At 40.0% G+C, this 144,179-nt stretch overlaps 3 protein-coding genes across 3 annotated transcripts; 1 reads left to right on the forward strand and 2 right to left on the reverse strand.

The window, feature by feature from the left end:
- Positions 1-29,378: 29,378 nt before the first annotated feature.
- On the forward strand, positions 29,379-39,589 carry LOC149282269 (alpha-2-macroglobulin receptor-associated protein-like). The gene is made up of 8 exons (XM_089498448.1): positions 29,379-29,552; positions 32,336-32,480; positions 34,061-34,182; positions 35,294-35,414; positions 37,687-37,842; positions 38,620-38,702; positions 38,872-39,048; positions 39,521-39,589. The coding sequence occupies exons 1-8, from the start codon at positions 29,379-29,381 to the stop codon at positions 39,587-39,589; spliced, it is 1,047 nt and encodes a 348-aa protein (XP_089354574.1).
- An 11,153-nt stretch (positions 39,590-50,742) lies between these two features.
- On the reverse strand, positions 50,743-98,636 carry DOK7 (docking protein 7). Its single transcript, XM_089498450.1, has 10 exons — positions 98,583-98,636; positions 98,409-98,454; positions 91,332-91,562; positions 89,988-90,188; positions 71,058-71,177; positions 69,214-69,312; positions 65,982-66,835; positions 62,895-62,934; positions 54,151-54,303; positions 50,743-50,879 (listed from the first exon to the last, which is right to left on the reverse strand). The coding sequence occupies exons 1-10, from the start codon at positions 98,634-98,636 to the stop codon at positions 50,743-50,745; spliced, it is 1,935 nt and encodes a 644-aa protein (XP_089354576.1).
- Positions 98,637-107,872: 9,236 nt separating this feature from the next.
- On the reverse strand, positions 107,873-124,349 carry HGFAC (HGF activator). The gene is made up of 13 exons (XM_089498451.1): positions 124,295-124,349; positions 123,600-123,696; positions 121,252-121,319; positions 117,748-117,870; positions 117,131-117,265; positions 116,802-116,916; positions 116,039-116,209; positions 115,449-115,534; positions 110,930-111,167; positions 110,288-110,427; positions 109,567-109,707; positions 108,685-108,833; positions 107,873-108,055 (listed from the first exon to the last, which is right to left on the reverse strand). Exons 1-13 carry the CDS (start codon positions 124,347-124,349, stop codon positions 107,873-107,875), a joined length of 1,701 nt encoding a protein of 566 aa, XP_089354577.1.
- Between the last annotated feature and the right edge of the window lie 19,830 nt (positions 124,350-144,179).

Here is a 144,179-nt window from a genome sequence, read left to right on the forward strand (position 1 = left end):
TACTCCTGTCCTCGACGCCCTCCTAAGGGTAAGCCCACACACACTAAAGTTTGCTTGAGTTCATTTCCTAAAGGCGGGTCCCCTCACCTATCCATCCCTTTGTTTTTGCAGTGGACCAGTAATTCTACTACAGTGTCTGCCATCGTTGACTCCGGTGCCAGTAGCTGCTTTATGGATCAAGACTTTGCCAAGCAACTGCACATACCAACATTGACCAAAGCAGCTCCAATACATATCCAAGTAGTAGATGGCGCTCCGCTATCTTCTGGACCCATCACCCAAGAAACACCAAGACTCCAGGTACTACTAGGAAATAATCATATGGAACATCTGAACTTTGACTTGATCGCATCACCTATGTTCCCAATTATTCTTGGACTATCCTGGCTGAGGCTTCATAATCCTACGATAAACTGGGCCACGGGCACCCTCTCTTTCCAATCTTTTTTTTGTCGTACTCGTTGTCTCTCCGATCGCCAATCACTCCTGCTACTCCCTGGCGATTCATCCTCTCCTCCGGTCCTACGTCTCCCCAAGCAATATGCAGAATTCAGTGACGTGTTCGATAAGAAGGGAGCCGACTCTCTTCCTCCCCAAAGGACTTATGATTGTCCTATCGATCTTCTCCCAGGAGCTCCAATTCCCTTTGGCAGAATATTTCCGCTGTCGGAACCTGAATTACGTTATCTCAAAGACTATATCCAAGAAAATTTAGCCAAGGGTTTTATTCGTCCGTCTACCTCCCCCGCCGGTGCTGGAATCTTTTTTGTAGAAAAAAAAGATGGCAGCTTACGCCCTTGCATTGACTATCGTGAACTAAATAAAATCACTATAAAGAACAGATATCCGTTGCCTCTTATTCCCGAACTTCTGGACCGACTGAAAGATGCACGCATCTTCACTAAAATTGATCTCCGGGGGGCCTACAATCTCGTTTGCATACGGGAGGGAGACGAGTGGAAGACCGCTTTTCGAAGTCGCTACGGACACTTTGAGTACCTCGTAATGCCTTTTGGGTTATGCAATGCCCCCGCGACGTTTCAACATTTCCTAAATGACGTGTTCCGGGACTACCTTGACATCTTCCTGGTAGTCTATTTGGATGACATCCTCATCTTCTCATCAACTCTGTCTGAACACCGGGACCAGGTTAAAATGGTCCTCAAATGCCTACGTTCACATCACCTCTACGCTAAGCTAGAGAAATGCCAATTTGAATCCTCCCGGGTAGAGTTCCTGGGGTTCATTATCACGCCGGGAAATCTACAAATGGATCCTAAGAAAGTGTCAGCAATACTGGAATGGCCGATACCCTCTGATAAAAAAGCGATCCAACGCTTCATCGGCTTCGCGAATTACTATAGCAAATTCATTCGAAATTTCTCTCATGTTATCGCACCCATCACGAGACTTACTTGCCAGTCCTCTCGTTTCGCATGGACATCCGACGCTCAGAAGGCTTTTGACATCCTGAAACAGTATTTCACCACGGCTCCTATTCTCATCCAACCCAACGTTGCTGAACCCTTTTATGTGGAGGTAGACGCTTCGGATGTAGCTGTAGGGGCAATCTTGTCCCAGAGACATGGAGAAAAACAGAGTCTACACCCAGTAGCCTATTACTCTCGCAAACTCACCCCTTCAGAAATGAACTACAGTGTGGGGGATAGAGAATTGTTGGCCATCAAACAGGCACTGGAGGCTTGGCGTCATCTTCTTGAAGGTACCATACACCCCGTGACGGTTTATACCGACCACCGGAACCTCGAGTATCTCCGTTCTGCACGTAGGTTGTGCCCGAGACAGGCAAGGTGGGCTCTCTTCTTTACAAGGTTTAATCTACACATCACCTACCGCCCTGGATCCCGAAATATTAAAGCAGATGCCTTGTCCCGAATACCAGTTACATCAGATCACCCTAAGAGCCAGTCTGATACCATTCTTCCATCTAACTTATTTCTCACTCACCAACCACCTCTTATGGACTACATCCGTACTTCATCCCGTGGCGTGCCAATCCCAAGAACACATCCCCCTATCCGTCGTACCAGGGACCTTCTCTACTATCGTAAAATGATATTTGTATCACGTCCGGCCCGTCTAAGGGTACTACAAACCTGTCATGACTCCCTCCTTTCTGGACATGGGGGTATTAAGAAGACCCTGGATCTCATTCGACGTCATTTTTGGTGGCCTTCACTGGACCGAGACGTTACCTCGTTTGTCCGCTCATGTACCACCTGTGCCCGAACCAAGACCACACGCAGGAAACCTGCAGGCCTCCTCCGCCCGTTACCTATTCCGTCGGTTCCTTGGTCAAAGATTTCTATGGACTTTATTGTAGATCTACCACCCTCAAAGAAACACGACACAATAATGGTGGTGGTAGACAGATTTACTAAAATGGCACATTTTATTCCCACCATCGGTATTCCCTCAGCAGCAACCACGGCAACCTTGTTCCTGAATACAGTTTTTCGGCTTCATGGATTACCACAGACCATCACTTCGGACCGGGGGGTACAATTCACATCACGCTTCTGGAAGATCTTCTGTCGGAATCTGCACATTCGTCCCACGCTGTCCACGGCCTTTCATCCTCAGACCAACGGTCAGACAGAACGTTTAAACCAAATATTGGAACAATATTTGAGATGTTATACCACTCACCTCCAGAATGATTGGCTCCAGTTCCTCCCTTCTGCGGAATTTACCTACAACAATCAAAAACAACGTTCCATACAAATGTCACAATTTTTTGCAAACTACGGCTACCATCCTACCATGATTCCGGGCCTACCCACCGGACCTACGGTCCCTGGAATTACGGACCGAATCACCGCCCTCACCAGACAATTTCGAACCCTGAAACAAAACCTGATCAAGGCTCGTAAAACATACAAGTTATATGCAGATCGTCACAGATCCAGCCCACCTACCTACCGCTGTGGTGACAAGGTCTGGTTGTCCACAAGTAACCTGCGCCTGCAGGTGCCATCGAAAAAATTAGGACCTAAATTTATCGGTCCTTATGTCATCACAAGGATCATCAATCCAGTGACAGTGCAGCTGAAACTGCCCGCTTCTTGTCGAATCCATCCCGTGTTCCATGTGTCTCTAGTTAAGCCATGGGTAGCCAACCCTTTTCCTGATCGCGTACCTCCTCCGCCTGCTCCCGTTGTCATCGATGGGGTTGAGGAGTATGTGGTACAAAAGATTGTTGATTCCAGGATCCATCGTGGGCACTTGGAATATCTGATACACTGGAAGGGGTATAGCCCAGAAGAAAGAACCTGGGAACCGGCAGATCAGGTGCATGCCCCTGTCTGTGTTCGCAGATTCCACAGGTTGCATCCTCTCAAGCCAGGTTCTCCACGCCCCCAGAGGTCACGTCTTGTGGGGGGATCCTGTAAGGCACCTACCTGGCAGATGCTGGGAGGTTCCGCTCTGTCCTCCCGGCAGAAACGCCGGCACCATTCCCTGCTACATGAAGCAGCCGCTCACACGCGCGGCCGCTTCATGAATATTTATGCGGCTGACCGCCGCCTGGATTCCGCCGCGTCGCTATGGCGACGGTGGACGCGGTTACGTCAGAGACGCCGGGGAACGCCTCCCCGGGCTATTTAAACGTCTCTCACACATCCACCGGTGCTCAGTTGTACTGGTGCTTCCGTGCTTATTGAGCCCCCTCCTGTGTTACATTATTGTTTGTGTTACTTCTGGTATCTTGACCCTGGTCTGCTCAACGGCTATCGTGAACTTCTGGTATCCTGACCCTGGCTATCCTAACGACTCTGAGTACCTCTGGCATCCTGACCCCGGTCTGCTAAACGGCTATTGTATATTTCTGGCATCCTGACCTCGGCTATCCTTACGGCTCCTGTGTACTTCTGGCATCCTGACCCCGGGTATCCTAACGACTCTGAGAACCTCCGGTATCCTGACCCTGGTCTGCTTAACGGCTCCGTCCAGATCACCCGTGCTTACAGCTACACTGCCAAGTGTCCTGTTATCCTCCTCAGGCCCCTTGTGCGTGTCCTGTACTGAGCAAGCGTGTTCCTTTCCTGCATCCTGGATTCCTTCCAGTAAGACGATCCTCACAACCTATCACTATATACTGAGGCAGACATTGACGGTTGTACAGCATAACACCTACCACTATATACTGAGGCAGACAATGACGGTGGTACAACATAACACCTATCGCTATATACTGAGGCACACATTGACGGTGGTACAGCGTAATCCCTATCACTATACATTGAGCCAGATATTGACAATAGTGCAGCATAACTCCTATCACTATAGCCAAACATTGATGTGGTGTAGGCCTACCACTTCATTAGTAGTAGGGATGCACCGAAACAAATTCTGGACCGAAACCGAAAATGTAGCATTTACCTGGCCGAAACCGAATATGGCCACCCCCACACCATAAAAAAAAATACTTTTATTTCAAGTAAGTAACACACCAAAATAGGACAAAACAATTAAATAACAATATTAATATATATATATATATATATATATATATATATATATATATATATATATATATATATGATTGTTAACAGCAATAACATTTCTATCATGCCCAGGCATACCCAGATTCCAGGATGTACTCGCAGATGGGGCATGATTGCCCTATCTACCCCTTCTCACTCCCTTTTGTCCTACCTACCCCTTCTCACTCCCTTCTCCCTATCTACCCCCTATCCCCCGTCTCACTCCCTTCTCCCTATCTACCCCCTCCTAACTATCTACCCTCTCCCACTTTGAAGTTCACTTACCTTTCAGGAGTCCTGCGGTGGGGGTGCAATGTCTCTGTCTCCCAGCTCTGCCACTGTATGGAACAGTATAGAGTGATGGGAGTTATGATGTACTAGAGCATAATTATATAATGAAAAATACATTGGAAATGGTACAGCATAACACCCATCACTCTCACACACTTACCAATCCGCACATATACCAATCCACACACATACCAATCCACACACATACCAATCCACACACACACCAATCCACACACACACCAATCCACACATATCAATCCACACATATACCAATCCACACATATACCAATCCACACATATACACTAATCCACACATATATACCAATTCACATACATACCAATCCAGACATATACCAATCCAGACATATACTAATCCACACATACCAATCCACACATACTAGTCCACACATACCAATCCACACACATACCAATCCACACATATATACCAATCCACACATATACACTAATCCACACATATATACCAATCCACATACATACCAATCCACACATATACCAATCCAGACATATACTAATCCACACATACCAATCCACACATATACCAATCCACACATACCAATCCACACATATACCAATCAACTCTCACTCACTGAATGCTTTCCTACCTTTCCTCTTTTCTCCTTACAGCTTCTTTTCCTCCTCTTCGCTCCTCTTCTTCAGTTCTTCTGTCTTCTTCCGGGTCAGAGGGCACGGACGGCAGTGGGCGCGGCTTCAGTGTTGTGCGCCGGGATCTGACAACAAATCCCGGCACACAGCAGCTGTGGCCGCGCGGATCGCAAGGGAGCGATATCGGAGGTCTTTAACAGACCTCCGGCTCCGTTGAGTGGTTTTAAGCCGGGTTCAAGGGTTGAACCCGGCTTAAAATCACTCAAGGGAGCCGGAGGTCTGCTAAAGACCTCCGATACCGCTCCCTTGCGAGCCTGCTCCTCCAGCGGCGGACATTACTGTCCGTCTCTGGAGGGGTGCCAGCAAGTTGGCACCCCCCGATGAGCGGTACCCGGTGCGGACCGCCCCCCCCCGCCCCCCGCTAGGTACGCTACTGGGTTGTTATAAACTGTCTGAAAGGTTGTTCTTTGTTGTTAGGCTATTTGATCAAATAGGAAAAGGGGCAGATATGTCAGATGACATTTTAACATTTTAACATTAATACAAATAAAGTAAACCATTTAATATAACCAAACCATGCTACGTATGAACTCAGTGAGCTCAGACTGGAAGTCATGTTTTGGAGAAGTATTACAAGATTTCTAGTGATTTACTAGATACATGACTCCAATCTCAATATCAAGTAGCAGCCACAACAGCAAACATCATAGACGTGGACATATGGACATGTATATGCAACTCAGTTTTTTTATGCAAAACATGAATTGTAAACAGCACATTTATGTATTAAAAGTGTGCTTTAATGAAATAGGCAAAAAAATAACAGTAAAATTGTGAAACACACTAAAGAGACAGCTCTGTAAAATCTCAAAGATTCCGGGTATCCAAAAGATAATTTAATATGACTTCTGTAGGCCTTACCTGCCCCAGTTTTACAAACAGCAAGCCTGGACCATAGCAACTTCTACAGAAAACTGTTAGCAATATAAATCAGCAGGGGACAGGATATTTTAAAACACAATATACCATGACTTAACTGATGGAATGTTCTTTTCAATAGGAATTTACTTTTGGATCCAGGGAGAAATCAATTATATGCGTGGTAAGAAACAGTTTCCTTATTTTAATGGTCAGGGCCCACCAAGGAGACGTACCAGAGCTTAAACAGAAGGACTAAAAGCCCTGTTGGGGAATTCAAGCGAATCAATATATTTACTGCCGCTAAGCAATCAACATTTTACTTAATTAACAGCTACATATTATTTTGTGTAATTTTAGAATAGTTTCATGCTAATGCCTATTTTTTTAAAGCTTTTAATTTCTATAGACAGTGCCGTATGCTGGCCTAAGCCAATAGGTCCAGGGGACAGCAGTTACCAAACCGGGGGACCTAGGTCATTCTTGGGCAATCACTATGGAGGCTGTGAGGACTTAATACAGCATCCATAGAGTGTTTTAAAAGGCACATCATATCCTGGCACTCCATGTCTTATAGTCACGGTGCTCCTTTTAATTTGGTTTAGACACAAACCGAGGAGGAGACGGCTGGACACACTGCCCAAGGTCGGGCCCAGGGAAGCATGAATAGTAAATATGTCACTGTCTGTAGAGATTAAAAAAAAAAGTGGAAGAATGAAACAAGTTAGGGTTGGTCATCATATAATGTGAGATCAGTTCTTAAATGGAAGTGTTAGTGAATTACTGTAAGTTGATGTAATATAATGAGTGATTGTATTCTGTATAACCAAGTCAAATTAACTAAGCCTTCTGTGTCCAAATAGGCAAACTTTCTTTTTAGCCTAAGCATAAAGTTACACAGTAACAGCAATTTAAAACTGGAAAAGTGGTTAATACCGTATTTGCTCGATTATAAGACGACCCTGATTATAAGACGACCCCCCAAAATCTGAATATTAACTTAGGAAAAAAAGAAAAAGCCTGAATATAAGACGACCCTAAAGGAAAAAAGTTTTACCAGTAAATGTTAATTCATGTAAACTATTTTTTTTAATAAAAGCTATGATTGAGAAAAATATTTTTTTTGTTTTTATTTCTTGTATTTTCCAACCTGTCCCCCAGTTACGCACATCTGCCCCCAGGCTTGCCACTCCAATATGGCACTGTGGCCCATGATATGCCTTTTAACCCTCTATATGCCACTGTGCCCCATGGTATGCCTTTTGACCCCCTATGTGCCACTCTGCCTCCAGAAATGCCTTATACCCCTATATCCCATTCTGGCATTTAGGGGGTTAAAATGCATATTATGGGGCAGAGTGGCATATAGGGAGGTATAAGGCATTTCAGGAGGCAGAGTGGCATTAAGGGAGTTAAAAGGCATTGTATAGAGCACTCTGCCTCCAGAAATGCCTTATACCCCTATATGCCACTCTGGCATTTAGGGGGTTAAAATGCATATTATGGGGCAGAGTGGCATATAGGTGTATAAGGCATTTCAGGAGGCAGAGTGCTCTATTAAATGCCCCCTTAACGCCACTCCAGAAATGCCCTATGCCCCCATTTAACTAACTAACTAACACACACACACACACACCCTATACCCCCATTTAACTAACACACACACACACACACACTCTCCCCTCCCCTCCCCTCTCAGCCCTCTCTTACCGGTGCTTCCAGCCGGGGCAGCGGGTTGACGTCGCCTTCTGCTGCAGCCGGAAAGAGGTGGAGTTGGCAGCGGGGGTTTGTATGCGTCCGTCGCGTATACTTTCCCCGGCTGTCAGAGATCAGAGTTCCCCGCACCGGTGCGGGGAACTCTGATCTCTGACAGTCGGGGAAGGTTTGCGCGACGGACGCAGACAACCCCCGCTGCTAGCCACACCTCCTTCCGGCTGCAGCGGACGTTGTCTACGCGGATCGCGTAGACGTCAACCCGCTGCCCCGGCAATACAGCAGGAAGCACCGGTAAGTGTGTATGATGGGGGGGGGGGGGGGTGAGACAGGAGGATCCAGGTCCCCTGCAGCGGTGCGGGGGATCTGGATCTTAGTCTCCTAATCAGACTGTATTTGAGGTCTGATTAGAAGACGACCCCGATTAGAAGACGAGGGGTATTTTTCAGAGCATTTGCTCTGAAAAAAACCTCGTCTTATAATCGAGCAAATACGGTATATATTCCTTACTAAATAACCATGGGGAAATAGAACAAAATGGCCTTGAATGTGTTAATTTTGCAATCATTCATCTCCACTCACCAAGTTTGAGCGCAGAAGTAACCGAAGACTTACTTTTCAAAGAACATTCGGTCTCAAGAGTTTCGAACAATGACATTTTCAAGGATCTAAATACTGAAAGATTAACATATACCTTTCCTTCTACTTTTATTTTTTTTAAATAGTATTGTAAAGCATTCCGTTCATTCTGAAGGTTATAGATCACAGTGATCAAGAGCTGCTTCTTTGGGTAATAACACCATTGCCATGAAAATTCCCTAACTTTCTAAAGAAATGCTTTACACATCTACACAACTTATAAAAACAATTACTCCCTATATGAGGGAGCATGGTTCTAAGGCAATGGATAAAGTCTAGGGTGGACATATGTAGGCAAACTACATGTTTCTTTCATTCTCTAAGCACTTGCTTAATAACTGAAGAGAGATGCCATGGCAGTGCCATCTTTCATCTCAGCATCCTCGCCTAGCTCCGGTCAGCCACCTGGTGCCCTGGCCTTACATAGAACAGGTGAGAACCATAATCTTTACACCTACCCTACTACTAAAACATGAGCTCTAGACGGGCTATTACCAGATACGCCAACTGAGAAGCAATGCAAGTGGGCTGGGAGGACTCCAAACCACCAAAGATATTAATCATGTTACTGCTCGGAACGAAATCATAGACCTAAAATATCCTAAATGTTTGACATAGAATACTGACTACTTGGATATGAAGACTTGTAGCTGTATTTTTTGTGTTGAATTACAATAATTTTGAAAACATCAATATTATTACAATATCACACACCCTGTCTCACTGCACCTTCCAATCAATGGCAAATACACAAGGTAGATGAAATAGAACCTAAAACCACCATGTATAAGAGCATTCATCTGAGACGCATGACTCCCATAAATATGTGACCCTTAAGAGATAAAGTACCATATGCAGGGCAATATTATTCCCGAGTGTTGTTTATGTAAAATTACTTGTAGATTAAAATTAATAATTGCGTGCTGAAGCTAGGCCAAGTGGTATGGAGTCACACTGCCCCCCTGTGCCTTAAAAATAAGTTCAATTTCCATATAAGTCAATTTATTTATCACAAGGGCTACAATAAATGATAAAGCCCATTTATCAATTTTCACACTTGGTGAGAGGAGCTTTGTAGCACAGGCTGGACACACCGCGAGATATGACCTTTTTTAAAGTTTGAATATTTCATTAAATGAATGGTAAAAGACTAATCCATCATAGAAAGGAAAAGTTTAGCAAATTACTAGTGTAGATAGAGAGCTGGGGCTTATAAATGTACCTGGGGGTGGAGCAGAGGGAGGGGTTATAATAGTTAATAGGGATAGGCTTCATAGGGAAAAAAACCATACACCTCTAAATTGTATGCTTACTAATGCCAGAAGTCTGACCAATAAAACTGACGAACTGGAGTTAATAATGTCTGAAGAAAATTATGACATAGTGGGTATAACAGAGACATGGTTGGATGATAGCTATGACTGGGCGGTTAACATACAGGGGTATAGTCTATTCAGGAAGGATCGGAAAAAACGAAAAGGGGGAGGAGTTTGCCTTTATGTAAAGTCCAGCCTAAAGGCCACACTGCGGGAGAATATATGTGAGGGAAATAATAATGTGGAGTCATTATGGGTAGAAATATATGGAAAGAAAAATAATAAAATACTGATCGGGGTTTGCTATAAGCCACCAAATATAATGGAAGCAGCAGAAGATCAATTATTAAAGCAAATAAACAAGGCAGCTAATCACAATGAGGTGGTTATTATGGGGGACTTTAACTATCCAGACATAAACTGGGAAACCGAGACCTGTGAATCTCATAAAGGAAACCGGTTTCTGACTATAAGTAAGGATAATTATCTGTCCCAAATGGTACAGGACCCGACCAGAGGGGGCGCCCTACTGGACTTAATATTAACCAACAGACCTGACAGAGTAACTAATGTGCAGGTCAGGGGACATCTAGGAAATAGTGATCACAATATGATGCATTATAACTTGTCCTTCAATAAGGGAACTCTTAGAGGAGCCACAAGAACTATGCACTTTAGGAGGGCAAAGTTTGATCAACTAAGAGAAGCCCTTAACACTGTAAATTGGGAAAATGTCCTCAAAAACAAGAGTACAGACGCTCAATGGGAGATTTTTAAGAATATCTTAAATTCTCACTGTGAAAGGTACATGCCGTATGGGAATAAAAGAGTCAGGAACAAGAGAAAACCAATGTGGATAAATAAAAATGTAAAGGGGGCAATAAATGGCAAAAAAAGGCATTTAAGCTACTAAAACAGGAAGGCAGTGAGGAAGCACTAAAAAGCTATCGGGAAAAAAATAAAATATGTAAAAATCAGATAAAAGCAGCAAAATTGGAGACAGAAAGACTCATTGCCAAAGAGAGTAAAACAAACCCCAAAATGTTCTTTAACTATATAAATAGTAAAAAGGTTAACAATGAAAGCGTTGGCCCCTTAAAAAGTAATGAGGGAGAAGTTATAGACGGGGATCAGGAAAAAGCTAATCTATTAAATATATTCTTCTCTGCTGTATTCACAGAGGAAAATGAAATGCCAGGTAATATACAGCAGGATGAGATAAATGCCCCAGTACATGTCGCCTGTCTAACCCAGGAAGAAGTGCAGTGCCGCCTAAAAAAAATCAAAATAGACAAATCACCAGGTCCAGATGGCATTCACCCCCGCGTTCTAAGGGAGTTAAGTAATGTAATAGACAGACCCCTATTTCTAATATTCAAGGACTCTATAGTGACAGGGTCTGTTCCCCAGGACTGGCGCATAGCAAATGTTGTGCCAATATTCAAAAAGGGGACAAAAAGTGACCCGGGGAATTATAGGCCTGTTAGTTTAACTTCTGTTGTGTGTAAACTGTTTGAGGGTTTCCTAAGAGATGCTATTTTGGAGTATCTCAATTAAAATAAGTGTATGACTCCATATCAGCATGGGTTTACAAGGGATCGGTCCTGTCAAACTAACCTGATCAGCTTTTATGAGGAGGTGAGCTCAAGACTGGATCGGGGTGAATCGCTGGATGTCGTATATCTTGATTTTTCCAAAGCATTTGATACGGTGCCACATAAAAGGCTCGTACATAAAATGAGAATGCTTGGGCTGGGGGAGAATGTGTGTATGTGGGTAAGTAACTGGCTCAGTGATAGGAAACAGAGGGTGGTTATTAATGGTACATACTCTGAGTGGGTGACTGTTGCTAGTGGGGTACCACAGGGGTCAGTTTTGGGTCCTATTCTTTTTAATATATTTATTAATGACCTTGTAGAGGGATTGCATAGTAAAGTATCAATCTTTGCAGACGATACTAAGCTCTGTAACGTGGTTAACACAATAGAGGACAGCGCACGATTACAAATGGATCTGCATAGGTTGGAGGCTTGGGCTGGGATGTGGCAGATGAGGTTCAACACAGATAAATGTAAGGTTATGCACATGGGGAAGAAAAATCCAGGCTGGGAATATGTATTAAATGGGAAAACACTGGGGACGACTGACATGGAAAAGGACTTAGGAGTTTTAGTTAACAGTAAATTTACCTGTAGCGACCAGTGTCAGGCAGCTGCTGCTAAGGCAAATAAAATCATGGGGTGCATCAAAAGGGGCATAGATGCCCACGACAAGGAAATAATTCTACCCCTGTACAAGTCACTAGTCAGACCACACATGGAATACTGTGTACAGTACTGGGCACCAGTGTACAAGAAAGATATAGTGGAGCTGGAGAGGGTTCAAAGACGGGCAACCAGAGTAATAAGGGGAATGGGAGGACTACAGTACCCAGAAAGATTATCAGAATTGGGGTTATTTAGTTTGGAAAAAAGACGGCTTAGGGGGGACTTAATAACTATGTATAAATATATAAGGGGACAGTACAGAGATCACTCCCAGGACCTATTTATACCCAGGACTGTATCTATAACAAGGGGACATCCTCTACGGCTGGAGGAAAGAAGGTTTCTACACCAGCACAGACGGGGGTTCTTTACAGTAAGAGCGGTGAGATTATGGAACTCTCTGCCAGAGGAAGTGGTGATGGTAAACTCAATAAAAGAGTTCAAAAGGAGCCTGGACGTGTTTCTTGAAAGCAATAATATTACAAGTTATGGATATTAGATTAATAGGGACAGAACGTTGATCCAGGGATTTATTCTGATTGCCATATTTGGAGTCGGGAAGGAATTTTCCCCCTGGTATGGGGCAATTGGCATCTGCTTCATAAGGGTTTTTTGCCTACCTCTGGATCAACACAGTAGGGACACAATATGTATATAGGTTGAACTTGATGGACTTTGGTCTTTTTTGAACTATGTTACTATGTTACTATGTTACTAAATGTTGCATAAGTTAACTGATTAAAGGTCACATTCATTCTTTCTTTGGTCCTCTTCGTTATTGGTTGCTTCAACCTCCATTTCCAAGAGCACCTCAATAAGGTCTGTATATAATGGTTAACTTATTTAACTTATTTAAAAAAAAAATTTAATAAAAAATAAACAAAAAACCCCCCAAATTCTCAGTTTATCAATTCAAATGGCACAAAATGCCACCTGCACCTATCCCGCACATGGAAAATATTGATGAATTAACTGATTATAATAGTAAAGCCAAAAATCACTATGGTAATAGAAATGTAGGCACTGGGACTATCTAAAAGCGATTCTGGTTGTCTTTTAACCATAGTAACCAATAAAACTGTCCGTCCAGGAGAAATATTCCACTTTTAAAAGCTTACACGAGAATCTCTTCGGCTATATAATTCCCATTATGGTCACATGGTATTTAATGGGCTTACATGTTCGGATAATAATTGTCATACAAACACCTAAACTGGAATTTATATAACATTCCAGAATGCATTGTTTTTACTGTGCCAATTAAGTTAAACAATTGTCATCTAATAAAAAACCATAATGGGTAACTACAAGAGGCACAGCTGGGGCAAATGCCCCCTTCTGGCTACTTTAATCATTTTCTTGCCTATAGTTTCTGCCAACCAATCAAAAAGCATAAAATTCCTTTATCATAGATTGCCTGGGATGCAGAGGACCACCAGGGATTGCCAGGAACTTACGAATAGGGATCCGGACAAAGAGTGTAAGAGAAAACGTCTGTGTGCAGATACAAAATGAAAGTAAGAGAATATTTCGCTAGCACCTCTGTCGGCATCATATCATACATATATATTGAATTCCTAATGATTGCAGTCTCTGCACGATGTCTGAGCCCCGGGATATAACGTAACTTCCCAGAGCCCAGATGCATGCAGCATGTGAGGACTGCGAGGGAGCAGAAGACCAGAGCCATCTCCAGCTGTTGGACCACAAGAGGGAAGAGCCTCCTCCTGAGCCTATAAAGGTAGCTAAGCTGCGAGGGGGCCCTCAATGTACATTTGTGTGGTATCAGTAAGTGTGAGTATATGTAACTGTGCGTGAAGCTACCTGTGAAGGTGGTGTTATAGGTTCATATTATACACATGTACTTTTTTCATAAAAGTATGTACCTGCATATTATACACAGGTTTGTATTTTTCCTGAGATTTTACGTTAGTTGTGCCTTCCACTAATTTATTCTTCAACTGTAATCTTATTTGCCTTTCATTGCTTTAATTCCCCTTCCCTCTTTTCTCTAGTGATATTTCATTGTCTCTAGTCTCTCAGTAAATAGGCTCTCTAAATACCAAATATTTGTTCCAACCTTTCTAGATATGGCTCAACCCTTGGAGGAAAGGGGTGCCTTTAATCATGTGAAGTGGACATATTCTCTTTGCATATTTTGCTACATACTTATCCTGTAACACCGTGAATTAGAATGCTAATTTATTCCATGGCTGCTATGTATCCTTAAACCCACTACGGGGAAGTGGCCCTATCCCTTTTGCTTAATAACACTACTGCCTGTGCACTGTATTAAATATGACTTGAAATGTCTTTTTTGTTATGACGGACTTATTTGACAGACGTATGACAGCTAGAAGTCTGGCAAACAAGTAAAGATGCCATTGCAGCACACCTAATCACTATAATAAAAAGTGCTTCAGACACAGAACTAGATAAGAAGAAGTCTTTCAAGGGAGAAAGAAATTTAAAGAAATGTCAAAATAACTAGAGATGGGTACGCTAAGCAATATTATTCTCTTGGGTGCCCAAAATGATGCCTGTGAGGACCAAAATATAAATGTTTAACAAGAGTAAGAGTTTGAGCTGGTCTGTCCAACTTCTACTCTACCGCTCTTAATGAGCCACCTTAGCCGCCTGTACAACTAATGATCGTCCCCATAAACATTCCAGGAAACATGCTTTTTATTTCATACTGAATGGCAGACTTATTTTTAGGACTATCTTGTTTTAGTCCATAAAGGTTTAACATCATTTATTATGCTACATGTTGAGCTTGTAGCATGTTTCATGTTTATATTGGTTTATATTAGTTTATTAGATTAGTATTATATCATCATAGATCAACACAAGGATGTATTGTTCTGCAGCCTTACATTACGATAGCGGAATCAATGAATAAAATAGAATATTTAAAATGTTGTTGGTTTAGTTTTTATTTTCTGGACCATATGCAAAACTGAAGCTAAGCTCTCAGTGATTTTCTTCCCATGGACCACGATATGGAGGTATAACCGCAGCAACGTCTCCCCAGTACTTGTCTGACCTGCTCTGGGCTAAACTCTTGAAGCGAGGATTTTCGGATAACATGTCTTTAATGAAAATGTCCTCCGGTGCTGGCAGGTAATAACAATCTGTGGGGCCATGTTTACTGAGTATTGATGGTCTGAACCCCATCTCCATACACCGCCGGCCTCTTCGGAATCGTCTAGATGGGTAGGGAAAAATATTGTCCTTTAATCTGATTCCATTAATCCTGCGGGATTTCCTCATCATTTTCAGATGCTGTGACACTACCTGAATTGGAAAAAATAAGAACACAATGAGAGACATACATTTGATGTTAGACCTTCAAATCACTCAAGAAACATTTGGCAAACAGTCTTCCAAGCACAAATTCCTGTGTACTGTACAAGCACACCCTTCTTTCTTGGTTTAGGGTACTGGTCATGACAATAATGGAGTTACTATTAGGAATATTTATTGAGCATAAGTGGTCCAATTAACACTGAAACCAAAAGGATATTCCCAAAGGGGTATTTACAATTGTCATTGCCATAGGCCTAACCAAGGGAAGCACCACCAGCGGCCCCCTCTGTGTCACCATTTTTATTGTTGAACTTTGTGATATTACCTCATATCCTGGCACTCTATTTTGAAGGACACATGGAGCCGGGCAAAAGGAAACCATTGAGGACTATGCTGACTTGGCACAGTCGGCCATGGTGTTGATGGGCCAGTGGTTAGGCATCTTCCTTTTAACCAGCCCATTGAGTAGAGGGGCTACAGGGACCTTTTACCATTCAAGAGGGTGATGAGGTTTCCTGTTGGCTGCCCTCCTTTGGACCTGCCTGCTAGTCCTAGTCGCTCTAGGCTAAAATACGCCTTTGGATATTCCTAATGATTACACAGCTTTTACAACTTAACCCCAGATTGACTCTTTATAAACAATATCCAACTCTCTGATATCACTATGTATTATGAATGGTCTACCCCAGTGAGGTCCTACTTCAAGAAGTTACTTACATCCAAGCTCCCGACCCCTATTTTTAAATAAACGCCGATTGTCCTAACACTAATCCCGTGTTTGAAATGTAATTAATTTCTGTGCTTTTTCATAACTTTGCCCAAGGCGGTGTAAGCATTTAAATTTATTTAATTATATCTATCTTCTCTTTAGCCTTTCATTAGGCAAGTGGATAAAATGAGCCCAGTATTAATTCCATATTTTCTGTGCCCCGGTGAAAACATATTAAAAGCTGTTAAAACATTAAAATATTGTGACTGTTGAATACACAGTGAGATCTTGTATTAGCGCCATCAGCTATTCAGTTCAAGGCAACTCACAATGCTTGGCAACGTAATTTTAAATAACTTTTAGTTAAAACCATTTTCTCTGATAGGAAGTCACGAGAAGCTTCATTACAGCTTTTGTATTAATTTTACACCTGAATGAATTTGACAATTGAACGTTTACTCACCCAGCTACGAAGTTTAATTGAACAAACAAACTACAGTGGACAAAGTTTAGCTATTTGCGTTGAAATATTTAAATACATAGAATTTACAGAGTATCAGAGCATCGTTGTCAACAAACGATGGGTATGATTGACATGAAAAACACATTTTTAACATTTTTTAACATTTACGTCTGAAGTTGATGGTAATTTATAATCCAGTTCTATAAAACAAAATGATGGTGTCATATACTGGCATTGATTGTGATATCTCTTTAAAAAGTTGCCTGTTGCAGATATTCAGATATTAAAGGAAAAACACTAATATTATGAGGTAAAGGATCAAAAACTATATACAATACAATATTGAAAAAGTACCCATAAAATGTATTTTCGGTAGTACATTTTTAATTGGATAAGTAACTAGTTGGTTCATTCTTGGTGTAAAATTATGATTTTACATTGGGAGCGACAAATGTGCCTGACTGGACCCCGGAAAATATTGGAAGAGCCAGGGCTGGAGTTAAGTATTGTGCACTACAAAGCGGGAGATGCATTCAAGCAAATATATCTCCTGAAGAGCAAAGGATCAGGGGACGGGGAACAGACCGAATGTATAGAGAGGCATTTGATGAACCCCTCTATCCACTTGGATCAAAAAAATAATTAATTACAAGATTACACTCTATTGCATTAAGGTGCATATGAGAGCTGAGATGTACTGTTAATGTATATATAATACAATGTAATGTGAAGCAGCTCCATTGGGGTCTATTGGAGCGTTGGCAAGAGAGTTGTTGGTTTTAACTAGACTTGTGCATTCGTCTTCGGGCGAACATGAAAACGAACACGAAGAGTGCGTTTTCGTGTTCGTTCCGAAGACACGCCGAAGAGAAGACAGCGGCGGTAAAACGTAGGTGAAGACGAAGACACACACCATGAAGATCTTCGTGATTGTCTTCGTCTTCGTCTACCATTCTCCCCCCCCCTTCTAACTTACCTTGTCTTCGCGGCATCGCGAAGTTCCCGGAAGTGGAAATCCGCAGGTTCGCCGTCACGGGTTACAGGGCAGTGCGAATGAGCCTATTGGTCGCCTACAGGGACCTCCTCTGGCATCAACCAATTGGTTGATGCCAGAGGAAGACCCTGCAGGTGACCAATAGGCTCATCCCACTGGTCTCCCTCCCTGTTCAATTAGTTAAATGTCCGTACGAGCAACTTTATTGGTACAATAAAGTCGCTCGTCCGGACATTTAACTAATTGAACAGGGAGGGAGACCAGTGGGATGTGCCGGGTATGTTGCAGCATTGAGGTTTTAAAACCCCAATGCTGCAACTTACCCTGCAGATGCCACTGGTCTCCCTCCCTGTTCAATTAGTTAAATGTCCGTACGAGCGACCAATAAAGTCGCTCGTACGGACATTTAACTAATTGAACAGGGAGGGAGACCAGTGGGATGTGCCGGGTAAGTTACGGCACCAGGAGTTAACAGTCTGTACGAGCGACCCTATTGGTCGCCAGCAGGGGGCTCGTCTGCCATCAACCAATGGCAGACGAGCCCCCTGTTGACGACCAATAGAGTTGCTCATACGTACATTTAAACTCCTGGCACAAGAGCTGCGTTAACCCCGTATTAACCCCTTAACTGGGGAAACGAAGAAAAACCGAACACGAAGAATGTCCAAGAATATTCGCCCGAAGAGAAGACAGGAACGGGCGAATATTCGCGGAATACGAACATTTTTTTCCCCCCCGAAGACGAGCACGAAGACGAACACGAAGAGCCCCCTGGTGCCCAAGTCTAGTTTTAACTCACTTCACTATTTGTTATAAACACAACACTACTAAGTTTATCCCATGTAAAGGGCTAATCTGGCCCTGTATAATGTATATTTTAATGCCTAAAGACTCCTTGAAGAAATCTCCCTGATTTAACTATACATTATACAGGACCAGCCAAGCTCTTCCTGCAGCAGAAGGTCACTGGGGTTGGCCCATCATAGTGTATAGTGAAGTCAAGGAGCTGAAACCCAACTCTCCTGCAAACTCTCTTGTCAACCCTTCAGTGAAGAAACCCTTCAGGGCGAAACATAAAATAATTATGCCTTCAAAAACAGTTAATTAGCCTACTTCATTATTGAAACTGGGAGCACCTGTTCCTGTTGGTCATCACCACCCAGAGAAACCCTTCCACCCAGAAACCTAAAATCTGGATACTCAAATGGAACCCCTATGGTAACCAGAAGGACATCTGAAGTCAAGACGATTAAGTCTTTCATTACCCAGGGATGTAGACGCATTACCAGGGACCGATCTGACGCTTGCTTTCTTTAACTGATAACGTCCTTGCCATGAGCTGCAGTCTTTCAAACCCGGACATTCTATTCAGTTGGTCAGTATAGCCAAGACCTTCATACTGGTAGGAGACATCCCTTATGCACAAACCTAATTTAAGTGCAATAAAGATGCATTACTTCTCGCTGCAAGACGGAAATTGTATTTCTTTCATGGTTTTTTCATATAAGAAATTTTAAGATACACATCAACAGATAGAGACGTTTGGACAGGTAATTATACCAGTATCACACTAATGCCCTAATGACCTCCTATCCAAAATTAACTGAACGTACACTCATTAAATACATCCATTTAAAGTCTGATCCCAGGTTACAACATGGCAGACTCTAACTCGCCTCACCTTGCTTTCATATTTACTGTGTTTTTATCACTAAAAGTAACCCCCTTCCGTTTAAACAGCCTAAGGCTAGGTTTCCACTTGGGTTTTTGTCCTGCGTTTTTTTTCTTGATGAAAAACGCCAAGAAAACTGCCACTGCATTTTCCTGCGTTTTGGCGTTTTTTTCTGGAGTTTTTTCTGGCGTTTTAGCCTTTCTGTGGAAATTGCTTTTTTTGACCTTAGGCAGTTTTTCCAGCCTTTACAAGTTAGAGGTTTCACCCAGCTAAAAGGGATTAGGATAAATGGCAAGTATCTGCCCCCTGATGTCATTTACTTGGTAGAGTTCTACTTAAACGCCCCGGCGGACCCTTTTGTCACTTTTCTGTGGTTTGTAAGGCATGCTTTATTCCGAATGTCTGCTCCTCTAGGAAGATTGGCCCCAAATGATGGTGCAAATTGTTTGCTGTTGCTTTTGGCGCACAGGATCCAGTTGATGCGTCGCGTATGTTTGTTTGTAATGGCATGTTTGTTCCAAATGGTGTAAAATTCAATATGAACTTTGTTTTGTGTGAAACTGTTTGTTTCCAGCCTATTTCTCGTAGGACACACAGATACTGGGTCCATCCTCTGCATTGTAACTGTGGAAAAAACGCCATAAAAAACGCCAAGGCAATAAACCCCCATGGCTTTTTCATGGCGTTTTTTCTCTCCCATAGACTTCTATTGGAGAAAAACGCCAAGATTTCCTTGCAAAAAACGCCAGAGTGTCAACATGCTGCGATTCTGAAAAACTGCCACAGAGCCCAAAAAAGCAGAAAAACGCCAAAGAGGACTGAAAAAACGCCAAACAGAAAAACGCCAAGTGGATATGGCATTCTGCGATTTCCTATTGAAGAACAGCTAACATCTGGCCAGGTGGCGCTATTGGCGTTTTTATGGGCGTTTTTAGCTAAAAAAAACCAAGTGGAAACCTAGCCTAACTGTACTGCGATTATAAATATACATAAAATATACCTATCTGGTCATGATTAATAATATATATATACTCTACTGTTACATAACCGTATATAGTATAGTTCAGTAGACTTCATATATTTTATGCTGTTAATACCTGAAAACTAACCCGATGTAAATATAAGTACCGTGCGTATAGCAAATTACATATGCTAAAAATATTTTTGACATTACATAGAACAGATCCCTTAGAGAAGCATCAAACAATTACAATTATTCTTGATTAACAGAATGTAAAAAGTAAAATACCATTTTTTTATATCTATTAGTTTTCCGGATTATTTAAAATTTCCTTGTGTGATAAAATAGGTAACAAACATTCTTTTTGGAGTTTTTTTTTCTTCAAAATTTGCAACCTCTTTTCTTACAAGTGTGTCACAGCTTTTGATTTGGATCCAACATTTTCACCAACACAAGTCTTGCGTTTTAATGATTCGACCGCATGTATATCATTTATCGGCCACTGGGCTTAACGAGCCAGGGACAATTTGATTCCCCAGTCCAGCCCTATTTAAGAGTTGCAAGCCATGCAACAGCATAGTGTAGATTGATATTGTAACCGAGTGCTATAGGCGGCACTTTTGAAGGGGCGGCACTTTGCCGCCCCAAGCCCATTTTTTTTTTTTTTTTAAAAGCGAAAGAGAGAGAAAGGGGCGCCGAGTGGTTTTCGCTTACCAAGCTGTCAGTACCCGCTGGGCGCCCCTCTCTCCTCTGCGGTGAGTCTTCCTGTTCGGTCTCGGTGCCGGCTTGTAATGCTCAGCATTACAAGCCGGCACCGAGACCAAACAGGGAGACTGCTGAAAGGTAAGTACAAGGGGGGGGGGGCGGGGGAGAGGAAGGGTAGATAATGGGGGGGGGGCGGCAGGGACGGAGGGAGAGGAAGGGTAGATAATGGGGGGGGCGGCATTTTAAAATTCGCCCCAGGCGGCATTTTGCCTTGGGCCGGCCCTGTATAGTAATATAGTATATTTCAGATAATTACGACTGGCAAAACTATCAGCTATTGAAATAAGCAGCAGTAATAATGTTTGACCAAACCAACGTCATAAAAAAAGTTTCATATTGAAAGGTCACAGGACAAGTACGCGTTACACCTGCATCCTATCCCTTTAAAAACATCAGCGCTTAATTAAACTCTTTAGACAAATGCCGGTTTGTGACGAATTCACTTCCTATAGGCAAATTAAGACAGAAATAGATCACAATGTGATTAGAACAAGAGGATGAATAGCAAAAGGTCAGGCAGCTAATCAGCTAAATAAACGAGGCATGTTCATTCTGGGGGAAAAGAGTAAAAAAAGTAAAGTTTCAAGGATTTGTAAGTCGCCAACTTTACTTTTAATCAAAGGTGATGCTTAGAGAAATCAAGATTGTAAACTTGCGAGCCGGGCTCTCCACCTAATGTATCGTTGTCTTGTCATACCCCTTGAATATATGTATTGTATTAAGCGCTGCGTACATTTTTGGCACTATATAAATAAAAGATAATAATAATTATAATAGTAATAATAATATGAAGGGTCACATAAGCTCAGAGGTCTCTTCTTAAGTTTTTTGGTCCAATAAAAAGGTATCACCTTCGGCGCCATCTTAACTTGGATGTATATGGTTATATTTCTGTTTACCTTATTAATACCTTTTTCAGAACAATCCACGGAAATCTTCAGAGGAGGGAGAAAAGAAATATTAGAGTATTTCCTATACCCTAATTTTACCATTCCAGTATGACATCAAAACCGGCTTGGATTGATTCCCAATTGGGGAAAACATAGAAGTAAAAAAAACCATAAGAGGACAGATTGCGCTATAAAAGCCAGACAGATATATATCTTCACACGTGCGATATTTATTAAATGTCCGTTATGCTGCTTAATGAAGGCTAATGTCTGATCGTGGCGTTTAATATTGTAACGAGTGTGAAGAGATACAGTATCTGTTTTTTCTGCGTGTATAATTTAGGAGTTCTTCCAGGATTATTCCCTAATCTCTGGCATCAACATTTGAAAAGTAGGGAGAATGTGGTCATCGTTATGATAAATCACCAGAATATGGATTTTTGCTCACCCATCAGGAACATCTTATGTTTAAGGGGACAATTGCCCCCCAGGCTTCTATTATTGAAATATTTTTTGTCTTTTTGTTCTTTCTTCTTATGGTTCCACATATTGAGTATTTATTCCAAACAGCGTTCACCCCTTAAAAATGTTATCATTTCTATCCTATTCTTAAGGGTTTTCTAATGCAGTTTTTTTTATGTAATATTACTGGGCCATATAAATGGACCTTTAGCCTTTGCCTGTTATCTATTTTATTGAAATTATTATCCGAATTCAATAACTTGTCTTATTTATAAAATTAGACTGATGTATTTGAGACATTAGAATAATTTTATACTTGATTCATAGATCTATTATAAATTTAGCAGATCCGTCATTTAAATAGAAACTATTTTAATAGAAACTATTTTAATCCATATGGATGAAGAAGAATATATGCAGTATTATTACATCATCAATTCTAGCATTTAATAAAGTGGGTGGGCGATCCTACTAAATTTTACCTTCAGTGTGGCTTTATTATTCCAAGCAATTCCAAATTTCAATACTTAATCACCAAAGTTTGGATTTGAAAATACTATTCGTGAAATGCTCACAATTAAGCCACTAAATAGCGCTACCACAACAGATTATTTGATCACTTTATTTAGCTTTAAACTGGAACTGTCAATTTCCCATTGCATTTTACAGTTCAATACAATAAATAAAGTAATGTAATGACGTTAACAGATTAAAATAACCAATATATGTACTAAAAACGTGTATGTCATGGGAGAAGCCACCTTAATGTCAGGATCTCAAGAACTGTATGATTATTCCCCCTCATTAAGTTACTCTGCTCTATTATTATGAGTGAATGATGGTAGAGTATATGGAGGATGATAGGCATGTGAGTGAAGGGGGCACTAGTGGTATTGGGGGGGCATGTACATTATCATATGAAGATGATGTGGAGAATACTGGTGATCATGGTGGGTTTGTAGTTGTGTGGTGTATTTGTGTGTGAGTGATGTGTGTGTATAGAGTGTGGTCAATATAAAATTGGTTTAAGTGGGGTCGAGTACATCTAGGATAATATCCATAATATTATGGGGGCTTGTATTTATTCTTTTTTTGCATGTTTTTTTTATTCCCTCTCTGGTGATGAATTCCACACAAAGCAGAAAGATTTACCGGTTACAAAGAAGCTCCTAAAATGCAACCAAAAGCTCAGCCACCTAATATCTGGGAACTCTCTGGGTTTGACCCAGGTGAAGCGATGTTCTCTGCCTAGATTCAGCCTACTTCCTAGCCTAGACCCAACTCTTAGAAGAAGCCAGAAAGCAGAGGGAACCAAGCAGTCTATGCTGGGAAATTCCAACATATGAGTTTAGGCTATTTCAGAAACTGTGCCTGTTTTGAAGGGGCAGTAGCACTTTGTGGCAAACGCCCCTTTGTTGCACTTTTGTACTGTTTTCTAGGATGTTCGGCACATACAAGGATGTCAAAGTGTCTCATATCAATAAAACACTTTATAAATTAATTTGTTTAATTTAGGTACTTTGTTGTGCCGGTGCTACTCCGAATAGTACCCAAAAAGGGAAATTCTCTAACGCCTCCCCATGTGGATTATTTTTGGATATACACACAACCACTTTATAGAACAGTGCAGCACGCAGCCGGTGCATCACCGTAAACACTTTCAGTCGGATATACAGACCATGCTATGGCATGATCACAGAAGTGGCCTGGTGCAGCACTTGTAGCAATGTTGTTCTCTCCTCTTAGTTGATGTCCCAGTGAGCTCAGCTTCAACAGGTCATGCAGAGGGAGCTTTGATCGAAAGGTATGTGCTGCAAACTCATAGGTCTCAGTTGGATGACTTTAAGCAAGACATCTTTATGGAACTCTTTAAAAAAAACAGGACTGTTGGGAGGTATGCTGTGCCCTCCCTAATGTAGGTGCCCCAGAAAGCTTCTTAGGATATATCGAACTAAGATAGTCCATGATACTTTGTTGTTGTTTTAGAATACCTACTTAGTGATATAAAATCATGAAGTCACCTAAGAAGACATGGTGAAGCCTTTACCCCAGATCTCCAACAGTGGGGCGTATATTGAGCATTTCACATGCGTTAGAGCATGGCTAGACTAATAAGGAATGTTTGCTTCCATTTGACACTTTATCTTCTTTACTTGGCTTTCTTACCCTTTGATGTGAGTAAGACGAAAAGGTCAAAAGTCTTATTGGGAATAACTCAAGGAACACCTGAATGAGGTTGTGTTCTCTTAAGAGTACATTAAAAAGCAAATTGTGCGTCTAGGTATTTAATGTAAGGCTTAATTCTGCAGACCAATGTCACATTGTAAGTGCCAATAGATGAAAGATAGGCTCTCCTATGTGTCCTCACCAATAATTTATCTGACACCAGTTTCCATATGTAACCAAGCAAGCATTTATCTGTCAGCAGTGATGGAGAGTAAACGAATTCCTTTGTGTACACATATTCGTCTTTAAATGGATCAATTAGAATATTGCAGCACCTCCCTATAGAATACAAATGATGGTATTTTCATTCTGGATCAATATTGTGTATAGAGATTATACTCTGTTGTTCAATTACATTTAAATTCAGATCAATGTATGTAATAAAATTGCAATGCCATCACTCCTAAGAATAATGCATAATCTTCTCAAAGAGTCTTGTAAGTTCGGGTAGCTTTGTAGAGCTATTTTGGCCTATTTTATCTTGGGTGCTTCAATATATTCATTAATCAAATCTTTAAAGGAACAACCTTATCAATTAATTCATATTGAAGAACTTCTTTAGTGTCCATTTTTTATTAAAATGAGAGTATTAAATGTGCATGCGTGAAAGGGGATCTTAAACCTCAAGTTTTGTCTTTATTCTCTTTATGAATTTGGATTAAAAAATGTTAATTATGATGCAACAAATATATATCTATCATAGTGCATACAAATGCTGGAGAATACCGCCAACCAGAACCTTTTTGTATTAAGCAGCTGAAACTTTTTGGGAACCAGAATTCAAATAGATGATTAAAAGTTGATGCACATGTTAAAAAGGTAACTTCCATTGGAGATAGTATGCTATTAAAATGAAGCATGTGACATTCACCTTAGGAAAAACAAAATGATTTGGAGTTGGTGGACTCCATAGTGTAGGGTTGTTAGTGTAGAATTGGTGCTGAAAGATTGCTGTAGGATTAGGTGTTAAAAGTTTATCGGCTGGTTGGCTGAGTCAATGGAGGATTTCAAACCCTAAGGTCATCAGTTTGGAAAGTATGTTACGGGGATGTAAATTATTAAAGCAGTGTAGAAGTTCGACTGGAAAATATTCCAAAATCGTACTATTCCGAGAGTTTTGATGTCTTCATTTGTTCTTTTTACACTCGGCAAATGCATAGTGTAGAAACATACTTGAATTCAATACCAAAAAAGGACTACATTATGCCTTCAAGACAGGACCAGATTAGCAATTATGGGGCGGCCCTGGCACTTTATTAATGATATGCACGGCGATTCACTAGGTTTTTATGCTAATATAGCGTGACATACCCAGCTGCTGAAGCGGCAGATCAGGTAAGTACAGGATGCCGATAACCCGCGGCCCATTGAGCATCTGCCAGTATGGGTCTGCCTCAAGGTATCTTGATCATCATAAAATGACGCTCAACAGAACACCTTTGATGCTCTCTGCCTGCTTGAGTAGAGGTGGGTTAGTATGAGGCAGTGACTTCAATGGTGATGTTCAGCAGGGTCTTTCAGGTTTGCCAAGAATACAATAGAATGATGTTTAGAAAAAACAGCCCTAAAAGAATAGCAGAAATCCACATCACACTAAGAACAGATTACATAATAAAGATCAATATAATTTTTCCCATATTAAAGAATTTCACAATTATATCAGCTGGCTAACTTTATAAATAAATTAGGGATTTAAATTGTCTTATTAAATGTCCTGCCAAGTAATCAAGTCCAATGACACCAAATGCGGTACGAAGATAACATAATTACAGACTAAAATGAGAACTTCTCAAATTGCATGTTACTTTTAATTACTTTTGCATTCTAAATAAGGAGCACAGAATTAATTTTTGGTTAAAGTGACTTTGCTCCAACACTGGGACTCAAACTGAATGAAACATCTGCACATGTTGGTGGAATATAAATGTAACTAGGCCACAAATTGCAATATGTAACTTTATAAAGATTTTTATGTGACTTAGCTATTTTTGTGAGCAGGCCCGGACTGACTGCTGGTCACATTGGGCAAATACAGTGCCTCCAACTCACCTCCATCATCTCAGGTGGCCATTCCAAGGCGTATTGTTTCAGACCAATAAATCCGTTCAGCGTAACAGCAAGGGGGAAAGTGTTATGGAAATATAGTTCTAGCTTGAGAAACAATAATAAATGGGCAGTTGAGGCCAAAATATCCAATAAAGTATGATGTCGTCATTTGTCTAGCTAATAAGTCATCAAAACCTGCTGCAGAGATCAAACAAGGTCAGTTGTGCTGCTGTGTTCCTTAGGCAAACCCTGGAAAAGGCCCACATAATGTTATGGTGTAATTAATATACAATTAATAATGTCGTAATTTTCTTCATGCTGTAGTAAAATAAGATATGAACATAAAGTTCCATACTCTTAGATTTGTTCTGATACTTTAAGTGGGTGATGAATTATATGTCGCTGTTACACTCTTACACTTTTTCATTGATTTTCTGCCAACTTCAAATGAAAACAAAAAATGTGTCTTAAAACAGCGCCCTAGGGACCCCCACCCCATCCATGCTGCCATGGACCCACGCGTCAGTTTTACACATTCACTATGTCATGCCATCAAAGGTTTGTTCTCCAGTGGTGGCACTGAATAGGTTAACTACACAGATGAAAGTTTTACACTCAAGACCTGAAAAAGGTCAACTTCATACATATACAAGTTTTGCAATTCAGTGCTAAATGGGTTAAGTGCATTGAAGAGGTTAAGGGGGTATTTCAGCCATGATATGCACTTCAAAGCAATGCGGTCCCCTTTGTTAATGCGGGGAGGATTATGCAGAATGTGCCAGATGGCTTGCAGAGGCCTGAACGAGACCGCCTCGGGTGCGTGGCAAGAAAGAGCTCTCAATGATTTCGGCGGGAAGATGTTCCTGTGGCATGAAGATGAGACAAACTAAGATCTTTAACATGCATTCTTTGTTGGAAAGACTGGGGTGTCCCTTAATCGCACACCCAGAGGCCGAAGTCAGAGGTTGGTCTGCAGCTTTTGGTTACAATCTATCCATTACATTATATGTAAGTGTGTGAGCCTTTCACAAAGTATCTGCCAGGTAGCTGATCCAATACCAGCCACTTGCCAACTCTAGGTCCGCTGAACATTTGCCCAGTGGGCCTGTGGGCCGGTCCGGTCCTGTCTGCCAAACGCCTCCTTTTGGGACCAAGTGTCCTACTTTTTCTCCATTTCCTCTCTTTATTGGATATGGGTGTATTCAAGCATTTTATAGCCCGGGAGCCACCATAATGCATGTATAAACAGAAAGTGGGCTTATACACGGGGCACACTGAGGTGGGGGGCACTGCACCCCGGCACCCCTATAACTGAGGGGCTCAGCCGGTACCATCTATGAGTTTCCTTGAAGAGTAAGGTGATAGTGTGAGTGTGCGAGTGTGATTGTGTGTGTTTTAGCGCATGGTGTTAGTGTGTGTGAGTTAATGTACAGTATTAGTGTGTGGGTGTGTGAGCAAGTGCGTATGTGTTAGGGAAGAGAGCATGCCTTTATGTGGGACAGTAGCGATTTTGTCGCTCTATCCTGCTGTCCCACCGAGCTCTAACTTTGTCCCGCTTTTCGGTGGGACATCAGTATTTAGGACCGCAATCCCACTGTCCTGATTTCATACGTAATTTTGCGCACGCACACGCTCCATTACATACTTAATCGATAGAGGACAAAATTATATACAAAGTCTCAGTATAACCCTGCCCAGCATGACAGACAATCATGTGAGCTCCTCTTTCCCTGTAAATATACTATTTTGGATACAAATGGTACCTCGTAGCATGTTGTCAATTGTGTGTAAGATTCTCAAGTGGAGTTTTAATGTGTGGCAAATAAACTCAAGGCTAGGAGGACAAGATGGCTCCCTTATTGAGCTCACCAATATAAAAATGTGCACCGTCAAATTGCATTATTATCAGTGATGTCCTCCATGATGTCCTTTTAGGCCCCTGAAGAATAAACGACTTTTGGATCATCTAATGACAGCTAACTTTGTAGTCTGCGGAGGTTACCGGTATGGATTTTCCTGGTTTACAATATTTGTGCTTGTACTGGCGCACTCTGGTTGGATGTTGATATAAACAGGCGAGGAAAACTTCTTTACAGTTTCTGAGTTACTTTGTGAAGTCATTAAACCCCCTATAAGAAAAGAATAACATTATAATATCTGCCATGTTTTTGTGGGGGGGGGTTGAACTTTTCTTAGAAAAGTAGCGAGTCTAGTAGTAGTCTTTTAATATTTTTTATTTTCTTAATTCAACAGCATTTTAAGCTTATAGCTGTAACCATTATTGTTATATTTTTGACTAAACAAATTATTATATATATATTATTACTCTTTATTATGTATTTATTATATTAACAGTCAGACCTATATAACAATAACTTGACTTGATCACCATACACAATCACTGCTGCAGACTAGTCTTATAGCGCTTGGGGGGGTTAACTCTTTCCAGGGGGCGGGGAAACACTCTAGAGGTTAACCAATGAACGTTAAGATCGTGTGCCCCGGCAGGATGGAAGTGTAGTGCGACCAATGGAATCGAGCGAGCTGGGCCTTGCACTCAGCTGCTGCGTCCTGCTGCCCGCACTGTGCCTGTTTCCTCGCCCTGAAGATGCCATCTACGGTATGCAGGCTGCTGCTTCTCTGCCTTCTGCCCCGGCTGGGGGTTCTGGCCGAAGATGAAGGCGGCAAGTATTCCCGGGCGAAGAATGAGAACCTGTCGGAGCGGGACACCGGCGAGTTCAGGATCCAGAAGCTGAACCAGGTCTGGGAGAAAGCCCAGCGGGTGAGTTCCTCCTCCGAGCTGTAAATGCCCTCTGCAATCTCTGCGCCCCCCTTCCTGGCTGTTCTTACCCCGCAGGGTGTAATAAGCTCCCAGGCTGCAGCTTGCGCCGGGTATCAGAGGCACAGTTCAGGGGGTATCTGTGTTGTTCCTCTTTTTGGTACCCAGCAGAGAGTCAGCTTCATACACTTTCTCTCGTGCACCCCATGTGTGCCACTCAATCACTGATAATATTAACCCTTTCACCCTACTGGGCCAGCACACAATATGTGGATGTTTTATGATCACTATAGGAAGGTGTAATGAAAGATTAATGTATACAGCGGTGCATTTAAATGGACCCTATAACATGCAGGATAAACCAGCACAGCGATTGAATTTGAGTGAAAACTTATTTTGGCCGGTTTGTCCGCATGGATGAGTTGTTTTATGTTAGTTTATACTTTCCATTTATTTGTTTATAAATGCGTTGTTTATCTTTGCATGCTGTGTAACATATGTATGTTTGACAAATTTTGTTTGGAACAAAAAACATATATAGATGGAATGTAGTTTCTCGGTTGATGGAAGGCAAACTTCTGATAAAGTTTAGATTTAGGTAACTGGATGAATTCAGTTTGATTTAGGGCTATATAAAGGCTTTTCGTATTTGGTTTCTTGCTAACGGAATACTGTGTGGATCTGAGATCCATCTGACGGCCGCAGGTTACGAGGCTGTTAGTGACTCAGGATCTGATGGTCTCCTGTAACTGTTTGCTGTAGCACATTGCTCAATACGGTAACAGAACAGCCGGCGCAGGGTTGTTCCACCGACAATGTCCTCTGGGTAATCGAGCAAAGAAAATAAAGAATACCTTTTTTTTTCATTATTTTGATTTAAAATAAAGAACGCCTAAATCTATATTATGCCTCATCTGCTGCCATAGCAACAAGGCTTTTATACCTATATTTTTTAACTGCCCTCCTTTATAGTACAGGAGTCGGAGATGCTGCTTCGTTACAAAGCGCTGCGACTCCCACCTATCCAAAAGGTGTAAAGTTCTATAATAACTTCCCTCCATCCTTTAGATTGCAAGCTCTTCTGAGCAGGGCTCTCCTCACCTGTCGTTTCTGTAAGTCAAATTATGTTATATAGTGCTCCTGTCTACCCTTTGTACAGGAATATGATGGCGCTATATATAGCAATAAATAGTTATCATCAGGACTGCTTTCGGTGGCCAGGGATCAGCCACTTGGGGTCCGTTGCCCAGGCGTTTCCAAAAACAAAGGACGTGGTCCGGATGCCCCCGGAAGAGTAACAGCCCAGGAAAGAAGTTCTTATAGTGCAAAGTTAGAAAAGTCTTGGGACGTTTTGATTGTGCCGTTGGTTGCTATGGTAATGTGACCACTTTATAAAAAGTATTTAAAATAGGAAGAACGTCTCGTATTTTATCTTTAATGAGATATGGATGGAGGAGGATACTGTCTGTCGGCAAAACTGCTTATACAGCAAAGGGCGGGAAGCGATCGCTGACTTAAGAAAGGTTAATGTTTGATATAAAGGTCGGGATTAGGATCCATCGGCTGTGTTTTAAGCTGCGCTTTATCTATCGGGTCTTGGATCAAAGTCACTTTGTAAACAGAACGTCAAAACCCACACAAGAGTGATGCATACAGAACGCTCGGCGCTTATTATAATCCGTTAATGTGCTTTTATTTGGATAATGAATTTGATCGTCGGCCCAAAAGGTCATCGTATTTGGGTGTTTTCCCTTTAAAGTGAGCGGCGCGTTTATCCATTGTGCGCCGTCTTTGTAAAGTATACTTTAAATGTCATCTAATCAACACTTTACGAGGTGTAAACATTAAGCAGGTGATTGCAATACAAATGAATCTCTTGGCAGAGACAAACACGTATCTGTATTTTTGGCCGTTTGCCCCATTATCGGTATAAATTCTTGGTAGCTGTTAATGTCGTTTCCATCTAAGTTGCACTCTATAGTTGTTTTCCAATCCCTAGACGTGTATACACTCAACGTAAATATAATTATTGGATCCACACTGGACACATATGGACATTTATTGTTGTTTTGTATAGTCTTCGAATGATTTTGCTGGAAGTGCACTTCTTAAGTCTGTTATAGCACCCACACCGTGTGGATATATCCAGTGAGCCTGGTTACCATGGCGACTAGTTATACTTACAATGCATATTTAATCGCGTAACGTATATTCCTTCTGGGCTCCTAGAAAAATCAAGAGGGAAAAAACTGTCTCTGTGTACTAAATTCTATGTAAAAATATAAAATCAAACAAACAAAAATATTATGTAAGTTATATAATGTGTAATGACTACAGAATCTACAAATAATCTACAAATAAAATGTAATTATTATCCCTTCGCATTGTGAACTACCGTAATTCACCAAATGCTGCAGAAAATGATTGTTCTGCTTCACGGACGCCACATCTATTATTATTGTTTTACTGTACAGTCCTATAATAAGGTCTATTAATTATATATTTTTTTTCTGCAACCCTTACTCAACCCTTATATAATTAAGGTTTGCGTAATAATTTTCTTAAAACTCCAAAAATGTAATGCGACGTTAAGGGCAGCTGGAAAATATACGAGTATCTTATACTAAATACTATTTTTTTCCTATACCGTGATATCTTTGGCTTTGCGTTTATTCCCCTTTCGCAGATTACCCCCGGTGTCGTCGTTGCAGAGAGCGGATTTATTCTGCCTGAATATAAATCGGTTTCATTGCAAGAAAGCTCAATGATATTTTATTTCCTTTCAGCTCCAGCTATCGCCTGTAAAATTAGCAGAACTTCACAGCGACCTGAAAATTCAAGAGAAGGATGAACTGAACTGGAAGAAGCTAAAGGCAGAAGGCCTGGATGATGACGGGGAGAAGGAGGCGAAGCTCCGACGATCTTTGAATGGTAGATATATAGCAGGGCTGTCCTGTACAGCGGGCAATTACTTAATTACTCAAGGGATCCATGTATAAAGTTGATATAGAGGCAAAAGGTGATCATTGTTAACCTTATTTGCATGCGCCTACCCAGAATCCCTTGTGGTTGTGGCAGCACCATGAGATTTCTGAGTGAAAAACAAGCCTTCTGGCGTGTCTGTAGATGAGTGTGTAATAATGCGTCTACTACGTCCTTAATTTTAAGTGGAAGGGTTTTCCATCGCCTTTACCCACCGTAACTTATGTATAAATATATAGCAGTAAGAGAGATCTCTGCTGACGTTTAACCGACCTCGCTACACGGGACATATTGGATTTGTATACCTCAACGTGCCTTGGAGGATTCCTCTCCTGGTGTGTGAGTGCTGACACTTCAGGAAAGAATCCCTTACTCTGACAGCCTCTTATTAACCTCCTGATCTATTCACTAAAGGATGAAAGACAGCCTTCGTCGTTAAGGTGTTATAGAGAGCTTCGGTTTTCTCTTAGGTAGGAGTGAAGTGAACTGCGTTGGGGGTCACTGGCCCTGTCTCCCACTCAGCAGCGTTTCACTCATTAACGTTCCTTGGATTGCTTAATAAGCAATATATTCACAAACATGCATAGACATAGTACTTCTTTGGAAAGGGGCGTTAGCCATAGTGGTTTGCTTCAGCACTTTGATATAGGAAAGTATACGGGGCATTTGGTATTTTTTTAACTAAAGCAGGGTTTCACAAGGAAAAATATATATATGGCAAGGGAATGGAAACGCTATGGTTAAATCCATACTCTTTTGGGACCCGTTTGTTTGTCTAATAAGCGTATCTCCATTTCGGTACTTCCCGGTGATATTGGCTCCAGTGCGTTGAATGATCGCTGCTGGCTAAGCGTCAGTAGAAAAAGAATTAGCAGTGGTATCATCTGACAGCTTACAGAGACCTCATTGTTCTGCTGTCTTTTGAGAAAGGCTAAGCCGAGAGGTAGAAAGCGAGGCGATCCAGACAGGTATGAATCTCAGCCGCGTTGCAGTACAAGTGGCAGACTTCAGCCGTTAAGATTATAGAGACTTTTCGCCATGATGTTCCATTGAAGGGGCTGTTTTAGTTGGTTGAACACAGATGACCGCAGAAGACTTGACATTCTAATGTATGTTGATAATTAAACTTTTTCCATTGTGAAGTCGTTGATTAACGTGAATGTTTTTCCCTGGGTGGCTTTGGTTTAAAACTACTGATTCGGAAAATTGGTAACGGCGCCTATGAGATACAAACATACCTTATAGAGAAAACGTTCAAGTAGCACATAGAACAGCCGGGTCATTCACTCCCCCCGCCCCCCCCCCCCATAGATGACAATGTCCAAATAGGTGTTATGTACAAATGAATATTTTAAAGTCCGCTCTGTCAGATTCTACAAATGTCATTCCAGTTGGAGTTCCACTAACCAGCTAGAATTGACATTTGCATCTAAGGATGAGGATAACGATCAAGCACTGAACCTTCTCTCTGTCTCTTTGCCCTGGTGTATTACTTGTGATTCTTATATTTATTATTCTTTTCCTTGTAGTGATTATGGCCAAGTATGGACTGGATGGTAAAAAGAAATCTCAACCAGACGATAACAATTTTATTAAAGATGGAAGCCAAGATGACATAAGTGATCCGCGTTTGGAGAAGCTATGGAATAAGGTGATATATTGCATATGTTTCTGCACTGTCTTTCTCGATGTCCCTTTTTAATAACTGGTGTAATACAAGGTACATTATCCTACTTCAGCTTTCTTTTTCCTGTTTGATTCGGGGTGGTGACTGATTGGTGTACAGATTACTTTTAGTTAAAAGCTCATAAACTGCATTTTTGGGTAATGTGGCTACTGATGCCAGGAATTGCTGTAAATGAGGGCAGATTAAGTACCACTAAAGTTTCATCTTTCTGGAGTGGCCAAACAATACACTCATTGATAGGGCCGGCCCAAGACATAATGCCACCTGGGGCGAAGTTTAAAATGCCACCCGCCCCCGCCGACACCAGAGGTCATTATCTACCCTACCCCCCCCCTTTGCACTTACATTTCAGCAGTCCTGCAGCGAGTCTCCCTGCTCTGCCACGGAGCGCGCTGCTTTACTGCTGAGCGCCAGAAATGACGTCATTTTCCAGCGCTCAGCATTACAACCTGGCACCGAGACCGAGCTAGAGGGCTCACAGAGGAGAGAGAGGGGCACCAAGCGGGTAAGCGAAAACTACTCGTCGCACCTCTTTTTCCTCCACAAAAAAAAAATAAAAAAAAAAAAAGGGCGTTTGGGTAAGGCAGACCCCTGCACCAGGAACCATCTTGTATACATAATGCTCTATGCCGTTACCATAGGATATAAAGCACACCTATTCATGATGGCCTAGCACATTGTGAATGGTGCAAGGAGTTAGTTGGACGTTTTGTTTGTGAGAGTATATGATGTGTGTCAGGGGTTTAATTTAATATTTTGGCTGCGTGTAGAGGAAGCCAGTAAGGAAAATGTGGTCAATTTATTCTTAAAATTTTCTGCGTTATTTATAATTCGTCTTAATAATAATCTTTACTTTTGGAATATTCACCTAATTCAATTTTGCCAAATTTTTTTTTTAACTTTTTGCCTAAAACATATTTGGTAATTGTGGCTGCTAACCCAGTAAACTTTGAGAAGGGATATGTGCGTTCTGTGCGACCGTCCAAATGGTAACGCAGCAGACTGAACTGTGATGAACTATATTCAGCTTCTTAAATGGGTCATTTTTAAATAAATGAATTTTTTGCTTTCTAAGGCAAAGGCATCTAACAAATTTTCTGAAGAAGAGTTAGAAAACTTGTGGCGGGAATTCTTGCATCACAAGGAGAAGATAAATGAATATAACATACTATTAGATACCGTGAGCCGGACGGAAGGTAATTCAATTATTCTGCGTATTCATGGAAATCTGAATTACTGCTTTCTGAACTCCAAAAAATGTACTGCTTATCACGCGAAAAGTGATTTATTCTTTAAAACTTTGAGAGGTGGAATTACTTTGGAGATTAACTATTTCAACCCGTTGTGTTTACTGTGTATTCATAAACAATAGAAATGGGGGATTGGGCATGCTGACGTGGAAGGATCAGACATTGTGATGTGGTACATGCTTCCCAATTATTAAAACCCCTTATAAATGAATTAACCAATAATCATACTTTTATGTGACAAAAAAAGGACAGGCGAGTTCTCGTGGATTATAGCTACCAAGACTCTCAGAAGAATATGGATAGGAGCTATAACCTACAAAGCAGGTACACCAGATGTACAAAAAAGGAAGGCAAAATGTAATTTAATGCCAATATTTGTTTTTTGGTGTAATAGCATATAATGCATATTTTATGCATCTAGCCTGTGATGTTTCATACCGTCATCTACAGTATAGCATATGGACTGTGTATAGTCTTCATCAACGACCAAATACATTCTCTGACGGATATTGCCTTTCATAAAAATATTTCGTTTTGTTACTGTTATTTTGTTTGGCAAATACAGGGGGGAAAATGGGTCCACCTGGGGGGGGGATATGTCTGGCCCCCGCCACTCAAGGCGTTAATAAGTGTCCTGCGAGCCATTCTGTTATATTGAACGTATTTTTGAGAAAGCTGGTTAAAAAGAAGTTATCAAGCTGAGATTATTACTCTTTTGAAAATAAAAGGAATAATTGAACCCTTCGTAGGAAAGTTCATATTTAACACACTTGTTTTTCTTTTTGTGGGAATTAAATAATAAAAGGCTAAAGGGACGCATGCTGAAGTTATTACCAATGGGATCGATTAGGAGTGTGATTAGCGCGATAATTGCCCCTACCTACAGGCTGTTCTGCCTTAATGTGGTTTAATGATCTCGAGATGGATTTGGTGGAGCTTGGTCTTCTTGTGCGTGGTATTTTATTTTCTTTTCTTTTTTTTTTCTTTTTAACTATTTTAATTAGCTGTGTAACAATGAAATGTACAAGGTTTAAAGCCCACGCCATTTTTATCCTTTCATTAAATAGTCCTTGAATCATTTCCTACTTAAAGCCAACTCATAGAAAATTGTTTTTGTTGCAGGCTTTTATTTTTACATATAGTAAAAAAAAAAAAAAAAAAAAGTAGTATTGTCTTTTTTGGCTAAAGTATACCACCTGCTAAGTGTTACCAGAGTTATATATTGGTTAAAAAATATAAAATTTAGGAATGTCAGCAACAGTATCTGAACATTGAATGCATATGAAAGTACATTGTAACTATTTTCATATGCATTCATTTAACTAAAACACAAAAAATGGGACTGCCATCCCGGAGAGTTGATTGGCTGCTTGGGACATCAATGGGAGCTCTTTTCTTTTCCATACGCGACATTCTCCGAGCCATCACCGGAACACCCCGGAGGTAAGTATTTCGCATGGTCTGGCGCTAGGACATTAATGTGTTCCTCATGGGCCTCTTGAATTTGGGAATTCTGCCAAGGCTTTCTTCTCTAGCAGTAGGGTTCGGGGTGAAACATCTCAAGACCAAGCTGCTAAGAAGGTCGTCTAATAAAAAGTTGCATGCTGCAGCTTCCTGCAGTGTATCTCACGTATAGCTAACACTCTGCAGGGGAGTGGGAGTTTGAGTGAGAGGTTATATAAAAAATAAATTACCTATCTTGTCACAAATAAATATATTTTTCCTTTGAATGCATCTGTGTGACTCACTGCAACTATTTTGAAGGAAACATTCATGGATCACGTTGGGTAGCTGATTTACCGCAGAGTATGACTAATTGCTTAAGACATGCGGAAGGCATGATTTTATGTGGAAAACTGGGGCATCTAGATACGCGTTCAATCAATCGGCGATCAATCTTATTGCTCGATACTGACATCAGCGGGGGCTGATAGTGTGCTTCATCATGATGCACACACTAACTAAATGACCTCTTTCATGAGCTTAGTGCACTCTATTAGCTTTTAAGCAGATATATTACTTTTAACAGATCCTACATTTACATTTCAATTCGCTAAGTAAACCCATGTAAAATGTATAGCTTAAAATAAGCAACGTATATCTTTGAAGCGGCTGCACTGATCAGAGAACATCGCAAGAATTTGAACAATAGGGGAAGCAGCAATTTTCCCTTTCACTATTTACCCCAACTTGATCGTTTTTTGGGTTTATTTTATAGAGATCCACAAAAATGTAATAAACCCAGACGAACATGAAGTTAAGGAAGATTTCTTGCACAGCAAACATGCAGATCTCAAGGAGAAGCTACGTAGCATCAATCATGGATTTGAACGTCTGCGGAAACTAAGTCACGAGGGTTACACAAGCAGCCGGGGTAGGTTCCAGGGACATCAAAGACTTATGCTTTATTTTTTATTTATTTTTTTAATTATATTTATGTGTGTGTATATCTCTCAATTTCATTGTAAAGTTCAATGCACCTCAGATTCAGATTCCCATCAGTAGGCATGCCTTAAATCGCAGACAATAAAATATTTTCAAGTATCCGGGGCATTCTATACTTAAAGAAAAGCTGCCACCGTTTTTTAATACTAGTATCAAATTAAAAACGGTTATAATCTTATAGTGTGTTCTGTGTTCTATTTTGCACATAATGCTTCAGATGCATATCAGTCCTTTACATGCGTTCTTGCTCGATTATCTAAGCCCATTCTGCTAGACAAATAGACCAACTCCTTACCATCTTGCTTTGTGTTCAGCCTCAGTCACGCAGAGGGACAGTCTAACTATGACTAAGGAAAGGACTTCAATAGGATCGCCATAAAGTATCGGCTCAATGTGGTGCAGGGAAAGCCGCCCAAAATAACAATGGCAGCTTCCAGATCTGCAGCTAAAAGAAGTGAACTTGGACAAAATGAAGTCCGACTCACATTTATTCTCTCAAGTAAAGTACATTGCTGTTTGACGCTTAATTTTGATACTTAAACATATTTTCCCATGAGAGTTATTCAGGGCAATGTGGGATAACGAGCTAGTAAGAGCAGGGGAAACCTCAACTAGTTTGTGTTTATTATAATAAAGGAGAAACTAAAATAAAGCTTAATGTTTTATTTTACTTTTACACTGCTGGTTTTATGTCCGCTTATTACAGATTTTAATGAGCCTAGAGTAAACGACTTATGGGAAATGGCGAAGGATGGAAACTTTTCTGATTCTGAATTGGAATCGTTTAAGGTAAGAAACAAGAAACGTTTTCACATAGAATCCCTTCTGCAATGCACATAGGAGTGGATCAGGCATTTAGGGGTTGTATTTTTATTTTTTGTTTAATAAGAAGCAAAAATATTTCCCATGAACAGTCAATATATATTTGTATTATGTTATTTGATGACTTGTATATTAGGAGGAGCTAAAACATTTTGAGACCAAAATTGAGAAACACCAGCATTACCAGAAGCAGCTTGAAATCTCCCACGAAAAGCTAAAGCATATTGCCGAGACCGGGGACAAGGATCACCTGAAAAAGAGTAAAGAAAAACACTCCATGCTAACAGATAAGATTAAAGAATTGGGGTACAAGGTGAGAGCAAACGGCTTTGTCTTACAAAATGAGTTAACAATATAAAGCTAGTTATTAGTAGATGAGGCATAATTAACTACTGAGAAAGTGTAATGGTTAGGTGTGCACAGCTTCAGACAGTTTAACGAGATAGGGCTTCTGTTTTTGTAGCCAACTACAGCTGACTGTGTGGTTTGAAACATGCAAGTGACATGAATGATACTTTTTAGTTTGAATTTTTTTCCAAACATGCTTACTTGAGCTCTACACGGCGCTTCCTTTACTAATGTCTCTAGTGTAATAACATGCCAAATGTTTTTTAATTATTCTTAAGACGATTTTTATAAAATATTTTTTTAGTTTTTCTGCTTTATCTAGTTAGATTTTGTTTAGTTTCGTTTGTCTACTATAAGCCAGTGTAGGTTTTTACCCCTCTAGTCATCGGTCATTTCGATCATTGAATTCCTATGTCTTTGTTTTCCTTCTGAATCAGGTGAAAAAACATCTCCAAGACTTAACCAGCAGGGTATCCAAAAACGGTCTGAACCACAATGAGCTCTGATTGTGACCCAGCAACCCTTCCATCAACGTAAACTTAAGAATTAAGCTAACTAAAGACAGGTTATACATTTCATCAAGTTGTACCCAATATTGTGTAAAGTGCGGAACATTACTGTTTATCAGTCTAAACTTCCTGCCTGTTTCATGGGTGGGAGGGAGAGTTGCTCGTATATTAGTAAAATAAATTGTGCTTTACAAAAACCAACACATTTGGATTTCTGCAAAACCAAAACAAAACCCTCATGATTAATATTGCAAAATTTGTAGTTTTATTTATATATATATATATATATATATATATATATATATATATATATATATATTTGTGCCTCGCTAGTTCATTTCTTTTTCCCACTGATTTTTTTATTTTACACCCACCTGTCACTATAGCAGAAATCCAGTTTTCATAGCAGTAGATATGAAGCCACAGATCAAGGGAAGGCCGCCCATTCTCGTTAGCTTTTTCCACATGCTACATTTTACAGTTCTAGAGACTAAACACAACTCATGTCATGGTGTTCACAAATTATATATACAGCCACCTTAACTTCCCTTTCCCACCATCTGCGTGATTAGTTCTCTATTAAGTTTTCACTCATCTGTCTAACCCTTAAGGTTATTTGGGAACGGAAATTGATTAGGAAATGTTGTTCGTGTCATAATCAGACACAAATCTCAGCTTCCATGAAGTGAACTTTTAAATATCTCCAAACAAGCACAAAGTGTAGGTAGGTTTTAATTGGTTAATTTGGCTATGGTGAGGAGCAGGGGCATACCTAGAGTATTTGGCCCCCGGGGCAAATCATCTATGTGGCACCCCCCACACACACAAATTATTGTTGGCAAGAATATTTATTTCACAAATTTGTAAACTGTATGTCAACTGGAAAAAAAACTACAAATCTGAAAAAATAATTTAACTTATAAGTTTAAATAAACAACACTTACTGAACAGTTATGCTACAGCATAACGCCTATTACTATATACGGAGGCAGATATTGATGTTAGTGCAGCATAACCCCTATCACTATGCACTAAGCCAGACATTGACGTGGTAGGCCGCTAGCCCTAAAACAGACTGCCTGTGCCAACGCTGCCCCTAAATCAGCCTGCCTGTGCCACCTTTGCCCCCCCCCAACAGCCTGCCTATCCCATTTCTGTCCCTAAACACTCCCTTATTCATTCACCCATTCACTCTCCTGCACCCCCTTACCTCTCGCGGATTTTACTGGTCCAGGGGCCTGCCGAGCATCACTGGGGCTGCACAGACATCTATGCGGCGAGGCGGCCACCTAATGCGGGCCCGCGGCATACTCCTGTAGCGCCCGCGCGATGTGCACACTGTGAGAGCTCTGCACTGGTAAGCCGTGGGCCCACGTTAGGTGGCCGTTGGGCACTCCCCTGATGAGTGGCACCAAGGGGCAGAAACCCCCTGACTCGCTTTAGGTACACTACTGGTGAGGGGTCGATACTGCAGGAACAGCTGGAGAGCCAAGGTTATCTATCCCATCTTGCTTGAATGTTCTCAGAGTGGGGGAGATTAGTTCACTGTAATACTGATGTGGGAAGCTTGTTAAAGGTTTCGAGACTATGTAGGTCTCTTCTTCAGGTATATTCTCATCAATCAATATAAAATGCCTGGAGAAGGAACTTAGATTTGCCAAAGGTTTCATCTTTTTTTCCTGTTTTTATTTGTCATTTGTAATGTATTTAGTTTTAGGTGATTTATGAGATAAATTTGAAGTGCATTTCACATTCCGCTTATTGCCTCTTCTTTCAGTCACTAAAGGTTTTGTATATCATTGTGCCAGATGACTTACTGTAACACGATTATTAGATTTTTAAAATCTTGAAATAAACTTTTTTATGAACCCAAGTTTTATTTGTTTTTATTTCATTATTAAATGGTTCGATACTGGTGAGTTCAGACAATATGATGTGATGCCCATGCATTGAGGAAATTATACTAAACCTTAATCAGTGTTTGTTCTTATCATATACCATGTTTGGTATATCAGGAAAAACAGGCAGACTGGATTGGCTGGTTTTTATCTGCCGAATGAGCAGGAGTAATGAAGCATTTTATCCCTTTGAGACCAGGTACATGTAAAAAAGATGTCCCTGCAGGACCAATGACTTCCTTGGTACGTCATGGGTTAAATACAGTCTCAGGTTTTGTTGATCACTTCTACAACAATCACCAGAACAAATACCGTTTAAATGACCCAAGGCAGTAAGAAATAGAAATTGATTGGGCCCTAAAACCCAGGTTTTAAAAAATGTATACAATTTTTTTTTTTTATAAATACTTTTAGGATAATATTGTGTAAAAAGTATGGTGGGGGGGTAGTGGGGAAATTAGAGTAAGGTAGGCATAAAAGTAAACTTATTTAGCTGTATAGGGTGGCTTCCAAATCAGGGCAGGTCAATGAATATATTTTTGGTATTTGTTGTGTTTAATATGTATGCCTGTAAAACTGAATAAATATTTAAATCCATTATTGTTGTTTTATCTATATAGAACAATATAGTTTTGGGTTTTTTAAAAGCCCTACTTGAGAAAGCAATTGATAACGGTTGAAGAAAGACATGGCAAAAACATGAAAAATGAGCTAGTACTGTAGTGTAAAATGAACTATATACGATAACCACGATAACCATGCCAAAGAAGTTCAAGCTGCATGAACCCCAAATAGTGCGCTGACATCTACACACCAACAAATAAGTAGTACATAAACTCAGTACTCCGCTTATATAATTCAGGGAATGCAAGAACATGAAAAAGAAAACAAAACACAACAACAGTAATATATCTAGTTTAGATATGAGGTAGTGAGAAACATATAAAAATATGCAGTCACTCTTCCTGAGGAAAGCATACTGCGCTATAACAGCCCTTTAAGGTATCTGTGATATAAGTGAAACTTCGTCTCGTAGAGCGCTTATGTTTAAGTTGTAAATGGCCTGTAACTCCACATATGAGCAAGATAGGAGAGTAAGCAGGAAATTAGTATATAATTGGTGAAGATTAGTAAAAAGTATAGATATTAGTATATAAAAAATATATTAAAACAATAATAAAACCGCATTAAAAGTAAAGAACGGCAGGAACCCCAGTGGGTTCATAATCCGGTTGCCTTGCCTCTGTATAAGAGCTGCTGATAACCACCAGTCCATGTATTGTTCAACTACACTGCACCGGGTGCCTTTAAATCTCCAAACACGATGATTTTCACCCAAGTATATATTATCGTGGGCTTCCTCAAGGTGTTTCTACACTTTGTGTCAGATACACCCACGGGTTACACCTTAATGAAGCCCTGTAGCATATTTTCTGTAGCCCCTTTTCTGGACTCCTTTTATTAGAAGATATCCAGAAGACTAATCATTACAGCTTTACTTATTAAATGTAAGGTTCTAGATTACATTATTCATATTATTGTGGCTAAGTTCTATCTATCCCCTCATCTATCCACATTCTTCAGAGTTTTTCGTTTTATGTAACCTGCAGACCTGCTTGGGTTCTACCTCTTCCATTTTTTTGTCTACCAGGCTTAAGGTTCCATTAGCATGAACGGTTGTGGTTGGGATGCTTAGCGGGTAGGAATACAAATAAGCAACAATTCTATGCTGATCACTACTTTGTTTACTAGAAGATGGATATCAGTGAAGCGAACGCCAGTCACCATACAATTATTGCATTGTACTCCTTTCATCTCTTCGGAATCAGGGACAACTGCTATTTGTCGGCGGGGGCACAGATAGACAATTAGTCTTCATCTTCACAACAGATGAGTACCTCAGGGATAAGTATTGGGGCCTATTATTATATTTTAGTGGTCTTAATGGTATAGTATGTCCTCTTTTCAGATGACACAAAAGGTCTGCAACACATTCCGGGTGAAAAAGTCAAATGGAAAATGACTTATTAGACCAAAAAAACCCAAGGCAGAATATAGCATTGAGGACACTTATGTCAGTGACAATGGAAGAGAGTGACTGAGGAGTAATTATTTCTGTAAAGGTAAGCAGACAATGCAATAAAGCGTTGCACATTAAGGGGGTCAGAGCAAGGACTGGGGTTTAAATACATTACATCAGGAAAAATGGGCAAACTAGATGGGAGAAATGGTTCTCATCTGCCATTAAATTATATGTTCCTATGAAGGGACATCCCAGCAAGTCTCTCCAATGGGAAGGGCAGAGTTGATCACCTACCATTGTCAGGGGCATGGGTGATGGGTCAGGTGGCGGTCCATGTCTAGGGGCAGGATCAGTCTTCGGACTGTGCTCAAGAGAGACACGTGTTGCTTTGTCTAGCTGCAGATGGCTGTCTGCCTTAGCTCTCTTTGGCCTCATCTGTAGACACTAGCCTTGGGGCACCAAAGGGTCTGCAGAGCAGGCAGCTATGTGCAGACTGCAGAGGTGGGTCTGGAGCTTGGTACCAGGGGATGATCCAGAAGAGATGTTCATGTCAAATAGGTCAAAATTCAGGTCATCAAAATTAAACACACTACATAGGGGTAAGGCTAGTTGAGCCAAAGTCCATGCTAAGGGTTAGATCCAAAAATACAGAGCAGAAATATAAAAAGCCTCCAGATGCAAGTAGGGTCAGAAACAAATGCACTAGTAAGGAGCTAGGAGCATGCTGCGGAAGATATAGGGCCATGATCACCTAGCAAGCCCCAGTGAGGTAGAGGCAGACATGCAGCCAATATCAATAGGGAGACAAAAACCAAAGGCCGCCTGCTGGCTTAGTGGTTAGGTATAGTACCTACAAAAGGGTTGCTGGTTCAATGATGCATATACTTACAAATCCAATTTTTGGAGTGTGAGTTTAAAATCTATCTGCACAACCATTTAATTCAATGAAATCAATATTAGCATCAAAAATTCATACCTATCGGATTAGAAAACCTACCAGGAAGCTCATTATATCGTCTTTGTCCTGCTTATTAAGGTTTCCATGTCTGTAGCTGATCCAAAACACCTGAGAAGCTTTAAGGCTTTCAATGGCTTCCCTGCAATGCTTTGTTACTATCGTTTGAGGTTCTTTCTTTAAAAAAGAGAAAGGCCATTCTTGGTAATGTGGCTAAAATGCTTAATAACCGACTTTCATGGCTTTAGAGGATGCTGTGAATGGGGGTTTTCATTGTGACATAGCTCCTTCTGCTTTGTTCAGGCACCATACAAACTATTACTTGAACAGACTTTTTGATAATTTGACCTACTTCCAGATGTGATATGAAATCTGTTTGCTACAATACAACACTAAATGTGTTAAAAAAAACAACCAGGGGTGGTGTTTCAAATCTCCTGTACTCTTTAGTATAGAATAAGGCTTTATCAGCTAACAGGGAGGCTTATCAATTTGAAAAACATGGTCTATTTGTGATCGGCCCAGGGGGCATTTGCATGCAGAGAGAGCAGCTTTTAGGGGGCAGACAAGTGGCTGCAGGGGTCGCCTGGGCCACCAAGAGGGGCAGGCCCAGACACAGTCGCAACCCCCGTGACCATGGTTGTGGCGCCCCTGGGTCTATAGATAGAACAAACAGCGAAAAGGGTCTATCAGATCCAGATATCACCACACAGATGCATTGGTGGAGTATCTCCAATTAGCCAAAGATCACATTAGGACGATCTCCTCTATCTTGCCTAATTCTCCCTTGTGTTTTGGACTTTCTTCAGCAAGGTTTTTAAATGGACCTGAGACTGGCTACCCTTCAGGTCCAAGTTTCCGTCCTAAGCATCTTACGAGATACCATACTAGAGGAACAGGACCATGATGTCTCTATTGGGCCTGATAAGGTGAGTTTTATTTCACACAGGCAACGTTTCGACACATATTGTCTATTGGTCCTGGTGACCTCAAATCAATCCTCAGTGGCTTGGGCCCTCGCCTATGCATAGCCCTTCAATCATTCCTATTCAAAGCATGGGACAATTCTCTGTATTCCTTGGATCGCTACGTCCGGATACCTGTATCAGTCAAGAGGTTTCTGAGATGGTGGTTGCTTCCCTAACATCTTCTATGAGAACAAGGCGATCCTTCAGCCTCTTTAGAATTTAGACCCACCATTGCTAAATGGATTACTCAAGCAACTCGCAAGTGCTACAAGGTGGTATGCAAAGATCTACCTTTGAAATGTCAGAATCTATTCCTGACCAAATATGCAAAGCTGCGATATGAAATAATCTGCACACCTTCTCTAAGTCCTATAGTTAGACATTTCCTCCTTTGGCAGATGAGAATCTAGAAGCAGTCACGTCCTGATCCGATATCCTCTCTTTGTTACATCTCACTTGTGCTGTCTAGGACAACATGGAAACTGTAAATTCTTACCTGGGAATTCCTTTTCCTTGCATATCCTTTGGCAGTATATATTTGGTTCCCACACAATATATTTGTGTATAGGTCTTTGTTATTACAGTGGGTATGTGGGAGGGGAGGTCTCTCTCTTATAGTTCTGCTTTTCCTACCCTTCTTCAGACGAGAGGAGACTATTTCACCCGTGCTGCCAAAGAATAGACAAGAAAAAGAAATTCCCGGGTAAGGTTTTAGAATTGTTTGTCCCATTTCAGATTTTCCCGGTTCTAATTTTTGCACAGATGTAAAACCAGTTTATTATTTTCTTTAAAATTCCCTTATTTAAGTATGAATATCAATATTCTATTTGTTATTAAGATAATAGTGGTGATATCTCTACAGTACACCTTGTACTAGAGGCTCATGTTTAATCTGCCAAAATAAGTATAGTCCAGGAAACGTTACCACATCGTAGGACAGGACATAACACAACATTCCCCTAATGTTTTGGGAAATGTAAATCTAAATAACTTAAAAACAGAACAAAAAATGTAAAAAAATTAGTTATTTTTTCCAGAACTAAGCGGAATAATAGTTTTGTTTTCTTCCCCTTCTTCTGAGTCGTGTAGAATTGTGCGCATGTATTTGTGCTCACTGTTAAAACACGGCCACATCTTCCATGATAGAACATTCCGTAAGGTACAAACCATAAAACAAAAATGAGAACACATGACAAAGGGTTAGGGGGCAAATGTTGTTCTTTTTATTAATATGTGCATCAATTTAATGTACTCTATTTGAATATATATATATAATCATATACCGTATTTGCTCGATTATAAGACGAGGTTTTTTCCAGAGCAAATGCTCTGAAAAATACCCCTCGTCTTATAATCAGGGTCGTCTTATAATCAGACCTCAAATAGGTCTGATTATGAGACTAAGATCCAGATCCCCCGCAGCGATGCAGAGGACCTGGATCCTCCTGTGTTAACCCCACCCCCCCAACTTACCGGTGCTTCTGAGTCCCCGGTGCTTAGTCCGGGCTGCGTGTAGAGCTCTACACGATACAATCGCGTAGAGCTCTACACGCTTCCCGGACTAAGCACTGGGGACCCAGATGCAGGGGACCTGGATCCTCCTGTGTTAACCCCCGACCCAACTTACCGGTGCATCTGAGTCCCCGGTGCTTAGTCCGGGCTGCATGTAGAGCTCCACGCGATATAATCGCGTAGAGCTCTACACGCTGCCCGGACTAAGCACTGGGGACTCAGAAGCACCGGTAAGTTGGAGGGGGGGGGGGGGGGCATAACACAGGAGGATGCAGGGGACCTGCATCCTCCTGTGTTATGCCCCCTCCAACTTACCGGTGCTTCTGAGTCCCCGGTGCTTAGTCCGGGCAGCGTGTAGAGCTCTACGCGATTGTATCGTGTAGAGCTCTACGCGATTATATCGCGTGGAGCTCTACATGCTGCCCGGACTAAGCACCGGGGGCTCAGATGCAGGGGACCTGGATCCTCCTGTGTTATGCGCCCCCCCAACTCAGAAGCACCGGTAAGTTTGGAAGAGGGAGGGGGAGTGTTAAATGGGGGGTGTAAGGCATTTCTGGAGGCAGAGTGCTCTGTGAAATGCTTTTTAACCCCTTTAATGCCACTCTGCCTCCTGAAATGCCTTAAACCTCCCTATATGCCATAATATGCCTTTTAATCCTCTAAGTGCCAGAGTGGCATATAGGGTTAAAAGGCATATCATGGGGCACAGTGGCATATAGGGTTAAAAGGCATATTATGGGGCACTGTGGCATTTAGAGGGTTAAAAGGCATATCATGGGGCACAGTGGCATATAGGGGGTATAAGGCACTTCTGGGGCAGATGTGCATAACTAGGAGGCAGGTTGGAAAATAGAAGGAAATAAAACCAAAATATTTTTCTCAAGCATAGCTTTTACTGGTAAACTTTTTTCCTATAGGGTCGTCTTATATTCAGGCTTTTTCTTTTTTTCCTAAATTAATATTAAGATTTGGGGGGTCGTCTTATAATCAGGGTCGTCTTATAATCGAGCAAATACGGTATATATATCATATAAATATATATATATATATTCCTAATCATATCTGAATCAATGCAGTTCTGCTTATATCATAATCAAGAAACTCAAAGATCAAATAATGTAAAAATAAAGAGATTTTGATGAATGTACCCTACATACCAGATATACACCTGTTCAATGACTACATAAATGTAAAAAATCCTCAATATGGAGAATTATTAATGCATTTCGGATCTTACAGGGTAACTGTCACCTGAATAGATTTTCTGAAAATGAGAATATATAGAATAGGGAGTTAGAGTGGCTTAACCCATTCTGAGAATAGAACATGAAGATGGCTTCACCTCTGGTATATAAGGTATGTTCTAGTACATATATTGTAACAAATTGTAAGTTTGGAAATGGTAAAGGTTACAGATCCAATGCAAGAATTCTACAGTTCTAACAGTGAGTAGGAAAATAAATGCAGCGCTTGCCTGTGATAAAAAAAAAAAAAAAAATACATGTACAAAAATAGCATTGCATGTTTCCATAACTGTCCATTATTTATGATGACGCAAAACATGATTTCAAACACATGTAAGAAAAATAGATTCCCCTATTACTAAAATGATGATAGCCTCGGTCATTTGTTGCACATCTAGAAGTCTCCCATGATACCCAACAAGCCAAGAACATCTGGGCATGGTGGGACTTGTAGTTCAACAGCAAATGGGAGCCAGTGTGTTATTAGTAATCCATTAACCCTTTGAGTTCCATGGGCGTATTGAAAAAGCTCCATGTGAAAATCTGTCTCAAAGGATAAAAGCAGATGCTATGACAAATATTTATACATAATTCTAATAGTGTTATCTACATATAACAATCTCAAATAGTATACATCATTTTCAAAACAAATCATTACATTTTACAATAATTAAACCCTTCCAGTAGCCGATGGCAATGAAACCTATGTTCAAGCAATATATTTCACACCCATCATCTACTGAATGTGTTTTAGGAAAATAGTAGAAAAATAGTCTACAACAGTAAAAAATAGAAATAAATTTTTTGTTTTGACATATAATTGCATGTATGTATGAAATTCTGCCTGCACTAATCAATCTAAATCACTTACAGCAGCGTTAGAGCTAAAAACTGGATTTTAAAGCTGTTGTCAGTATTAAAATAGCATGTCCCATTATAAAAAATGGATTTCTCTGAGCATACAGTGCTTCATAAAGTAATATATATGTTAGCATGGACAAAAACATGTTTTATTTCATTTTGTTCTAATAAATTTCTGAAGCGCTGAACGCTGCAATTGTTGTCAGTCGTGTAATATTTTTGGATTCCTTGCCCAAAAGTATGATACTTTATGGCAATGCAAATGAAGTCCTATTTGTACAATACAATTCTTTCTTCCATTCATTAGAGTGTCAGGCTGGGTTATTGCTACTGGGCCATTCTATTGTTTGCCACAGGCAGTATGATAGGAAGTCAGGGGATTTGTCTAGTAGATTGTGTTAATATAACAGGGCTATAACACATAGAAATGGCTAATATGCAGCTGCCGGAAAAAATTATATTATGCAAAAACTTCTTTAAAAAGAATAAAACTGCCCAATACTTTTGAAAACATATTTTTATCAAATATTTGTAATCATTTTTTAGTGTGACTTTCCTTTAAATACTTATTGTATATTCTACAAAAAAAGTATGTTTTCAATAGTACATGCCACATATGTATGAATCATTTTCCCACTATTGCATTATATTTTTATACAAATTACATACATGCAATATCTTACAATTACTTAAAATTACTAGTACGGTTCCATTTGTTACATGTTGCAATTTTTTTCTGTTTTGAAACAATTAATAATTATTAAAAAAAAAAAGTCAATACCGCAGAGATTAAAACCAAGAGAAAAAAAAAAAAAACCACAGTAAATGTTCAGGATATCAATACTGTACATAAATGCCCCCAGAAATAGAATATTAACCCTTAGTGAGCCAGACTGAGTTAACCCACTCTGGAAATTACGGGGTTAACGGGTACGGTAAAACGGAAACATACACATTTCTACTAAGGAAAAACAAAATAAAAGTCCTGTATGTGTAAGACCATGAACCTGAGGAGGTATGTTGCAGATCGTTTTTGGTATAAAATGATACACAAATAAAATTAAATAATGATTGACAAAAAAAATAAATACGCTTACAAAACAATATTGCAACATTACAGGAAATTCTGAATTCTAAATGTAAATACCAGCAGATATGTAAAATGTTATTTTGCCACCAAGACATTGGGCATTTTACCAACCATACTAATCTGCCTGATTTCTAGGAGGAAATATCAGCTTTGGAATGACCCCTTTATCGACATGCTACATACAATTCAGTTCCAGTTTCTACAGTGAGATCTGAATAGCTAGGAGTTGGCCCTTCAAGCATTGTCCCCGATTAGCTGTCACTGGACTACAACTCACATACACCCTAGAATTACTTGTACTGTAGTCAATCCGCAGATAGGGACTAGTTAACTCAAACCTGATATATATCATATATTGCACTAGCAATAGTCAATCTTGATTGCAGTCCAACAACAGCCAATGGGCAAGAGTTGCCCAAATCAGATGTACAATCAACCCTCTATGACGTACACATCCTTCAGGAAACTTACTGAGTAATTACAACCCATATCCCATAGGTGGGCCTCTAATAGAAGACTATGGAACACACGGCCAGTCTTGAGTTGACTGTCCACAGCACCCCAAATCAGATTATATAAAGTTCCTCTTGCCAATGACATCATGGTTGAGATCCCTTTTTTCTCTGTTCTAGTTCTGGAAGGCGGTCTTCTCTGGACTGTGCATGCTGGGATCCCACTTTGTGTGCCGTTTCAGTTGCGGCAATGTCTATCTGCGCATACTTGGTGGAGCCACTGCCTGTAAACCAAAGAAACACGATTATTAACAGGAGTTTTGCCCATAAGATGCGATTAGCTCCAAAAATGTAGTGGAAAATTACAAGTAAAAGTAAAACGTTTGCATATTGTCGCATAGGTTTCTGACATTTGGGACACTATGTAGAGAAGTAATAATGTAATGCTTGTGGAGAAAAATATTGGTCAATTTCTGCCTGAATGATTAGTTAGGAGAGGAGAGAATTTAATTATCATGGAAGTTAATGGATAGAATGATAGGTAATAGGAGGAAGGTATGAATGAAAACCTGGAAAATTCACAGGGTAGGCTACTCATCCCACATGACAGGGCAGGGCTAACTCCAGACAACCTTTACCAGGAAGGGTAAAAGAGAAGGGGTTGGCCAAACACCATCCTCCTGCCCAGAGACAGAAGACACTGACCCAGAAGCCCAGGGAAGCAGCCCTTCAACAGGAGACTCTGGGTTGACTCCAAGGAGTTCCCAGGTATGATGGCACCATATGGAAAGACGTGAGGATCTCATGGTGCATGGGATTGCAGTGTTGGAAATAGCAGATTTCAACATCAAGTATTGATTTAAAGCATTAAAATGGACCATTTTACAAATCACTCAGACTTTAAACAGCAAAGCAGCTTTCTCTCCCATTGTGGACCATTATTTACAGTTTCTTTTTGTTCAGGACCTCAGTCATTGCCAACATCATTAAGCAGCTGAAGACAATCAGTCTTAATGCTAACAAGCAATGAATAGCATACTATTGGTTGCTGTGGTGGCATGACCATATTTTCTTCTTAAGGACATGAACATATTGTTTAATGCGCACATATTACTCCATTTTTATTTCCACTTTGTTTGCAATAGTTTACCAGATAAACCTTTTTATGTGTTGCTGTTTCCTATATCGTGGGGGCGGGGGAACTTTATTTGTGACAGCAACGATAAAAAAAAAATAATTTGTAAAATTAATTTGCACATTTGTAAAATTCATCCCTATGTTTTTTCTGGAAAAGCTGGATATCTCAAGTCACTAAACCTGCAACGCATTGTGAAGGCCAAACCCTATAGGCTTTTCATGCAAGAACTGCTGAGCTGGCCCTGCATAATGTATAGTTAAATGTATGGGTGACTTTTAAGAAATATCTCAACATTATCTGTCTATATCCTCACTACTATCTGTGATACAATGATTGCAATGAGCTTCTGCTGTGGGGACAACATGCACTAACATCAATAAAAATGTTTTATTCGATTTGCACATATGATGAAAGTAAAGATGACTACAGTGAGCAAACGGAATATTAAAAGGAAAGTAACAAAGCAAAATGTGTTTGCCTCACCGATTCCTGGTGCTCACTAAAATGAAAAGACTTTTACTTCTTCTGAATGTAGATATACAAATGCACAACTGCAATGCCCTTAATAGCTGGGAACTTAGTATCAACCCACCCATGACGTTACTTTATCCATTCTCACCTTCTCACGGTTTTGATACATTTGACTAGTAACTAAGTACTTATGTGTCCATTGTGCTAATACAGACAATTACGTGTACAAAGGTGTAAAAGTCTAGGTTTCTGCCTGGATAGTATCAGAAGCAGTTTAATTTTGAGCAGGGAAAGGAAGTACTGAAATGTTTAACAATTGGATAATGATCATTTCTAAGAGTACCCTATCTATATAAAATCCATTACTCTGCCCTCTGGCTCTCGAAAGGTTAAACATGTGCACGAATTAGAAGGACCACTTTTTCTCTGCCATGGCAGTTTATTTATGTGTTACTAATCACTCCATTAATCTGCGTTAACCTTCTATGAATACCGGTGTCACGGTTTAATAAGGGTGCAAAGAAGACATTGCAAGTTGCCAATTATAGCGTAGCACCAAGAGAAGACATTCATTAAAACAAAGACAAAACATATCTTATTGCAATGACTTCAGCAGTGAACAAACGGGCGAGTGTCATTAATTTTCATATGCTAAGGTTCCTCATTATAAGTGAATATTTTTTCTCTGCCGTGCAAATCATTTGTCACAGTTATGTGTGTTTCCACGTGTTATTTATTATTAAAATAAATTCATTCTGGTCTCTCTAAATGAGTCAGGCAGCTAAATTACCAGTGGTATGCGGAGTAATGATGTGCCCTTTGTAGCAACAGATAATGAGATATAATGAACTATACAAGAACTAATTATTTTACATTTCGTTTTCATATCGATACATCTCTCTGATCTGCACAACTTCTGGAAATTCATGCCCACTTTTTCCAGAAATCCCCCAAATCTGAACTTGATTACACTGAAAATGAAGCATATTTCATACTTTAAAAATCAATCAAAAACAAAAACTACCTTTATACAGCACAAGCCCTCGGTCATAGATTTGCTGATATACGTTCTTCTCTCGTCCAAGACGCAAATATTAAGTCATGAAATATTAAGATGATTGCTCCCATGGTATAGACATACAGTTGTTTCCTAATACATAAATGCTACTAGCTTGTAAAAGTAGCAACCTACCAACCTTTCAACTAGAATGAGCTGATGTGTCAATATATAATATAATAATATAGTATATGGGATGTCCACCTTAACATTAAACTCAATGTAAGCAGTTACATAGAACTAAACACAATCCCCCACTTGGTTTAAGAGTGAAGTGGGTTTGGATCCCACCTCATTTGGTGTTTCTGTATTGAACTAATTGGCCTTCTGACTACCCCTACTATAAAAAAAAAAATCACACACATACACAGAACAAAAGTACTACATATGAATATGAGGAAGATGCGGGTTTGGAAACGATGAACTTTTCAGGGGCTACATTTTCTACGGTGCCAGTTAGCTTGGTGAAATCTAGACATGCTTGTATCCGTACAACTACCTGTATTACTAACTGAGGAGATGTAGAGAGCATATCTACAGGCACATTAGATATAATTCCAGACCTGAACTTCACTACCATAAAAAAAAAATGGAATTAAAAGATGAATGTCAAAGGAAATGGACCCAACCTGTCCAAAGGAACCAAATAATCATTAAGAATGACAGCTGTTTTTAGATCTGTGTAAATGGGGGTTATCTATAAAAAGTGATTCTAGTGCAAAGTTTGCAACCTGGACCATATGGTTATTACGTTGACCAAATAACGTTAGAACTTTGATCCAGCTTCACCCTTTACACACGACACTCAGCGCTGATAAAGTAGATTCACAATGGATAGATGTTAAAGTGAAGATTAAATGATCTGCTTGCATGAGACCAGTGATGTTACCTCTTATTCCTGTACTAGGCTCTTGCAGTTCTAATGCCGTGTAATGGATCTGTTTCTTTGATGTTGGGCTGATAGGAATATTTACATATGTTGCTGTTTCACTGCGAGGTCGGTCAGAAACCAGTGGCTCGGCTGGATAACCTGCTGCCCCTGCTGACCAGATGAAGCAGACATATTTGTGTTAATTCATAAGTGTAAAAACAAAATAGATGCTGAAGTATACCACCCAACAATATGAGTATAGTACCGATCCAGTAATAACAGAGGGTTCAGGATATCTCACCAAGGATAGCTATGTGAGGTCCAAAGGAAATAAAGGAAAAGAAAAATAAATATGTCATTGAGATGGGGGATTCTCTCTTTCCAAGTGACTGAGGCTTCGAGGGGAACCCAGCCATACACTAGAATGTTATATTTACATTAAACTTAAGGGACCTGGGGCCGGGAGAATATAATCTTTAAGGTTCTAAGGTAGGCAACTAATGTTACAAGCAATACTTAAAGCTAAAGTATGCTGGATAAGCATGTGGGGGATACACATTTCCCCCCGGTAATTCACAGCCGGATGTCAGGGTTTACCTTGACCTTACCCCAGAAAATGTAAATAAACATGTTTGAGGGAGTCTCTGTATGCTTTTCCTAAAAGAAAATGTAGAGGGGTCATATTTGTTGGAAGTTGCATATTTAAATCTATTTATTCTGAACACGCATATGCTCAAACCGGTGCTTATTTAAGTCCTGGGGTCAGGGCACATTTCCGTCTATGGGTGACCACATAAAGTTTCAGATTTTTTCTATTACTGGTATTTAGGAAACATTCCAACAAGCAGCTTACACTTTGATTAAGGAAATCTATTTTTTAGGACAAATTAATCTATTCGTAGATAACTGGTTTAAGACAAACCATGCATCACATAGCATGATATAGTGACACAAAAAATATTTCTCCATAATTTCCAAACCAACTAGTAAAAGTAGCTCCTGCTTGGTAACATACAATGGCTTCTCTTATACCCTAGACATTGCCTCTGGTTAAGGAGTAAGTGCAAGGCATCTGTTTTTAACAGAAGTCTCCAGGCCCTGACTGGCCCTCTGGCACACCGAGCCTGTTACCTCCAGCTGCCAGTCACGTTTACTTCATTAGGCGGCTGGCCCCGCTAGACCATAGAAAAGTGACCCAAGCACCCTGTACGTCACTCAGTACATTTAGTTTGTATATACAGCAGCACCACCCCTAGCTGAAGTGCTTTCCCTATCATTTCACTGCACCCATGCTTACTTCTTATAGGAAATGCACATTAGATAAAGGGATTTGTGAGCTTGGAGTTGAAAATTTTGGTAGCACCTTAGAAAACAAAGATGGCAGGCGGAAATGCAGTACAATTTACAGCCGCACAGCAATACACAGCAGCCAGGAAGACACCCAGGGGCGTAACTAGAAGCCTCAGGGCCCCGGTGCGAGAATCTGTTAAGGGCCCCCCCACCCCAATCTACCCCCTTCTCATACCATCTGCTCCCTTCTCACACTATCTAACCCCTCTCCCCCCTTTTCAGGCTATCTACCCCCTCTCCCTCCCTTCTCACTATCTACCCTCTCCCTACCCCCTATTCTCACTATCTACCCGCTCCCTACCCCCCTTCTCACTATCTACCCTCTCCCCACCCCCCCTTCTCACTATCTACCCTCTCCCCACCCCCCTTCTCACTATCTACCCTACCCCTACCCCCCTTTGTAGGTCACTTACCGTGCAGTCATGTGGTGGGGGCACAAGGCCTCTGACTCGCTGCTCTGCCGCGGTGCGCATGGCTTCACTGCTGAGCACCGGCATATGACGCCTCAGAAGCCTCACCAACACTGCAGTCAGGGCAGCGCTGAGGCAGGCGGCGGTGGCAGAGGTGACAGAAGGGCGCCGAGCGCTTGCTGAAAACGACCGCTCGGCACCCCTTAGGCCCCCCTGACTGGCAGAACTGCAGGGCCCGGTCGCAGTCGCAACCCCTGCGACCCCGGTAGTTCCGCCACTGAGGACACTATCTTTCTTCCAATATCACTCCCAGCTTTTACAACAGCCTATAACTAATTATTGTTAATACTTTATATCAGGAAGAAAGTTGGTGTTGGACTGATGGGCCTGTTAGAAAGATGTAGCCCTGGCGTTTCAGCTTCATCAGCCCTATGTCAATCCGGACCATATGTGACCAGTATATGGTCACATATGGTCCGGATTAACATAGGGCTGATGAACCTGAAACTCCAGGGCTACATCATTCTAACACCAATCATGAACTACTTCAGCTTCCTGACTTCACCTTAAATATTAAGGGCTATCCCAGTGAGCTTTTCCAGCAAGTACAGGTTACCATTAATCTTTCAATTATTAACACCGTTAAGCGTAGACACATATAATTATGGCAGATTATATGCAGATTTCTATAGCACATGTAACATTGATCAGCTCTTTTTCTAATTATTTTGTTTGAGTCCCGGATCTGGGTTCCAAACATACAGTAAGCAGTATGAGCTAACCGTTTTACTCCCTGCTGTGCGTATATAAATAATGAGTCCAAGGTTCTGTTCTCAGAGACCTCAAAATAGGTTCTTCAAAAATCAAAGGTTATTATGCTAATAAGATGTTACAATTTATACAGTCTCACTTGTTATAACGTATTTTCCTGGGTCTTAAGACGCTCTCTGGTATATAATCAATTTTGCTGTCAACACAGCTCTAAGAAGTTTCACAGTGTTGGAAACATCAAACTTGTAAAATACTCTCATGTGTTTTGCTAAAATAAAAACATACACATTTTACTGTTGTGCTGCAAAATATGTTGGTAAAAATTACTAAAAGTTGAATTGTGATGGATTTAATGAACGATCCACTTTCATCCTAGAGGATGAAATGCTGTTCAAATTCATAGCAGGTCAGGTCTTCAGCCACTGTCCTGAGCACCAGAGCGTGACATTATATTCTGGCAAGCTGCATTTAAAAGAAGACAAGCAAGTTTGCTATGGAAGCTGAGTCAATAGGGTAATCTGTCCCTGGTTATGTGGCAGAGGGGGTACCATACCAATGGAACTGACACTCTAATACCAGTAAGTCTAGACAAAAATACACCACTAGGTGTCATGGGTGAAGATAAAACTAATGCTTCGAAAGTGTCACCACCAAGGCCCGTGCTATCTATAAGCAAAGTAGGCGGTGGCATAGAGTGCAGATCATTTGGGGGTGCCTCCACTGTGTCGGACTGGACTGCCCGCTGCGGTTGGAGCAGGGCCAGTTAGGAAAATCATAGATCTCCCTTTAACCAGTGGTGCGCCGGACCTCACTGCTGAGCACCAAGATATGGTGCGTTTCACTGATTCCCTCGCAATGCTGCCTGTAATTAATGCTGAGCGACAGAATACAATGTCATGTCGCGACGCTCAGCAGTAAGGTTGGGCACACCACAGTGGAATCCTGAACAGAGGCGTGTAAGAAAAAGATGTGCTCCCACCACAAGACTTCATAAAGGTTAGATAGTATAGAACTGAGAGGTAAAGCCATAGTGGAGGGATAATGAGTTGGAGAGAGAAAAAGGAGCAACAGAAAGAAGAGAAAAATAATGAGAAGAGGAGAGATTGTGAGAATGGGGAGATAATAAGAAAGAGGGATAAAGAGAAAAAAGACAGGTATAAAGAGCGATAAAGAGGAAGAGAGATATAGAATGAAAGAAGAAGGGAAAGGGGAGAGATGAGATGAAGAGAAAGGGGGAGATAAAGATAAAGGAGAGTGATAAAGATAAATGGGAGAGATGAGATAAAGAGATCAAATAAAAGGGAATAGATAAAAGAGTAAGAGGAGTGGTAGGGAGAAAAGATGGAGATAATGAGAAGGAAAACAAAGAGAAAAAGCATGGGAGAGAAAGGGAAAGAGGAGAAGAGATTAAAAAAACAAAGCAGAAGAGCATTAAACAGAAAGGGGAGATGTATGGAATAAGGGGTGCTGTAAAGAGAAGGAGAGATAAAGAGAAATTGGAGAAATGGGAGAAAAAAGGAGGAGGAGAGACAAAGACAACAAAGGGAGATGAAAAGAAAGGGGAGAGATAAAGAGGAAGATTAGGATAGTTAACGAGCAGGAGGATCAATAGAGAAAGGATAGAGGTAGGAAGAAAAAGAGGATACACATAGAAAAAAGACAGTTAAAGAAAAAGGGGAGCGATGAGATAAAGAAAAATATGGGAGTTAATGAGAAAGGGGGATCAACGAAAAGGTAGAGCGATAAAAGAGAGAGGAGAGGTAGGGAGAAAATAGAGATAAAAAGAAGGGGAAAGAGATAGGGTAAGGTAAAGAGGAGGAGAGATAAAGTGAAATGTGAAAGAAAGAGGAGGAGAGATAAAGAGAACAAATAGATAAAAAGAAAGATAAAGATAAGGAGCAATAATGATAAAAATAGAAAGAGGAGAAATCTAGTGATTTATATGCAGGAGATGCACATTAAATGTTAAAAAAACTATCTTTGAGAACTACAAAGATGCCAGCAAGGATGCCATCAAAAAATTCTCTAATGTTCTTACAGATTTCTGTAACGCAGAAAGTAAAACAATCTGCCATAACATGGGTTTGTTGTGTCCTAAAGATTTTTAGGGCACCTGCGCATGAGTAAAATAGATTAAAACAGATTAAAGAAAATTAATGCATTTAAAACGTTTATGCCTTTTTCATAGTATTGCTAGTAAATTGAAGTACTTTAATATAACAAGTATAACAAGTATGAGTTTTTTTATTTACCGCCATGCAATCAAGCGTAGCAGCCTCGTGGAGAGGTCTTGATTGCTGTTTATTTAGCAAGGATTTCCTATTTGCCCTCTTCTAGTAGATTATGCTCTCTTTCTTGAGTGCAGAGACACTGCGTTATAATGAATTAATGTAATTACACTGGATTCAGGACACTCCAATGCCACATACAGCCCCACCAATGACGAATGCATAATAAAGTACCTTGTGTGTACTTACATATGCATTCTTTACCTGTAAGAAATAAAAATAAAACGCACACACCTTCCTACCCCTGCACTACATGGAGCTGGTGGCAGGAAAACTCTCGATGCATTTGCAAGTCAGAAAACATGTTTATATTAAGGGACATTCTATTATTAAAATACCATTGGATGGCAGTAGTGTCCCTTTAATGAGGTAATTAATGTTTCGGGGTAGCCAAGTACTATGTCATAACCTTAGCCTTAGGTTCTGTAATTATTAATTAAATCCCTGTCCTGGGCATCTAATAATCTCACTAAAGTGAACTGCACTGCATAAGGAAAAACAAGATCAGAATAACCCCTACAAATTATTCTTGAATAGTCTATAGCTCCAGGGGGGCATCAGTACAAACTCTCAGTCTGATTTTCTAAAACAAAATCAACCAGGTAACCACATTTTAAGCTGTCACTCAAGTCCATACCTCCCAACACTTCAAAATGTGAAAGAGGGACACTTTATTTTTTTAAATCGCTCGTGCTGAACTCACTAATACAAGCAATTGCACTTTACAATGTCGTGCTTGCATCGCCACTTAAAACACGCTTTATTTTTGTCCGCACAGTCATGCATATTAAAAATAACCAACACATTGAATTGAATTCCCGTGCTCCCCCAGCCAGGTGTCCACCATGACTAGACACCGTGGGAGTTGTAATTCACAACTAACACCTGTCCCAAAATCTGTCATTAACTACAGTTCACATGAGGGTCAGCCAGACATACTGCTTCCATGATGCTGGCTGAGCATCATGGGAAGTGCAGATGCTGGCTGTGAACTACAATTCTCAGCCAGCCAGGTGTCCACCATAAAGCTGGCTGAGTAACATTTGAAGAGTAGTCAACAGCAGCAGAGATTTATTTTTTTATTAAAAAAGGCTAATTTTAGCCTCCCTCCCAGGACCCTTAAACACTGCCTTTACACACACCTGCCCATAAACACACATGTACACATACACTGCCCTTACACACGTCTGTCCATACACGCTGCCTTTCACACACCTGCCCATAAACGCACATATACACATACACTGCTTTTACATACACCTGCCCATAAACACACATATACACATACACTGCTTTTACATACACCTGCCCATAAACACACATATACACATATAGTGCCCACAAACACACACATATACTGCCCTTACAAACACATATACACATACACCGCCCTTACACACACACACATATATACACATACACTACCCTTACACACACACATATACACTGCCCACACACACACACACACACATATACACATACACTACCCATACACACACCTGCTCATAAACTCACATATACACATACACTGCCCTTACACACATATACACTGCCCATACACACACAAATGTAAAAAGATTGAATAATTAATGCACTGCCAAAAGCTGAATAGCAGCACCTGCACTGTGCTGGTTTCCGTACCCTGGAGATAGGTGTTCAGGGTGAGGTCACATTATGTGCAGCAAGATCCTTAAAAAAAAATAAGACTAGTCCCTTAAAAAAAAAAGTGTGGAACACAGCACCACATTTTGTACAGAGGTTGTCTAATGCTGTTAATGTGTCTCTGAACCGCAGTTTAGATTGGTGAAATTAATTTATTTGAAGTAATGTCCTGTAGATAATCCGGGAATAGGTGGTCCACACATTATTGCTATTAGAGTTGGTATATATCCACATCTGTGTAAATGCCATGTCCGATACATCTCCCAAAATACTTTTTGCAATTTACTGGACTGACAAAATGGCAGACCTCCAACTTCTGCAGACATACAACCCCATGATCCTCAGCAACCGTGGAATATCCATCCTTTAGCCGTGATATATGGTATCAGAACTTGGACAGGAAAGGGGGTTAATTTAAAAACTGCTGCAGGTGAACGGTGAGCAGACATTTAAAGTGAGAGACTGGTAAAACATTAATAAGGAAAAAATGAAGGCTCTCTATATTTAAACAATGGATTATTAATGGAACAATATGATACATGGCATTTCTCCCTATGGTATGTCATTGAATGGATACTCATTTGCTAATAAGCACCCTGTAGTAAAGGTTACGGGTGCATGTTGTCATCTGTCATTACTTCTCTTTAAGACACCGATTTGTGCTTTATTTCTGATCCATTTCATGTTATTTTAATGGACAAAATTTGCCAAAGTGACCCCAAACTTTTGAACGGTGTTATATACAGCATAGACATGTATATATATATATATATATTTGAAGTATATTCCTATTGATGGTTTACATTTTTTTAGTACACCTAGGTGACTAGGAACAGGAAAATGTTCAGCCATGACCAGGGGTATAAATATTGGGTAACACAGAGGCCAAGTTCCCTCAGTCATTCATCACAATGGGTAAGACCAATGAATGCAGCTGTGATGTGCGGCAAAAGGTTGTTGAGCTTCACAAAATGGGAAGTGGCTATAAGAAAATAGCAAAAACATTGAAAATGCCCATTTCCACCATCACTGCAATAATTAAGAGGTTCTAGTCAAGAGGAAGTGTTATGAATTAACCCGGAAAAGTATGTGTGTCCATGTTGTCTTAATTCACTGTGAAGAGGATGGTTCAAGTGGCCAAAAAATCTCCAAAAAAATCACAGCTGCGGAAAGTCTCCAAAACTACCATCACAATGGATCCATATAAATCAACAAACAATAATGCTATTAAAGCAGATTATCTAAATAAAACCCTAAGAGACTGAATAATACTGACTGCCCTCCAGTGCCTCACTTTCACACGTAACCATCAGAGCGTTCCAAACTATGATCACTGCACGTGCCTCCATGTCCTGCCATTCCACACGTGTCTGGCTAATGAACAATGCTTTTTTCATGTTTCTCCCAGGGATATACAGGTTGGTCCCGATATATTTGCACCTTTCTAGGATAAATGTACAAACAGCAACCATCACATTGGGCTTACTGTGACACATACCTGTGCTAGCAAGTGTGGCTTGTCCCTTTGGAGGTCTTGCCGCTCCTGGTACCAATGAAGAGGATGCTCCTGTAATGTCAGCCCACCAAAGATGGGGAGAGAGTCAACATAATTAATGCTAATTTCATCTTAGATAAACAACAGCAATGATGACTTGGCTACTTGGCTGCTACATTGTTTACTGGGAATAGTGGAATCACTAGTAAACATATTAATTATTAGCACTTTCCCGTTCTAGACTAAACACTGAAAATTAGGATAAGTCATAAAGAAAGACCAGACGAGAAGCTCTTGACCCGTTAACACCAGATGCGAGCCACTTTGTTCACCTGGTCTGCTGTAAGGCCTAAACTCGTACTTGGTGGGTGCAGTTTGAGGTAGAATGTAGTGGGATACATGTTTGTCACATTCACTAATTCCTGGAGTGTTTGTGATTTTAACGGTGACAAGCCAGGATTGCGAGAATCTAGCGGCACGTTCGAAGTAAGTGCCTCAGACAGGGAAACAGACAGCCGTTACAGTAAGCACCCTATGCACGGGGACATATTTGTTTTACACAATCTAAAAAAACACACAAAGTTCAGGAAACTAAATTTTTTAACTTGAAAAACTGTTCTTTGCATTACAAGGTATTTTGCTGTGATTTAAAAATGTCCTATTACATATATATATATATATATAGAGATGTATTCATGTTTGTCGTGGAGTACGTGTGAGTAAACATGTAAGAACAGCTCGGGATAAATCAGTTCCTAAATCAGAATAGATTCCTTCTAATCTTACCTTGTGCAGGGGCAAGTCCTGAATGCAGACCAGAGGCGCCCTGAAGAACAACAAAAAGTTTACAATGCAGTTAAAACAGCAACTACAGAATGCAATAACAACATTAAGGAAAACACCCCTTGGACCGGTGGGGAAAGAGGGCATGGCTGCTGGCCTATTCCCCCCCCACCACCGTCTGCCCCTCTTTCCCATTGGGAAATGCTTGCTACTGTGTTGCAATACAATGGCTTGAAGCAAGAAAAAGACAGACTAACTAGATGGGCTGAATGGTTCTTATTTGTCATCAAATTTTACATTTCTAATATGCTTTAGAGCCTTCTGCAGGCTGGTGCTCGCCCTGCGTTCCCCACTGCTTGCATCATGCCCACCACCTTCTCGTCTTTGCATTCTTTTATTTACTGTGTTGTATAAAGCTATGGATGATGTCATTATAAGGTTGGTAGCCGTGTGCTTTTATTTGGTTTAGAGCATTGGTCTGGCAGGCATGGGTACAGGCCAAATCAATGATTTCTTTTACACACAGCAGCCTTATACAGGAAAATGGTAACAATTACTAACCATACTACACACAGCATCTCTATTAACATCATAGGTCAGCTGCTGGTTTATTAATCTAAATCTAATCATTTTATCAACTGAAAAGGTGTAATTTCTTCAGCTTTATTAAGCAAATAACCCAAATTGTTTAGGTTACCCTTCATCGCTAATCACATCATTCTTGGTCGCATGCTTTTTAAGCACAATAACCTATTGTGATATAATTCCTCACAAGCATCACAACTTTACAAAATTGACAATTGGATAGACTTATGACTGATACGCTTAATGATGGGCATTGTTTTATGGGTTCCTATTTATTATGATGGGCCTTGTTTTATGGGTTCCTATTTATTATGATGGGCCTTGTTTTATGGGTACCTATTTATTATGATGGGCCTTGTTTTATGGGTACCTATTTGTTATGATGGGCCTTGTTTTATGGGTTCCTATTTATTATGATGGGCCTTGTTTTATGGGTTCCTATTTATTATGATGGGCCTTGTTATATGGGTTCCTATTACTCTGCTGGATCTAACATGAAGGCGGCAAAAAATGCAGCCAATTACAATGGTCCATGTTAGTTCTTTTGATCTACCCAATTCGAGACCCCCTTCTGCACCCAACTGGCGTTGGTCCCAGTCGCACATTACCTCGTTGCACCCTCACCCTTTTTATATATAGAGACTGAAAGCTAGCCCTAGTCTGGACCATCCTTCCTGGAACAGGACCACGTGTGGCAGGTTTATGAATAACAGAGTTCAGAAATGCATTCGTCATTGCAGCCCTGCGTGAGGCATTTTACAAGCTTTCCTGGATAAAATAGGAAGTCTGGTCACCATATTACAAAATACTATGCACAAAAATATACATAGCAAGGCATGGAAAGGGTTAATACCCATGGTAATTTATTTAATTGAAAGCTGGGGCAAATATTTCACATGGCATGGGATGCTCCAGGCAAGCAAGCAAGCATAGGTTATTCTCACATGAAATTAAAATGCAGCCTTCATAATTATCGACTTCATATGATCTGTGAAGTTTTTATTTGCAAACTGAAAGGTTGGTGATCGAATGATCATTTAGAAGCCGTTTGGCTTTTTTTAAAGGTTCCAATGGAAATCAATTCACATAATTATTGAGTAAAATATTAAACAATATTTATCCAGAATTCCAAAGGCCTTGTGAATACTATCTATTTCCATGCACTTTCACTTGAAGCGAGTGTTCCATTCGTAGAAGCTGTTAATATGATCAATGCTTCGTTGCGCAAAGCCGGTAGCAGAATTTGGTGGGAATAATGTAACAGACCGTCTATTTTCAGCAGTGCTAATACACGCAGACACTCGGTACAAAACTCTTTACTTACAAAATCCAGTAAACGGATACGTACCATTTCTACAGCACAATCTCCATGACACCAGATACTGTAACACTCTGTCTCCATTCCTCTCGCATAGCTGCCTTTCCTAATCAGATTACTAACACACAGGCCTGGATTTCCCATTAGGTGCCATAGGGTACTGTCAGGGTGGATGTGAAAGCTATAAAAATGAGACCCTTTTCTCTATGGGATATCCCTGCAAACCATGATACCCAGTCAGGGTCAGATTAACCAAGCTGCACATGGAGCAATCTCTCCAGGGCCCCAGGGGGCCCTAAGTCTCTACGCTGTAGTAGGCTTGGTTTGTAGGGAACACTGCTGGCGGACACTAGTAGAGAGGAGCTGCTCTACAGCAAGTAAAGATATCATTGGATTAATCAAGTGCAGAGCCGGCTCCTCTCTCCAAGTGTCTATCTGCACTCAGACAGGAAGAGTGGGAGGGCTTTAGGTCATCGAGTGTGCTCTGATTGGCAGTTTAGTCTCTTTCCTCTTCCTTTGCTTTACTGCCCTCCCTATCCTTTCCCTGCATGTTACCTGGGCTTGTGTGCCCCGTCACAGGCTGTGAAGGATCTTTTACTGCAACTTAAAGATGATAGCAACTCTAGGTCAGTTTAAAAGAGCGTAAGTGCCTAGTCCCCTCCCCACCCCTATGTTGTGTGGAGTGTGTAATATTATGTTGTGCTCCGCATTATATTTTTTATTTTTGTCCTGATATGATTGACACTGGTTTGATCAGGCGTTATGAGCCACCACCGATGGATGCAGTATTGTATATTGGCTGAGCACTGCTCTAGGCCTGACCCCGGGCAGCTCCTCAACTGCCATCAGCATTTGCCTCTGCAGCTTCCGTAAAAGCTGGGTTATGATGTCATATGGTGGCACTCTACCTCGTATGGATGCCCTAAGCCAGTTAAGATTACTATGGAAGCTATGCCAACTAGGCACCAACCACTCCAACAGGCCGATGGTGCAATTGTGCATCAGAGAGCATAATCCCCTAACAGGGTGATCTGCCTCCGTTTCCTCCCCCTACAAACAAATGCATAACCTCCTGTGTAGGTCAAATTCTGGGGAATAATTAACCAAATTGGTGAGTAAGTATAATTATCAGTATGTTTATGGTTAGATATAGCTACTGCAAAAAAGCCTATAAAATAAACCTTTACCTTTAGTCCACCACAGACAGGGCAAGCTGCAAACAGGGCTCTAGTAATTCCAGGTTGAGGACTGCATATTTCACAAGTGTCAGTTGCCCCTGGAACCGACGTAACCACATCGCTACTTTTTGTTTCTGGAACCTGTGACGGAGGTTTTGTGGCAGTCCACCTTGGAACAAAATCCACATACGTCTCATCGTCTTTGCTTTCTTGGAGTAAGGATGAATGCCTACTCCGATCTTGGCTTTGTTCAACTGTTCTTGCCTCCACGTGCGGTACCAATAGCTTAGGATCACTAATGCCTTGAGTTGCACGTGACTGGTCCTTGGATAATGTGGAATCTGAACTCTTGTGTTGAGTACATCTACCAGCTGCCGGTAGTAAACTTCTGGGTGTGTCATATAGATGTCTTATAGAGCCAGGAATCTGATACTCAGAGCCTCTCTGGGGATTAGTATGTTGGCAAGTACATACATTCTGGTCGGTAGCAAAGTTCAATGGCAAGCTAAGCAATGAGCCAAACTCCTCACCATGGCAAATGTCCAGGCTTTCAGCGTAGGAAGAGAAGCTCCCGGAGTAGGAAGAGTGGCTACCCGTAGCTATGCCACTGTCAGAAGAACTTTGACGACCTATTTCCTGCAACTGTCTAGACCTTACAGGCTTAGGAGGGGGCTTTGCAGAATGAAGAGCATCTGCATAGGCTTTATCTTCTCCAAGGTGAATGCCTTTCGCTGCTGCCATCCCGTGACTTTCCGCTGAAGTGCTGGCCGACGATGTCTCTGGCCAGATTGTCAGTCTACTTCCTGCACTGGCATCTGAGTGACTGGTGTCTGTAGAGGAACTTGATAAACTTCTGTCATCCCCTAAAATAAAGTAATAGGGAAGCACATTTACACATGTGTAAAGGCAATAATTATTCATGCTTGAGTTACGGTTTACATAAAGTATTTCTTATAGCAATGGAAAATCAGTCAGGACTTGGGGTACTTTAATGTAGCGGCGGGTTAAGCAATATACGGCTATATAGTGTGACGGAATCCCCAATATTTATACCTCAGGTGTATTTTGAATAGTATTGACTGGGTATGTGCTGAATTCTTGCTTTGTTTTATTTATTAATTGGTAATTATTATTCTACCAGCAACCCAGGAATCTGAATGTGTATGCTTTTCAGATTGTGTGCCCCCCTTGTATATTTCTATTTCTTTGATGAAGACCCATATTTTTGTGACGCATTAAATTAGAAGCAGGGGTTGCCAAATAATGTATGTGCTGCCGCTGGCTAGATATACATGGCACTTTTTTATACTCGCAAATTGTGCATGGAGCGGCAGATCAGGTAAGTGTGAGGCGCTGTAAGCCAGTGGCCCATTTGGCATTTGCCATGTGTACCAGATCATAGTTGTCAAACAAATGACCCGCAAGTTACATATGGTCCTTGAAATTTCTTCTGGCACCACACCAAGGCACTCAGTCGATGGAGCGGCTGAGTTGTGAGCTGTGTTCTTGTGTATGTGCTGTGAGTTGTGTGATTGTGAGAGCCACGAGTCACGTGGTTGTCTATAAGTTGTCATCTTGTGGAAGTGTTATCATTGTCATTCTGTGAATGACTTTACCACTTTGCTCCAGAATTGGATTATAACCCTGGTTGTATTCAATTGCTGCCTGCAATACAAAGTAAAATCTGAGTGTAATGTTATGATAAGGAGCTTACATTTAAAATAGAACTCCTGGAAACTGTAGTTTTGCATATTACCTATTATATATTCTTACCTGTTTTACTTTTACATAAATTATTACTTTTTCATTTTTTAGGTGGTTGCTAATAATAAAAGGTCATATCAATAAAACAGAGATTTTTAATCATCAGATGGCCACGCTCAGTGTATCACAATGTAATGTTATGCCAACTATTTAATTGTGTAGTTGTGAAATAATTTCTCTCCTTCTCCCAATATTCTTGTAATTCCATATGTGACCACAGGGAGGATTTAGCACACACTAAAGAATTTATATATAACCTTGGTATTCTTCCACATCCCTCCATTTACCATGGAAACATACTATAGATCATATCACATTCCGTGGGGGCTGGTTTTCTCAACATCTGCACCGATGAATGATATGCAATAAGATCTAAATGTGTTTTCCCAGTTTAAACTGGAAGAACTTGGTGGAGTTTTCAAATTGTATGGCTAAGGATTGATAGTTAAGACTATCATTTAAAGCCAGTCTCAGAGGGGACAGTCCAGTAGTGGCCCCTGTATCAAGCTGCCATGTGGCTGAGCATAACTGCTTCAATGAGATGCCAGGACTAGATGAATCGGCTCTGTGCAGGCTGACTGGATGACAATATAACAGATATTGCAATTAGCAAGAAGGGTAATCCAAATCTCATTCCCTGTTTATAAAGCGCTGATATCAGCTCTATACATTTTATGATGAGCACTGCATTTATTAAGGGCCAGGATGACCATTACCCTAAGGGAATACAGAAATACCTGGACGAGCTCCTGATCATTGGGGGGAGGAAGCACCTTTTTGTGGGTGTACTTCAGACATACATAGTATATGACCAAATATGTGGACAACCCTCCAAATTATTGAGTTAAAGTGTTTCACACCACCTATTGCCAACAGGTGTATACAGTCAAGCTCATGGCCAGCCATTTCTATAGACACGCACTGGTAGTAGAACGGGCCGTAATGAAGAGCTTGAGGACTTTAAATGTGGATGTAAACCCTGCTTTTCAAGATGCCACTTTTGTCATCACAATGTCTGCCCTGCTAGATCTCTCTTGGTCCACCGTAGCGGTTATTATTGTGAAGCTGAAACACCTAGAAGTAATAGCTACTCAGCCACAAAGCGGTAGTCCATGCGCAGAGCGGCCCACAGCGTGCCGAGACGTGTAGCATGTAAAAAGTGCCTGTCCTCTGTAGCTCAAAGGGTCTCTGGAAGGAACATGAGCACATGCAATGAAATGAGTTCTCTTGAGTTTTAAACCACACTTCACTATCTGGAAATCTAATGGGCGAATCTGGGTTTTGTACCAGGAGAACGCTACCTATCTTTGCGTAGTGCAAACGTATTCATCAATAGACAAGGGCAGTTTAGGTTTCGTCATTATAACCCAATATCAGAGATTTATTTATTTTTTTTATGTACTCTCGTCCTGTAAATATCTGTAAAATTTCCATAATGTCATAGAGGATAACATAGATTAAATGTTATTAATCTTACCTCCGAGGCTTTGATGTGAGAGGAGACTGAGACGTTTCTCCAGCTGCAATGTTTCATGTTCCACCCTTTCTTCCATGTAGGCTGGGTTTAAATTTGGGTCTATGACAATAAATTCAAAACAAGTTAGAACAATATGCATCCATACTTACAAAGTGCTGTATAGCCTTAAAAGTATCAATAAAGCCCCCCCCCCATGGAGCAATAGGAAAGGAGTCTAATAGAACAATATCCAGAGCACACTTTCATTTATGATACTACAAATAATAATTGTGCAAATGACTATGTACGATATTCTAGAACACACATCAAGGCTTATAGTTTTTCTAGAATTACGTCAAGTAAAGAACAGACGTAATGTCTGCCACCTTTGGACAGAGAGTAAGAGTGAAGACGTTTTGTACGTTTTGGCTTAAAGTATTTATAAAGGGATCCTCCTTGACATGACTTCTATTTAGCAATAAGAGCGAGGGCACGAGTGTTGGAGCAGCTCCTGAGTCATACCGGGGCAAGAGCTGCAACGGTGTCATGAAGGGTCTTAAAATGATGTCAGATTTTATTTCCCCGTCTGTATCATAAAATAAGGTGCAGTATTACTGCCTGACCTCCCCCTATTATTACGTGGGTTTTCTATTTCTGTATTGCTATTTTTCTGTTGTTTCGTAGCCTGTCCAGCCTGGCCCGTGCTTTGTTCGAAACACACTTTTACTGTATCCAAATGGGCTTGGGGCGGTGGCGACTCATGGCACTTGCTGTATTGGGAATAATGGTCACCGGTTCACAGTTAAAAGGTTAAACAGCTACGTTTGGCAAAATAATGCTGAATAATGCTGTGGCCTACAAGCTAAGCACTAATATAGTCATTGTGTTTTCTGTTTTGGATGATGATTGCTGCGGCAATCAGAGTATAAGCCTACGCAGATCTACATAAAAACAGATGTAAATATGTTTATAAATTAAATTGTCTTCATAAAATACATTATTCTGCTTCCAAATACCAAAAGTTCTAAAATTACATAAAAAGTCTTGGTAAAGCCTCAACTCGCCTCAACTGCACAGAAGATTTCATTGGCAGTATTACTTTTCATTGTGTTTTAAGCCATCATTCTGCTTGGGTTGTCAGGGGAAGGCTACAGGTAGATGCAATGGGGTATCATGAAGCACACATGGAGTCTAAGTGAATATTGTGTGCTTCAGGATGTTTTATACAACACGGTTAAGAAGGAAAAAAATAAACGTAATTAAACCCAGATTCTGTTTTAACGGGCACTATTAATAGTAGGTGGTAATTCTTCTAGAATGTTCCGTTCTTCATTTATTTGATTTACATGGTGCCTGTCTACTCTCTGTGCAACACTACACCAACTCGGTCACTTCTGCATTTAGGTATAACTGTGTCAGTATATATATATATATATATATATATATATATATATATTAGTAAATGGGTTTAGCCGTATAAGTCCAGTAGACACAATGTCAAAAAACAAAGTATTTCAAGATGCAGTGATACTTTTTTTTTTATTGGACTAACAAAATATTTAAAAGACAAGCTTTTGAGAGTTATCCTCTCTTCTTCAGGTCGGAAGTTTAACATGGGAGTCCACTACCAGCAGAAAATGAAGTTTTATTTTTTAGCACTTTTTTCAGCCAGTGGTTGAAAATGTAAACTGCAGATGTGAGGATACATTTATCACCAGAAAGGTTATTCAGCCTTAAAATATATACATTTTGCTCCTTGAATAGCATTCCCGTTAGCGGTATTGTATTATAAATGTCCCGCGCCGTATGCGTTATCTATGGAAATCCCTGGTGTTCCCCGTTTATCATGCACTTTTTGTACTAACCTGGGAGCACTGGACGCAGACCAAACGGGCCTTTTGTAGGAGAAATTCCACGAACAATGCAGTCGAAGAGAAAGCTGATCTGATCTCCTTCTGTGCAGGACAGGAAGAAAACTCCGGCCCCTGAAGCAACAAATGGGGTTTTTTTTTGTGGTGGCAGGAAAACCATATAACACTTTCCTATATATAATTATATAACAATATCCGATGTGGCTGAATATCATCAACTTTAATTATGTTTTATATATTTTGTTTTAAGACACCTATACAATGTCTGATTAGTCAAATACAATTTATCATAGATGCATTAAGATTAGATCGGCACATTTTGCAATTATCCATAATTAGAGAGTTTGCAAAAATTCAGTAATTGAATTCTTCACACACACACACACACACACACACACACATATATGTATTTCTAACCTATCCCTTAGTACGGAACTTAAAGAATGACGTGTTATACTGATATACAGTAGGAAATACGAAAAAATTATTCTGCGGCAAATTTCAAAATCCTCACCATTGCACTGGCAGGAATATTCCATTTTATTCAGAACATCCTTCATCACTAAAGGAGCCCCTCTGCATTTCTCTTTATTGCCGAATGCCGGGATATGACATCATATCCCGACGCTTCACCTTTTAAGGACACTCAACGCCGGCAGAAGTGAACCATGAAGGTCTTGCCGACTCGCCACAGATATCCATAGCATTTGTGGGTCGTGGTGGAGATCTCCTTTTTAACTGCCCCACTAAACCGTGGTGTTACAGGCAGTCTGATTGCCCAAGGGGGCAACAGGCTCCCTATATTCTGGCCTAGGCCGACAGGTCCTCTGCTGTGTCCCAGGACCTGTCGGCCTAGGCCAGAATACACCATTGCCAATGTCGATTTGTGGTTGGTCAGTCCTCCCCTTCATAAGCTTTGGATCTAGTAGAATGATTGTCTAATTGTCCTCATGCACACCTTACTTACTGGGGGGTAGGTAATATTGCATATTGGAACCCCCAATTTACTGCTTGTGCTCTCTTCTAGGTTTCGTTAAGCTAATTTTATGCTAACAACTTCTGACTTTTTACTCTTTCCTCTGTAGGTCTAATCGTTTAAGAACAACCTATGGCAAAATCTGCATCTGCTTCACACAGAACAATAAAATGTTCCTGGAGTCAACAGTTTAAATAATTAAAGAATTATTTTTGGGGAGGTTTGGGACATTGAATAGCACTCGCAATTTTGTTTCTTATACTGCATTTCAGATATAAAAGATGCTTAAATCAGCAAAGTAAGTGAAAGAGCTACTTTCTTAATAATATATTTTCACACGGTCATATGGTCCCTAGGTAGTTTTCTTGCCTTCACTCCTTGAATAAAATGCTTGAATTCAGTCTTCTAGCTGCTGACAAGTCCATCAGCCTCCTCTCATGCATCCAAAGAGTACCAGAAGCAAGACAATGTCTTCCGTTAATGTTACAGCCAAATACCCTTATCCCACATGTATAATCACTCCTCTTATTTCAGTCCAAAACATGAAAGTCAGCTTGATTCATTATTACATTTATAGATTACATTTTATTTTTAGACTGTCAACAGATTCCGTAACAGTGTTGCAATACGGCATAGTGAAAGCCAACAATAACAGTAAGACAATCTACATAATTGACAAAAAGATTAACACATGTTAAGATATAATGGTACAGAAGGAAAAGAGGGCCCATCTTGTGTTATAATCTGTTAGGATTTTGAGAGAGGATAAGGCAGCGCTAGCGTAGAGGTTCAAAGTATTCTAGGGCCGTTCTCATGCACTTTGACGTCATGTTATCTGTCCCATCTGTGTTGTTGTACTGAAGTAATGAATGCAGTAAGTTGCGTTCCACCACGGTATAATTAGTCATGTTGTTGGTTTGTTGTAGGCAGTCTAGAAAAGATATAATTCGCCAACTCTATTTATGTTTTATGTGAGCTAAATCAGAATAGTAACGCTATGTGAAGTCGGACACTAGCAAAGGTCTTCTGCTGGGAGAAAACATTATTATTATTATTATTATTGATTTATATAGGGGCAGTGATATTCTGCTGCCCTGTACATTGTCCTTGTTAGGGGTAATCTCTTGGTTTGCATGGGCTGTAGAATACCCAGTTTTTTTTTAAAACAAAATATAGGGAAATATATATTATTTTATAAATGATCTAGGTTATATACAGATTAAAGGCACATTGTTTTTTCACAGCATATATAGTATATAATACATAAAGCATATAATACAATTTTTAAATCTCTTCAAAGTGTGCATGTGCTTATGTACCCATTTTTTCTTAGTACATTTTATTTATAGAGTGACAAATTCTGTAGCACTATTTCGACAGGGGAACATAAAAAAATAGCTCCTGAATAGTACATATATGTATCCAGACTTGTCTAGATGTATTTTGTTTTTCTGTTTTATTCCATAACTCATCCTGAGGCTTCGTGAATATAACCATCAGAGTGCAGACATGTCATTGAATCTGAATTCATGTACTCCTATGATGTAATTATTACACACATAAATTTAGGGTATCGCGGTATACGCCTTGTTCTTGACTCTCTCTGCTCTTGGCATGGAAAATAGTCCATGCTTTAGCTTTTGATGGTTAAACGTCATGTCACGCAATAGAAGTAAAAGTCTGGCCAAACATAATAAACAAGACAAATAAATAGTTCACAGCCTGAATATATTTAATGAACTATTATTGTTACCTTTTTTTAATATATACAACGTCAACATATTCTGTATTCTGAACTACAGCAGGGCATTAAATAACTAGAACAGAATGCACTTGTCGATTAGGTGAAAGGTGGGATAGAATCTTTTATTTTTTCACAAATTGAATAAGAGGCGAGTGTTTAATACGACAGATACTATGGTTTCTATTTAAACCCTTTTTTTTAAATCATGACGTTAAAAGAGGTTTTTTGGGCAGACCCAATCATAAGATGAAGCAACCCGTATTGTGGTAAGGGACCGAGGCTTTAGTTTTGGACTGAGGCCCAGAACATCTCTGACAGAGGCCTGGCTGTGACTGACCGTAACATTCGTTCTGACGTCAAGGAGAAGTAGTTCATGAATCAGTCTTCTTAGAATAAGAGCAAGTGCAGTCTGCATGGTTTGCGCAACCCGAGTTAAGTTGGGCAAATCATTTCATCAGTAAGCAGTAAGCGGTTCATGCTCCATTCTTAAAATACTTAAAAACTGAAGCGTTTTATAGAACTTTTAGAAATGGGAAGATATCAACTATAAAACGAAAAAGCAAATGCATGCGCAATATTGTAACTTAAAGTTTGATTCAATTAGAACATACAAAACCCAGATGGTCTTCGAACTTCTAGTGCCTTTTAATTCCAAAACATTTCCACTATTGGTGCATTGCCAGACCATATAATCCCCTAAATTATAAAACACATATTTGGATAGATCCTTTAAGATTATTTGTCACGTTTTCTGGTCAGCAAAGAATTGTGCAATGTTTGATGACCAGGCCTACTGAACCTGCCCATGGACAGCCAGCTATCTGCAGGATAAAACCAAGAAAAGTATTCTTAGTTTAGGCAACGGTCCTTATTCCTTCACATCAGAACCTCCCTATATATATATAACCACAGGGATATTAGGCCGCCGTGTAAAAGTAAACCTCTCAATGCAAAATGTAAGTTTATCCATCTATTTTAAAATCCGTGTAGGATATGGTTTATTTATTTTAAAAAGAAAATGATATTGGAAAAATTGATATATCCTCCTTTGAGTCTTAATGATTATGAAATGTAAATATAAAATGAGAACATAATTACCCAAGATAATCTATTTTGCTAGTTATTGATCACATTGGCTTTACGCTATTATCCAAAGCCATAAGGATTACTTCCCTTTCATTAAACTTTCAACCGATTATGAAGGATGGAGCATTGCAAATTGTTCATCTTGAGTCATTATTTGTCTGAAAAACACCCTGTTTTGCTGCAAATGTCAAAATTGCATAAACAAGTGATCAGTCATTTTAATGACACCTATACATCAGCGAAAGAGGCAAACTGGTGCACATATTAACATAGTGTTTGTGAGTCTTATGATTCTGATTTATTAGTGACAATTCAAGATGGATTCATTTGGGATAGACATCATCCTTAGTCATGTCAAGTTGATCATTGAACAGAAATAATGTTAATTTTGTCCTCTCAATTATAAAATGTTGATTTCAAATGATGATCGAGTAGAGAGAAATTACTTAGTTAAACATCTAAATGTAATCTAAGTTTAATTTTAGTTAATTTACTTTTACTTGGGATGCAATCGATTCTTTTTTGGGGGGAAAATATGGCTAAAGAAGTATAATGACCATATATTATAATAATATTGAATATACATATACCCTGGAAAAAAACAGCCATTGTGATCACCTTACCAAAACTCTCCCAGGAACATGCGTCAAGCCCCCACTGTCCATGTATGTATCCAGGGGCGGACTGGGCCGGGGGGCAGGGGGGCAATTGCCCCCCAGGCCGCCCTAAATCCGGGCCGGTGGGCCGGACTGACGAGCATTCAATGCGGCTGCGGCCGCAAAGTTAAAAACTAAGCGGCCGCGAGCAGGATTGAATGCGGCCGTCATGCGTACCTGGCGTGGGGGGGAGGGGGGCGGTCCGCCCCGGCTGCCGCTCATCTGAGGGGTGCCACCATGCCGGCACGCCTTCAGAAACGATGCGCGCGGCACAACATTGAAGCCACGCCCACCGTCTTCCGCGCTCAGTGCACCGGAAGGACAGGAAGAAGAAGAAGAGGAGGAGGAGGAAAAGTGAGGGTGAAAGAAGAAAAGGTAGGAAAGAGTGGATTAGTAAGTGTGTGAGAGTGATGGGTGTTATGCTGAATGTAAGTGTGTGAGAGTGATGGGTGTTATGCTGAATGTAAGTGTGTGAGAGTGATGGGTGTTATGCTGAATGTAAGTGTGTGAGAGTGATGGGTGTTATGCTGAATGTAAGTGTGTGAGAGTGATGGGTGTTATGCTGAATGTAAGTGTGTGAGAGTGATGGGTGTTATGCTGAATGTAAGTGTGTGAGAGTTATGGGTGTTATGCTGAATGTAAGTGTGTGAGAGTGATGGGTGTTATGCTGAATGTAAGTGTGTGAGAGTGATGGGTGTTATGCTGAATGTAAGTGTGTGAGAGTTATGGGTGTTATGCTGAATGTAAGTGTGTGAGAGTGATGGGTGTTATGCTGAATGTAAGTGTGTGAGAGTGATGGGTGTTATGCTGAATGTTTGTGAATGAGGGTTTCAGATAGCATGGATGTGTAAGTGTTGGGGGATAGCTTGGCATAGGGAGTCCGTAATCACATTCCTTTCATGCCCAGATTCCAGCATGTAGTGGCTGCCTAGGCATGATAGGAGTGTGATTGCTGTTATAAATTATTTTTTGGTCCAACTTTGGTGTGTTAACACTTTTATTGGACAGAATAATTCAATGACAGTATTAATATATATATATATATATAATTGCAAACAGCAATCACACTCCTATCATGCTAAGTCAGCCAGCACATGCTAGAACCTGGGCATGATAGGATTGTGATTGTTGTTATATATATGTGTGTTTGTGTGTATATATATGTTAATATTGTTGTTGATTTTTTTGTCTAATTTTGGTGTTACTTTTAATAAAGTATTTTAAAGGGTTTTTTTTTCCAGTTTTGGCCAAGTGAATGCTGAATTTTCAGTTTCAGTCCAGAATTTTCATTTCGGTGCATCCCTACTATATACTATGCCAGTCACTAAAGTGGTAAGCCTACACCACATCAATGTTTGGCTTAGTATATAGTGATAGGGGTTGTCAGTGTCTGGCTCAATGTATAGGCACACATTGACGGTGGTACCGCATAATCCCTAAGCATATAATGATAACAAATATGCTGTACCCCTGTCAATGTTTGCCTAACCATAGAAACTATGCAGTTTTAAAGTGTGTGTGGGGGGGGGGTGCCACATACAGGGTCTGCCACAGGTGCCAAATACTCTCGGTACGCCCCTGCATCATGCGGCTGTCAGACCCAATGGCCATGCCTCAGCTCCTCTTCCCACGTCTTAAAAGTGGTGGGATGAAGAGCTGAGGCATGCGGTGCGTGCACGCCGGCCACTTTAATTTCATTAGGCGCTGGTGGAGTGACTGCCGCACGACGGCCGCTTTCAATGTCGCTCGCAGCCGCTTTGATGGTGCAACGGGCCAGTTGACTAGACTTGCCCCCCAGGCCTTAGGCTGCCAGCCCTCCCCTGTATGTATCCTGTTTAATATCTAAATGACAGAATTTCAGAACATGTCACCGCAAATGTGTGAAATACTGGTCTCCCCCTTTATGGCGTGTGTATGTTAACCCAATAGGAATTCCTCCTCTGACCACATTATGTCACTACAATCAAATGAAATCAGTTAGAATGTTGCCTCTTATGTGGATTTGCACCATTCTGACCATGACATGTATCAATTTAAACCTTTTTAGTATTATGTATATAAGACTGCTAGTTGTTTTTTGCTTCCAGTATGTTATGGTTGATATGTTTATAAAGCAGTTGACACAAATAAACTTGTTTCTAAATAATGACACGTCAAGATTTCCATATTATTAAATGTGGCATTATTATAGCCACATTTGGCAAGTCACTAAATAGAATCTTTGAGATAGGCTGTTAAAGGGTTAATCCCTTATTACAAGAGTCTCAGGGTGAACTCATTTAGAAAAATCATTTTGAAAAATAAGATAAGACTCTGATGTAGTGGAGGGCTAAGCAATATTTGGCCGTATAGTCTGACGGATTACCCAATATTTATGCCTCAAACAGGTGTTTTTTGATGGGCATGAGCTCAAATTAATGCGTTGTTTTGTGTTTTTTTGGTCATTATTATTTTACCTGCAACCCTAGAATCAAATTTTTTATGCCTTTAATGCATTTTAGGCTGTGCGCTCCTCTATTTTTTTATATATATATTTTTGTGTTGTGAATATGAACAGGTTCTGACCAAACCCTAGGATTGAGGTCCTCCACCTGCCGCACAGGAGCCTCAGTAATGATGTCCAGAGAGGGCTTTAAATTGCTTAAGTCTCTATTGGATTAAAGTACAGCGCAGTCCCACTGATCCAGTTCCTTGGCAACTTGGCAAACTTGGGGTACTTTGACGTAGTGGCGGGCTAAGCAATATATGGCCATAGAATGTGACGGAATCCCCAATATTTATGTGTTAGGTAGGTGTTTTTTGAATGGTATGTGCGCTGATTTTTTGCTTTGTTTTGTGTACTCATTTAAAAACATTCTCAGGGATGACATTGCTACACTATCAATAGCTCAGATGTCAACTCTTTTGGGATCAAAGAAAATAATGTACCCCACATCACTACCTTAAATCTGCCTAAAAATACACGAAGGAAAAAGTAACCAAAGTCAGGGAACGGGGGGGGGGGGGGGGGCATAGCTGGCCTGGCTGTGGTTAAGCAAAATGATCTAAGAAGAATTTGCTTATGTTTGCTGGGTTGTTTGTAAGTAGCGTATCGTAGCATGCAAAGTGCATAGCTGGCCTACGAGTAAAGCATTTGTAAACACGCTCCCTACATTGTTAGCAAGGATCTATATTTAGCAACGTCAGCGTCTGGCAAGTACTAGCTTTATGTTCATACATAGAAGTGGAATTGCTGCTATTCTGCCACATACACTCATTACATACTTACAGTTACATACGGTGTTTCCCGGCCATGGCTAACTGCTACGCCAGAAGAGCTGATGCTTTTAAACTAATATTATATACATTTATTTGATTTTGTTTGTATTAAACCTAATGGTGAAGTTAAACACTACTATGGGCAGAGGCTAAAATCCAGAACCGGTGTAGCTGTTATTCTAAGGTTACATCCCACGCTCCCCTACCTCGGCCCAAATTCAACACTTTAAATTACATAGGAGTGGTACTATTGAATTGTATTCTCATTAAGGCAGTTACACATATTTCCACCATCACTGAATCCTTTAAGTGATCTTTATATAAAAAGTTGAATTCATATTAGTGACCGCTACCTAGGGTTGGACACTTTATAGAAAGAAGACTAAAGGATGATGTCAAGTGTGCCCTTGGTACTTTTCCTGTACAGTCCACACAGTTTTGCTGCCGATTTCATAGCCTGTTTAGGATGAGCCTTTAAATGACTTTGGAACAGCTGTTGGGACCACCAACCACTTAAGCTGCTGAGCTGTGTACATAGAGGTGTTACCAACTGGAAAATCCATCATCTTTGAAGTTAGTTCTGGCCGGCCCAAGGCTAACAGGAGAAAGTGAGACTGCCGAGCAACAGAGCTATGTCTGTTTCCCTTTAACTTTAGGGCTAATAAAATGCATTTAGCCAATAAGATAAGGGAGATGTCACATAACTAAAAACGCTCAGTCACTAACAGCCCCACTATGGCAAATTGCATCATAAAATACCCCATGTGAAGTTTAATATGCACTCTTCAAAAACTATAAAGCCCTGTCCCTGAGATACATGCTGCACCTTGTTCGTGGGACATCAAAAATGTAAAGCCACACAGCTATAATAAAAGCTTTTCTGCATCATAACAAGCAGCCTGCCAAATGTTGGTATTATTTACCCTTTTGCACATTCCTTTTTACTTATCCCTTTCCCTCTGGCCTCCTACAGCCACAACCCCTCTCCTTTTTAACGTTAAACTTTATTATCTCTCTCTTTTTCTACGTTTGTAGCTTTCCTGCACCATAACAAGGGCTAATTACTGCTACAAGAGAGCTACTACTCCCTCTTTTCAACCCTTACTTTGTTTCAATTACCCCTACTACTCCATTCAATTGTTAGCTCATGAACTGGGCCCTCAACAGCCCACCAATCCTGCCATGAACTTTGTGTACCGTATTTGCTCGATTATAAGACGACCCCCCAAAATCTGAATATTAATTTATGAAAAAAGAAAAGCCTGAATATAAGACGACCCTATAGGAAAAAAGTTTAACCAGTAAATGTTAATTCATGTAAACTATGTGAACAATTGTTTGTTAATAAAAGCTACGATTGAGAAAAATATTTTGTTTTTATTTCCTTTTTTTCCAACCTGCCCCCCCAGTTATGCAAATCTGCCCCCAGGCTTGCCACTCTGCCATAGAAATGCCTTATACCCCCTATATGCCACTGTGCCCCATGATACGCCTTTTAACCCTCTATATGCCACTGTGCCCCATGATATGCCTTTTGACCCCCTATGTGCCACTCTGCCTCCAGAATTGCCTTATACCCCTATATGCCACTCTGGCATTTAGGGGGTTAAAAGGCATATTATGGGGCAGAGTGGCATATAGGGAGGTATAAGGCATTTCAGGAGGCAGAGTGGCGTATAGAGGGTTAAAAGGCATTTCTGGAGGCAGAGTGGCATTAAGGGGGTTAAAAGGCATTTCACAGAGCACTCTGCCTCCAGAAATGCCTTATGCCCCACGTTTAACACTCCCTCCCCCTCCCTCCTCCAAACTTACCGGTGCTTCTGAGTCCCCGGTGCTTAGTCCGGGCACCGTGTAGCGGAAGTTGTCTACGCGAATCGCGTAGAGCTCTACACACTGCCCAGACTAAGCACCGGGGACTCAGATGCACCGGTAAATTGGGGGGGGGGGCATAACACAGGAGGATCCAGGTCCCCTGCATTGCTGCTGGGGATCTGAATCTTAGTCTCATAGTCAGACATATTTGAGGTCTGATTATAAGACGACCCCGATTATAAGACGAGGGGTATTTTTCAGAGCATTTGCTCTGGAAAAAAACTCGTCTTATAATCGAGCAAATACGGTACCATAAGGATGATTGCAAGCTCACAGGGAGGGTTCTCATCCTGTGATGTACATACCAGGGAACTTCTGGGATCCGGCTACCCGGAGCCTTCCATTGCATGACGCGGCCAGGACTGCACACTGACGTCGGTGGGCGGTCCCGCTGAAGTCGCTGGGCGGTCCCGCTGACGTCGGGGACGTTCCTGACGGCAGTGGGAAACTCCCCCATTTAAAGAAAAAAGTCCATGGAGCAGGGGGGTCAAGACCCTGCTCCCGCGACCCGGAGGATTCGGGTCTTGAACCAGAGGAGCAGCGCTCACCCGGCAATCTCTAGGTCAAACCCGGAGAGTTCCCAGGTATGATGATGTATCTGTATGTATTAATGTATTTTGTTCTGTATGTGTTAACTGTGCCATTAAATTGTACAGCGCTTAATAAAGGATAATAATAATAATAAAGATCTGCACCTAGATGGTATGATGTTCACAAACCAAACTGCTCATTAGTGCTCCTCACTGCAATTTGAAATTTGAAGCACTTGGTTCATACACGTTACACTAATCCATAATGTACTGGTTGGAATTGGATCAAATGTCACCCGAAAAGAAAAAAAAATGTGAGGTGAGGTCAACATCTCCGCACATATATAGTTTATATATAGACTTCTCTGTAGAATACCCTAATGGATACAACCTATTTTGTGCTCGTAAACATTTCCTGCTATTTGTGCTGCGCCTGTATCTTTCATAATAAAGAACGATTCTACACAAGCAGATCTCATCACTGCTGGGTTTTAAGCAGCTCCCTCAACAAATAAAGGGATTATTAAGTGATATAAAGTTAACTGTGTTCTGTAATTCTTTTCTATGATAAATATAATGTATCTTCAATATACTGCGTATAAAGAAATGAGACTATTCCGGAGGAAACACAGAGTAGGTTATATTATTATTATTATTATTATTATTTATTGTTTTATGTAGCTCCATTATATCCCACAGAGCTGTACAATGGGTAAACAGGACATAATAAGTAGTGCATCACATAACAATTTGACTTACAGAATCAGGAGGTTGGGACCCTTCTACAACTTTTCAAAACTGGACTTATCACCATAGCAACCAATAGAATGTCCCAGATTGTTGAAACATTCAATTGGTTGATATGTTGACAAGATTGTTTTAAAAGTCCACAACAAAATCACTTCTTACATATAATAAGTCTCCTTGTCTATACCTAAACTGGGCTGAAATCCAGAGAATCTGCAAGTATGGGTAGGCTGGCTTCGCAGGTACCCCCCAGGCTGGTCCAAAATTTAAGGTCCTGTCTAAGTTGGGCCAGAGGAATGAGCTCCGTGGGGCCACAGGACTTATAATATTCCAACCTTGGACCTTCTCTTAGTGTTTCGTAGGCTTCAAACAACGAATAGGATAGGCTCATTACAAAATAAAAATATATAGGATTGTACACTTTGTGTGAACTTGATTACATATTAATTAACTTGTTCTCTTAGGATCTGGGCTGAACCATGAGAGATCCCTTGTATGATTATTATTTATATATATAAAATAATTTTTTCATACCGACCTACACATTTTTCTGGGTTCTCAATCATCCACCTTTGACTAGGGTTCTTAAGGAAATAATATACCCTTGGGTTTTATTAAAATTATTGCAGCTCTGCATGATGTCCTGAATTAAAAGGTTAAAAACATTTGCCCTAGTATAAATAATTCAAATGCAACGGCATGCTTGTGCCAAACCATAAATACTGTGTGACATGTTCCATTAAACCCACAAAAGCGGAAGCCGCCATAGATCTTACAAATAACCAGCATTCCTGTCTTGCCAGAATGTATGTAATATTAATTGTCATAACACGTAACTTTGACAGACCGGTGCTATTAAAACCAGGATAATCTAAAATGGGGTTGTATATCATTAAATAAAACTAAAATACATTGTAAATATCAGAATTATAATCTATTTTTTTAAGCAGGTTCCTTTATATATATATATATATATATATATATATATATATATATATATGTAATATTATTTTAAATACACAGGTGTGCTATAGAGTTAGATTTGGTAGCATATGACCGTGTACCAACTTATAACATCCTATTTAGAGCCTTTGTATAGATGCGGCAAGACACCAACTGTTTGCCAGTAAATATTCAATGTCCCGTCTTATAACGATTAAGAAAACCATGCAATGCTTCTCAGAATGTAGATTAAAATGAACATTGCTTTTGTTCCTCATTTTAGTTGTATCTTTTATTCTTTCCTTTTTTTATGGCCCCTAATTACTGGCAGATCATTGGTCTAAATTCTCAGCCGGAGCGGACAGGAAAGGTCATAGCATATGATTCATAGTACGCTTCACTTTCAGGACTGCCTAGTATGTTTCCACGGTAACAAGGCCATTATATGTATGTGTGTATATATATATATATATATATATATATATATATATATATATATATATATATATAATGTCTGTGATCAACATTAGAAAGATTGAACTGCAAAATTTTGGAAAATCATGGTTCAGTTGGTTTAACCAGGAGAGAAATGGCATTACCCTGGGGCAGATTCAGGCCTAGGGCAGCAGTCCAGCGGAGCAACAGCCCCTCCGCCACGTAACAGGGAGCCAACTGCCCTAATGGCTTTTTTGTAGCGCCAATGCTCAATAGACCGGTTAAAAGGGAGATGACTTTAACACTGTCGAGGACTGTGCTGAATCAGCATAACCTTAGTTTACTACTTTCAGTGGAATGGCAGGTTATGACATCATATTCCAACAGTCAGCAGTAAGAACGGCAGCGCAGAGGGGGCGGCTGGTAAAGCTGCCGTGGGTTAGGCCTAGAGCAGCTGCGAGGGGAAATACGGCGCTGATTGAAAACAATATAATGACGAGAGTCCATGCAAAATCTAATCCACTGTGCATTTTAGTAGTTTTAAGAGCTGAACATTTTTTGTTTAAATACTAATTGCCATCATGCTCCTTTTGGGAAGTAAACTGTAGCTTACAACACAACAACTCATTTCTATAACTTGTTTTCCATTGAAGTGTCGGTAATAACCAGCGCAGCGTTAAAGATCTGGGCTGTATTTTATCAATGTATTCTCTCCTTACAAATGCTGAAAGTATATCCAGTCCCGTTTGATAAATCCTACCATGACTATTCCATATCTCAGTAATGTCTTAGCGCTGAGTTCATCCCACAACTATTTGGCAGTTCAGTTCCATATGTCATCCGTCACCGTAATATCCAGCAGCTGTTTACTAGTTACAAGGCTCTCTCTTTCTATGTGTAGAGGGTCTGCTGGAAACGCAATCTACACAAACCAAAGACGCTAAGAGACTAATCCCCGTCATTAGCAAAGCCTGGCTGTACGATCATTTTACAATGGATTTTTTAAATACATGGGGAATAATATCAATCAGGTAAATGTGAAAATTCAAGTTGTACTGAAGTAATAATACATATGTTTTAGTAAGAAGTTGTATTTTTTGTCCTGCAGGAGACAGGACGTATCATTGTTACCCTTTTTTTGATATGGCAGGAGCACATAAGAAATAAAATTATTCACAAAACAATGATTTCCGCTTGCTTTTAAAAAAAAAAGGCTTCACTGATTATTTTTATACCTGCAGGAAAGGAGCAGAATTTAGATGTTCTCATTTGGAATTCCCAAGGAGACAATAAATTATTATTTTCTCTTTTTCAAGAAAATCTAGAAATAGCCCATGCCTGGCAATATTAGGTACAGAACCTCAGAAGGAAGTTGTGCTGATAATACTAAAAGTACCAACTCCCTGTTTCCAAGAAAGATAGTTTAATTTGTTGGGGTTTTTTTTAATTTACCTACATCTACAAATTAGATGGGACTATGGGCCAATCACTGTTCCCATGCACTCCTTCTATAGAGGAAGAGTTCATTTTACCTTGAGGCTCTGCCACAGTCCATCATAACCAACCGGTAAGTTGGGGGGGGCGGGGGAGTGTTAAATGGGGGGCATAAGGCATTTCTGGAGGCAGAGTGGTCTATGAAATGCCTTTTAACCCCCTTAATGCCACTCTGCCTCCAGAAATGCCTTTTTAACCCTCTATACGCCACTCTGCCTCCTGAATGCCTTAAACCTCCCTATATGCCACTCTTCCCCATAATATGCCTTTTAACCCTCTAAATGCCAGAGTGGCATATATGGGTATAAGGCATTTCTGGAGGCAGAGTGGCACATACGGGGTCAAAAGGCATATCATGGGGCACAGTGGCATATAGGGTTAAAAGGCATATCATGGGTAAAACTTTTTTCCTATAGGGTCGTCTTATATTCAGGCTTTTTCTTTTTTTTTCTAAATTAATATTCAGATTTGGGGGATCGTCTTATAATCAGGGTCGTCTTATAATCGAGCAAATACGGTATTCTGCAGTTCATGCTGCAATCACCAAAAATATATATTTTTCTATGTGAAACAGATAAAACAGGATCTATTATTTCATATCAAAATTCGCCTTCCAGTAAACTTAAGTCTAAAAATGAACTTTCCTATTCTCTTAAAATTTACTTTCCTTTGAATTAATTTCCGAGGAAGCAACGTATGTGGTCTTGAAAACATTTTATTCTACTCTGGGGATGTTGGTCCTCTGCAAAATACCATAATCTCTGGAACAAATACAACTATTCTCATGAAAAAGTATGAGAAAGATTTGCTTGTATAACAGAATACCCATATTTCTATAAGTAAATACAATTCTAGACGTTCGGCAAACTGCCTAGGCATTTTATAAAACGTTCTATTTCATGCATGAAACATTTTGAAACCCCAATGTCACTAAAAACTCGCTCCCTAATAGCCCGGGAAGTCCTTATTCAGATTATGTGTTAGCAAAGCATGAGGCTTTCTTTCCAGTATTAGATCACAACCTATATGCCCCCGCGATTCACAGGTTTTGCAGTACCTGACTACATTGTCAATCTTAATATCAAAAATAAAGAAAATAATACTTTATTATAACTGACTACTGCATACGTAGTCTTTTGATATATTTTTCTCCAAAGGCTTTCAATTGCCAGCTGTAATCTAACAGCGGCTGCTTAATTGGTTCTTAAAGATTAATAGTAATTTATTCTTACATGAATTATAGTGAATGGAATTATAATTGATTCATTATTTAGTAGGACAAAGTCAGTCAAGTATCCCAATTTACACTTATTAATTTCCAAGCGACCTTGGTGCATCCCTTCACCAACACAAAGCAATGTGTGTGCCAGGCCACAAAAGTTATATTGATGCTGGAAGCCAAATGGAATTGTAAAAGATGAGGATATCACCTGTAAAATCATCTTGTCATCCACAAACCTATGGAGAACAAACTCTAATAGACTTTGTGCAGGGAATACAACTTCAACTGCTTTCAACTCATTTATTTACATTGTCTCTCATAGTTCTTGTTGGGCAAGACAAATGAAACCAACAAAGGGGTTTGTGTTGGTCAAAGCACAGACCTCTGTAGTGTAAACGTTCTGCTTACAAGTAAGATCTCTTATTGTTCCAGGTTGACTCATGAAGTTGTTAGACAGGGGCCGCCACATACACACACGTTCCACCCATGACCTAGCCTACATGAACAATAATATGTCACTGAGCATAGGAGGTGGTAGGGTCACCTACATAATTAGTAGGGATCTATAGGATGAAGTCACACCACTTCTGCAGAGCATATGGGTTCTCATTGTCATATCTATGAAAACTACCGTGACATGATGTCCCGGGACTCCTGATGACTCAATGGGACATGTTTATGAAGAGCAATTCTAAAAATGTTATCACTGACAACCAATGGAATGTTATTAATGTTTTTCCATCTTGGTATTGCCGCGTGTTTCCATATCAAAATAAGCTTCTATAATTTATTCATTAGTATTTCGGGATACACAGCAGAGGTTATTTTTTTAAATCCGTTTTATTTTTCCTATATGCACACATCACTGCTAGCAGGGCGCTTACGTGTGTTTGAATGTCCTATACAGAGGACATTCATAAACGTGACCCATTAGAGCATAAGATCAGAAACTTGCATCCATTAATGACAATGTGCTTCAGGGTGACATTGAGATTTAAAATATTATCGGACATGCAGCATAAATGTCAAGAGTCACGCTATTCCTGATGATGTGTACAATAGCTCTTTGGATGTCTTTTTTTGTTCTGGTATTTGGTTGATTTCACTAATCTATTATAATTGTCTCAAATAAAGTTAGCCTTAAATAAAAGAACAAATGGCAGATCAAAGCCAATCACTTGGCTGTAAATAGAAGGCACTAAGTACTAATTATGCTGGATATATTGTAAAAGCCAGCTGAAGTGTTAAAGTGTAATACAGTCGAATATTAAGTACACTTTATTGAAAAAATACTTACATACAATTCCAATACGTGCAACTTGAATATATTTACTCTGCATTTAATTAGACTCTGACAAGTGAATGTACATTTATACACTTAACTGTATACACCAACTAGAGTGGCACGAAAAAGCAAGTGAACCATTTGGAATTGCCAGCATTTAAGTATAAATGTGTCTTAAAATATGATATGAACAAACAAAAAAAAAGAACAAACACAATCTGTTTTACACACAAATTATTGTATTGTTATTGTCCATATTGAATACATCATTGAAACATTCACAGTAGGAGTTGGAAAAAGTATGTAAACCCCTAGGCTAATCACTTCAACAAAAGCTAATTGGAGTCAGAAGTTAGCAAACCTGGAGCCCAATCAATGTAACAGGATAAGAGGTGTGTTTTAGAGCTACTTTGACATAAAACAAACCACTCAAATATGACCCTAAACATCAAAGTAAATCAGAATGGTTTCAAAAAAGAAAATCCACCTTTTGGAGAAGGCAGAGCCGGAACCCAGACCTTAACCCGTTAGAGATGCTGTGGAATGACCTCAAGAGAGCCGTTCACACAAGGCATCCTAGGAATATGGCTGAGCTTAATCAGTTCTGTAAGGAAGAATGGTCTAAAATCCCTCCTGAACATTGTGAAGGCCTGATCTGCAGCTACCAGTTTGAGGTGATTGCTGCTAAAGGTGGTTCGATTAGTTATTAAATCCAAGGGTTCACCTACTTTTTACACCAGTGCTATGAATGTTTAATAAGTGTGTTCAATAAAGACATGAAATATTAGCAGTGTATGTGTGTTTTTAGCTTAAGCACATTGTGTTTGTCTATACTTGTTGGATATAGATCACATCACATTTTATGGACAATAAATGCAAAAATCAGGTAAATCTAAAGGGTTACTTTACTTTTTCTTGCCACTTTCGTTTTTATGACCATAAGCTCAGAAAGTATAAGCTATATTATTGGGTTTTTTTACTATCCTGATGCAATATATAACCAGGACAATATTAGTTTTATTTGTTATTAAAAACATATTGCTGGTTGCTAGCAAAATCTTAAGTTTACATTCCAACTTCAAATTCCATTGCAAAATGTATTCTCCCTTGTGACAATGCACCATGTTTCACATGTTAGCAACCCCAGCTCTACGGATTTTCTAGATGGAATAAAATCAAACTTCGGCACTCAAATGTTGATTATCAATCAGATCTTTACTGTGGAAATCCGTAGGAGTTTTCGTTATGTTATGTGACCATACATTTATTCATACACTTAAATCCTAGATCAGTTACTGTGACCTCTTTCCGACACCTATTGGTTTAAATTTAGCCGACCTTAATGGATACTTTATGGACAATGTAGAAAACGCATGGCGTGCAGCTGTGAAGGCTATTTGAAGAGCTACAATGTATTTGAAAACCTGACGATTGGCAAATATGAGAAGCTTTAACACCTTATCTTTGTTCGTATTAAACAGTGTTTAGGTTTTTAGCCTTCTAATAAAAGAACCCATTGACTCCAGATGAATTAGATATTTATCTTGGTAATCAGAAAGTCAGAGAGATTCTTAAACATGTTTGCCACCCACATTGTGCTACACACTTTGCTTACCATTTGAAATGTAAAAATTTTTCATTCAAGTGCAACTACAGCGCAGAAGTCAAAACTACAAACGTGGCCAAAGTCAAAAACATATTACAGTAAACTGTTTTTCTGAGAGGCTAAAGGAAAAGTTGAGGCATCCATATGGATTATCTCACCTACCCCATGCAATATATTCATTACATTTAATGTCCCAGGATCTGCATAAGGCTTACATTGGCCCTCTAGGCCAACTAGGTTCTTTTGGTTTCCTTATCTCTGAAGAGCCATCATAATGTTATGATTGTCCATACAGAACCAAACTTCTCATTGGGACCATAAAGCTTCATTGTTTCTGGTCCTCAAAAAAATAAATTTGGCAAAGCATCCAAATCCTCTTGGTCTACTTAGGTGCAATTTCTCTTTACTGTGGTTTCTCAGCAGAGCAACCAGGCTGTATTAGGTCTCACCAGCCGATAACCCATCACATATATGTCATCTACATTGTGGGTAGACTGGACACCTACTTTATGTAGTAACTTTCCTTCTAAGCCAAATGCACCAAGTGCCAATTAAAAATCAGCGAAGGATGCTATGTACTACAGTATGTAATACTTTGTCATGTCCAATAAAATGTTTGGGGAAAAAAAATGTTTGAGTGAAATCATACTATTGTATATTCCTTTATACATAAGATTTTTTTCTGCACCGGTTACATTATTTATGAGTCTTATAGTTTGATTTACATGTTCCCACTACAATGTGCATTTTTTTGCATGCAAAAAGCATCCATTACATTGTAAAATTGGCCTAAGCCGGCCCAGACATTTTCATAGTCACTTGACCTGTGCAAAAAGACCACTGCTCCAGTTAACTTTGTCCCTACAATGGACCAGAACCGGAACAGCATATTAAGATACTACTGCATCACCAATTAAACGTTCACATCAGCAATATATCTTATGCATTAATTTATCAAATCATATATCTGAAGGCAATTCGCAGAACGGAACAAAAGGATGACATTGAACTGGTAAGAAACGTGTGATGTTTTACACGATAGAATATATTATGATAATGAGTATTACTTACAGTAGCCACATCGCGTTCCACCCTCAAACACAAACCCGTTTGCTACGGCTCCATAACGTCTCAGGTCAGATAACTTCCACTGTCCAATAACCACTGGTGGGATGTCTCTCGCTAGAACTAGAATGTCATTGCACAAATGGAGGGTGGCGGGTCCACTTTCCAGTTTGGTACCCGGCAGGACTCCGACATGAAATCTGTGAACTGAGAAAGTCATTTATTATTTAATTGAGTTCTTAAACAAATCTGATGCTTTCACCAAATTCTATGTTTTAATTAATACTATACGTTCAATACACCAATGTAATGGTGCATATTCATGTATTAGGACCCATTACGTACATGCCATACGAATAACCAACTTAATTTACTGTTCTCAGAACCCCCATAAAGTTACCTCTACACTATCGTTATCGCAAAAAACTCTCATAACAATTCCACTGATTAGCAAAGCATTAAAGCAAAAGCTATAGTTAGTTCTGAAAGATGAATTTAAATATACTGAAAACTGTGATGGTCAGTTTATGTTCAATCACTACACTTATTCTATTACTTATAATATATTGCTATACCATTGTACAGCACTGTGAAATACGATGGTGCTAAATAAATCGGTAAATCATAGTATACATTGTCCCGTATTGGCTAAAATTGTTGTCTGCTCAAAACAAGTGCCCAATGACCACGGCAGTCAGATTAATGGTTAGATTAAAGTCCTAAAATAAAAGCTATGGCTTGTGCAGGGCAATAAATTCATGGATACAGGGCAGCAATATTTTCAGAAAAAAATTCCAGGTTGTTATTATTATTATTTCCACAATGCATTGTTTTTCCCCATTTCCTTTTTGTGACTCCATAAGAAAAGGTCCACAGCTGTCGTCTAGCATGAATAGGATTACACAATGCAGTCGCTAATGAAATGGTTGGTCGCATCTACTTTTTATTATCAAGTTACAATATAGATTGTTAAATTGTAGCGGCAGGTCACATTGTTATGTGATGCACTACTTGTTATAGAAGACAGCAGATAAATAGCATTCGGTGCCTCTGTCTAGTTATGTCAAGTTAACCCATTGTACAGTGATGTAGAATATATAAATCAAGAAAAAAAGGTGATTAACTTTTTATTTTAATATTTTTTTTTTTGTAAATGCACCATGATATAAAAAAACATTATACAACTTTATTTACTTTAAAGAGCATATCTCCTGTATTATGCACAACAAAATAATAGGTTGACCAACGTTGACCAAGGTCCACAAAAACATGAGTTGCGCTATAGTTTTGATTATTGTCACGTGACTCTGAGTTTGTTGGTTGGTTGTAGTGAAGAAGGAATTGATTTACCTTCACCCAAACTGTAACGTAGTCGTACATCCCAGGCATTCATAATCTCCTTGTTATCAAAACCGAGCATAACAACTTGCGAGAAGCAGATGATGGCCAGCGTCTGGTTCATGCCCTCGTACGAGAGCCCCGGATCTAAGCCACAGATATCCTCTAGCGTTACGCTGCTTCGTTCCTTGTGCCCCTTTGTCCTTTCTGATTTTTCTTTGTACACCAGCATTAACAGACAATCTGAAAACAAAGGAATGGAAGCTCAATAGACAGTTACAGAAAGGCCTATCCTTATTATACACTTAAACCTTCCCTGGGTGGGCTATTCGGAGCTCTCCCACTTCTGGGGAGTGGCTTTGTGTGGGGTGGGGCTAGCTGTGTGCACAGCTGAGCTAACCACGCACAGGGCGGAGCATGGATGAGGAGCAGGGTAAAGTGGGAGGAGTGTAGGCATAACCGGGACAGTGAGTGGGTGTGGCCACACCTCACTACCCTGCCCAGAGAAAGAAGAAAGCAGTCCAGAGATCCGGGGACGCAGGGCTTCACCTGGAGGCTCTGGATCGAAACCAATCAGTTCCCAAGTATGATTAGACAGCACAATAATTAATGTTTTACAACTGTAACATTTATTACACACCCTAGTGGTATATATTATTATCTTTTATTTATTAAGCGTCAAGAAATTACACAAAGCTGTAAAATTTGAATGTGGCAGTTAACACATACAGTACATAACAAATGTACATTAATACATACAGACACTTCAGAAGATAAGAACCCTGCCCGTGAGCTTGTCATCTAGCATTATGGTAATTTACACAATGTTCCTGGCAGGATTGGTGGGCTTTTGAGGGCCCCGCTTGACCCCTTGCAATCAAATGGAGTAGTAGGGGTAAGTGAAACAAAATGAGGGGTGAAAAGAGGGAGTAGTAGCTCTCTTGTAGCGGTAATTAGGAGTAAGTGTTCTCTGGATTCAGAAGAGGATATATAAATAAAATGAACAGAGGGTGGGTTAGTGCTTGGTCACAGAAGGCGGCTAGCACACAGCTTGGGATGTAACAGAAAGGCTACAAGAGAAGAAAGAGAGGGGTGAAATAAGAGATAAGTAATTTTAGGTTAAAAGAGGCAGAATTATGGCTTCTAGGAGTCCAGAGGTGGGGGGGGGGGTCAGGACAAAAAACCCAGAAGGTAAATACCAACATTTGGCCAAAAAAGAAACAAACTCCCCAAAATACATATACGATACACATACAGGAAAGCATGCATAATTATAGAAAACATGAATTAATAAGCTTGCTTATAGATCTGGCAAAGTAGGCAACATTCTCTTGATGTATACATACACAAGATAATGCATTTAACACTTCTCTGTCCTTTTTTGAACCAGCTGGCCGTGTTACATATATAATACAAACCTACAGACTCGTATATCTGTCACCATCTTGGTGTGTGTTACAATTTCAGTTCATATAACACAAGCTGTTTACCAATATGCGTTACTCGCTGCATTGCTGAACAAACAGAACAGAAAATCAAACGATAACATATCACTTCACTATAAAATGAATACCCTACGAAAGGAATATTCTTTCTGGAAACTGTGTTATTCCTCAGTTGAATTCTTTTTTTATTTTTTTCAGTTTTCTATCAGTATTCTGAAGCTTTGCAGTCATTGATCATTTAGAGCGCAATTCATGGTCAATGGGAAGCATCCCTTCTGTTACTGCCATGCAGAAACTGGGGTGTTGTTTCTAATGAGGTTTTAGAACTCTTCCATTTTATGAATATATTTTGTTTGGTTTATATTCCTTTTATTTTATTACACCTAATTCTGGAAATCATGTTACCGTATTTTAAGACATATCTACTAGCACTATTGTCCCTGGTTACTATTGCTTTTATTTGTAGGTTCATTTTTAAGTTATAAAGAGTTAAATGTACCGGATATAACTTCTATCAAAAGGCATTGTTATGGAATGTCTTGCAAATCGAAGAAAGTAGTGATCCAAGTAGAAGTAGCAGACGTGTGTACGCCTCTAGCACACGATATTATTAATAATAACCAAGTGGTTGCTTTATAAAGCTATGATCGCAAAAATCAGGGAGGTAATTACATTTGGCATTTCTGGCATCAACGTAGCACAGAAGCTCAACAGAGAAGGGTATTGGCAAATTTTACTTCTAAATATAAATAATAAAATAATTGATACTTTATAAATAAATAAGCGTATAACTGTGGGATTAGGGTTATTCTGGCATGTGACCGTTTTTGTCCAATTGGACATGATTTCATCATTCACTGGTGGGGTGCCTTTAGTCAGGGGCGCTGTGTTTATATGCTATTTACCAGTGGCGGATCTACCGGGGTCGCGACTGCGACCGGGCCCCGGCGGCAGGGGGGCCCAAGCCAAGGGGCCGCCCGAAATCTTTTTTACGTATTTTTTTTTTTTTTTTTTTAATAAGGCAGGGGCGTCCAACATGCGGCCCGCGAGACCTCGAGGTGCGGCCCGCGTAAGATCGGCAGCCAGGGCAACCGATGTTACACGAGCCGCACCTCAAGCCCTGCTACTTACTTGTGGGAGGGTCTTCTGGACAGCACAGAGGAAGCGGAGTTCACGTGACTTCCTACTTCCTCTGTGCTTTAGCAGAGAAGGCAGAGGGAGGCCGCGCCCCCTGCTGAAGTCTGTGAGTGGCATCGAGGGATCTGCAGTGCAGGTAAGGGGGTGGGAAGGGTGTTTGAATAAGTGTGTGTGATTGAGGGAATGAATCTGTGAATTAATGATTATATGAATAAATGAGTGTGTGTGAGTGTGTGTGTGATAGCATGGATGTGTAAGTGCTGGAATCTAGGCATGATGGGACTGTGATTGCTGTTAGCAATCACACTCCTATCATGCCAAGTCAGCCAGTACATGCTGAAACCTGGCCAGCTGCCCCCCTTGTGTAGTGATGCTGCCAGCAGTATGGGGTCTGCACTTACAGCCACCCTGTACCAGCATGTACTGGCTGACTTGGCATGATAGGAGTGTGATTGCTAACAGCAATCACAGTCCCATAATGCCTAGGTTCCAGCATTTACTGGATGGATGTGTAAGTGCTGGAACCTAGGCATGATGGGACTGTGATTGCTGTTAGCAATCACACTCCTATCATGCCAAGTCAGCCAGTACATGCTGAAACCTGGCTAGCTGCCCCCCTTGTGTATTGATGCTGCCAGCAGTATGGGGTCTGCACATCACTTACAGCCATCCTGTACCAGCGTGTATTGGCTGACTTGGCATGATAGGAGTGTGATTGCTAACAGCAATCAGAGTCCCATCATGCCTAGGTTCCGGCATTTACTGGATGGATGTGTAAGTGCTGGAACCTAGGCATGATGGGACTGTGACTACTGTTAGCAATCACACTCCTATCATGCCAAGTCAGCCAGTACATGCTGAAACCTGGCTAGCTGCCCCCCTTGTGTATTGATGCTGCCAGCAGTATGGGGTCTGCACATCACTTACAGCCACCCTGTACCAGCATGTACTGGCTGACTTGGCATGATAGGAGTGTGATTGCTAACAGCAATCACAGCGAGCACAGTCCCATCATGCCTAGGTACCAGCATTTACTGGTTGCCTGGGTATGATAGGAGTGTGATTGCTGTTAGCAATCACACTCCTATCATGCCAAGTCATATTGCTAATTTTGTCCAATTGTGTGTTACCTACTTTTATTAAACATGTGAGTTTTTATTATTATTTTTAAAGGTGGGGGTCATTTTCGGTTTTGGCTAAGTGAACCCTGAATGTTTTGGTCCAGAATTTTCATTTTAGTTCATCCCTAGAATAAATCTAGGGAATCCTGAATTTGTAGTCGCAAAACTTTCAAGGCCCAGAAATCAGTGAGAGGAAGAGTAAAGGTTTTGTGTCATTTTACTTTATTTTAATCTGCATATTTTATTAAAGGCCATATTTTTTGTCACAGTGAAAAATGAAAAAATTGCAATTCCAAAATCATCTGCAGAATTTAGTAAAAGTTGGAAAGAACATTCTATCGTAAACAAAAAAAATCAAGCCAAACAACTACTATTTAAATCATTTCTGAGATACAGCAGAGCAGGTTAGGAGATGAAAATGCAAAAGTAAATGTATTAATAATAAGTTAACTATGTAAAATAACATAACTGTTTTAGAATGCACAGAACACATATTGCCTTTATAAATAAAAGTACTTAGAGATTTTGGGCTTCATTTTTGTTTCGAGGTGATGAATTACCAAATATTCATCTCAGCATGCTTCATACTGGACATCCCTTTTGCATTTTTATATTCACATAAAAATACAATAACTTGCATTCACTTGAATGAAGAGAAGAAACACCAACTATTACTCCCATAATTGATGCTTAAAAAGAGGACATACATTATACAAAACCCAGCTATGCTGATTTAATACATAAAGTATTAAGTAATACTATAAAATCCCACGTATGCTAACATTTCCCTTTTTTAGGACACGTAGAAAAGGGGACCTTATTATTATTATTATTATTTTATTATTATCCTTTATTTATATAGCGCCAACAGTTTACGCAGCGCTTAATACAATACATAAATTCAAGGTATATGACAAGACAAGAATTGACAGACTAAGACAAACCGATACATTTGGTGGAGAGAGCCCTGCTCGCAAGCTTACAATCTAGAGGGAAATGGGGTGACAAACATAAGGCATAGAGAAAGGGTGAGAGGTATTGTGGGGGTTGTATCGATGACAAGGAAGTTCTAGCAGCTAAGATGGTGCGGCTTCTCTGAAGAAGTGGGTTTTTAGATGTTTCTTGAATGTTGGGAGGGAGGGAGAATGCTGAAGGTTCCTTGGGAGCAGATTCCAGAGATATGGGGCAGCTCGAGTGAAATCTTGTAGACGGGAAAAGGAAGAGGTGATGAGTGAGGAGGAGAGCCTTAGCCCATGGGAGGAACGTAGGGATCGAGTAGGAGAGTATTTGCTAATGAGGTCAGAAATGTACGGAGGAGCAGTATTATGGATGGCCTTATATGTCAGTACCAGGATCTTAAATTTAATTCTAAAGGTAATTGGGAGCCAGTGGAGGGTTTCACAGAGGGGGGAAGCAGAAGAGGAGCGACGTGCAAGGAAGATGAGCCTAGCAGCCGCATTAAGGATAGACTGTAGAGGAGAGAGTCGAGACAGTGGAGTGCCAACCAGAAGAGTGTTGCAGTAGTCAAGACGGGAAATGATAAGGGAATGAACCAGGGTTTTTGTGGATTCTTGGGTGAGGAATGGGCGGATTCGAGAGATGTTTTTTAGGTGCAAGCGGCAGGATCTGGCGAGGGACTGAATGTGAGGGATGAAGGAGAGGTTTGAGTCAAGGATGACCCCAAGGCATCGGGCCTGGTTAGTAGGAGAGATAGTCGTGTTGTTAATGGTGATAGAGAATTCAGGTAGTGGAGTGGAGATGGAGGGAGGGAAGATAATGAGTTCAGTTTTAGAAAGATTAAGTTTCAGGTAGTGTTGTGACATCCATGAAGAAATAACAGACAAGCAATTGGTAATACGGGACAGGAGAGACCTTATAATACACATATACAAAATAACATGAAGTTCTACATCTACCATAAATATATATTATACATGTGCATTATATATTAGAGTATATAATATCTATTATAGAATGCTGGTAGAAGAGATAATAGTCTGAACCAAGAAGATTAACTGTTGCGCAAGAGAATATTACTTTGCTAAAGAAATGGTGGAGATATGGAGCAGCCTTCCAGCAGAAGTGATTAATACAGCGAAGGAATTGAAGCATGCAGGGGATAGACATAAGGCCATACTGAATATAAGGGCCTAAGGACCGAAGGTGTGATTTTTTACAACAGAGAATAAAACGGACAAGCAAGATGAGACAAATCACTCTGATCTGCCCCATTTTCTATGAGTCTAGATTCAAAAATCCACCGTCTGCAAAAACTGGTAACCACTGAGTTTTCCACCTTGCAAAGCCTTAATTACTGAAAATTACTTCGATTAATTGTTTTGTAATAATTTCATATAATGAATGTGTTCACTTAATATTGAATTTTAAAGTCATATTAAATTCATATTAAATCTGAAAGGTGCTAAGTGCCTCCAACCCACTCAAAAGGGTTAAATAAGGGATTGCATTATTCTTTCTCCCCAACCTGGCTTGACAGAAACCCTAAACCTACAGCAATGCTCTAATATAGCCTCGCCAGCCCCCTCCCTACCCCCCCCCCCCCCCTTTCCTACAGGTCTCCAACACGTTAGTGAGAATTTTATATCCCCTCTCGGTAATTGCCAGATCAATGTGTTTCGAAGAAACCTAACTGCTCCAGGAATTCATTGACATATTTAGAAAGACAGGGCTTAAGTGCTAAAATCAGAAGTTAAACGACTGCAAAGAAATCAAGAACCCTGACACAGCTTGAAGGGTTAGACGGAATGCGAGAGAAACCGTTAAAGCGGCAGTAAACTGTCTCAGCAAATAAATAGTAAATAGTAAGTAAATAATATAAATCGAGACTTTCCCCCCACTGAATTTAGCACTTGAATAAGCACAACACGCAAAATGTTACTTAAAAAAACAACTTATTAAAAAGTAAAACTCCTTGTCAAATAATTAATGATACTTGTGAAGCTGAAACATGTTAACTTTTTAATATACACTTTTTTTTACATTATACATTTTTTTTTATTTAACAAATAATACAGGTTGTTTTTTTTTATTCTGAAAAAAAACATTCTAGATAACTTTTACAACTGTAAAGTTTCAGTGGTTATCTCCATACACCCTTTAATTTATTTTTGATGATATCACAGATATTATCTTCTGATTTTGCCAATAGATAGAGATACATGATATATGAATAATAGTAAATACTTAGAAATCCCATTTCAAAAATGCCATTATATATAGTATATACCCCCCAATTAATAGAAACACTGCTACTTAATGAGACAATAAATACGTCTAAAGACAAAATATCCTAATTTTACGCTCTACTGTCTTTCTATCACAGGGGGTGACACTCAAACAGACCATGCATTTGGCAAATACTGTACCTGCAACAGGGGAAGGTTTTCTGAACACCACCCACCTATTCTTCCACTGAAAACATAAAAGCAAAGCAAAAGAGAATTATTACAAGACTGTCCGAGCGATTCCTTAAAATTCCGAGGCAAAAAGTTTCCAGGAGATAGACAAAGAACAGGGGGAAAAATGTCCAATTCGCTGACCTTTTTTCCATCTCTCAATCTGACTTGTCCCTCCACCACAACCGAATCCGTCATCTTCAGTCATGGTTCCAAACAGCTGCTCCCTCCTCTCTCCCTCTCTCCCCTCTGTTTCTGAATCTACTTAAGCTGAAGGGTCACTTTCAAAATAGCTTTAATAGCTCGGCCTTGCAGGAGACACAAACAGGGTACATTAGTGACACATAGCTTGCTGAGCAAATCGTCACCAACTTCTGCAGCCACCACCCACCGGCTCTCACCAGGCTTCTCCGACACTCCAGTGGGCACAGAGACTGAACCCTCTCCTGCGGCCCTTTAAGGATAAGAATTATGCAAGCATTAAAAACTTTTATTTGATATCCAGAACGCTCAGCAGCTCTGATCTAAGTAGGCGTACGATGTTGTTGAGACACGTACCCTGTAAATCTTAATTACTCTCTCTTTTATCTGTGGGGCTTATTGGTGTAGGTGGCTATGTGGGCTGTTAAGTTGAAGAAACTATACTTTCTGGGCTACAGAAGAGAGAGAAAACAGAAACAGCATTTAGAGCAAGGGATTTAATGTTGGTATTGTGTTCTCCTCCGCAAATCCTTTTGTAAATCTAAAGCGTATGAAGGAGGCAAAGTTCAACGGAAGTTATTCTTTGAATAAAATAAATAAAATATAAATTAGGTTATATATTACAATGTGATTGAAAGCTGTTTGTGAATTCAAAAGTGATACATTTGAAAGCCAAGTTCAGATTCAATGCATCTTAACAGACTCAAATTCACTGGTATGCCTTCAAATAGTAACACTCACAAAGCAACTGGTACATTATTAATTCAAAGGTTGTTTGCGAGTACATGCAAGTGGATGCTACTTTAAATCTTGCGAATTTCAGGTGAGGGTATGAGAGTTAAATGAAAACTAGGTTGACGTTGGGTTGTCACCCTACCTTTGAAGGGGGACCAGCATTGTTTTTTTAAAATGCATTTTTAGTTAAACCCTTTTAACACACATCTTTTGAAGCCCAAGTAGCTGGGGGTGAGGAATGGGGCAAATGAATATGAGGATTTTGCACACCAATGGACCCCTACATGGATGCATTCCCCCCGGAAGAAGAGGTGCTCCAGCTAGCCTACCACAAAAAGTTCCTGGGTATTCTTGTGAGTTTAGAAAATGTGAGTTGCAATTCACATGAAGTGAGGAAAGAGGAGGCACTCATACTAGTGAAGGGACCCGTGTTTGTGACATATTTATTGATTCATTAAAATCTTTCTCCCTTTCTCAAACCACATTAAGAAATGAATAAGCATTCAGAATGTTTATGCACCAACATTTTTATGTGGCCTGAAAATCTCATATTTCCATCTCATGTCTGTGTTATATTGAAAATAATCTCCATGCCCCCTGAGAGGGAAATCTCCCACAGTCTGTCAGTCTGAGCTCATTCCTCTGGTCTTTGTGCAGATTAGTGAGCTGAGCAGCTGCGTAGACTTTTAATAATAGTTATCTGAAGATGCCTGAGAAAGGCAAAGCTCACAAGAGTTGCACGCGGAAGACAGGTGCCTTTTATCACTGGCGGCAAGGTGTGGGTTAAATTTATATTCTCCCCAAAGATCTGTATTGGAAAGTTTTGCAGAAAAATAAAATGCTAGTCAGTACTGAATATATAACAGTTAGTAGTAGAAAAAATATAAAATACTAGTGTACATAACACTGGATTAATATACTGCAGCCACGGTTATTGTTTCTAAAGCCTCTCTCATTTCTTGTATTTTCATGTCCTCTTAAACGGGAGTGATTCACTAAAAATCACTTAAATAATTAAACAGAAGGATAGATGATTGCCTCTATAAATTATAGCTGGCTAACCATGTTCTACCATGGAATACACTGGCACAGTAATGGTGAAACAAATTGGAATTTTACCATTTTTTTTTTAATTTGGCTACTTGTATGAAGCCCTGAAAAAAATGTGGGGGGCACTAATCAGACAAAAACTAAGCAAAAAGCTCAGAATTCTCATCCCAAATTCGTGGACCCACATTCACTCACTCTCTCACATGCTCATTCAAAACATAAGTGATGTATCAATGTTTTGTTCTGCTGTAGGTCTTACCAAGGGAATATAGGCCAGCACTACCACAAAATTGAGGAGGGTCACAGCCAAAGGATGGCCAAGGGGATTTAAAAAATCATGATAGTTACAGCGCAGGGGGCTACCTCTCATGAGCCTCCCTATTGTGTAAATGTAAGACCGACTGTATATGGAAACCATGTCTTTCCACTAGATGTGGAGGCTCTAGTGGTAAAGATATTGCTAATTGGTCACTGACCAATGATCATTTACAAACAATTGGAGAGGAGGGCTACAAAGAGGGTAAGGGGTTTACAGCATATAAATTATACGGAAAATCTCAGTGACCTTAATATGTATCGTTTGGAGGAAGGAAGAGTGAGGCATTTAACAAAATACAGGAAGGGAGCATATCTGAAACGGGGAGGAGAAACGTTAGAGCAACATTTAAAAAAAAAAGGCCCAGACAAGGGAGGGTTTGGCTATGTGCTAGCCCCACCCACTGGAGGCAGACAGTGGCTAGCCACGCCCCACACATGACTACCCCCCTTTCTCCAAAACAGTGAAAGCTACAGGTAGATCACCATGGGAACTTCCCACGTAATGCACACATGGGATACATTTACTAAGGGGGGTTTCTGCTATTTTTATGACTTGGCTTGATATATATGACAAATGATTTTGTTTCTAACACTTGCACCATTACGTGATGACAATATGTTTGTGTTTGAACTTTACATATAAAAAGAAAGCCCTATCTGTATTTGGTAAAACAATATACTGTATATATAACATTGATTGTAATAAGGAAGGAGCATCATGATATTGTCACTAGGATGTACACATACACCAGTAATCGTGCTACTCCTGAGAGGGCAACTGAGGACCTGACCCCTACTGTGAGATGAATGAGGCCCTTCAGGTCTAGGTAAATTAGATCAGCTAATTTCTTTTAACAAAAAAAATCCTTACATTTGCCCCTAATTGTTTCCCCACATCTTACCATAACCACTGGGTCATTGGGAAAGCATCGGAGCGGCGGGGGAATGCAGCCTCTTTTCCCTTGGTTAGGAAGCCTAGAAAGGAACCAGCAAAGAACCTGATCCCTTACGAAAAAATTACTGCAGTTTTTCTGAAGTAATACTGCAGTTTTTTGGACATGAAAAAACTGCAATACTGCACTTTTACTGCAGTATTACTGCATTTGTACTTCACTGTACTGCACTTTTACTGCAGTTATTTTTTTACGGAAGTACAAATGCAATAAAGCTGCAATACATTGAAGCACAACTGTAGGTTTGCAATATATATAAAAAAGTGCAGTAAAACTGCAGTACAGTGAAGTACAAATGCAGTAAAACTGCAGTAAATGTGCAGTAATACTGCAGTAAAAGTGCAGTATTGCAGTTTTTTCATGTCCAAAAAACTGCAGTATTACTTCAGAAAAACTGCAGTAATTTTTTGTAAGGGGAGACTTTCCTATACTAGGGATGGGTGACCAGGCTGCTTTCTGCAGTGCCAGCTAGAGGGAGACACGGTACCAGTCCCAGATATTCTGTGTTCATGACACTTTCTGCTCTCATTTCATATTTTTTACAAAATATATATTTTGTACAGCTGTAGATGGTATCAAAGAGAAAACATTCTCAATAGTAGTGCACAGTCCCTTCCTATGATGTAAAGCTCCATCACAGGGCATTAGTGAGATTCAATATGTATAACAAGGTGGCCCTAGCACTTTAAGGCTGGCAGACGCCTAATATCGTAAGAACAGCCAGCGACTGGATGTGAGAGGCCACAGGTTACATTTTTTATTCACGCTACAGCAATCGATGTGCCACTGAAGCTCCAAAAGTGTGAAACGATGTAAGGCAGAAACCCACCGGGCGCACTTTGCACACTTTTGCTCCAGTACTGGGATCTTTTCGATGAGAGCAGCAGCTGGCGGCAGAGCGTAGCATTTTGATACCATTGTGGAGACAACAACACAGCAGCTGAAAAAACAAGGGCTGCGAGGAGGCTGATCTATTCTAACAGACGCCAACCAGTGAGGGCAGGGAGAGGAACAGGCTGAACGGGTCTGGAGAAATGGCTTTGAGTTGTGGAGATGAAGGAGGACATCAGAGATGTTTTCTGTTTGTGAAAGCTGTATTTGCTGAGTGCTGTGCTCACTGTTCACACTCTTGATGTCTCATGGCTTCAGTAATGAGTCAAAATTATGCTGAATAAAACATATACATCAATAAACACCTGCCAGCTGTCCATGACGTTCATGATTTTGAAGCACTCTTCTCCTGTCTCCACAAGCTTTAGAGTAGATCATGGGCCAGTTAGGGAGATCAAACGATCTGCTGTGCCCGGCTCACTGAGCTGTAAAATTCATGAAGACCATATCCCAGTGTTCTGCCTCAAGTCCACCTTAGGTAAGGTAAGTTATGGTTTTAGATAATAAACATGTATAATTTAATATTAAAACTGCCGTATTGCCGATTCCTCTGCAAGGAATGATATAGATACATATCTGAAAATGTTACCTTATGGCTAGGTGTATTATTAAGAATGGTACAAGCTCCACTAGTTTTACAGGTCAGCCTAACTCTAAAGCTGTCAGGCATAATAGTTTTTTCTTTCTTTTCCTTCCTTTTGCCATGAGACAATTAAAGTATAATAGTGGTATTTCTAAAGGTTCCGCGTGAAAATGACAGGTTCTGATGTTGCACTGAAACTCTTAACTATAGAACATGTTGAATATTTCCATTTCTACTTGAATATCTTTATTGCCATCAGCAGGTATAAAAGAAAAGGCCAGACTGGAAGGGTCGGGTGCTTCTTATCTGCTGTCATATACTCGCAGCTCCAACGGTGCTTTGTTGAAGAAGATACTCGTAGCTCCTACATATTAAGTAGAATTTCTTTGATGATTTCGATATTCGTTTGCTGAATTTCTGTCAATTTATAAATCAGCAATTTAAGCCGCGTCCATGCATGGGGTAATCCTAATGGTTCGTAATAATTCAAGATGCATCGTATATTCTGAAATCATTGTAAAAATTATCAAGGTGCGCTATCACTAGGCCAGCATTAGGAAAGATTTTGAGGACGCAGAAGCCACAGAATTTTCCTTATTGGGGTTTATTCACTAAAGGGGGTTCACAAAATCTCTGTGTGGTTTTCAGGGCTGGATTAACAATGGATCATGTGAAGCAAATGCTCCAGGGCCCAGGCTTTCTGAGGGGCCCTGCACCAATTTCTCCAGGGCCCCCCCCCCCGATGTTTGATGGGTCTATACCTCTCAATTGTTTCACAAAGCGGCAATCCGATTGGGTCCTGCGATGTGCCGCCGTCATCCTTCATCACTGACACTGCGCACCCAAAAATGACTTCACTTCTCGTCACACAGCTTCAGTGAAGGAGGATGGTGCCGCACATTGCGCGACCCGATCAAATCTCCACTAATGGAGCTGTAGGCCAGAATGATCACACAGGGGGAGGCTGAGGGTGTGGTAGATACTGTATATAAGTATGTGCGTGTATACTGTATGTACGTGTATATCTTTGGGGTTACTTTGCTGTTTTCATGGAAAACAATTACATTTCTAGCTGTAGCATAATTGCAACAGTGTTTTCTAACAATCAGTTAGCCTTTTAAACTTAAACATGCATTAGCGAACACAACGTGCCATTGGAACACAAGTGTGATGGGAGTGATAAAGGGCCATTGAAACACAGGTGTGATGGGAGTGATAAAGTGCCATTGGAACACAGGAGTGATAGGAAAGATAAAGGGCCGTTGGAACACAGGTGTGATGGGAGTGATAAAGGGCCATTGGAACACAGGTGTGATGGGAGTGATAAAGGGCCATTGGAACACAGGTGTGATGGGAGTGATAAAGGTTCTCTGTATACCTATGAAGATATTCCATTAAGCATTTGTTTCTAGCTGCAAAAGTCATTTACAACAATAATGTCTGCACTGTATTTCTGATCCATTTCATGTTATTTTAATGGACAAAATTTGCATTTCTTTCAAAAACAAATTTCTAAGTGACCCAAAACTTTTGAACGCTAGTGTATGCATGTATATGTGTGTATGTATATTGTGTGTATGCATGTGGGAGGGGGTAGAATAGAAGTTAGAAAGAGAATGAAACATTTAAATGGCAAATAAGAAAGATAAAATAAAAAAGGTAAAAAAGATACAAAAAAGTGAGGCAGTGCCACCATTTAAACTAAGGTATGCTCTTCCTACATACCTTCTTCGTTCTCGGTTGAGACTTTTTCTACCGCTTTTATGCATAACTTAGCCGTTATGCCAACTTGTTTGTAAGTTGTTCTGCTTTTCTTTATTAAACTACTGCGAGTATTTACTGCACCATTTGTGGTTTTTCATCTATATTACAGACCCTAAGAAGATGTACAGGTCTTGTTGATGAGCTTCCTTTGAAAGTCACTTTTGTGAGTGCATTCAATACACATATATTATTTTTTGGATCAGAATTTATTACACTATTATTCTTTATTTGTTTTTCTCCACGTGTTCATGCGCCCCTTTTTCAATATATATATTCTCTGAACACTTGTGAGGAGTGTTTTTTGGGAGCAGCAGAACGTATAGGGTATATATATATATTTTTTAATACCACATCTACACATGAAGGTGGTTTCTTTTGCTTTCTATTATACCTCACAGAGTGTCTGGGTGTGTACATTAGTGTGAGTGTCCATGTGTGTTTCGTGTGTGTCTGTGTTTCTGTATATGTCAGCGTGTGTGTCTGTGTCTTAGCGTCGAGGTGTGTGTTAGTGTGAATGTCTGTGGGTACGTTAGTGTGTGTGTGTCTGTGTGAATGTGTGTTTGTGTTGAGTGTCTGGTTGTAGTCTATGGCTATGTACATGGGAGCTAATGTGCTAACTTTATCACTCTAAATAGAAAAAAGGCTTTATCTTATATTTTAGGGGGAGTCTAGAAATGCTTGTCGATTCCCTTGAGTCTTCATTTTCACCAAAAAATCCTTAATTTACCCAATAAAGCGGCCACTGTATTGCGTGTGTGCATACATATTCATGTACTGCAGCACTTGATAGAAGATGCATTGACTTGAATGAGCCCAATAGACCTGAGTTGACTTCTCTAACTCAATGGATTATTAAATTAATCTGCAAGTTACTTTATTTTTGGAAAATGACTCTCTTGTGTGTGTCATTTTTTTTTGGGGGGGGGGGTTGCCTGTGTACATATGATTCACATTAGGGAATACGCAAGCTGGCTGCTGCAATCATTTTCTGACAGCCCACATGCACTTGCTGTTATAGACCTCTATGAAAAATTGCAAGTTGATCTTTTTTACATTATGAGCTGTCATCCAGACAGAGCAAACATACCGTGGACACAAAAACTGTTCAAACCTTCTGATTTCTGATAACTTTAAAAAATCAATTGTTAGGCTGCAATCTAGAAACTGCAAAGCAACCACCATTCGAGGCACTGTATTTACACAGATTCATAACTTCCATTAACTTTCCATCATTTAAATTGGCCAAATAATTGAAAAAACAAATTGAGAAAACAATTTTTAGGAGAATATTAAGATATTTACACAATTTATTTTATAAGCACATTTTTTGCTGTGGATATAAACTTTTTAGGTCTACTCACAAAGAAATGGATGCCTGGTGGGATGAGGTGGATAAAGTACGATTACCCTTTAGAGATGCACACATCCTTATTAATGAATTTACCAAATTAAGGGGAAGTCCTCAATACCCTTTACGCAAATTATAAACATAATTAAACATGTGGTGTCGGGATTGATGGCGTTGTGTAGTCTTTGCATATTGACACTGCATAAATGCAACATATACCGCCAGTAGCTACACCATGTGTTCTTAGTAGAAGCGATTGTGTGATCATTGTTCCAGAATCACTTTTATAGAACTAACACAAATAATATTGCTGAATACTGAAATATCTGTTGGTCCAACAATTTAATCTGGATTGTTCCAGATCAATAAATGAATTCCTTAAGGGTCTGTTTTTTGATTGATTTCAGTATGTATTTATTTATTGCTATTTTTTTAGGTTTATAGACTGTAGCTAGTGATAAATTTACCACCTAAACATGCAACATTTTACACACAATACACTATATAATAAGCTTTGACCTATTTCCCAAAATATGTGTAAAACAGACTGTAGTAACAGTTTGGTAAACACTCCTTTGTCTGATTTAAAATCTGCGAACCGGCATCCTTTTCTCCATACTTTGCCGGCATAACACAACCCCACAATAAATTGCTGCTTATAGTGTGATCGTTCCCAAACACCATCATACAGGAAAACGAGAAACAATGGCAATAAGTATCAAACCTCAATGTTGGGGGGGAATACCCACAAGTACAGAGAGAATAGTAATCAAAAACAGCTAAAAGAATAAATAAAACGTTTCTGAGAAAATAATAATAGTAGATAATAGTTTAATAATGAGAATTTTTTTAGGTATCACAAGATACTTATATATATATATATATATATATATGCATATATCGCTAATGAAATTCGGTCTCTTAAAAATGAAGCTTCTGATTACTGACGTGCTCGTCGTGATAGAATAATTGTGACTATATGTAGTTGTTGTTTTGTGGCCTAGAAATCTCGAATAGGTCCCATGCGGTCAGCTATCCCCAGACAAATTGGGCCATTATCTTGTAACTGTTCTGCGACACAGAGTGCTGAGACCTCAAACACGACATCGGAAAAAATGTGTTTCTACAAACATTTCTCAGGCTCTCAAATCCAGAAGGGGAAAAACGCAACACTATAGAATAGAATGTTATTCTTGCTTAAAATACTATTTCTTTTACTGGAAAATACATTATTTAATCAAACAGTGGTATCGACAGGATTAAGTTGTGGAATCTTAACACATTTTTTATTGAGGCATGGAGCCTCGCCAGCTTCTAGGCTTGCAGGAGATACCGCCATGTTCTTGCTCCATATTTAAGGACTGGACCACGGAAGGGCTGGTTTGCCGCAGCATCTCTTCAAGGTAAGTGAGTGACTAAAGACTATATATTAAAATACTTACAGACGTATTTAATATGCATTCTTCATCGGTGGGGCTGTATGGAACATTAGACAGCACCTTTAAAATACAACACATCAAAATTCTACTGTGTTATAGCTTTCAGCGCCAGCTTTCTTTTTGGCCGATGGCGAGGTCTGGCACTGAAAGCATTAAATTGTAGCTGCTTCAGTTCTTTTTGGCATGATTTTGCTCCTGATCCATTCTACATAGTTAGATACTCTGGTGTAAACTCCTGGCTTGTTGACTCTACCACAACCATCTCCCCAGCTGATTATTCCGTACAGATAGGATATTTTGTCCTTTTCACAAGCCAAAGCTCCCCCGGAGTCACCCTAAAAATATGAAACAATCAAAAAAAAAAACACATACAAAGGTTAGTTTTCCTGTAACAAAACATGAGTGGTTATGTTTAAAATTCGTCACTCGTACTGAAGTAGAAAACAGCATTTACCAAACTGTTCCCATAAACATCCAACATCAATGCCTGACCTCACAAATTCTCTACTGAATGAATGTACTGAAAAGATTTCCAGCAGAAACTCCAAAATCTTGCGGAAAGCCTTCCCAGAAGAGTAGAAGCTGTTATAGATGCAAAGGTGTACCAACTACATATTAATGTCTATGTATTCAGCATGTAATGTCATAAAAGTCCCTGTTGGTGTAGTGGTCAGATGTCCCAATACTTTTGTCCAAGTAGTGTAATTTAGATCAATCAGCAGGTATGATCTGTTGGTTTCTGCAGTGAACCTTTAGCTGTGGCATTGCCCTAGTATTGCCTTAATATATATTTATATATGTTCCTGAACTCTTTATACAATTGTGCATGCTATATAGACAGTTGGGCATTGCCCAATAAAAAGTTACATTTTTTTAGACTGCAAAGTGAGTACATTACGCTCAGTGACATTTAGCTCAGTGACAATAATAACATTGTAATCAATATGTTAATTAATGTCCTCACCTGACAGGCATCTATGTTGCAGTCAAAATATCCAGCACACACCATGTTTTCACTGATATCGAAACCATGCACTTCTGGGCTGCTGCACTTGCTATAAGGGACCAGCGGTACAACTGCTTCTTGCAGGACGTAAGCGTAGTCCGTTGCATCTGCAATAAAGAAATGTTTCGGGGTCACTGATGTCAAACTGTAGAGTAATGTAGATGTAATGTAAGTTTTGTTTTATTCAGAAATTGGTAGATAAATTAAACCATCAGAAGCGGTAGAGCCTAATACAGTGAGGGGATTTAAAAATACTTTGAACAGGCATACACCTACTTCAGAAAAATGGACTACATGGGTCAACTGGTTCCTAGAAAGTAAGGGGCCACAGAGCAAAAATTGCCCACAGAACCCCCAACTTCACCAAGCAACATGTCTACAGAGGAACATCTGCCCCCAAACAGCTTATCAGTGTATTCTTAGACCTCAAGAGGCTTATCAGTGTTACCAAACAGCCTGCCAGTGCCATATTGCTCCTAAAAAGCCTGCCTGTACCTTCTTTGCAGCTGAACAGCTTATCAGGGCCCTTAGACAACCTGTCGGTGCCATCTCTACTCCCAAACAGTCTGCATGTGCCATATTTCCTCTCCAAAGAGACTGCTGAAGGACACAAACTGAGCAAATTAAAGGATATATTGCTGTTATACTACACCATTAGAACTCAATTTAGATTTGTTTGCCTGAGGCTTCTGTTTAGGTATGAGCCACAATCATCTTTCCAAGAATGTTGACAATAACACAATAGTGTAGATTACTTTTAGCAAACAAAGTAACAACCCTTTTTTATATGAAAATATATGTTTGGTATTTATATCTGATCTAATTATTATGATAATTTACCTTCTTTCATGCGGCCCCATCCAGCTATTGCGCAGTAATGGCCATCTTCAAAAGTGACGCCTTCATCCGGAAGGCAGATTGGTTGAACAAACTGTGTTCTCTTTGCACAGACATTGTTGACTCTCTTAAGTCTTATTAACACTAAACCAAGTGAATAACAAGAGAAAAATATTAAGTTATTTAGTTAATAGGTCTTAGTTTCTTAGCACAGAATTTAAAAAATCAGACGGTAGAAGAAGTTATACCCAAGTTTAGAATGTCAGGGAGAACTCATGTCAATTTATTATGTGATGGGCATAATTGTATTCATTTTGTATTGTATTCAATTTTGGTTTACAAGCAAGTTCCCAAAATGATAGTGAAACAGGCCTTGTTCATTTACATGTCACCCAAGTGTCCCGACTTCTGGGCTTTGCCCTGTGTAGTTGACCAACTGTCCCGCTTTTGCAGGCAGTGGGGATAATGGGCTGGTTGGGGTTTTCCTCGGACAGGCCCAGGGAGCTGTAAAAATCCATGGAGATTTGTTCTGTTGCAACTCCCACATGGACTTCTTGCGATGCTCTGAAGCCGAGTACCACCTTCTCCCATCCTTAGCCCTACCTCTCCTGCTTCTACCCCACACCTGAAATGTTGGGAGTCATGCTAAGAAGTAAGAGCCCAGAGAACGTCAGAAATGTTTTCATAAATTGTGGGTATACATACACAACACATACAAACATACCAATATCATGCTCGGTGGGCTGGAACACAGAATACTTGCTATGAAAAATATATCTTTCAACTTCAAATGTCTGCGTCACATCTGTTGTCTGATTGTAAAAATGCTGGCCAAGGACTACCTTGATCGAAGACTTTGAGGGGCTGTGAAATGACAAACAAACCGAATTCACTATAAAGCCGAAGTCAGAATGATAACATTGACACATTAGGGTATGCTAAACAATATGATATCCATGTGAACATATTCTAAGAAATGTCAACCCCGTCAGGTACATCAACTCCAATCAATCAGAAGTAACGCAAAATTGCAGGAAGACAAAAAATGTTGTCTCTATAATGATTATACACAATCTTGAGAGCTTCCAAGGTACTCTTATGTTGGGATGAACTGGAACAGAGAACGTCAGCGCCTGACTTCACAAATGCTCTTTTGGCTGAATGTGCACAAATTTCCCCAAAACACTCCCAAAATGTCACTTGCCAGCACCCCCTAGGTGCATTTTGTATGTATGTTACATTATTTCATGTAATTGTCTCTTATAAAGGGAAAGGCATTTTAAATTCACATTTCACCTCACATTACCAGAGATGGCAAGTTATATTCAAATATCCCATCTTTCATTCTCTAAAGCGTTATCGTTACCTGTGTGCAAAGCAGTGAGCAGCCGAGACCACCCAACAGGACTGAATCAGGCTTCCAGAGCAAAAAGAATTCCCAATGTATATGGCTGCCAGCCAGGGGTGAGATGCCGGTAATGCCGATGTCCCACTGAGGATTCGACCACGGGCAACAACTCTCTTTTCGTGTTTTTTCCCACATTTCGGCCTTGAGGCCAGAACTTCATCATCATTATGCATTACTACTCTCCTTGACTTGTCATCTACGAAATTATTGCAAGTTAATACTGGAAGTTCACACGCATCTAGCTCCACATCCCCTTCTAAACATTACAATAATATGTTCTGTAATCACGCCAAACCGCCATATCTACTAAAATGCCAAAATTGAATAATGGGAACCAATGAGGGGAAAAGCCGACCCATGGCAAAGGTTGGCTGAATATCATGGAACTTTTAATTTGACATCTGGGGATCTACCTTTTAACTACCCTATCTGCAATATACATGTTACGTTTTACAATGTTAGGCGGAAAGAACAAAATATATTAATTACTATGAATTTACTATGATTTAGTCGGTTGCTTCATGGATCGAAGCATGTATGCAAAGGAACAACGAGTAAGAGAAGCGAATCCTTTACAGAATAGGGAAGAAAAGAAAGAAACACAGAATTTAACAGAGAAGAACCATTCAGCTCATCTTTTTCCAGTTGTAAAGATTTAAACATCTGTCATTGGTCTTGCATTAGATTCAGATGATCCATATGTCTATCCCATGCATGTTTACATTCACTTGCTGTATTAGCCTTTACCTTATCTCAGTAAAGTAAAACTTCCTTACATTACATCTATGTCTCTGACTCTCTAGAGCAGGGGCGTCCAACATGCGGCCCGCGTGACCTCGAGGTGCGGCCCGCGCGAGATCGGCAGCCAGGATCACAAGCCCTGCCGCTTACTTGTGGGAGGGTCTATTCTCTGCTCCAGTCCTGCCTCCTCTGTGGGGAGAACGAGGGAGGCCGCGCCCAGGGGAGGGCTGGCAGCCTAAGGCCTGGGGGGCAAGTCTAGTCAACTGGCCCGTTGCACCATCAAAGCGGCTGCGAGCGACATTGAAAGCGGCCGTCGTGCGGCAGTCACTCCACCAGCGCCTAATGAAATTAAAGTGGCCGGCGTGCACGCACCGCATGCCTCAGCTCTTCATCCCACCACTTTTAAGACGTGGGAAGAGGAGCTGAGGCATGGCCATTGGGTCTGACAGCCGCATGATGCAGGGGCGTACCGAGAGTATTTGGCACCTGTGGCAGACCCTGTATGTGGCACCCCCCCCCCACACACACTTTAAAACTGCATAGTTTCTATGGTTAGGCAAACATTGACAGGGGTACAGCATATTTGTTATCATTATATGCTTAGGGATTATGCGGTACCACCGTCAATGTGTGCCTATACATTGAGCCAGACACTGACAACCCCTATCACTATATACTAAGCCAAACATTGATGTGGTGTAGGCTTACCACTTTAGTGACTGGCATAGTATATAGTAGGGATGCACCGAAATGAAAATTCTGGACTGAAACTGAAAATTCAGCATTCACTTGGCCAAAACTGAAAAAAAAAACCCTTTAAAATACTTTATTAAAAGTAACACCAAAATTAGACAAAAAAATCAACAACAATATTAACATATATATACACACAAACACACATATATATAACAACAATCACAATCCTATCATGCCCAGGTTCTAGCATGTGCTGGCTGACTTAGCATGATAGGAGTGTGATTGCTGTTTGCACTTTTATATATATATATATATATATATTAATACTGTCATTGAATTATTCTGTCCAATAAAAGTGTTAACACACCAAAGTTGGACCAAAAAATAATTTATAACAGCAATCACACTCCTATCATGCCTAGGCAGCCACTACATGCTGGAATCTGGGCATGAAAGGAATGTGATTACGGACTCCCTATGCCAAGCTATCCCCCAACACTTACACATCCATGCTATCTGAAACCCTCATTCACAAACATTCAGCATAACACCCATCACTCTCACACACTTACATTCAGCATAACACCCATCACTCTCACACACTTACATTCAGCATAACACCCATAACTCTCACACACTTACATTCAGCATAACACCCATCACTCTCACACACTTACATTCAGCATAACACCCATCACTCTCACACACTTACATTCAGCATAACACCCATAACTCTCACACACTTACATTCAGCATAACACCCATCACTCTCACACACTTACATTCAGCATAACACCCATCACTCTCACACACTTACATTCAGCATAACACCCATCACTCTCACACACTTACATTCAGCATAACACCCATCACTCTCACACACTTACATTCAGCATAACACCCATCACTCTCACACACTTACATTCAGCATAACACCCATCACTCTCACACACTTACTAATCCACTCTTTCCTACCTTTTCTTCTTTCACTCTCACTTTTCCTCCTCCTCCTCTTCTTCTTCTTCCTGTCCTTCCGGTGCACTAAGCGCGGAAGACGGTGGGCGTGGCTTCAATGTTGTGCCGCGCGCATCGTTTCTGAAGGCGTGCCGGCATGGTGGCACCCCTCAGATGAGCGGCAGCCGGGGCGGACCGCCCCCCTCCCCCCCACGCCAGGTACGCATGACGGCCGCATTCAATCCTGCTCGCGGCCGCTTAGTTTTTAACTTTGCGGCCGCAGCCGCATTGAATGCTCGTCAGTCCGGCCCACCGGCCCGGATTTAGGGCGGCCTGGGGGGCAATTGCCCCCCTGCCCCCCGGCCCAGTCCGCCCCTGGCCGCGCCCCCTGCTGAAGTCTGTGAGCGGCATCGAGAGCTGTAGAGCAGGTAAGGGGGTGGGGTAGGTTGTGTGAATGAGTATGTCTGAGGGAATGAATCTGTGAATGAATGAGTATATGAATGAGTGTGTGTGTGTGTGTGATAGCATGGATGTGTACGTGCTGGAACCTAGGCATGATGGGACTATGATTGCTGTTAGCAATCACACTCCTATCATGCCAAGTCAGCCAGTATATGCTGAAACCTGGCTAGCTGCCCCCCTTGTGTATTGATGCTGCCAGCAGTATGGGGTCTGCACTTACAGCCACCCTGTACCAGCACGTATTGGCTGACTTGGGGTGATAGGAGTGTGATTGCTAACAGCTAACAGCAATCTGCTAACAGCAATCACAGTCCCATCATGCCTAGGTTCCAGCATTTACTGGTTGCCTGGGTATAAAAAGAGTGTGTTTGCTGTTAGCAATCACACTCCTATCATGTCAAGTCAGCCAGTACATGCTGAAACCTGGCTAGCTGCCCCCCTTGTGTATTGATGCTGCCAGCAGTATGGGGTCTGCACTTACAGCCACCCTGTACCAGCATGTATTGGCTGACTTGGGATGATAGGAGTGTGATTGCTAACAGCAATCTGCTAACAGCAATCACAGTCCCATCATGCCTAGGTTCCAGCATTCACTGGTTGCCTGGGTATAAAAAGAGTGTGTTTGCTGTTAGCAATCACACTCCTATCATGCCAAGTCATATTGTTGATTTTTATTGTCCAGTTGTGGTGTGGTATTGTCCAGTTGTGGTTACACACTAAAATTGGACAAAAAATACAATGCCCAGCCAACCAGTACATGCAGGAATCTGGGTATGCCTGAGATTGCTGTTAACAATCATAATATATAATTTTTTTGTACAATTTTGGTGTGTAACTTACTTTTATTAAAAGTGTGTGGGGGGGGTCACTTTCAGTTTCGGCTAAGTGAACCCTGAATTTTCGGTTTTGGTCCAGAATTTTCATTTTAGTGTATCCCTAAAATAAATAGAACTATTTTATTTTTACTTATACAGAATCCTGAATTTGTAGGCCCAGAAATCCCAGAAATCAGTGAGAGGAAAAGTAAAGGTTTTGTGTCATTTACTTTATTTTAATCTGCATATCTTATTAAAGGCCATATTTTCTCTCAGTGAAAAATGAGTGCAGCCCGCGCACGTATACAATTCTGATGAAGTGGCCCACTGCAGAAAAAACTTGGACACCTCTGCTCTAGAGGCTTATACATTGATACAAGCATGGCTCTTACATCATAATGTAATGTAATCAATGTAATGGGCTAGACATTTTGTGGGGCTCAGTGTCCCTAATATATATATATATATATATATATATATATATAGCTGCACATGCAGTAGACACTCAACTCTACAAGTATCAACTCAGCTACAGAACAGCCAAGTACCTGCCAGTTCTAGATTCATAGCAACTACAGGATTTATGGGCCCTGGTTTGGAATTGTTTTGGAAATTTAGGTTGGAACAGTGTTCCCAATGTAGTAAATAAAGAAACTCATGTTAAATTTTGACAAAATGCACAACAAAAATCTGATCCATGCTGGATGCCCCTGGTTGCGCAGATCATGTTTATATTGGAGAGAGGCAACTGAGTTTTTAAAAGAGACTACGTCCTCCAAAACACAGGCCTCGGTCAATTCTGTACTTACGACATGAGGGTACAGGGCAATATTCCCAGGATATGTGGTTATCTTTCATTATATAACACCAGGGATTTGCATCCTTATCTGGACTTCTATACAGCATGAAAAAAAAAAGAAAATACAATTTTAGATATTCTTGTTAGCAATCTCTGTGAGCTCTCCCTGCTGTTAGTATACGGTAAAAACTACAAACTTGCAATAAAGTCTTTTATGTCTCAGTTTTTCCCTCTTAATTCAGGACATACAAAAACAAGTACCGAAATATGACATCATAGCCCAGCGCACTCCAACAGAAGGGGACACTCACAACACTAACGACGTAAAAAGTCTTCAAAACATATTACTACATAGGGTTTATTGATCAAGAGGAATTAATGTTAATACATGAATATTTAATCTAAGTCCTTACCATTTATTGGTTGCATTCTTGGCCTTATGTAATATGTATGTAATACATAAGGTCACTCTTTAACCCTTAGAGACCCAACGGCGTGATATAGCACCATGTATTTTTACAGCCTAATGAATCTGTCCTAGAATTTTGTTTTTCTTTACATGTTGCACAACCGTCTACTATAAGCAAGCGCATGTCTCACCTGCAATAGGCATGGGATCCGAGTCCTCTACTCGCAAAATTCACTACGGTTCCAGTGTGGATTTCTTGGTGGAACAAGTCCGAGTCCCATGGAAGGCAGTAGTGCTCAGACTGCGTCTTTTTAACTATACCTCGGTATTCTGTTGCATTATCATGGTCATAACACTGATGGCTGACATCTAAATAACGGAACATACATTCAGCTAGAACATTATTTTTGTGTTACGGTCTTTTCTTTTATCCTAATGCAATGTTGCTTATTTTTAATTGAAATACTGGTGTCGTTTGGCCTGTACCGGCCATAATGTATATGGACTGGATATGGTTTTAGGCTGTGATGCTCCCATATAGCCCATGAGGCCATGGTGAGCCACAGCTTATAATCACTATGACCAGTAGTAGTTACCACATCCTGTGAGTACCGAGATGTATGGGCCCCTCACACTGCTGGGGCCCTGCAGCAATTGCATCAGTAGTGACGATTTTTACATGCCTTCTATTGTAATCTCTACCTGTCATGCTCATATTTATCAAGGGCTGTCTATGTCCTTTGGAATGTCCTACCCCAGCCAAGTTTAACCCACGGACCAGCTGTGCAGTTGGGCATGAAGCAAGGGCAATCTGCTGGGGTAGCTGGAAAGAGTATACACATTAAGCACAGCCTGAAAAATCATCTGCCCGTGGGCAAACTCGGACTTTGTATCATTTTACAAACTGGGTTTAATCAAAGTCCTGTTTCATTTTATATTGTCCCAAATCCATACTTGCCTATATTGCAATATTTTCCTACGTATTTCCCTCTGCATGCACATACGGCTTTCCCAGTTGAAATCATTAGTCGACAGGCACCTCCATTAAGGCAGGGATTCTCTGTGCAGACTGAAAATACAAGTGATGTCATTACATTGTGTCATAAGTACTGGCAGTATTGTGCGAAGATATAAGACAGCTTATGAATAGAAGCATTTAACGTGGACATGGAATGCCTAATTAGGCGCAATGTTTTGTAGCGCTTTTTAGAGGTTGAAATCTTAACCTGCTTGAACACACGGTATAGTGAGGTGAATAATAATTGGGTGTGAGTGGCACTTACCCGTGAATCTCTCTCCTCTGTGACAGTCTATGACTCCGTGGTCACAGGTGCACTGCTCCACTCTGCCTCGGTGTATTCTGGCCCAGCTCTCTCCGCTGTCATAAAACTCATAGTGAGCTTCATCAAAACATCTTCCTAAACAGCGAAATTAAACGTCATCATTATCAGAATCGCACGACGTTATACATAAGAGGAACGGCCATTCCGGTCCACCTAAGATGGGGAAATTATTACTGGGTGGTCCAACATAACATAACAATCCAACACATCCGTTGGCCTGCCATGGCCCAGCATGGATCATGCGCACATTGAGCGGTATTAATAAAATTCTAATGATGTAAAGTGCCAGGGCTGGTTTCATCGCTCCGGTCCAGTCCTGGCACTTGGCACATGAGGTTTAGATGTAACGTAAAGAGGGTGGTAGATAAACGGAACAGCCTTCTATCAACGAGAGATCTACCATCACATTCTATGTGGTTTTCCTCTTGTTTCAACTAAATCTTGTCATTCAGAGCGTTTTTATACCACTTTTATTTACTTTATAAACTTACTTAAGCCTGTTGCCAGTCTCAGGCCAGTATTACGAATATTAAAGAATAACTTTGATTTATACTTACTTTTTTCACACTTCTCTCCCGTGTAGTCGTCTGGGCACACACAGTAATACGTGCTCCTGTCTAGAGCATTATTACACGTTCCTCCGTTTAGACACGGGTTCCATATACAGTGATCCTGAGCATCTATGGAAAACAAACCGGAAGGGATCTAAAACGAGCGTTTTATATATTTCACCATTAAATGACGGCGTATATCAGCAGTAATTTGCAAATCGCCGTAACAAGGGAGTACAATATAACTGAAATTTTGAATATTTTCGTAGATTTTTGTGATTATGTATTCCCTTGTTTCCCTGCTTTGAGATTTTGATCTTAATTATTAAAATCAAAATCTCCATTTAAATAAACACTGCTTTGCAAACTAAATTATACATCAAAGCCTCATCCTATAAATATGTAGCGTAATAAAGTCTATGCACTTGTGCGATTATATATGTATAGCACTGGCAGTATGTTATCAGGATTTGAATGATTATTCCTCCCCATTAAGAGAGTTATCCTCTTTCGTCGCTGCCCTTTATGATAGCAGCTGGTTTATTTTGCCAGCCTTCACAAATAAGAGGGAAATGTAGCACAGCTACCTACAGAACTCGACATGCCACCTTTTGCCACAGAAAAAGTGCCCCTTATTAAAACTATAATAAACAGTTTAGGTTTGTATAATATAATACATATAATTCCAAAAGCTGTTCTCATTATTTCAGCACTGGCATGCTCACCACAAATCAGGGGTAACTCCTATGATCCTTAGCCAGCCAGTGGCCAGCCAAATGCTTACTATTATGGGAGTTTAACAACAGCAGTAAAGCTCCGACACTCGCCACAGTAATACTAGTTTTGGAAGTGAAACACACATTTAAAAATGGTTGGATTTGCTAAATAAAGAGAAGAATTTTGCCAAATTAACTTTATTTGTTTGCCATTTATTTGCTGCCTTCCCGTGTTTATCCAGCGAAGCCCGAGCCTATGTAAATATATTAATACTCAGAGACGGAATGCTTTAGCCAACTCTCTAGCCTCTGCGAAAAGGAGCATAGGGCATTCCCCAGGGTCCACGTGTCCAAAGAGAAAAAAATGGCCATTCATTATGGCTCTTAATATAGCAATCCGAAATAATCATGCACCCAGTCACCACGTTTTAACGATTTTTTGTGTATAAGCACAGGGGAGCCCATGATTATTTTCTTTTCTTTTAAGATTAATAGCCATAGCGATTTAAAAAAACAACTATTTTTAAACTATTTTGCAAAAAATTCAGGAATATGATCCATCCTCAGCAGCCACATTGGAGTAAATAATAAATGTAAAGTTGAGCTGATTACAAGTTGCCTGACATTGAGAATTTAAATTGCCGTACATAAAGTGACCAGGGAATATTATCTGTCAGGATAATGAAGATTATCTGAGATTTTTTAGACAAGTTCCATTCTTCATGGAATTTGGCCCCCTGTGATAAATCGTAAAGACGTTCATAGTTATGGGAAGCTTCGTCTCCGTTTGTTCGGGGTAATCACACAGAAAAAGTCTGCAATAAGTTAACGTTTGTCTAGAAACTCAAAGTTATTGCTCATTGCAGAAGATGGAATAATAATTGCATCTGAAATAGTCGAATGGATAAAAAGTGCCATGTTTTCTTTGAAGGAACACACCTGAAATTATTTTTCAATGTCATTTTGTTTCTTTTTTTGCGTATTGCGTACTTTGTTGGCGCTTAATAAATAAAAGGTAGTAATAATAATAATTAATTAATAATAATAATTATTATTATTATTATCCACAATGTCCTACTCAACAGCAACTCCATTTTTATGAATAGATAAGTTGCTAATCATGTTGGTTTGGTCAAGTGTCCTCAAATGGTTTTGCGATACTTTTGTTCTTCGACAGACCTTAAAGGTAAACTTTAGAGCATAGAATCAAGGGGTAAAACCAAAGAAGGCAGTATTTGTTGTGAAATACTACATGGGGGGTATTTTCTTGCCCTGAAATGGTTCCGCTGGTTTTAACAATTAGCTTTTTAGCCTTGGATTCTCTGACATCCCACTAAATCCACAATCACCCCCTGCTACTCAGGGGGGCAATCAATGGAAACCTGGAATTCTACACCTGTTATTAGCAACTCATCTTTTGTAGATTATGTTGATTTTTGCACATAGTTGAACACATTTATTACCCTTTTTTATTTTTTTATCAAAAGCACAAGTATCCTTATATAAAGGCAACATGTGTCATTTTCCGTATTAAACAGGATTTTTTAAGTTTTAGGGGTTTTGGCAGGGCTGTCATTATTGTGGGGGTGAAAGAGGCAGCTGCCCTGTGTCCAGGCCTACCTCAGGGCCCCGTGACAGCTGTCCCTTGGGCCCCCTCCACAGCTGCCATACTCTGGAGATGACGGTCTGTGAAACCCGCACCACATACCCCCCACTAATGCTTCCTCCTCATACATCATATCCCAGTGCCCAGCAGCAGGTGGCACGGATGCCACGGAGGAAGGAGGGCAGGGGAGATTGCCCCAGACTTCATTATGTTTAAAGACTCCACTGATTTTTGGTTTACACCAAGCTCTTAAGTCATCCATGTTGGAGGGAAAAATACATGGTTGCAAATGAAAGTCATGACTAATCCTTTTCTCTTTAGGTTTACAGGTAGCATCACGAGTTAAGTGCATTAAACACACGTTTCTGGTAAAATAAACATGGTATAGTAAAGAATGGTGTCTGGCAGTCATACATTGTGCCTATTTCCAGCACATTTTAATGAATGAATTTTAGTTCATTTCAGCTCTCCTCGTGCCACTTTCTGCCTCACCAGGAAATTCCTGTCTCGGCTCCATCCTTGCCAACCATGGCCTCGATCCAACACAAACCAGTAGTAAATCATTGCTGCGGGTCCTCTGCATGGGGAGGCGGAATAAAGTGACTCAATTAGGGGATGGCAGACCCCATATAACGACCTCTCAGTCAGCGCTGATATCAGGTTAGGTTTAGCACCTCATAATGCGAGTATTCCTGGATAAATGCCCTCGGAGGATAATACCCTTGTTGTAGTAAAGCAGGCCTGAGGTTTATTTCACATTTAATTTGTAAGGAAGTTTAAAGTCGTTTGATGTAAACGATTCTTTACATCTTAGGAAATATTGAAAAATATTTTTCCTCTACTAAAAAAAGTAATTTTTCCGGAGTGTAAATCAGTCTCGGTCACATTGGACGGTGTAATGTGTTATTGCAGGGGATGGAGCTTTTTAGTATACGTTCTGGGGGTTATAGGGTGCGTTATATAGCGGGCAAAGACAGATTTAAGCCCATAACATAAGTAACTATAGCACCCTGGGATGATGATGTTCTCATCGTTTGGTCAACTGTTACAATGTGAAGTTCTAATTTTTAACAAGATTCCAAACACCTACATTTGCAGAAAATCTATATTTTCGCTCTTCATATTGTGGTCGTTTTCTCGTGACCGTACCATCGGCAGGAGAGACTTACCTATCTGAGAAAGCCTTACCTGTAACTCTGACAGCTACACAATATCCCCATTCTTTGTCTCGATCATAGTTATGTGTAGTGGCGCACCTAAATTGGAATATAGAAACACATTTAACCTTCTGGAACATTAATATATATAAATATATATATACGTATAATACGTCACACTCACTGGGGGTTATGTACAATGAGCAAATATGGTGGCAAGTGGTAAAAATGGAAGAATCATCATGGACATTCCATTTTGTCCATTTAATCACCTATAGAAGGTTTGGGCACATGCTATCTCTGCCCTATGGATAAAGGTCACCGGTACGTTTGACAGACAACGGTTTGTTATTTAAAACAAATGACTTTTCGTAACCATATAGTTTGCCGTGGGTGTCTCGTTATCTCCAAACGCTGAGGCGTAGATGTCTTAGTGTCAGAGATTCCAGCGTTGTGGGCATCTCTCTAAGCCTTGTTTATTTGTAGAATGTTGGGCAGGTAGCCCAGCAATGTCCCCCTCTCTTGTTTATGAGGAATAAAGCGTGTAAGGGACCAAACGAGAATGGCACAATCACATAACGAGGTATTGGCAGAGTAAGTAGGGGCTGTCAGAACAATGCCTTATTGCTATCCGTGTATTATTTCTTAGGATGCGTGGACTCTTGGCACCACCGAGCTGGTTATTTCCTGATATCAATAGCTCTGTCTCGCAGGAATGCAAGCTGTTCTACAACACGTGGTCGTAACGGTTAAAATCCCCGCCAACTAAACCTTTGTTTCATGCTTGCCCAGCCATCCGATTCCATGTCATTATCTTTACCCCCTACCGATATCATTTGACCCCCTTGGCATTTATTGGGCACAATCTCAAGTTCCAAAAAGTCCTTCCTTTTGTAGCATTGAGAGGTGTAAATATGAATGCCCGTCGGGGCCGGATAGTCCCCAGAGCCAGCTGCCAGCCAGTACATGAATTAACCACGTTTTTGCCGTTCATGCTCACTGTCCATTAGCTCAATGGAAAAATCTGTGAATTTGTGCAAAATAGTAACACGTTGTTTTGTTAACATTTCTATCCTAAATTAGATCTTTAGGGTTTGCTTATAAAGATGTAAGAAAACAAAAGAAGCTTTCCGGGTTAGTTTTCGGGCGTAATCACCAATATGAGATTCGGTGGAGAAGTTTCTGCTCTCTCAATTTCACATTTTAGTAAATATACAATTCTGAGAGTCACAGCACATATACCGTATGAGACACACAGCAAAAGTCCTAAGCAAATAATATTTGTAATCACATCTTTTCAACAGATGTTTTTTTATTCCAGAAATGTATTTACAGAGTCACTAAAAAAATGTGCTATTGTTTTCCAGAAAGCAATTGTTATTCTTATTGTCATAATAATTCCTATTATTATTATTCAATGAAGGAAAAATCATAGTGCATAACATGCCGAGTACACAAATGGGCAAAATATTTTCTGCACAAATTAGGCTTTTTATTTGCACATATTTTTACATGTGTTACATTTAAAAGTGGTTGTACCACTAATGAGTAAACCTACATAAAACATTGACAAATAAATATGTTTTTTCAACAGTGATGGGTAACTTTTATTTTAGAAAGAAAAAAAAGTTTTTATTATCTTGGTTTGTTAAAAATATACTGTATATCTATTTTTTTTCTAGTTTTATTAATATGATGTGTTGGGGATATTGCTGTGTTTGGGAAAGTGTTAGATGACAAAAGCTCCTGGGATTATTTAGAGTCTGCCTTATAAAACAATGGGGTTCTGTGAGGTGACACCTAAAATATATGTATGGGGCCCAACAACATGAACTGTACAATGTAAAAAAATAAAAAAAACATATATGGCTCAAACAAGCTTACAATCTAAAGGTATATACACCGATCAGCAATAACATTATGACCACCTGCCTAATATTGTGTAGGTCCCCCTTTTGACCCCCAAAACAGCCCTGACCCGTCAAGGCATGGACTCCACTAGACCTCTGAAGGTTTGCTGTGGTATCTGCACCAAGACGTTAACAGCAGGTCCTCATAATGTAAAAGAAAACGTGATTCATCAGACCAGGCCATTCCATTGCTCCGTGGTCCAGTTCTTACGCTCACGTGCCCATTGTATGCGCTTTCTGCAGTGTTCAGGGGTCAGCAGGGGCACCCTGACCGGTCTGCGGCTACGCGGTCCCATACACAACAAACTGCTATGCACTGTGTTCTGACACCTTTCTATCAGAACCAGCATTAACTTTTTCAGCAATGGCCGCCCATGACCCTGTCGCCGGTTCACCGATTTTCCTTCTTTGGACCACTTTTGATAGGTACCGACCACTGCAGTAAAATATAAAACTAAGATGAACTTACCATTTCCTTAAGAAAGGACCTATGGATGTACATGAGAAATGCAGTTGTCCACCAAAACGGAAAGGAAATTTGCATTCTTTTCCGCTCTCCGTCAGAACTGAATCAAAGGGAGGAAAAGCTTAAAGTCCATAAGAATTTCAACTGCTTTAACACTTTATATTTACAACCAAGAATACGTTTTACAAACATCACACAGATTTTCATATTCTATATATGTATTTTCTATCCCAAACGAAGAATCAGGTTTGTGGACGATACATTCACCTACAGTGCTTTCCTAGTCACAACGTTACAGCCCTTTGTTTTCGGGATGCAGGAGATGGAGAGAACGTCCGGTTTCTTTCAGAATGAAGGCTGTGCCTACTACCGGTAATAGGATGGCTTGCATGCTTCATTAAAAAGGCAGATTTTTACCAAGTGTGAATAAGTAAATAAGGTAGAGTCTAAGAAAATAAGAAAGGGGATTCTAGAGAACAGTTTAATTCCTCTTAACAGTCCTGCTTCATGCTGGGTGGTTGTGATTTTCAGGCTCTGTCCCACTGCCAGTTGAATTGATCATTTACTGATTTATTTTGTATACTGGACTGTATAATACAGGAGTAACAAATGAAAGGACCATTTTTTTTATTTTATTATTAATTATTGGCCACTATAAAATATTAATGCTTTTATTATTTATTTGTGCCCCCCTGTACCTGATGCGCACTCACTGCAATACACTACAGCAGCCCGCACAGTGTGAGGTGCCATGCTATAACCATGGGGCCGGGTAATGTCTCGTTCCTACCTTCCACTGCCCTCCCATGAGCAGCAGGCCTGAAATGACCATCTGGCCCACCACACAAAAGCACCCCATACTTGTTTGATCTGGGTGCTGCAGTGTGTGGCTGATGGAGCCATTACGGCCCCTGGCTTTAAAGTGCCAGAGCCACCATGGGATCACCAGTATGGCACCGATAAGCTGGATGGCACAAGGTTACATAGTTACAAAGTTCATAAGGTTGAAAAAGGATCTAAGTCCACCAAGTTCAACCCTTCTATTCTTGATCCAAAAGAAAGCAAAAAACCCCTAATTAAGCTACTTCGAATTCTGCCATCAAGGGAAAAAAATTCCTTCTTGACTCCAAGAGGCAATCGGATTTCTCCTTGGATCAAGAAGCTCTAAAATATTAATGTTATTCTATTTATATCCCTGTATGTCCTGCCTTTCTAAAAAATATCCAGACCCCTTTTGAAGGTATCTAATGTATTGGATAACACTACCTCCCTTGGAAGTGAATTCCATACCTTTATTGTCCTCACTGTAAAGAATCCCTTCCTTTGTCATCTATGAAACCTGCGCTCTTCCAGTCTCAGTGGGGGACCTCTTGTTCTTTGTATATTTCTGTTAATGAGCAGGTCACTGAAGAGCTCTTTATATTGGCCCTGCATATATTTATATAATGATATCATATGAGGAACTTGGACCAGCCTCAGGGTGAATCCCCCCCACCGGGTCAGCTCCTGCAAACATTCTTTATTTCACAGAAACTGATATTAAACATGAAACTATTTTGTGATTCTGTGAATTTCAATAAAAAAATAAGATGGGAATTTGCCATTAAATCATAAAATATAATGGCTTCTCGCTTGCAAATAATGAAGGAGCAATTAATTTCAGCTGATCCCTTTCAATTTCTTTCAGCATAATGTGAACGCTTCTAGCCTAGCTCGGGGACGCTTATCTAACAATACGAACAAACAAAAAAACAAATTAACTGCGCAGAACAAAAATAATAATATAAGTTTACCTGAGTGCAGTTCAGCACTTTCCAAGGCTGGAGAATTTTATAATATTGAAAAATGTATGAGGCAATTTGTGAAGAACTACTTATGTTGCAAAACTGTTATGACAAAGAGCTTTGTATTGGCTCATAACCAATTGCATGTCTCGGCAGATTCATCAACAATAACAAAACTGTTTTTTTCGAGACAGGTGGGGTTACCGAGGATCAGAATTTGACGTCTAATTTGTACGTATTAAATAGGAGCTTCTTGTGCAGCTCCAAACACAAGGAAAATGCACCCATTTTCCATGGACTCCTTTGCATTTTAGCTCATGACACCTGCTGCTTGCTTTCTTATCTTAAATAAGTTAGAGAATGAGACTATCTATCAAATTCCTCCTCCCCTCGCTGCTTCCGTTGAAGTAAGGAGCATACTTAAGTATGCTTCCCACACACATTTACAGCAGCGCATGTCAACTCAACTCCAAGTATGAAAGTAGTACCCCCTTTTTTTCTCAGTGACACATGCTTCAATAGAAGCAGGACGGGGTTAAATTTCTCTTTTTTAACTCTTTAGGAAAACAAACACACGCACCATATAAATGCACTGGAGCTAAAGCAAAATGAACTCCAAAATGTATTTAAATATACTGATTGCCGTTTCCCTTTAATAAAATGCAACATGATTCTGAAGGCACTAAATAAAAATCCAATAAATCACTATATATATATATATATATATATATAATTACTGCATACAGTCACTACTTTAAAAATGCATGGAAGAATATGTTTTTAAGAAGAAAATGTCATATGCCTTACTTGTTATCTCATGTCCAAATCCCCTCGTGCGACCTCTGGACCATTCACGGAATCTCATGCTAAAAACTCCATATCTGTCCTAAAATTCACATCGATTAAATTACTATTCACCTAAATAAATAAATACTTATCTTTTATACTCTATCTATAGCGGCATTACAGGAGTAACATGTTGATGAAGTCGTTATTTACTATGGTAAGCACAGAACCCGGCAAATGGAACGCTTCATTTATCTGCAACGTCTGCACTTTAGGTCTAATTGAGGAGATCTTTTGTGTACATTAAAGTTGACCAATACAATTTTTCATTTACGTGGATCCATAATAGTACTTTTTACAAAATAGATTATAGATATTAGAATGCAGTACATGCACCAGCGGCCTCTCTTGAAGTTGTCATTGTCTACTTGGCTGACACCTCTTCCCCCTTTTGTCCTCCTTTCTCATAATAATAGGAAACCGAAAAACATCGTATTATAGGAAATCGGAGGCTAACAGACTTTAGGAGGGGCACCCCAAAGACGGAGAGACACTTTGAGACAAGGTAACGGCTGTGGCGATACTTTTTCATTAAGAACAAATTTCCCAACATCCAGAGAAATGTTTGCTGGGCCGCTACAAAAAGTAACATGGAAAAAAAAAATACTGCTTCTCAACCTGCCAGTGGCTGGCAAGTTTAATACTGAATTAAAAAAAATATATATAAAACAAACAAAACATTTATGTAAGATTGTGTATTCCCCCAATCCAATATCCAGCCATGTAGAAATGTCCTTCGTCGGGTGGGAGTAGTTCCCAGTAGGAATAGTAATCTCACATTTGATACACTTATATAAGGTTTACTTAAGGACTATAAGGACTATCGTCAATGATAAACAAAAATCAACTGGTGGAGACTTTTTCTTACTGTTAATGTCATTGTTTGGCATTTAAAGCATTAGACTTCACATAAAATTTCCATTTTGTCCCTTAAGCCGTTGCTTGACATTTAATAACACTATTACAGAGGGCTTTTATAGCTAGGGCAGAGGAAATGATGGCAAATTTCAAGAAATCAGAGAAATAGAATCAGGGCCAGGGATAAAAATATGTTTAACCTTTAAATTCAGGGCTCTCAGACCCGTCTTTAAATACGGGATGTACAAAAGGTTATTTTTGATCCATACCTCCCAACATTTTTTAAATGGCCAAGAGGGATACTCTTGTTTTAGGGGAGGTAGTCAGAGGAGTGGCTCGGGGTAAGGATTTGACTGAGACATTTTAACCTGTTGATAGCTATTTAAGTAATTAAGACATTTAGAAGAAGAATTATTATTTTTTATACAATGTATACAATTTATAAACTCTGTTGGTTCTATTGCTGCGATTTATACGGTTTTACAAACACTACAATATAGGTATTACTCTGCATTAGAAACAATTATTAATATGGAACATGAACAATAACGGGTTTATAATGAATAATTAGTTAATAATAATAATCCTTGGAAATCCAGAACTTTGGAAGATATCTCTATTGAGGTGCCCACCAAGTGAGTTTTAATGTAGAACACTTTTTTCAGTGTGATCTCTACAGAGGCCGGTAATTTATCGAGCTGATTGTGGCCAAGTATACATGATCCGGTTGAATGAAAATGCTGGAATACTTACCACCGCTCCATAAATAAGCCCAATTTGTAATGCAAAAATCAAAGCACAAGTCTGAAGAGCCCTTCCCATGCTGCGTCTTCTCCTGCAAATGGTGGTACTATCCTGCTGAGACACAAACACAGGTGGCTAAAGTAAATAGGAACCTGATAACCAGCTTTGCTTTTTGACCAAGAAAGTGATTTTCTCTGGTGGAGTCCAAGCTTCCCTCCCCCAACCACATTTCCTTTGGAGGGGAAGGGGCCAGTTAATGATTAAGAGATCACTGGCCAAATTTTGGACAGACTTTGTACAAGTGAAGGACCTCCTCATCCCTGTGCTTGTTGCGTAATAGATAGGACGACGTCATATATTTGTTTTAGAGAAAATCAAAGTGGTTTTGCTGGACTTGCTCCATACAATGTGAATGCTATAGTCACACATACACTTTGATTTAGGCGCACTGAAAATTAAAATCAGTCTTTACAAACGTTTTTTTTTAGCCCAATCTACTAGACATCTCCTGACTCATTTTATCATATTGCCTTGTCGTCAAAATTAAAATGGCTCAGTCTTAATCACCCATCTTGACTGGACTCCAGTTGAATGCCCTTGCAAGCCAACACTTGCAGATTTACTATTAAGTTCTTTACGATGGTATATGAAAGTGCATGTTTTGGCAAATACTGCCCTTTTAAAAATACTTGTAAGAAAACCAAAACCAAAACCATGATCCATGAGTTCTTGCTCCTCTATTTTTAGGAAAGGGGCCTGTCAGGACTCGGGTGATCAGGTCGGGTAGGAGCCCATGCGCAGGGGATACTTGGGGTTCAGTATGTAACCCACGGTGCATGATTATGCAAACAAAGACACCACAAACAGAAATCCAGGTAATGCAGTGTATTTCATGTATATAACAGGACCAGCAAATAAGGGTAATATAGTCTAAGCAAGTAACCGGACGTATGGCAAAATAAAATACCGGTAATAAGTCTTTTGGCAGGGAGCCCGCTTGGAAGGGCACGACAGACAGAGAGCCCGCTTGGAAGGGCACGAAAGGCACACAGCCCGCTTGGAAGGGCACAAAAGGCACACAGCCCGCTTGGAAGGGCACAAAAGGCACACAGCCCGCTTGGAAGGGCACAAAAGGCACACAGCCCGCTTGGAAGGGCACAAAAGGCACACAGCCCACTTGGAAGGACACAATAGCAGGGAGTCCACTTGGAAGGACACAATAGCAGGGAGTCCACTTGGAAGGACACAATAGCAGGGAGTCCACTTGGAAGGACACAATAGCAGGGAGTCCACTTGGAAGGACACAATAGCAGGGAGTCCACTTGGAAGGACACAATAGCAGGGAGTCCACTTGGAAGGACACAATAGCAGGGAGTCCACTTGGAAGGACACAATAGCAGGGAGTCCACTTGGAAGGACACAATAGCAGGGAGTCCACTTGGAAGTACACAATAGCAGGGAATCCACTTGATTAGGACACAAAGCAGGGAACCAGGAACAGTACAGGTGCAGAGCCACAGCAGGAAGGTCCATAGACTTCAATACAAAGGCCCTGACTGAAGGGCAGGGCAGGTTCCTAAAGGCAGGGTAATCCAGATAACAAGGCCCAGCTGGATGTATGGACTAGGGCTCAACCCAGGTAACAAGGCACACCTGAGTTCTGAGTGCTCCAGAGGGCGGAGGGTGGCCACTAGTGGTCGCAGATGTAAACGCCACAGGTATAAAAAAGCCATGGTTCAGGCAGTGAAAAATTGGTTCCTGACAGGGCCATTAAAAATACTAAAAAAAAGTCAGGAAAAGAAGACCAAAATTGCAGTAAAAAAAATTAAAGGAATCCAATTGAAAAATGGCTGCTGGCTGTGCAGAAGCATGTTTATATAGTCCTGTGCACCAGTGACACCCAGTGTTTGAAAACAGTATCGCATCTTCTATTGACTGATTTATACAAAAAATAATGACACATTAGGACAGGTTGGTACAGAAGGAAAAGAAGGCCCTGCTCTTGCAAGCTTACAGCCTAATTGAAGGTTAAGGGCAAATGAGCCAGAAGGTGGGGGGCAGCTTGGGAGATGATGATTTGATTGTAGTGAGGCTAATGTGGAGAATTCTGTGCTTTTGAGATCTCGGTGGTGGGAAGTACATATGTTTTCTTTCAGAATGCTGGTTGTGGGTGTTAAGGAAGAGGCTAGACTATATGCGTCTACGAGCATGCGGCTTTCTTATAAGTTAGAATAAGTACAGGAGAGCCTGAGAGAACAAGGTAGGGAATTCTAGAGAATAGTTACAGCACAGGGAAAATCCTGGAAATGCAAATAAGAAAAAGTGATAACCGTCGAAGAAACTCAAGTCATGGGAAGAGTAATGAGGATGGTTAGGACAGTATTTAGAGATAACAGTGGAAACATAGGGGGGGTAAGTGTTTTTAATGACTCAGTAGGTTAGGGTCACCAGTTAACATTAAAAAGAGACAGTCTACTGCACTAAACAGTCTTACCAATGATGAGCATACCGCTTGCACCCTCCACTCTCAGATTCATTATACCGGTAGTTTGTAGGAACACTTTATAGGTTTGCATGCAGGGGTTCTAATTAGACCCTCTGGAAATGTCACACAAGTACGTCTATTAGTAAGAAGGAGATGCATTTGGCTAAATGCATCTCCTGCAAGCTAAGGAACTAGAGTAGGAAAACAATGTGCTTGAATAGAGAATATAGATTAATTCCTTTATGTGTTTGCATGCAAAAAAAATGTAGAGTATAGGGTGACACATTGATGATGGCTGGAGGGTAGCTTTAATTCTGCAGTATGGAGGATCCAGGGGAGGGATTGGCACATTGGGGTAGAAGATGAAGAGTGGTGGGATATTGGGGTGCCCACCAAGTGACTTTTAATGTAGAACACTTTTTTCAGTGTGATCTCTATAGAGGCCAGTAATTTATCAAGCTGATTGTGGCCAATTATACATGATCCGGATTGACACATTGGGGTAGAAGATGAAGAGTGATGGGATAAGAAAATTAGCCCAGTAGTCTTATATTGATGAAGACTGCTTATCTGTGGTCCAAAAAGAGAATTGGCTCAAGAAAGACAGTTGTTAAACACAGTCCAATGTTATGTTCCATATTTTAGATCAAATTCTTTTGTTACAATAACTTAGCTGGACAGATTGAACAATTGCCATCAGAATTCTGCTACATAAAAAAACAAATGCTATAAGTCTATGTAAGATAGAATAATTCACAATTTCTGTATTTGTGAAGAATTCTGTCTGACCAGTAGGTGTCAGCACTTCAGTATCAATACTCGATTATTTCTCAACTTTTACCATTTCTAAATTAGCCAGAAAAATATATATTTTATTGCACTTACTTTTATTATTTGGGTTTTTTTTATGATTAATATGTAGATTTTAAATATATTGGCTGTATTTAAACATCAGATTCTTAATTTGGACTATTGGGCTAAAATGTGATAGAATCGCAGTAAATTATATTTCAAGCAAAATGCTTAAGAATTTTTTGGCTGATAAATTTTTTGTCCGTCAGTTTCAATGTAAAATGCTCAATGAATAGTGACTTTAACTTTCAGTAATTAAACTGGCACTGCCGCATTAGAACAATATTTGGGAATGTCTCAGAAATTAGAGAAGTTCCAGAGAAGTGAAACTGCATTGTTATTAGATTATTGACGTCATGTAGTTTATCACATTACTAAACACAGAGAGGCGAAATACTATAAAAAATCTCAGAATACACAGCTTCCTATTAATATGAAGAAACCATGGAAGAGGTTTGATAAATCTGACAAACATTATGTTTAATTTAGTGTTTTTAGTTGAAACATTGATTTTTTTTAAATGCTTAGTTCTTGTCTATACACATGCAGTAGATGTATAGTGCAAATGCTATAAATGCTATGTTTTGGACATATTTTTGCCCCCTACGCGGCCGCCGTACTCACCGTGGAGCTCTGAGATGTAATTAATGCATCCTATGAAAGCTATGCTGGCACCAGTGTAAATTTGGGGAGAACAGAGATCTCCCTTGTAACTCACCCATTGGGCATAGGCCCAACAGAAGGCCTGATCGTCCAAGAGAGTGATCTGCCCTGGTTTTACAACAGAGGGGAAGATGTCTATGGGTAAGTGAGCCTGTTCAGTACAGGTACGTCGATTTCACCAAAAGAAAAGTGTATAGAAAGACAATAAAACAAGCACAGGAAGAATGTAGTCAAGTTGAAAATGAAATTTGGTCTGGGGGGTTTAGCAAGCAAGCCAAGTGATTAGCCTGGTGAAGGTATATCATGCGAACACACACACTCATTCACTCTATCACACACTCATTCACTCTATCACACACTTAACTGTCTGAAAAACTTGGACTGGCCCAGGGGCCATTTCCCCCTTACCCCCCAGGCCAACCTGTCCATGTTTCCTTGCCTCATAAAGCTCTCTTAGTTGAGAAAAAAAATAGACATAAAAAGTGCAAACTGTTACAGTCCAACAATGTTTTGACTTCTTTGTCACTGCGGTTTGTGTTGCTAAGCAGGGGTGGAAATATTTCTAATAGAACTTTTGGCTGATTACAAGTAGAGACAATTTATTGCGAATGGGTTAACTTCTTCTGCCTTATAAGCACTTCTTTAGAAAGGCTTCCTCGCTTATATATCTTTTTGTATTTAGTTTGCCTCTCAAACTACTCCTTAGCATTTACTGTTCTAAAAGGGTATAATTGCAGCATCTCCGAGCCACCATCGCATGTAATTCCCACTCATTGTGTCCTCCTTCTTATGTTTCCACTGAAAAACAACAAAAGGCAGCTGGATCACTGGTGTTAGATGTAGGCGTTTATCATGTACTGTAAAAGAAGACCACAAACAGACGCTGCAAATATGCAGTTTTACTGTCCCAAAATACATTGTTTGCCCCATTCTGTCTTGTTTATCTATTCCAATAGAATGATATTTCATTAGGGACTTGGTATACAGTATTATATATAATATATTATATAAATTATTATATAAACTGTTGATTTCAGATTTAATAATATATTTATATTATAATATACATACAGTCATTACCAGACATGAGCAGTTTCAGGGAATTAACCCCTCTATTACAAGACACGAGCAGTTTCAGAAAATTAACCCCTCTATTAGCAGACATGAGCAGTTCATAGAAATAACCCCTCTATTACGAGACTTGAGCAGTTTCAGAGAATTAAACCTTCTGTTACCAGACATAAGCAGCTTCAGACAATTAACCCCTGTGTTACCAGACATGAGAAATTTCAGAGAATTACCTCTTCTATTATCAGACATGAGCAGTTTTAGAGAATTAACCCCTTTATTACCAGACATGAGCAGTTTTACAGAATGAATGCCTCTATTACCAGACATGAGCATTTTCAGGGAATTAACCTCTTTATGTTTGTACTTGGCCCCAAGATTGCTAATAGCAGTCCTTAAATGTCAATACTAATTCTTTATTTATCCAAATATACCACAAATATACCACTGAAAAACGGATACCCATTCATTGCATGAAAATATAAGGCTTCTCTACTTAAAGGTCCCATTAACAGAATATATGCATGTGTATTTTGTGGGATGAAGTAAAAATGTCTCTGTTTTCCATGGGCTACAATTTGCTACCACTATATACAGATTTATTCTTCAATGGATTATAGTGTAATATAGCAGACTGCCGAGGAATGTTTTTGTGTTATACAAACTGACTCTGTGATCATCAAGTCAGGCTGGAATATATGTAATAAAATAGTGAAGACGCACAATCTGCTAGGACATTTTGTATACTTTCTCAAAGAATAAAGTGGAATTAAGACTGAATGTTGTTAGGTTTTAAAGCAGTTTGATACTCAGCAGGAGTTATAATTAAAAAAACAGCCATTACATCTGCTGACACTGTGCTTGGTTAATTTAACATTGAATAAAATGTTCGACACAAAAGATTCACCACATTAATCTGAGAAATAAAACTCACGTTTTCTCTAGAAAAAAAAAAAAAATGCTCCACTCGATTACCAATTACCGAAACTTTAACAAACTGTCGACCAAATTACTTTTTCTTTTCTTTGGTTTAGATGCAGCCAGGTACAGTACGTTATCTATCTGACTCTACAGTTAACTCTTCAGATAACAGTAAGATAGATCATTCCATCTGTGGCTTCTTCCCCTCCCTATTAGGTTTTACATTCTTGTAAACAAGGACTAGAAGGTGTTAAACCGGAGCAGATGGCCACATTTATTAAGGCACAAATGGAACTATTCTGGGTACAACTGACAAACCTGCTACAATAACCATAGGGACAATAGAATGTTTCAAGAGCTATACTAGGCTCGGAAGCTCTCCATCTGTTGTGAATCTCATAATATTTACAGCAAATTGGGTAGAGATGATACCTTTTTTGGCTGACTGAAGTATAATAAATTATCAGGTTTCTGTTTCTAGCATATTATACCTAAAAATGGACCTAGATGGTCTTAAAATCTTGTAACCTATTTTACGTCAGTTGGTCTTTAACAGTACTGTTACTAAACTTGATTTTTTTACGGCTAACATGGTGCAAGTCTTTATCACAATGTTTAGGTAGAGTGTACCACGCGGTGCTTGCTGAGGATCATGGGTTGTATTTTAACCACTAAAGACTGGTAAGTGGGTAATAATAATCAAACATGAGGAACGCTCTTTTTGCTGCATATTCCTAATGGAGGTATGGGAATTGTCTATCCCTGGTTCTTATTTTTTATGTTTTTTGTTATATATGACAACACCCAAAACTATCTTATCTGAACTTGGAAGAATTTGCTGATTCCTGTTGATGCGCAGACTTTTGAAAAGGATGTGCAGGGCGTCAATCCTGTTCCTCCCAAATGTTTTCAGTTTTTTATCATTCACAATATCGTCGTCAGCTAGATAACTGTCATCGCTTTCACATAAAACAACTCACAGCTGTCTGTATTTTCCAGGATTCAAATGAAATGCGCTTTTACATAATTACAGAATAATGAGTAAAAAAGAAGTTTAAGCAGGTGAGCTTCAAACATCCAGATCCTCATTTATGGAGAGCTTCATAAAGTATCACTGAAAAGCAGTAAGAGAGTTGAAACTCGCTACCCAGTCTGGTAAATATAGAAAATTAGAATTTGATAAATTAAAGATCATTTTCCTGTTGTAAAAAACTTTAAAACATGATTTGGTCTTTGTGTGTGTAAAAACGTTAGTGTATGTGTGTATGGAAGTAAGGGAGTGTGTATAAGTATGTTAGTGTTTAAGTATGTTAGTATATGTTTGTGTAAGTGTGCTAGTGTATGTGTGCGTGTACGTTAGTGTATGTATGTGTGTAAGTATGTTATTGTATGTGTGTAAGTACGTTAGTGCATGTGTGTATATGTTAGTGTGTGTGTAAATACGGTATGTCAGTTTGAACGTGTAAGAATGCCAGTTTGTGTGTGTAAGTATGTTAACGAGTGTGTAAGTTTGTTAGTGTATGTCTTAGCATATTATTGTAGGGTATGTGTGTATGAAGATATGTTAGTGTGTGTGGAAGTGTGAGTGTGGAAATCTGTTAGTGTGTGTGGAAGTTTGTGTGTGTGGAAGTATATTACTTTGTGTGAAGTATGTTAATATGTGTGTAAAGTATGATAAGTATGTAAGTGTGTAAAGTAAGATAAGCAGGTGTAAAAAAAAAACATCTTTATAAAAATAGATTAAAATATACATGTGAACTGGACTGAAGATGTGTTTGTATACAGGTGTGTATAAATGTGAATTTGTGAGTATGGGTTTGGTGTTATATGTTAGAGTATAAAATAATGTAAACATGCATGTAAGAAAACAGATTACATACAGAGGTTGTGGGACAATATAGGGGCTGTGAAGACAATACAGGCATGGGGAACAATACAGAGGCTGGGGCGCTATTAGGGTGACCACATGTCCCGGATTACCTGCAATGGAACTTTTAAGTCCCGGGCAGCCTCAATCCAGGACATTAAATGAGAATTTTAAGTAAAGGAGACTTCTCGACTCTCCTGTGACGTATATTAATATATATAATATAAAATGTATTTATGTGTATGTGACAGTGTGTATATGTCAATCAGTGTGTATGTAAGATATATATATATATATGGTATTACGGGGGGCTAGGTATTTGGCAGAGCAAATCATTTGACAGGAGGCTGGGGCAAGGAATATGACATGGGTGCAAGAAATCTGAAAAGGAGGCAATAGTGAGGTGTAAAGGTGGGCAACATGTAGTGGTGAGGACTAAAACACGGGGAAGTTTTAATGTCATTGTTAATTTTTTTACTGTCTCTGTGATTTTAATAGCTTTATGGGATTTGCTGGCACTCTAAAAATAAAATTTAACGTAATATATTATAACTATATAGGTGTTTTAAGTGAATAAAAAATCTCCAGCATTCAATCAAGAATCAATATACGTAATACTCACACAGAATTCCCTCTGCCTTTGAAGTACAGCATGTATAATAAAACAAAACAAAAACAAAATTTACATATATATAGTAAAATCGAGAAAAAAATACGCATCATTTTTGTACCATTATAATAATTTTAAATGCCAAAAGGCAAGTATTTTTAGGTTATTTTTAACTAAGGTATATAATTTTCCTTAGGAGGGAATCTTCACTTAACTGCATCTAAAATACAATGTGACTTTATTCCTTTCTAAAGAAGGAAATTATCAGCTCCTATGCTGCTTTACACGATGTCTTCAGTATTCACTGAAAATGTCTTCTACATAATAGCAGATCTGTCATTTACGGGCTCAGTGATAATAATAGATTGCACACCTATGTAAAAAATAGATATTTAAAGTATACTCTTTAAAAAAGGGTTCCTATTTTTGGCCTTAATTTGTGTAGCATCTGAAGCACCTGTGATCTGCTCAGAAAGTATTATCATCAGTGGGGTATCGTGGCCTTGGCTTAGGGCAGTAGGTCAGGTAGAGCTGGGAACTGTCTGGGTTTCACCCGGAGGCTCCAGGAGAAGCGCCGCTTCTCCGGGTCGAAGGAGCGGGGTCCTGACATGCCCCACTCCCCGCCCATTTCCCTCTTAAATGGGGGTGTGCTTCGTGACATCACTGGGAATGCCCACTGACACTGGCAGGAGCACCCACTGATGTCAGCGGGTAGCCCTGGCCACATCCTCCAAGGGGGGCTCCGGGTAGCTGGAGTTCCCAGGTATGTCGATTGGTTCCCTGTTATGTGGCTCCTCGACCCAACCTGATGGACTGGCAGACTAAGGAGTGGGGAAAGAGACCCTGGTGAGGGGATATCCTTCTCTGCCTTGGCTCACTGATTTTTGTGTTCTTACATTTGCGGGACCCCAGTATCCTTACGCACGTTCTTGTCCTAGAGGGGTGCTTGCGTGGGTCAATTTGTATAGACGGTTGGGTTGGGTTAATTCATTTAAGAGGGAGCTTCTCCTGCAAGAAAGGCACCCCTGTAACATGCATCATTAAATCAGTGAGAATACTTGAATCTTACTGCACTGATTTTTTTTTTTTTTGAAAGACTGTTTATTGTTTTCTTAAGGTCATACAGAAATTAAACATTAGAGCTTTCCACATTTGTAGTCGGATAAATCACTCTAGACATATTAAGCTAGGGTGTTGATTAAAGAACGTGCGCTCTTGTCTCCAAGTGTCATAGTGTGGGTTGCGTGTATTTGGTGCCTCAAGTTTGTGTGTTATATGAAGGAAATGACCTTCGATGGCAAGAAAAGATCAGGTGAATGTTCGTCGTATGCTGAAAGCTCCTCTGTAGAAGACAGACCAGCCCGGTATTGTGAGAGGTAAGATCTGCTTTGTGGTGGATAATAACAATCTTAACAAAAACTTTTCAAAATCAATAAGACAACAAAAGGCGTTGATAGTTTCAGCTATATTGAAAATGTCCAACCGTACTAACCTTGAACAGAATGAGCTGAGGCGACCAGTATCCTCCTCCCGACTTTCTGTCCTCTTGATGTGGGTTCTGGAGTTGAGTGTCTCCTGTTTCTCTAAAGACTCTGAAGGGGCTAAGCTATTGGAAGGTGAAGGTTGTTGTTAACATCTGGGAAAGGCACAGGTGTAGGATCATCAAGTATTCTGGAAAGCTAAGTTAACGTGTTGAGTGATACATAGTAGGGTTGGAAAATAAGGTTCCCAAACATCCAGGAACCTGAGTCCATTCTCGAATGTCCTTAATGCCTGTGTTATCATAAAGTGCCCATAATGAGATTATTCAACATTGACTCGCGGTTTGTCAGACGGTGAATGAAAGGGCAGATCCCGGCACAAGAAGCGGTGATAAGGGCAGACAAGCATGCAGGGCTCCAAGTTATACCTGCATTTGTTACATAAGACTGTGCCCCTAGAATTAGTTTTAGACAATAGTTTGGGGGTGCCGTAGGCTCTGTGTAGGAGCTTATAAAGGGATTCCTGGAACCCAGAAGTCGGAAAGTAGACTATGTTTTAAACGGCCAGGTCAGCTGGCATTTTAGAATACACGGCAAAATCAGTGAAACAGCAACTCTCCTGCATACTCCTGATGTGTATAAAGCTAATTTGAATGGCAACAATTCATTCTAAATAATTTCCTCCTGTTTCTATAAACATAACTGTGACTTTCGGGGCTGTATCACACCATGATACATGTAAGCCCAGCAAACTTTCTGAGAGCTCCTAGAAAAGCGGGACATTAGAGGACGAAAAAGAGACAGGGAATTGGGGCTCAGAGAGGGACTGTCTTCCCTTACGAAAAATTACTGCAGTTTTTTCTGAAGTAATACTGCAGTTTTTTGGACATGAAAAAACTGCAATACTGCACTTTTACTGCAGTATCACTGCACATTTACTGCAGTTTTACTGCATTTGTACTTCACTGTACTGCAGTTTTACTGCACTTTTTTATATATATTGCAAACCTACAGTTGTGCTTCAATGTATTGCAGCTTTATTGCATTTGTACTTCCGTAAAAAAATAACCGCAGTAAAAGTGCAGTACAGTGAAGTACAAATGCAGTAATACTGCAGTAAAAGTGCAGTATTGCAGTTTTTTCATGTCCAAAAAACTGCAGTATTACTTCAGAAAAACTGCAGTAATTTTTTCGTAAGGGTTTCCTAAAGAGGGACACTTGAGAGTTATATAGTTTGACCATTTAGCTTCTCCTTCTCTTTTGGAGAATATTTTCGCAATGTAGACATCCCGTAAGCACATGTAGGTCACAGTAACTGCAGGAAGCTAAAGCTTCAGACCTCTAGGACCTTTTCTTGTTTCAGGCTTCTGTACAAACTCTGCACTGACAATCCTGTCCAAACAGCCAACCCGTTGTATACGTAACACATTTGCTCGTAATGCGTCACCAACAGAGCCTCTGAGAAATAAATATTATAGAGAAGCTCATCATTATCTTCTCATTTTAATTTTTTTTTTTAATTAAAGTTAATTTAAAAAAAAAATTTAAGTTAATTATACAATAATTGCTAGAAATCATGTATGTTCAATAGCCGAATGTCTGATGTCTGCAAAAACACTGCATCTTTACCTTTATAAAACTTAGTTTCCATGGAAACCAAAAATAAGTAAAATTCAATCTAATTTTAACAACATTATTTTACGCATGCCAGATATTGCCTCCCCATTAGACATTCGAAGTTAGGTCTTTAGGATAAGCATAAATTGTTATATTCAGACCCAGACCTGAAGGTCCGGTGCCTGGTGACAGCACCCAAGACATGTTTATAGCATGTTTGCCAGGGCCGACTTTATTAACCAGTCCATCCCTATCTTATTTTATTGCATACAGAATAACATAGATAACGAACATGCAAAAAAATAAATAAATAAATAGAAGCTCTGTATTGTAGAGAAAGCAGGTAATGCCATGAACTTGCAGGACTTGTTGGGTCTGAGCATTCCATGTGGTTTCAGGTGGAATGTGTTTCACATGTATGTAGTAATGTTCATGTATGTTTTATAAGATATGTTGTATATCTCTGTAGATGTGTTGTATATTGTATTAGAAAGGTTCATCCCACAATCACCAGTTTTTGACACTGTATAGTGTAATTTTATTATTCCACATGGATCCTATTGTTGTAGAACCTGAGATGAGTATTCGGAGAGTATCTGTATCTGTGTTCCATCGGGAAGTATAAGGCTTTTTCATTATTATAGTTGGATCACAATCACTTTTTGGTTTGATTGGTGATACAGGAGAAAACCTTTTGGGATGAGGAATTAATCAAAATAAATAAACTATGGGCAAGTTGGCAAAGACAGAAAAGGCTAGAAGGTATATCACAAAGGCGTTTAACTTTAGAATAAAGATATTGACTCTGGAAGTAACTCTAGAACACTGCTCAAAATGGGCTCAGAAAATGGTTAGGGTTACACTTTATTACAAATACAAAGCGCTAATCACTGCACTCATACCTTGAAGGCCGTATACGAGGTAAATAAATCATTCACATATCACAGCTCACATAAATTAAGGGTGTTGGGCTGGACAGTAAAAAATAACAGGGAACTGTAGTATATCTGCTAAATCAGAATGGGGGGGGGACGCAATATTTAATGTATTGAGTTTATCAAAAAAAGGGACAATTCAAGTCTAATTACAAAAATATTCTTTTTTTTATTTCCTGAAACAATTGTACAATTAAAACGATTCCATCTCAATATCAAATTTGAGATTACACATGCACACAGAATAATTTAGCAGGATACTGTTATCACCAAGTTGAAAAGAACATGGGGATATTAATAAGATTCATGAAATGTATATATATATATGTTCCCAACCACAAACATTCACAGTAAGCAATGATGAAAGTGCTTCAAAGAGTAAATACTTCTACGAACCAGCATATAGATCATTTAATGCTTGGCTGTCAAGTCACATTTACAATAAGGCAGGTGTATAGGATGGATATACATATGCACGGGGGTGATTGGGGCTCCTTCGGACAAACCTGTGCAAAATCATGGAATAACATGCCTTGATATGTTACTATGCTAACAAAGTATGGTAACTCCTGGTGCTATCTACTGAAACGAAGCCTTGAATAGGTGTCCATATTCTGGTTTGCAAACCCACCAACAAACATCAAGGACTAACGGCTGGCCGGGTTTACTCACCATAGTGAGAAGTTGGCAAAGATCAATAAATATCTTAAAGTAAAATCCCTTTAAAACTCACATATGATGTTTAGAAAACATTGACCATCATTGGACTAAGCTGTTTGAATTGGCCGATTTCTTCTTGTTTACCATTCTGCGGTTTCAGACACATCCAAGGAGTTGATGACAGCCGCTCTTTTGGAAGCTGTGATTGTGTTACACAAATGTAGCTTTGTACGCAGTGTCCGGCTCTTTGTGTTGTTCGTTCTTGGTCGTTACCATTGACGGAAGATCGGATGTCCTATAAACACCTGTGCGCATCCTGCCTTTACAGGATCTCAGCTCAGACATGTACCCCTCAAAACTCAGGTTCCCTTCTGCGTCCTCTTTGGAGTATCGCCTCCTGGCTCCTTCCTTAACTTCATCAACGTCAATAATTTTGCTAGATGGGAGGGGATTACCTGACCGATTACTCCTGTCGGCAGGTCTAAGGGTTTTATCGTCCATTGATCTATCTGCTGCTTGATCCCAAAAGCTTTCTGAGCTACGTGACAGTGACTTCTTTTTTCCGCTACTACCTAGAAGTCAAACAATATTTCTGTTTAGGCTCGAACAAAAAAAACAATTTATTTTACTAACTTTGATTAGAGATCACCATGAAATTGTTCATTGTCACATAGGTAGCTACACAATGAGTAGTTTAAATGGAACCACCTATTGATGGTAAATGAGCTTTATGGAGCAATGTATGGTGAGAAGAAATGTCTCCAAAGTTCTACCTCGCTTAAAAAGCTCTCAAGCTGATTTGAGCCCATCTCATCTGTAGGGTTTACAGATCAAGATAAAATGAAATACAACCAAAACTCATTTCACAATTCCTTGAATTCTGGCCACTAAGGTAAACCGAGGAATTATGTGTTCCCCATCACTGAGGATTCTCTATTCACCAAGGCACTTAATACCCTAACACGCTGTTACTGTGACTTTCAGTTCAAAATTATAGTCTGACGCTAGCCAGGAAAGCTTAAGCTTCCTACTGAGCTCAGCTGCACCCTGCAACTCTTCATACAGACAACAATGAACTCAACAGGGGCCAAGCTCTATCAAACAAAGTTGCAGCCAGGGACTTTGAAGAAACCTTTAACACCACTACATACTAATCATGCTGTTAGTCTGATAGGAAAAAATAATATGTTAGTAAATCATCAAAAGTGGTCTAAGGAAGGAAACCAGCGACAGGGTCACAGTGAACCAGCAACAGGGTCATGGGGGGCCAAGGGTTCTTGATGTACGTGGGGGGGGGGCTGGCCCGTGTGGTCAAATCCAACAGACGAGCTCCTGTAGCTCAAATTGCTGGAAAAGTTAATGTTGGTTCTGATAGAAAGGTGTCAGAACACACAGAGCATCGCAGTTTGTTGTGTATGGGGCTGTGTAGCCGCAGAGCAGTCAGGATGACCCCCTGTCCACTGTGGAAAGTGCCTACAATGGGCACGTGAGCATAAGAACTGGACCATGGAGCAATGGAAGCAATGGCTGGTCTGATGAATCACGTTTTCCTTTGCATCACGTGGATATATATATATATATATATATATATATGTGTGTACCCACTTCTCTCTTTGACAGGAGGGTGTTTTCCAGGTTCTTTTACAGATGAAGCTGGAACTCTATTTATAAATCTCTTCCTTGGGTAGTTAACAATGTGGTTGACTTTTATTTTTTTTTCAGTTGTGATAGTAAACTAGAAAGAGGAAGAATGTCTGAACTAGTTTGGGGTCATGTAGAGAAGTAGGTTCTGCTCTCTTTCTTCATGTTCTGCTCCTTGTGTTGCCTTGGGTGAACAGGGAGGGTGCTGGACACGGGAAAGTTTTGGGCAAGAATCAGAGGAAGAAAGTAGAAAGGTAAAGCTTTGGGGAGATTTGGGTTGCTGTGGAATCCGCTGCCCATTATACTGGAAGCAAAGACACAGTACATTTGTAGGAGCCCTGTGAACCACCTCCCTGGCCAGTCCTGCAGTGATGACATCTAAGCAAACACGGGAAACGCGACGGCCTATACGCTTTAGAAATTGAGCTCAGATTATTTTTTCGGATTAAAGAGAAAAGGTCATATTCCAAATTCTAATTCTTGCCCCTTTATCAAATTTATTTATGATTTATTTTTAGGTTCATTAAAATATAAAAGTGATCTTTCTTATATTTGTATAGCTTTATAGAGGGATTACGTACTTTAACAATTACACTATAGGCTTGTTTGCCGACCGCTAAAAACAAAGTAGGTGGATTCTATGCCACAGATTCCTGCTTGAGAAATAGAATGGGAAAATGGAAGACAATCTGAGACACCCTGGTTAGTTTGTTTTATACGTAAGAGATGAAATGTTTCAATTAAAATATTATAAAAATGGAACATTAAAAAATAACAAGCTGAGGTGCCGCAAGTACTAGATACTTTTACAGATACGTCACACACAAAAAATCACATTGATATTCCTATTGCTTAGCTTTAAACTACAGACTTATATTTAGGATCAGCCTTTTGGGTTTTTTTTGCAGTGTACTTTACAGGGTCAGTAAAAACTAAACTGATCACTAAATTCTAAATAGAATAATATTTATAATAATATTTAGCTTGGCTTTCTTATATTTTCCCTTAAACCTTTCCTTTCATCTCTAGGGGATAGGAGTTAATAAGACCCTGTATGTAGATGTAGTTATATAATATTATATTTTGGTTTTGTTCTCAGTGGAGGCTGAGCGCACCCCAATATGCCCTGTAATAAAGGGCAAAAATAAACATCCCTGGAATTATGTATAAAAATTGTCTACAAAGTGGGGTTTTCAACACGATGAAAATTGCCCAATCAATGAAATTGCCCAATCAGAAGAACCATTTTCATACGTAACCTCCATTGTATTCAAAAGGTCTCTTTCCAATTGATTGGTCATCAATGACAGCCATCATTATGCCTCTTCCCATGACTGCTGCATCTATCCAGTTAAATGGTCGCCTTCAGGGGATGTCTTACGGGCATGTACTATTTGTGATTTACAATGTCTGGACTAGAAAGCGGTTACACTGCTTGAAGACATCATAGCAAACTCTTATCTAAACTTTCCATCCAACTGGTCACAATGCCAGGCGTTCCTGTGAACTACAATACAGTTCAAAGAAGCCTGAAAGGATACGTGATAAACA

The sequence above is a fragment of the Sceloporus occidentalis genome, unplaced genomic scaffold, assembly GCF_023333645.1.
Source record: "Sceloporus occidentalis isolate IW3139 unplaced genomic scaffold, rSceOcc1.0.p SCAF_120, whole genome shotgun sequence".
Lineage (NCBI taxonomy): Eukaryota > Metazoa > Chordata > Lepidosauria > Squamata > Phrynosomatidae > Sceloporus > Sceloporus occidentalis.

Bases quoted from the DNA above. Each gene is read 5' to 3' on its own strand.
- HGFAC (XM_089498451.1), bottom strand. From the start codon at position 124,349: ATGGCACCTCACACTGTGCGGGCTGCTGTAGTGTATTGCAGTGAGTGC. The intron at 116,917-117,130 runs GTAAGTGCCACT...TTGTATTTTCAG, and splicing joins CAGAGGAGAGAGATTCACGG to TCTGCACAGAGAATCCCTGC. The intron at 116,210-116,801 runs GTATGGATTTGG...TTTAGATGTCAG, and splicing joins AAATATTGCAATATAGGCAA to CCATCAGTGTTATGACCATG.
- LOC149282269 (XM_089498448.1), top strand. From the start codon at position 29,379: ATGCCATCTACGGTATGCAGGCTGCTGCTTCTCTGCCTTCTGCCCCGG. The intron at 37,843-38,619 runs GTAGGTTCCAGG...CGCTTATTACAG, and splicing joins GGGTTACACAAGCAGCCGGG to ATTTTAATGAGCCTAGAGTA. The intron at 39,049-39,520 runs GTGAGAGCAAAC...CTTCTGAATCAG, and splicing joins TTAAAGAATTGGGGTACAAG to GTGAAAAAACATCTCCAAGA.
- DOK7 (XM_089498450.1), bottom strand. From the start codon at position 98,636: ATGACGGATTCGGTTGTGGTGGAGGGACAAGTCAGATTGAGAGATGGA. The intron at 69,313-71,057 runs GTTAGTACAAAA...TTATTGTCATAG, and splicing joins TCTGCGTCCAGTGCTCCCAG to ACCCAAATTTAAACCCAGCC. The intron at 66,836-69,213 runs GTAAGATTAATA...ACTTTATTTTAG, and splicing joins CTCACATCAAAGCCTCGGAG to GGGATGACAGAAGTTTATCA.